Raw genomic sequence first — 104,858 nt, 5'->3', positions numbered from 1 at the left:
AGAGGGCTGTGTTGAAGGGGGAAGCTGATCTCCTGCGGGCCCTTGGTGAACAGCCTGCTTTAGTATGCACCGACCACATCTCTTCACCACAGCACCAACATACAGCAGCCAGTGACAGAAAATGACCATAAAGCAAATTTACTACTAGCAAGAACGGTTCCTGCTGCACTCCACGGCTCCGGCAAAGCTCATTTATAACCATATAAAGAGGTGTAGAGCACAGAGCTGCTCGAGGAGAAGGAAATGGTGCAGCTAAATGAAAGAGGGCATGCCAGAGAGTGGGGGGTAAAAAACGAGGGAGAGCCAAGATGACAAAAGGTCAAACAAACTACCCCTGTCCAGGGTACATTTATTTTTCCACAAGAAACACACAAACATGCAACAAGGTCATCACAATTCAATAAAGACCGATAGATTAAGAAGCCCTTTATAGTTGAATCAATGTCTCTATGTCTTGCTTTTAGTTGATCTCAATTTCTCTTTGTGAACCATTTTAAATAGCAATATGTAGACACCGCTTAAGAGAACTCAAACCACAGAAATCATGATTTGAAAATGTCAATTAAAATGGGCACTTCAAATGCAAAACATTCTGATGTTTTACATGTTGTTGAAAGAATGAGGAGAGCAGCCAAACGCTGCCTCGTCCCCGTGTGTGTAAATCAAATCCAACAGATGGAAAAACCTTTCTAACTAACTGGAGTAAGATGCAAAACCACAGTGCTAAATCACCAGGAGACCTGGGTGATATCTCTAAAGAAGCTATGATGTTTTCATACGCAAAAAAGCTATGTCGTTGTCAACAAACTTGCTCACAGTTTGGTTAACATGCACCTCTAGGAGAACATTACTGTATCTTTAAAGGACATGAACCTAAGATCCGTTTCGACACACACTCACGCACACTCGCACAAACAGATACAAACACACAGTATATGTATAAATGTTAAGGTATCATTTAGAGACAGAAGTACGGTTTGCAGTTGACACTATGAGAGAGTACAACTTTAAATACTTCATATGTTGGGATAAAAGTCATTTTATCCCACTTCTACTCAAATGGAAAATAGTATGGAATAAATCTTAATAAGAGTAATACAGCAATGTTATGTAATTGTTCTATTAGAGACAATCATCATTCAAAAAAAGACATCAAAAATATATGTTTTCTAATACATAGCATGTGAACATCTTCGGATCGCGACCCCTTTGTTTAGAATCCTGGAGGTAGGCACCCCATAAAGAAAACATCCATTGTCATTTAAAAACAACAAAAAAATGTCTGCCTTCTTGCTACACATAAATCATGTATAAGACCTTAAAAATAGTAAATTGCATAAACACCATCTCTCTCTTTCTTAATCAGACAAACAGCCTACCAAACCAGGTTTTATTCGTCATTATAAGTCTGTACACACCTGAAAAGTCTAAAGGGCCTGCAATCGTTCATACTACAAGGCCGACACATGGAAAGGAAAAGCAGAAGAAGCAAACATTTGGATTTCTCTGGTTAATGAAACTTCATTTAACATGGATAAAATTCCCTGATAGGTTGGAAGCATTCTCTCTTGCTGTCCTGTATTATAAAGGGAGTCAAAAAGGTTGTGAAGGAGAAAACTCGAGATGGAACAGGACAAATAATAACTGTTTTCAACGCCTGGGTCAGAAATCACAAATACTTCTAGTGGTCTGTTTTAGCCACTGCAGGTGCCAAAAGTTAAAGAGAGAATAGGGGAGGTCGGGAGCAATTGTAACATTTTTGTTTTTTGGTTTTGATGTCATTACACTAAAACCCCTTGAACTATTTGGATGAAATGTTTATGAAGGTTACTTGTATCTGTGTTCTACTTGTTAGCATCATCAAATGGTTTTACAATCAATGTTTCACCCTTTATCCACCAACATTTGCACGTGTGCAGATGGACGGGTCAGAAACCAGGTTAGTAAACAGCAGAAAGCAGCATGGAGGCCAGTGAAATTGTTACACTGGTTACTTCTTCTTTTATTTTTTTATTATTATTATTTTTTTTACACCTAATTAAATAAGTGTAATTAATCCTATTAAGTATGAGACATCAGTTGTCCTTTGGCAGACAGAGAGGGATCACCACAGTGTTTATGAAATGTGCGTCAATAAGGATGCCTTGTATAGTACTACAAACCAAATCTACCTACTGGTACAAATAAAGTAGCCTTACCTAACCTTATTGCAGAGCATGTGTAGAGTGTCATGGCTCTGTCTTGCTCCTGATTGCTGCAATTTCAGAGGTTACAATTGCCCCCCAGTCCATCCTACACAGAAACATGGTTGAAAGCCCCTGAAAAAGTTTAAATTTTGAGTATTTATCGATACTATTACATACTCGTGGCTGCACAAGCAGCAAAAAAAGCTAATGTTTGAAATATCCTCTTTAGCTTAACACTTAAAGAGATAGTTAATCTCTGTTGCTACCTAGCAACTTACATTGCTGGCTAGATTCAGACATTGGTACATTACATTTCCTGTTTTTTTTAAGGTGAATAAGCAACAACTGGACAAACCATCCAGCAGTTGAATTCGTGGGAATAATGCATGGCTGTATGTCAGAACAGACTTTTAGAAAAGCAAGGACACACAATCAACACATCTTATGTAACTGTTCTAGCTGTAAAATGATGCTGTGTGTTGGAGAAAGACATAGAAGGGCCTTTGAAAAAAATGTAATTCAGTGTACTTAGGTTCAATCTGTTGCTCCAGTTAGCCAAAACAAACACCATATATTATTTGTGACTTCTATTTAACCCAGGCATGCCGCTTCACCTTCAAACTGAGCAAAGATTGCTGACTGCATCCATTCCCACGTTCTGGACGAGTAGAAAAAGAGAAATGGCCCATATGGGAGGGGGAACGGACATCTTCATGCTGCTAAAACTCCCCCACCAATAATAAAGACACATTTACTGTATTTATTGGAGTCCCCCAGGGGATCAACTACACAGATTCTACATTAAGGTAACGACAGCAGCATACGCTAAGACTACTTGTAATATAAGACGTCCATAACATGTCGTACATATTTCAACAGTCCCTGACATACTGGCAAATTCATCTTTGCCAGATTTTATGTATTCATGTTAACATGTGCCTGTGTATAGATATGTGGGCCAGTCTGTATCTTTATATTTTCTATATAGAAGAGTATAAAAATAAATTAAACTTACACCATCGACTCAAATTGAGCTTGAATTTAAAGGTATATCACATCTGCAAATGTATATCATATATATATATTTTTCAAAGCATTGCAAGCCGCTTTATAAACATCAACTTAAAAAAACACAGATTTAGTTGCAATTGAAAACATTGTCCTAAAAATGAAACGACTGATTAAACAAAACCGTTGCCAAGTTCTATGGAAGACTATGATTCACTCCAAAATTAAGCTCACAGCTGGGTGCCCACACCATAAACCTTACATCAACACCCCCACTCATTAAAATTGATCAGATATATTTATGGAGAATTATGCAGCACTGGGTTATCTTTTATCTCAGAGGAAAGAAACAGCACAAGATCTCCACAGAGGACCTTCAAAAAGTCTTTACCTCACGGGCCTAATATCTGAGGGGCAAAGAGGAGAGCATAGGAAAAATAGTTCCAAGCAAACTACACACTCAACCAACATTTGCATGGCTCCTAGAATGAAGCTCTCTACCGCTATTGCTGCTGAGGAGGAGGAGGAAAGTGGGGGTGAGGCCATACATCAGGATCATCCCTAACAACTGACTGAGCTCACACAGGGAATAAGATGTTTCTCTGCTCGCTATACAAGCAGTGGAGCCCAGTGCACTGCCCAGCAGCAAACAAGCTCACCAGAGACTTTTGGATTGCAGGCGAGCACGAGCCCGTGATAGATCTCCAAGGGAGAACTGTTGGTGTTTGAGAAAGAAACGTCCACGTGCGAGGAACATGTTCAGCTTTTCTCCTCAAGGACCACGCCAGCATATTATTGCCTCAGAGCACGCAATCACACACTCGCCCCTCATGTATGGTCAGCATGATGGATCATGCCGACGCCTGGGTTTGCCTCCAACAGGGAGAAAAATAATGCAGGCCTTATATTCACAGAGGTCAGCGTCATCAGTGTGTCAAAAAAACAAATGAGTTTAACCTTGGAGTATTAGATCTTGCTTCACAGCCTCAGCCTGTCAAGTTACAACACCTTGTAACAAGCATCAAACTGACTGGTAAGATGCTTGTTTCATCTATTTCACACCTCCTCCTTTCCGGTCTGCAAGGTTAACCATACAACATACGTTTATTACCAAACACTTATATTTCATAGCCTTTATCTCTCTGTAATTTACTTCAAGCACTACAGAGCACACTTCCATTTTACAGAACAACTGACTGAAGGTATCAGAAGTGGAAAATGTCAGAGATGCCCAGTGCAACTTTACAGTCAAATCACCAAAGCTTTAATCCTCCTTCAAATCACAAAACCTAGTTTCACCACTTGTTACAGAACAATAATTAATAGTTAGAGAAAAAGGGAAACTTATATAATCAGTTCATTTGGATTAATTCACAATGCTGAAATTCTCTTAAATTTCTCTTCACAATATCAAACAACAACCAGCCTACTGACACCTCACCCTATTGCTACTGATATTCGCCCAACCTTCATTATGCAGCGTTAGTCTGGGCCATGCATTCTGGAGTTCAGCATTTACAAATATGCCTTTGTATAGTTTTGGCCCCTCAGCAAGTGCAGAGGAACAGTTTCAGTTTCAAACTAAGGGGTTAAATACCATTTACTAAATCTGAAATCTCACCTTGTCTTTACATTCTTCAACCCTCTGAGAAAATTTGGCATGAACACAACATGCTCAAGGCATGGATCAAGAGACAGCAAGGGGAGATTCTTAGGTTATACAAATCAAAATATTGACCATAACCACGTCATTTATTTTGCTTCCGTTGCTCTTGTGCCACCACTTCTGCAGGTTGTTTTTGTTTGTGGGGAGTAAAGACTTGTCGGCTGCTTGTTGACCCGTCATGCAGCGTCCTGTTCTCTGGGAGACGGCGGGGCATGGTGGGTTGTGTTTCTGTGTACCAGCTCAGCTGGCAATCAGTCTTTCAGGTTTTCCTCACCGACCCCCTGGGCCGACAGCTCTGTCAGGACGTTGTCCAAGTAGTTGGGGTCAGGGTAGCCATGGCCGGTCAGGTTGGAGCCAAATTCTGTCTTGTGGTGAATCTCGTTCCACACCACTGTGTCCGACTCACCGGTGGTGCTGGACGTGCCGATGGTGAAGATGAGGCGTCGGTCCCAGGCCATGATCAGCAGCTTCAGGACCTGGAGAGACAAAAGAGGGTGGAGAAGGAAGTTGTTATTCCTCTGTAGAAAGAAGGAGGTAACACCAAGGTAAGTCTTCTTTCATAACATAAACTGATGCTCACTCATGCTACTCAGAGAACCAGGGTTACATAAGTAACTTTAAGTTTTCGTTAAGCAAAATCTACACACGCAGATTGCCCGTAGAGCAGAAAAGCTTTCCCCTCTGAAGAAAGAAATTCTATGCACCAGGGAGCACTGGAATCCCACATGGTTTTAATGTTTGTTGAGCCTTTAGTTTTGGTGTAAGAGCTTACCTTCCTGCCTTTGTCGTTGTCAGGGAGGTAGCAGTGTCGAGGGAACCCTCTCGCACTGAACTTCTTCCCGGGGTTGGGGTGCTCATTGGTCTGGTAAAAAAATGTCAAAAGCAAAAACAAACGTTACAACTCCTTCTCTTCCAATTACGACTTAACTGTGTGAGAAATGTCAACAGCACCCACAGGATGAGCTTTATTGTCCGCATGGCTTGGCCCTCATCATTAGAGAGACATGCTAGTGTAAATATCCAATTATCTCTTCAAGTATCATATTTTAGAAATTTGCTGTGAGAAAAATGCTTGATTAAATCCTAATATGTCCACAGGGGCTTCTGAAGGAGGGCAGAGAGGATGTACTGGTCACCAAATATATTTGTCAACTCTTCCTGCAGATTACCCCGCCCACCCCTATTAATGAAGGAATCATATACAGTTGTCGTGACAAATTAGTCACATCATGCTCTGTATTGCTGGTGAGGTTTAAATTGTGTTGCAAACAAGTAGCTGTTATTCCAAGTCTTTTGTGTGGTTTTCTGCCTTTAATAGGCACACTAATTGGGCAAATTAAAATGTCACATTTTTTACAATGACTGCCTTCCTGCCTTTTTTAAGTGGAAAAAACATGGAGCACAATGAGGCAGACCAACAACAACATCTAAATGCAAAGCAGGTACCGAAAAGATACTGAAGGTACAGTGATTTAGTGATTGTAACTAATGTTGTTTTGCTTTTGTCAATTCAGGTGGTGATCTCAAAGATTTGCATTTAAACAAAGGTCATTAGTCACTATGAACAATGTATCACAATGGTGACTGAGCCTATGGCCCACTGATGAAAGTATTGCAATATTTTTTTGATTTGTAGTATTGTAAACTGTGGCGATGTTGATGAAAACATGTTGTGTAAAGTTGCTGCTAATGCAAACATTTCCTCCTGCTGCAGCTTCACATTAAAAGCATTTTAGTGGCAAAACATGAGTTGACTTTGATCATGAAAGAGTCACAGGAAATGTACAGTGTTTTTCAGTGAACTTAGCACTTACTGCGGTTGAGCATCAACCAAAGAAGCAGCCACAGTGAGCTGTTAGATTGAGAGCTGCATGCGAGAGGCTGCAAACCTCAAACCTTCGAACTGAGTAAGGTAACCAGCCAATTTCACTATTCCCTGCTGTCCCCAGATGCATGTCGTGTGCGGTGTAAAATCAGATCACGGTATCATTAAACTGCATTTGCTGTTACCACCACAAACTACTGGTGTCACCAAATCAACCAGGGCTGGAATCCCCAAGATTGCCACTTAAGCCTTTTACAGAGCTGTATATTACCTTTCTAAACTCAACTAAAACTGTTCTTTAGAGTGTGGACTGAGGAGCGAAAGGAGAAAAAGAGGCAGGACACCTGCAGAGATGTTCCCTGGTGATAGTGCTTCTGTGCTGACCTGAGTGGTCAGGTCATCCCCACTATTCTCTGTCCACTGGGACACTAAAGCCTGTTCCTCTGGTGGAAAAAAGTCAGTTTATTGACTCTATTAAAGCTCCTCTCAGCAGTCAGGATGAAATATGAAACCTTTTCATCTCACCAACACAAACGAAAACACACACTCCTCTCCACTGCGATGTGATGGAAATTCAAAATGACCTTCATTTGGTTGTTATTTAAAAAATCTACTTGTTTATTTGATATATACTAAATGATTAATTAATTATTTAAAAAAAACCTGCAAATTAGTAGATGGTGGAATCTATGTCTGCCCAGAACCACTGTGTGATCTCTAAGAATGCTGTTTCCCCAGTGACTTACACAGCCACAACACCTCACCTTCCTGCACTGATAACCGTCCGTCAAACTAAAGCGGATAAGCTGCAGTAGTAGAAAGGGCACAGAGAGAGAGAGAGAAGAGACAGTGGATCAGGGCACAAAGGCAGCATGGCGGATTTAGTGAGGTGACACGGTTCTGACCTGGATCCCGGCAGGAATGTCGTAGACGATGCGGATGGTCTTGGAGTCTGGGTAGCCAGGCAGGCAGTGGGGAATGACGTGGTACTCCATCTTCCCAGGAGGCTGGGTGCCTGTTTTCTCTCCATAGATGGTTTTGCATGTTGGACACTGAAGACTGCCATCCTGTTTTAAAAAAAAGAATATAATGGTATGGCATTAATAATACAATAAGATGACATTGGCATTTTTTGCTGTGTGTCAGATTGCTTTCACCCAAATTACAAATAATTTTTAATGTCATCTGTCGTGGTATCTACACATGCATAAAGTTTTAGTTTTATTTGCATACTGACATATCTGTTTCTGAGATTTCTGCCTTCATTCTAAAATAATGGACATGAATAACATACAGGCTGTGGTGCTTAAAGGAATACTCCACCCTCCAAATGATCATTTGTATATTGATTACTCAACCCGCGTTACGCTGAATTTGGGGAATAAACTTCATATTTCACGCATGCCTTCGATGAAAGAAGAATTTAAAAACTAAGGAAAAAAAAACCTTGATAAATTGGAGCACAAGAGGTCTGTGTTAGCAACAAAATTATCATCAAAGCATCCATTTACAAACTCTCACTCAACTCATGCAGTATAATGTAACATGGGGTAAGTAATCAATGTACAAATGATGATTTGGGGGATGAAGTATTCCTTCAGAGAGCAAACTCGTATTTAAAGGTCCAGTGTGCAGGATTTAGTGGCATCCAGCGGTGAGGTTCGCAGCTATGGCAAATGCAAATCTTCCAGTGCTTTGCCCATTACAGATCAAGTGTGTAGGATAAAGTTGCATCAAGCAGTAAGGTTGCAAAAGTGAAACTTCTTCCATGTGCCAAGTGTGTAGGAGAGCTACGGTAGCTGATGTGAGAAGGTGAATGGCCCCATCGAGAGTCAGTGTTTGATTTATCTGTTCTGGGCTACTGTAGAAACAACATGACAGACTCCATGGATGAAAACTTGCTCCGAATGTAGACAGAAACAGCTCATTCTAAGGTAACAAAAACACAAGTCTTAGTTTCAGGTGATTATAAACTAATGAAAACATAGTTATTATATTATATTCAATTTCTGCCAATATTTCCCCCTAAATCCTCAACACTGGACCTTTAAAGCTGCTCTTACCAATATATTCATTGCAATGATGATCAAATGACAGCTTGTAATGTGAAAGGTCTCCTCTATGATGATGAACCCACAAAGAAATGACCACCCAACTCTGCAGTTCCCCTCAGATCTACAGAGCATTTCAGCTCATTGTTTTGGTTTTATACTACAAATGTAATGTTCTGGTTCACTCTCACTCGTCTCATCAACCTCATGCCAAGCCACAGGCAGCTGTTTAAGTAAAACAAATTTAAATAAACACACTGTATGTTAACCGCCCAGCACCAAACAGCAGAAAGACAAAGTTAGCAATTGGCTAGAGAACCAAGTGGAAAATTTAGCAGCTTAAAGGCCCTGAAACAACAAGCTATCAGTCGGCCATCAGTCAATGTTTTTCAACCAATGGCTGGTTGGTCAATTTTTTCAGCCAATTTAGCATGTTGAATCATCATTAGAGACAGCAGGACCTGTCGGTGAATCAAATCACTCTGATTGGCAGTTCAGCTCAGTGCACCAGAAGAGAAGCGGAAGTGAGGAAAGTGAACAAACAGCTTAAGTCAAGAGGAAGTGAGACCGAAACAAAAGTATGATGATTTTTCTTCAGCCACTAAGGTCATAAATAGAAACGTTTCCTGATGGTTTGTGTTATTGCTCACTGGCACATGATAAATATGCTCTGTTCTTTCAACAGTGGATTGTGTTGATAATGTGCTAACTGGCTAACTAGTGTCATGAGGGTCTTCAGGTTTCCCTTTTGGAATGATGATTACAGACGACCACTGTCTGCTGGTTTGGAGAGCTATCTTCTCTCATGCAAGTGCGGATGGTACATGCTGGATTGCAGACTGGAGCTAAAATAATTTTAATTATTTAATTATCAAAGAAAACTGTTGACAGGATGTTATTGAGGGAATATGTCTGTCAGTGTTGTGACTGCCACAACAGGTGGTGAAAGCAGAAATCTCAAAGGGGGTTATTTCAAAACCAGGACAAATAAAACCAAAACTGCCTACATGGCTACACACCACCAGAGGTAAGTGAGACAATATTGTGCTGTTTGTGTGATCTGGCTTTTTAAAAGTAATTGATAGACTCATTTGATATCATTAGACCAACTTTTGGTATAGCTGCTCATTAAATCTGCTTGCATTTGGCTCTCCTGCTTTAGAGCCATGCTGCTTTGTATTCCATGCAAGTAAACTGAAATGAAATGAGTAAAATTTATAAAATTCTTGTGCTGTCAAGACCGGCATGACTGATCTGGTAAGACTGTGTAAGATCCCCATCTGTGTACAACAATACTGAAGGCCGATCAAATGCCAGTGCCATGCAATCCGGTAAGACATCGCGAGTTTATAATTTGAGCCTAGAGTGACATCATAACATCGTCTGGCTCACAAGCTTTTACCCACCTTATTGCCATTGTTGTACATGGCCACCAGGCACAGCAGATGGTACATGTGCCCACACTTGCCAAGTTTGCCCACCAGCTCTGGCTTGATGCCTTTGTGCTGCAGGACGCCTTCATAGCCTGACGACATGACCAGCCTCTCCATGCAGATGGTACAGTCCTGGAATAGCCAACCAAAATACTTCAGCTGCTATTCTACATGACTGTGTATTTATGAGACTTTCACACTCGGTTAGGACATCAAACGGTCACAGAGTGCATCTCTCGGTGGGGACAAAACTTTTAAGTCATCTGTGTGTGTGTGTGTGTGTGTGTGTGTGTGTGTGTGTGTATTTTGTGTCTTTTTCTTACCTCATCTGGCACCACTTTAATCTTCTCTGTGTATCTTCGCACCACGTCCTCTGGGTTTTTGCCTTGTCATAGAATAAAGCATAAAAAAAATGAGATGACCATTCAAGAAAAGCCAATCCTGCCACTTACTTACACCCATGTATCACACAAGTAAATATGAAAAAGGGAAAGATGGGCCACTGGATGGCATTTGCTTGTCATTTGAACACAAGAGAATAACAGCTAGATCTTGATGGATGACAAACTTTCATCAGTTTCAGTGGCAGCTCTGGCCTGAGCGTGACTGCAGCCCCACTTTTTTTTTTCTGATAAGAGTGTGAGTATGCATGTGAATGTAGTATACATGTCTGGGATGTTGAAGAGGAGGTCACCTTCAAACTGGCACACAACAACCCAGCCATCCCCACTCTCTCTGATAATCCCCATGTGCAACCAGGCTAGCATGGCTGAGAGCACACCCACAGCTTACACCCCTAATACGCTTACAGGCAACCTCTTTTCCCCCGGAGCCTTTGTTTGTTCATTTGAGGGAAAGGCAGCGAACAGAGGGAGGGAGTGCGGTGGAGAGAGATTGACTGAACAAAAAAAAAAAAAAAAAAAAAATGTTAAGGTATAAAGGATAAGGAAGACAGAGGAGGCAGAGAGCTGTGAAGAGAGGGAGGAGAGAAAACAAGAAAAAAGGAGGAGAAAGACAGAAGAGACTCAATTACGCATTTTACGCTATTGCTATGTGATGGCTTCATTAGCCGGATCAAAAGCCTGTCTGACCTTTTTCTGTACAGACAGCAGAGCAGAATAAGTCCAAATCTCTCTGCACAAGAAAAAATACATTTCCATTTTCCTTACAGCTGTCCAGTATCTCTGAGTTCACACTCTGTCTGCAGGCAGCACACACAGGTTGCACATTTGGCTGCTGCCTCCTTTGTCAATCTACAGTGTCACTGGTAACACATTATAAAATATCAATTTCCTAATAGTTTCTAGTGAGTTTCTTGTAAAGAGCTACGTAATTTGGCACTATTCATTAGAGCCTGACCAATACATCTGTCGGCTGATATTGGCCTATCACAGTTATATTGGTAATGGTGTTTATGTTGTCCCATATACACCATGATGAAAAGATTTATTTATTTATTTATATATAGGACATAATGTAGAAAAGAAGCTCTTTTAAACAGACATAGAGCCGCTACAAAGTCCCTTCTTCATGCCTTTTTTTTTTCTTTGCATTTTTACACAGAAACAAAATGACAGTCGCCTCATGCTGCTTCTTTATGGAGTTATAGACAGCTTGCTGGCATCACAGAATAAAAAGAGGAGAGATGGACATGACATGAAACACAACAGCGTCAGCCTCTAATGTGACATATGACATACGTGTCGGCAGCGCTTTACAAACACTAACAATGGCATTAACATGGTAATGACAATCATTTACCATCTTTGTTATATGGAGGCTGATGTCACCCTCTGCTTGGGGGGAAAAAAAGCTCACAAATCTCATTGTTTTCTGAATTTGCGGACCTTTACGGCCACTGTTCTTCTTTGAGTTAGCCACTAACTGCTATTAGCTGCTTTTTTAAATCTCCTGCGGTGGGTTGCACGCATGACACATTGTCAAAATGTCACACCCATGCCACCCATGATCCTGTCCTGCTGACTGTCCTGTTTATACAGACACCGTTCTGCACCTTTTCTACCTCCCATGGTGGTCTAAAGGCAAGACAACGCTGCCCCCCATTCCATGATCGTATCTTATATACAGCACGCCGTTATAACAGCACAATAATCCGGCCTTGAACAGGCAGTGTAAAAGGGGTTAAAGATGCTTGAAGTAATATTAAACTCCCAGTGAAATTTACTGTTTCAGTGTACTGATGTCATTTTTGACAATAAAGGTTATTGCTAAACTGTAAGATATCCTGCCTCCATTATGTTTGTCACAAGTATTTGATAACCATATTTGAGAGTTAACTGTAGTGAATGAATTAATGGGGTCCCGCCTCCAACGCTGTAACCAGGTCTCTTTATACATGCATGGTTCCACTGCCAATCAGAGTGATTTCACTCACAGTCTTCGCCAAGTCTGACATCGACATCCTGAATCAATCTAGAAACAGCCCACAAAGGCTGACTAGTGCCAATGGTGCAGGACACACCACAAAGAGTAGGGCAACAGAAGTTCATCGACAGCCCAGCACTGACTGACAGCGGACCGTCGGCTCTGTCAGGGCCCTTAAAGCCTCACAGAGCTGCTAGCATGACTGCAGAGTCTTGAGTTAGTCAGAAATGATTTTCAGACGAGTTTTCATTAATTGACTGCTCCATTTAAAGTCTGCTAAATATTTAGTCATTATTTATTTATCATTAAATTGGAGACATAATCCTCTGCTGGAACGTTCCTATAAATTTACAATCACATATCAGTTCCTTCGTAGTAAATTATAGTAAACTATGAGGACCCATAAAATAAAGTGCTGCTGCATTGTCTGCTCTGAAGGGTTGAAGAGGACAACTACATTGTAGAGATGAAAACCCAGCAGCCTCACTGATCAATTAGGACAAAGACTCTCTTGGGAGGCCGGCGGTTTCCACGGCTTCCATCGACCAGCAGTTATTCAAGCACAAAGCCGCCCAACTAAACACCAGATCCTCTCTCAAACCAGCTCAGTAGAACAGTCCCTTGTTAATTACTTTCCTTACGACGGCTTCTGTCAATCTGCATGGAGTGTGACACCTATAAAAGAGTTACAGTAACACTTTCACCGCATTTGCTCATAAATTTGAACTAGCAATCATCATTACATTTTATGGGAGCATTTTGAAAGGTACAGGAATGCTTTCCTAACGAATCATCAGTGACCCTGGGTGAGGTTAGATTGATTTAAACAGCCTCACGGAGCTTAAATGGGAGACATTTACAGAACAATTATGGAGCCTTGATCACAATAAAAAACAGCTTTGGTTTAGTTTACATGCTAAATATCAGACTTACAGAGAGCTGATCTGGAAACAATGGTTGGTCTATTCCTCTTATCATTGCATTTCAAATGCATTTGCTAACCCACTATAAAATACAATGGTAGCATTTCCACCTCTTTGTTTTCATATTGTTTCCTCCTCTCATCTCACTGATTCCCTCCATCTTACCTCTCCTCAGGTGCTTTTTCTTGGTTTTGCGGCGCATGCCGTTGATCCCTGGCACAGGCTTCATGTCGCTCTTGTTGATGGGTGGTGGATGCAGTATGGGCTTGGGGGCCCGAGTCAGGCAAACCGGCAGACCTGCAGCGCACATCAGGATACCTGTCATACCTGATGCATATGGACAGCACACACACACATACACACACACAGAAGAGTGAAAAAAGCACTGATTGTGAGCGTCTTTCAAGATCAAGTGTTTGAACACAAAAAGACACTCTTCTTTGTTGTTTTCTAAGCAGATGGTCTATAATGAATATTGACTAACCTGCTAGTGCTGGGTGCACTGGTCCAGATCCAGTCAGGTTCTTTACTGGGAGAGCAGGAACCCTACAAAAGGAAATAAAAAAATGACTTTCTGGACTGGTGTTTTTAAAGCACCTCATGGCCACAGAAAGTGACTAGCCCACATTATACACTCATTCAGAGTCATACTACCACCTCTAGTGGCCATTGGGAGACATCAAAAAGGAAAACACTAATCATCTCCTCTCTCTCGCTAGGGGTGATTTATGTTGTGCCAATCCATTCTTTTTTAAAGAACAAAAAATATATTTTTCACATTCTTTAAAGGAATATTTCATCCTCAAAATTACTCACTCTGTGTTACCTTGAATTCATAAGGACAACTTTGTTTTTATCGCATTTAAACAAAGAATCCAAAAACAGAAATAATTCTTGATGAATTGGTTAAAATGGTGGCTGTGTTTAACAACAGCAAAACCATGTCATAACATGCATTTACAAACTCTCACATCAGTTGTATGCTCAGTACCAAAACACATGCTTTTTTGCTAAGACCTTACTATATAAAACACTTCTGCATAAACAGTATCAAGCATGGATGAGTAGTGCGCTTGGGCAAGCGTGTGCATTTAAACTCAGCTTATGCATTCCATTAAAATTCTGTCTCCAAGCTTGTTCACTGGCCAGGAAGTCAGGCTTGGGGTGGAGGAGTGACAGCAGAACTGTTGGCCAATGAACGAACTGGGAGGCGGGATTTCAATGGAACGCACAAGCAGAGAAATGTAAATGTGCACGCTTGTGAGAAAGTTCTCTTCGTGTATTCAAGGTAACATGGGGTGAGTAATTGTTACACAAAGGTGGAATATTCCTTTAAATGGCCCTATGACCTCTAAAATAGCCGCTAAATTGTCCTGATCGCGCGCCACTGCTTGTGATGCCACCACTGAGGAAAGTGAGAACAGCAGCTCGTTCTGCTCTGCATGCCACAAAAAACACTCAAGTTAAAATGTCACATGTGCTTCACCACAGAGACAGAGACAACTGCGATGGGATGAGACAGCTTGACTCATGTACAAAGCACTGCAGCAGAGCCTGATTCAGGATGACATTTGGAGAGGCTGGAGTTCACGGCAAACACAGACGACAAAGACAGTTGACTTGCGCACTCTTCCAGATCTGTGGAGCAGAGCGGACAAAAGCACTTGAGGCATTAATATGAGCACACAAGTCAGTGAGTCTCTTTTCAAAAGGCTGGAGCCTCGGTTCAACCAGCGTCCCACAGCAAGGGCCACAGAGCAGCAGAAGTCAGGAACAAGTTTTCTTTCCTCAGGTTAAAAGTATACTTTAGTGTCATGACATGACAAGTCAACTAACAGCAACATACGAAGTTAAATCATAGGATGGAAATGTTGGGTTCATTAAAACTGCAATTGCAATTGATATCTTGTTTTGAATCACATTTGACTGAAGCAAAGACGCAACAAGAAAAATGCCATGAGATGCGAGTTGGATGTGAGTCAGCTCCAGAACATCAAGTCAAATCTTAGCTTCAGGATAGAAGGGCCACATTTACACCGGGTCACTTCTTGTATCTTGAACATCCAGAAGCTATTAGGTGCAGAATTTCTTATATTATTATAGCATCTTTTAAATCTTTCTATAAATTAGTGCAGTCTCTGTTTCCACCAATGATTGTGTCTTGGGTTTGGATAGCTGTTGCTGTTTAACAGATAAAGTTAGCGACTACCTGGTGAACATAGTGGAAGTTTTAGCAGCATAAGAGCTAGATATTTTTCCTATAGGAGTCTAAATTAGCTGTATTAGCATAACTTAACTAAATTAATATCTTTAATTCAAAATCTGTAGAAACAAATCTCATCATGGACTTAGTGTTAGCTAGCTAGTTGCATGCTCAAACCTTAGTTATTTGACAGTAACATTACATTTTGAGCAGAATGCGGATTAATCATTTTGTTGATCTACTCGGATCAATCTGTTGTCATCCCACCATATATTTTCATTATTTTCTGGCAGTAATGTGCAGTCTGCAGCTGGCTCGTGCTTGCATAAAGTTATGTGTATCCTTATAAGTATGCAAAAGAAACAAACAAAACAGGGACAAACTGTAAAAATGCTCCACAGCACCACTGGGGGTGAAATTCATAATGGACTAAAATGCTTATGCCAAGCTCAGACTACAGGAGTTTTAAAATCCTGCACATAAGGAGAAACTTGACAGATGTTCTCTCTACTGTCAAACTGACTACAAAATTTGAAAACAGTGGTGCATCACACACCACAGGATATTATTAAAATGATGCCAGAGGGAGCATGAATGCACCACCTCCCCTGATTTCATGGGGAAGCAGATGTAAAAATTATAGAGGCTGACATGGTGCAACAACCTGCTGTAATGCTTTACAGAAAAAAAAGCAGAAGGCTAAACAAGTCCGGATGAGGACATGGTTGGGGAGACGCGGTCAACACAAGTTGTTCATTCTTCAGCAAGAGCTCAATGTGAGATTTAGCCAATGTTAGCCTCAAAGGCTAGAATATTTATTGTTGCTTGGCAACACCATCAGCTGTTCCATACTGATGTACTCATAGCTGTAATCATTCAGATTTTTAATTCTAAATGTCAAACGTGTTTGAAATTATCTGGGCAGCCCCGATGAGCCTGCTTGAATATTACCAGACCAATTTCTCCTCTTATTGTCTGGAGTCTTGGGAATAAATCTGTCCCAAACTCCTGTAGACTGAGTCTGGTTTTGAGAAGATGTTCTTAGACCACCGGGGCTAAAAAATGAAGCCAATGCTGGAGTCCAAAAAAACTGCAGTTCCTCAAATGGCCACTTGAGGCTGGCTCCAAAAGCAAGTCAGTCCTCATAGACCCCCATGTTAAAATGCTCAGCTTTACAGCAAAAATACACATTTACAGCCTGGCACAAAAAATGTTTTTTTGGTCTTGATAGCTAATTCGCCCTTCATGACAGCTGTACGTGGGGTTAATTTTTAAATAACTCACCCGTTTAAATTTTAACGCGGCTTTAAGTTGTGCATAATTAAAAGCACTGCCACTTTGAGTGACAGGCTGTCTGCGAGGCCTCACCTCAGCTACTTCAAGTCGCTCAACCACCCTCACTCCTCCACAGCTCCACCCTCTCCTCCACATACCATGAGTCACCTCTGGTTCCAACAATCCAAGATGGCGATGGCCAAAATGCCAAACTTATGGCTTCAAAACAGGAGTCCACAAACTGATGGGTGATGTCAAAGCCAGTCCATTATCCAGTCTATGTCTTAGATACATTCTGTCCAGCTCTACATGAAAGTTACATGAAATGAACAGGTGTAAATAGGGCGCTGCTCACTGAGCCACTTGTTGGTTATCTCAGTTTATCAACCTCACGCGCGCACACACACACACACACACACACACACACACACACACGCAGACTGTACATACACTTCTAAATCTCTGCTCTTTCACCATGAAGTGACTCTGGCCCTGCAGCTCTCAGGCGTTTCACAAATCCGCATCAAAGAGACTGCTTTGATATTAGCGAGAGCCTCTGTTCCTGTGCCAGGGGAAGCCCTTCAATAAGCTGAGTGCAATAACGAAAAAGGACGCGAGGCCTGGCTGAGCCTGATGTGTCCTATCGCATCTCTGGTAGGGACTCAGATACACTGTGTCTCACACCAGAGAAGCAGAGGCCGGGATCAGATGACTACTGTAGCATGCTCGACAGATGTGAGTCAAAATAAATTAAAAGACTCTGATGTGCGATGAACACCTTATTTCAGAATGTCAAATTCAGGGGTGTGAAACCGAGAAAGGTTTGATTTTAGGTGCAGGATCTAGTTTAAAGCAAAGACTACAGGGAGTGATTTCGCACCTTCAACCGCAGCAGAAGAATTGACAGCTGCAGTTGCTGCTTGTAACAAAACCCAACCAGTCGATATGTCGAGGCACTCAGCTGCCCATCGCTGAGTTGTAGCACCAGTATCAGCTTTTCTGTTTGTTTTCACTGCTGAGGAAAATGTTTAAAGTGGCATTACCTTATCAAACAGAAATATGAAAAGTAGAACAGGTTTGGCTAAACTGGCAGAATTTGATACTTAATAAACCAAAATTGGGTGCTGCCCAGTGGGAGAGTTCCTCCTTCATTTAAAATGCACTTAAGTCTAAATCAAATCAAAACACACCATGAACAAGACGCCTCCCTTTATGAGTGCATGTATAATTTAGCTTGTTCAGTGAGAGCGCTGTGATCAAACAAATAATTTTCATTAGGAGGAGAAATGAGACAGCACACACCATGAGAGCCCTTAAAACCCTCTCACATTGTATGCCGTCCACACACAGTAAGCCTTCAGAGGAGCTGTCAAGGATCCATAACATAACATTAAGTAGGAATGCTTTTCATCTTTATTGCTTTCCAATTCCAGCAAATATCTCAATCATCAGCCACAGAGTGCATTGCGTAATAAATATGCATATGTTGGTGAAACAGCTGCCTGCCGTGTGATTGCACAGGCGCCAAAAAAACAACCAGCAGCAGCTTCTGATGATTGTTATCTGCTGGATGGAAAGAAACAAGCTAATGCACTTATCTTAACTGTGTTCATGGCTTATTTTTACTGAGACAGATAGATCCACATCTTGCAAGCAGTTTCCTATTGCGCTGCACTTCATCATGTCTGTAAAACGTGTGATTACGTCTCTGTGCACTGCAGAAATTGTTCCTATGCAAGACTACGCCCTAAACCAGCCAGTCAACCTGTGGCCCGGGTGCAGCTGCCACCCTTCATCTCATTCTGCGTGCTGCTAACCTCTTTTCTTGACTTCTTTTTTTAAAGAAATGTGCACCTCTGAGGCACTGACCCTGTCTGTCCCCGCTGTGTCTAGTGCACTGTGGTTTAAGACATATGCCACCTCCTCATACTCTGCTAACAATCTCTAATGCTGGATGATTTTAAGGGTTTAACTCTGGCTCTAGCTCCTCCCTCTTGCTCCTTATTCCTCTCCCTCTCCCTCTCTCTCTCTCACATCACATTTGTCTAAAAACACCATCATCACCACCGGGAGTGCATCGAAATCCAGTATCATTACTGATCTTATATTTCCATGCCAAGAAAGTCAATGCAGAGAGTATCCAATGGTCCTGCGTTGGCTCGTGCTCACATCTTACATGCAATTATACCTCATCGTCAGTGTAAACAAGAGCAGACCTTTGGCCTTTCCACCACAACATTGTTGTTTCCAGTGCTCAAGTTTTGACAGGGCGCGATCTGCGAACCAGACTGAACCTCGTCACCTCTGCATTTCTTTCGCCCTGCCAGCTCTAATTTTTCTCTTCCTCCTGACCCGCGTTCACTCCTTCGCTCCCTTCTGTCAATCGCGCCTGGCTACACTCATACCTTTGATAGAGGACAGTCGTGTGCTGCTGAGGAATTTCCATCTCCTGCGGTAGTATTTTTTACGTCTAATGCTGTAATATCTGACCTCAAACTGATGCAATTAAGTGATAAATCCAGCCCCTACATACCTAGCCCATTATCACCACATTAATTATGGCCCCTGTCAGGTCAGGGCGCAAGGGTCGCCGTCCCTCCTCTGTCTCCTGCTCTGTATCATCCGTCCTTTCCTGGGAGAATCTCCTGCCTGCCTCGAGGACTTAATCAGACTGAGAGCGATGTGATTCCCCAAATAGAGAGACCACATTAGGCCCAGTTAGGAAAGTGCTGACGGAGGACTAATATCTCCTCATCTGTTTATTATGCACCATAAAGACAGTGAGAGGGGGGTTGGAGAGAGAACTCCAGGAGTGCTTAATTGCATATTGATGTGAGCAGTAGGAGACAGAGGCAAGCCCTCTCCCCTGATATGCTAAGGGAGGGTTACAACATGGGTAATGCACTTTACACTGCACCTGAAATGCCCTGAGAATAAGCAGTAATGACACCGAGAATATCCAAATTGCATCAGTTTGGTCCAGATGAGCGCTCATGATTTATTCATTAATTTCAATATTAATTTTTATCCTGTGGTGAGCGCCGAAGCAGAGCGGTACAGCAACCCACTGAGGGATAATGATCTCTGCACTCCACACACAGCCCTCCAGCCACCACTCAAGACGAGTAGTCTTAACACAAGCAGAGCGGAGCTTGTAAACACAGCCGACGGCAGCATGCACATGCCAACACACACACTTTATTCCTTTTGTCTGAGGACAATGCAGCGCATGTCTTAACTCAGCTAAATGTGCTAATGTGCATAAAGAGAGTGCACAGAGGAAGTGGTTTGGCTGACAAAAAAAGACATGAGAAAAATCCCCAGAGATCTTGTGACATTCTTTCTGCGTTCATTTCACCTCATAATATCTTTCACACAAACATAATTCTCATGTCTTCATGTAATCATCATCCTTTCGCTTTTAAAATGTGTGAACTTGCTACTTCTCTAATGAAAATAATCTTAAGTGGAAACCCTAGATTTACAGTAAAGACAAGAGTAAATACGTGACATGGCCTTCCTGTGTCGGGCACATGCAACAGAGTGTGAGCTCAATAATTCAAAAAATCCATAGCAGCTGACATCTGTCGTTACCATACATGACCTTGTTTCACAACAGGTCTTCAGTTTATAGCAGGTAACATGTAAAGGCAGATAGTGATATAGTGGGTTGTGTCAACGCAGTAATAAGATAAACTGATGTGTTTACACAATCCAGCAGATGGTGCCACTTCTAATATTTGTGCACACAAGACAGATGCATGAAGCAACACCCCACCACCACCACCACCACCACCATTTATAGCCCACAACCAGTGGCTTCTTCAGATACCAGAAAGATCAATATTTGAATTATACAAAGGTACAAAGGTCATAAAAACGTTGTTGGCTTATTCACAAATGAAATCAATCTTTTTTTTTTTTTTTCAAAATCAAAAGTATCAATACATGAATGTAGCACAAATAGACTTAAGTATGGTTGTTTGTGTACCTAAGGCAGCAACATAAACCTTCCTCGCACCCAGCACCAGCTCTATTGGGGTGTGGGTGTGTGAAAAACAGATCTGATGTTTTACATTCTGTGTGGGTTCCTCTGTTATCTGTCTGAAGCACGCTTGTGGGAATGCGCGAGCGAGTTCACATTTCAGTTAGTGTGTGTGTGTTTGTATGTGTGAGCGCTCATGTCCTGCTGTGTGTATGTTAACCACACTCATCCTGTATGTCGAGCCACTCGCCTGGGAACCGACACACTCTACCTCACCCCCTGTCTCTTCCTCTCTCACACTCTCGCTCTTTCTGTCTCTGCAAAACCCGTTTGTGCTGCGAGGTGAAAAAGTCACATTTCATCCACAACTCCACGCTCACCTGAGCTTTCACTGAATTCTTAAAAGTACCGACAAAACGTCCCTGAATGGGTCACTCCATGCTGGCTTTCTGTATCATATACACCTCTGCACAGAGACACATCATTCTCCACCTGCTTGCGGTATAAAACAAGGTCATAGCCTGCTATGATGAGCCTATACGTTTCCTTTCAGTGACACAGAATTAGGCCACAGAAAGTGAAAGCATGTGTGCCTGGGTGAAGGACGGTATTATTCAAACATGCAGTAAGTGTGTCTCCCCCCATGAGCGGCGAGAACAAAATGGAATCAAATTAGATCAGGAGAGGGTTTATTTTAGTAAAAGAAAGCAGGATAGGGGACTGAAGTATCGGTTACAACGCTAGACACACATCTTTTCCTCAGCTCCTTTCGCTGAATTGCTCTGAGGTCAGAGCGCTCAGCTGAAGCTCCCATTTTTCCTTGATCCATTATTCATTCTTCCCCAGTGGAGCTCTGCCTCCATGGCAAATAGGTTTCCACAGCTACACCAGAGCCCGCTTCACATGCCTGACCGTGCATACACACACCCACACCACGAAACAAAGACATGGTCTCTCACACACACACACACACACACACACACACACACACACAGATATTCCACATACACTGTCATATTTTTCCACATCCCATGACACAACAACCACAGCGTAGAGTGATAGTAACAAATTAGTTCAAAGCAGAGGCAACAGAATGATCCAGAGAAGCTGCAGTATTTCACGCCTATTGGGGCCAACATAAGCTCATTATGGAGCAGTAACCATGGCAGGCACACATATGAAAGAGAAGGGTTCTTCCTCAGTAAAATCAGCTGGACTCGAGGCTTTTTTCTGCAGATCCATTGATCAGCACGTTAAAGAGAGCAGTCGTAAATCAGCAGAGAGAGAAATAAAGACTGAAAATGACAAAGTACAATACACCACACACATGCAGGCTGAAGCTTTGTGAAGCAGACAAGCAGAAATGGAGATTGTCTCTTTGCTTTTTATATCCTCCCATTGCCTCGGCTGAACTGTAAATTCAACCGAATCCGAGCATTATCCTCATACTATAACAAGTAACAGGCTGCTGCAGACTCCAGAAAATCCAAATTAGAAAATGAGGGGGGATAAATGATTGTGTTTGCAAACATCATTACCCTGGTGGGATGGCTCCTCTGGCAGTGCCCATGGAAATACGCTGGGTGCCCGGCCGGTTCAGGTTGTTCTGTCCGTTGATGGTGAGAGCGTGGTGGCCATGGGCGGATGAAAGAGATGGCATCACGGGGGAACAGGGGAAGTTGGCAGAGGACAGTGGCAACTGCACCTGTTCAGCTTTGGCTTGCCCACCTCCCATACTTATGTTATTGTTGTTAGGGCCGGAGGAGGCGGATGTCGGAGACCAGAGGGAGGTTCCAGCAAAGGTGTTGCTCTGCCGCACTACAGCGAGGGTTCCTGTGGCGCCCGCATTGCCCGCTGTCCCTCCGTAGAGCTTCCGCCGCTGGGAGGCCAGAATAGCATTAGAGGCGGCTCTCGTGCTGTTGACTAGGATGCACTGCTGGCAGGAGCAGGGCTGGCCAGAGCTGGCTCCCACAGGCCACGACTGCGACTTGGGGATGGAGCCCATGATTAGCGGGTAGGCCAGGTCCATGCGTCTCCGCAGGCGTCTCTTGCGCTGGCTCTGCCTGTTGGTCTGACACATGCTGTTAAAGTCGATGAGGTAGCAGAAGCCTAGAGAGGTCAGGTCGAGCCAGGGGTGCTGTTTCTCATAGGCGTTCTGGATGGTCACGCAGATCTCCATGTCATACGGCGTCCATGAGCCGTTGTCGTTCTCCCATTCCCATACCACGCCTTTCCCTGGAGCAGACGACGGCTCGTAGAAGTTCCTCTGCACTGGTCTCATGGTGCCTGAAAGCAAAGGACAGAGGAGAGAACATGAGGACAATTACAAAAAAACAGTTGCTATAGTCGGTTACTATGCATGTCTATGAGCAGGACACTGAAGGGAGTAAAAATATTCCTAATGATACATGAGCAGAAGAATTAACGTCATTGCATTTTTAAAGTGCAGATTGTCTGCGTTCTGCATCTTTGACAATTCTGCTGGCATTACAGATTCAGGTCAATTAACTAGTTTGTCCACAGAAAGCGGTTCTCATTTTGAAAGCTGCCTGAATATTAATTAAAAGTGTCATTAAAAGTTTACTCCGGCAATTTAGTATGTCACTTACATAAAGTTAGGCGACAAGCAAGAAACAGATTAAAAAGGAAATGGACTTTTAGTCTCTAATGTGGGTCAAGCTCCAAAAAAATTCCTAAATCTTAATGCAACTGGAAAACATCTTTCATCACACTCCCCCTCCCCCGCCTGAATCTTTTAAACTTCACACCTACAGTTTGTATTTCTGTAAAAAGCTAAGATAGTAAACTGAACTTAATATGTAAAATCAGTGGAGTCCCCATTTATTTGTTAACTGATTTATCCACTGATATTAAATTAGATGACTCTAATTTCTGATTTCTAATATTGTAAATTTAAAGCATTGGTGGATTAATCTCTGGTGACATTAGCCTGAGGCAAGATGTAGTTTTAATGCTGCTTCAGTTTCAAGCTCATCAAAAGAGCTAGCAAGTGTTGAGACAGCAACTTGACCAACTGATGGAGATCAGGTGTAACACTTCGCTATGTGCCCAAGGGAAAAAGTGGTTGTAAACTGTAGCATTAAGTCAGAGGCTCAAGATACAAACATAACTTGTAACAAGCTGGGGTGCACACACAAGTGAAATTCCTCCTGTCAAGAAACTCTTACTGTATTAAAACTGTGAGCATGGCCTTTCAGACATCATACCCACAATCCCCTGCTGTCTCAGTCTGCAGTCTACTGTTCTGTACGGCGACAGGAAGGAGGGGGACGCAAAGCCGGTAGCTTTGTACCTCTGTCCCTTTGCTGATGGCCACTCAGCTCCCACCTCCATTATAACACAATTACTGTAGTCACATGGGAAATCAGGACACCTTAGCCTATCCATCTCCCTGCTGCACGTAGGCAAGGGTATCCAGGCACTCCGTCAGAGACCGTCACCCCTTCCTTCCCCCCCACCTAATTTAACGGGTAAATGCACACTCCCCTGCCAGGGAGGACCAGGGTGATAATGGAGGGAAGGGAGCGTGTGCACAGGATGAATGGATGTGGGAATGAGTAGAGGGGTTGGTGGGCAGCGGTAACCCCTCATCCGGCAGCCCGGTGTTGGCTCCGGAGAATAAAATGCATCAGCAGAATCAGCAAGTCTGACCTTGAGTCTCTGCTGCAGACTGCTGCTAAAGGACTCGGCTTGATGGCTAATTTCATTTGGAGCTGCTGACAATCACACACACACACACACACACACACACACACACACACACGCTCACAGATGACTGCTCAGTGAGCCAGCTGCCTGTGTCTCTCACGTCTTCACTCAGTCAGCCATGCACAACTTTTTCTGCCAGTTGCGTCCGTGCCTACTCACAGCTTGCTTGCTTGATTTCATGTATTCTCTCTAAGGATGATAATGAAAATAACAATGATTTTCCTTAATGGATTTCACAATAAAACACTCATCGATTTCTCGGAAGTCAGTAATATTCTCTGCACTTTTAGCGTAGCGTTGGATGGCAAGCCACACGTCTGAACACTTCATCACTGCGGCTCCTGAGGGATGCATTAGGTCCGACACTTTCAGCATGGCTGTGTGTTTCTGGCCACGATCAATAGTGACACAGTTCTACACAGTCTTGCTAAGTGGTAAGTTTAACTGAAGCTTCATAAATGTATAAACATGTGCAGGTGTGTCACGCCCAGGCATCAATTTAAACATCTCAACTTTGGTGAAGAGAGATAAACAGTATCTCCCTTTAAAAGCCTATTAGTAGTAGTAATTGTTCACGAGAGCTCAGATGGAGTCTGATGCATCAAATGTGCTCAGCTGAAAGATTTTCTATAAACAGTTCAGTGGACTCTGAGGGATGGGTGTTTGGCAGTGAAGATTTCTTAATGTGAAGCAAGGCCAGAGCTTTGCTCAGCATTCATAGACCTACACCCAGTCTCTGAGTCTCATGTATTACTATTATATTTGAGTTGCAGAGTTAAGCACACACTTTTCCAAAAAATAAATACCCGCTGATTTTTGAAAAACCTAGAAGGTTGTTCGACAACACTTACTGCTGTTCTGAAAGTATTTCCAGAATCCTCAAACACTCCTCTAACAATCAGGCTAAAGATTGGGCCTGTCACGGACCAGTGTTATGTATCTTGGTATCTTGGATAATTCCAGTTTAATACAATTTGTAACTTATTTCAGTAGTTTGGGCCATCATTTCTATCAGATATATATTTGAAGTCACTGAAACAATTGCTGAGATCTATGAACAGAACGACACTGCCTGAATAAAGTTGGACACTCAGCCAGTTGTAAACAAGCCTTCAGTTTAGCCAGATTATCTAAAATCAACACTGAAATACTACAAGCAAATCGAAGGGATAGTTTGACATTTTTGAAAAGTTATATCTCTCTTGTTAAACCCGCACAGTGTCTTTTTTACATTAATGTTTGTGTATCAATTCAACAAATGAGCTAAAACATGTTAATAAGTGAGTTTTTAGAGCCAAGCTAGCTGTTTCTGCTTGTCTTCAGGCTTTCTCATGAAATGTATGAAACATAGCCACCATGATGTCACCTGTTCTGTAGAATCCATTTAGTTTGGCATTTTGGCCATAGATATGTTACATAATCATCATTGTTGCTGTGGTAGCAACTTGTGGATGGTACCAACAGAACCGTTCAGTACCATTGGTCACTCCTCTGTTGGGGTACCTAGCACACAGATCTGGTACTAAAAGGTGGAGCTGTGAACACTGCAGTCCATTTATTGGTCAATAGCGGACGGTCACTCTGCTCAGGGCTGAGTTGAGGCTGGTTTTGAGGCTCATGTAACCACTGTTCATACTGTGGAGAGTTTTATTGGTAAACTGTAACTATAAAATGAAAGGGTGTTTTGCTGCCTCTTGCAGCAGCTGTATTCTGAGGAAAAAAATAACTTCATTCACTGGGCCGACTGCTGGCAACTTTTAAGGTGGAATGTTAACTTGTAATGTTACTCAATGCGTGAGTTGACATGATATGAATCCATTAGTACACCTTAAATTTCAATGTGACAACTTTGATTACTTGTTTTTATATGACTTACACTTAGCAATCAGTGGATCTTCAGGTGCTTATATATATTAATTTCAACCGGATTATGTGAACTGCATATATCCTAATCCACACTCTGAGAAAAAAAAAAGCGAAAGCTGGAACTAAATGCACAAACCTGCAATTTTAAATATCCCTACTGCAGCCTGTTTTATCTTGTTCTGAAAATGTCAGCATGCAACCCCGTTCTGTGGACGATAAATGAGGTGCCCACTTCCCTCTGTGTCACTAGTAATGAGGAAATAGATTGAGTCCTGGAAGGAGCACAACAACCCTAACCACATTTAAGAGTACTGTTTGCGATGGAAACGCCAGGGTATAGCCACCATGTCTGAAGGGTTATATTTGGTTTCAAAGGTGCCATACCGAAAGTGTTTGGTACAGTAACCCTGTAGGTTGCTATTTGGTCTTTGTGCTAAGACAAGCTAATTGTTTCTGACTCCGAGCACTTTTCCAAAATGTCAGACTATGCCTTTAAAGTTCACCACCCAAATCTGTTGGATGTTTACAACGTACAGTTTTGGTATTAATATTACTTTACACCTTTGTTTTCTCCTCTTAAATTAGTTTGGCTAATCTGGGTGTTTCTTTAAAACCTGTCTGATTGTCTGAACGCTTGTTTCTTGCCCTGTTTGACCTCCTTTTAGAGATTTTGCTGCATTCCCACATCTAAATACATCATAAGTACAGCATTATCATTACCAGGTGAAGTGATGCCCAAAAAAAGACACAAATTCAAACAACCCAGAATAATTCCTTAAATATTTGCATTCTACAGCAGGGACTGCACAGGTTGCTGATCAGGGGTCTGGAGAGGAAAGAGCAGAGGGCACAACAACACAGGAGTCCTGGGGCCTCAAGTGGGAAGTTTTAGTCAAAACATACAGCCTGAAACTCTGCACACTGCCTCCCATTCCGCTGTAATTTACTGCGGTATATATACCTAACTCTGCCAAAAAGCCGGGCCTGAGTTGTTGATGTTCTCCCTGTGACCTCTTACGCTCTTCCTACCAGGAAGCTAAGCGAGAGTGGCCACTTCCTGTCTGACCCTGTGTGCCTTTGGCAGCCATCTTTCCTGCCCTCCTCTCACTTCCCTTGTCCTTTCTCACACGATGTCCTCCAGCTGTCTTTGCCCAGTGCCAGTATGTTTCCCCTCGAGTGAGCTGTAGCTGTGTGATGTATAGTCACATCAGGCCTCGCAGTGGGACTCTAACCCTGCCGTCACACAGGGCCAGGTGGGTTCAGGGTGAGCTTGGCTGCCCTCTCACATCTTAGCTGGGGGTAAAATTTCCTGCAGTCTGTTCGCCATATGAGGCTGTGCAAGTCTCCATCCTTGATTGGTTTGTTTTCCTCTGGAAGTGAAGGGAGGCCTATCTGAATCACTCTTTTAACTGGAAGGACATGCAACATTAAATTGCAACATCCTTGACTGCCCTCAGAGGCCTGCTGGAGGAAAAGGGAGCAGATTGGCAAACTGATGCTCTGTATTTCATTTTGGCTGATGCTTTTATCACAACTGTTAACCAACGTAATTAATGCACATATTGTACTTCTAAAGATATACAGTGTGGCCTGAAGATGTAATTTAACTTCAAAGCAGAGCTGCAGACTCCTTTAGTGAGTCAAAAATAATGCTTTTCAACATTTATATGGTTATTACTATCTACTCTTGTGCGCTGCATTTAAATAATTAAATAAGTGATATGAAAATAGGAGCAAAATTTTCACATTGAGGGACCAGATTCACTTCTCTTCAGTTAAAACTTATCAGGGAGTAAACCTGCTTCACTCCACACAGTGACTGAACAGTAAATCCCATCGAAATCTGTCAGACGTTTTTGATGTGTGTGTTCCTCTCACTTCTGTGGTCACACAGGAAAGCGTGATGGAAACACCCTTAATGGAAAAAGCCAGCGACGTGCACCTGATTACCACAGGTAGCACCTGAACAGCTGCTGGTAAAAAGCATTAGATTCAGGCTATTGTTGTCACAGAAACACTAAGGAAAGGTTTTGTTGTCATGGAAGCCGTCCCTAGGGCTGGGAGTAGTGAGAGGAGGATGGGGGGGGGTTCTGTATGTGAACGTTCCTACTATTCCTTTCCCTGAGCACAGTGCCATCAGAGTCAACTCCTACTCCACTCACTCATCTCATCTGCTGCTGACGCCAGCTTTCCCCTCGCTCTCCACCGTCTCTCCTGGCTCCTCACCAACACTGTCTCGCTGAGCCATTCTTCACATTTTCCACTCTGTCACTCACTGGACCTCATCCTGCTCTCACACGACGCTCAACACTTGGACAGAGAGCAGAAATTTGTGTCATTGAATTAAGGCCCACATCACCTTGCGCTTAATGCTCTCCCTTGCCTTGCTGCTGTGGGAGAAAAGGCGGACGAGAAGCGCCTGGATCAAGCTCTATAATATATCCTTATAATTGCCAAGCCTCATCAATTTCCCCGGGGCTGCGTTGATCCTATTAAAACATAGTGCTGCATTTTTCCTTTTAACTACAGAAGGAGAGAGGCCAGTAACAGGTCCAGCATCATAAGGCTCAGTGTTGTCTGAGAGGTATTTAAAGCTAGTTAATCTGTGGTCTCTGCTGGAGAACAGGCAGACCTCTGACAGAAAAGAGACGCCACATACAGAGCAGAGAAAAAATATTTGAGGAGTACAGAAAATGACTGTGTGCTAGGGCTGCAACAAAACTCTCCATCATTGTTTACATTTGATCAATTAAATACTGAATGTGAGTGTCCAAAAATAGTGAAAAACACATTACGTAAGTGTGCAGAGTCCAAGGTGACATCTTTAAAAGTCCAACAGTCCAAAACCCTGAAACTGGTCCACTTAACAATATAGCTGCAAGCGGCGATTCTGGGGTTCAAGCCAGCACAGACCTTTAAAACTTGAAAGCTGGGTAGCATCAAGACCTCTGACAGTTTATGATACCTGCATTAAGAATAACCAACAGGTTTGATGCAATGGGACAGATGCTCATTCATTTATGTCATAATCAGTGCTGGGCCATGCTCTTCTTTGGCAACACTGTCACTTCCTATTGGTCTGTTGCAGAAACATTTTGGGACATGGTTCAATGGCTTAGTTAGAGTTTCGTGATGTTTGTAGAAATGGTGATTGATTTATGGCCAGATTTTGCAAAAGGCCAATGCAATTGTTTTTATCTGGTGGCGCCCTCTATTAAGCGATTTCAAAGTAATTTTGCACACGTGGTTCAACATTATTATTCAACATATCCTGCAAGTTTCAAAATGATAGACAAACAACTCCTGATTTATAGTCTGATTTGTGTTATGCTTCACCCATTTTCGCATTTTTCATGGTATGTTTAAGGTACTTATGTGGACATATCCTGCAAGTTTTGTAATGACTGGCCGAACGATTGTGGGGTTTGGTCTATTTATATGCTGAGCCATCTCCCCTCTGAAGTTCAGTGGTAAATATGTTCAAACTACAATGAGGTATCAATAAGTATTGATAACATTTGATAAAGTTGGTCCAGCGATGATCCACAGAAATTTTGGTACAAATTGGACCTGGGGTTTAAGAGGAGATGTCAAAAATGTGTTTTTCAAAAAATTCTAAATGGTTTCACTTTCCTGATGAGACCTTAATGGTTCTTGTAGGTATTTCATAGACCACATTGAGCTGCACTTGTTGGTTGAATTTGGGACTTGGGATGTGAGGGGTATGGTGTTAAAGAAAACTGAGTTATTGGGCCTTAAATACAGCTCCTCTATCTGGCCAATTTGTGTCATATTTTTAGAGCAACATTTGCACACAACTTCCAATCATTGGCATTGTTTACGATGACCATCCCACATTTCCGTAGCTTGAACCAGAGAATATTTAGCATTGCTGCTTAAATTATAAAATTAAGTAATTGATTTTACACCTCAAGTTCAGTTTACTCATCCCAGAGTGTACTATTTAGCCTATGAACATAGTTGTATTATGTCATACCCTGATGATGTCATTGGGGGTATTTAGGCTTGGAGACTTTTAGAGTTTTTAGCAACAGCCTGTGTCACAAACTGTAGGAAACTCTGGTCACTGAGTTTGAAAGACATTTATCTAGCTTCGATGTTGACAAGCCTTCTTTAAATCTGTCTCGTAAGTGCCCAAACATTATGTACATTCCTGCCTATTGCTCCAACACATCTCTAAATACACAGAACAGTAGAACAGTAAAATTTTGATTATCCTCAGTAAATTTGGAGGTGACACAACAACAAAACGTAAGATCCTCTATCTAAACTAAACTCACTAATTTGCAACACCTCTCACCAATCACACAAGAACAGATTCATCGCAGCAGAGACAGAGACATCAATTTCTGCTTGAGTTCTAGCCACAGAGATGCAGCCACAGCTTGTTGCTCGTGTGAAACACAACTCCCCTTTCAGTGGCTTTTTGTTATTTGAACAACATGGCACAGAACACCACAGCATTGTTCTCACCCTACTCTCACTTTTACTTAACCAGAAAACCTTTTATGTTGTTTGTTTCGTTGTTATGATCCACTGAGCTACACAAAGCAGAGAGGTCATCCTTCTCTAAAGAACTGTTGAAAGTAAAACAGAAAATGGCTGCCTTGATGAGATAGGTGCAGAAGAAAGAGTAACTACTATAAAATACATACATGAAAAATGTACTTTGTATGTTTACAAATAAATGACAAACAGTTAAACTGTATCCAGTGGTGGACTTTTCCTGGTTGCCATGCTAGCAGCAAAGGTCTACGAAAGGCACACATGTTTGATGGGGCCCTAGACAACATGGTGTGGTTGTCAGGCTTTTTTTCTTTCTTTAATAATCTAATACATAATTCAGGGCATATACAAAATAGTTCTAATGGAAAATTAAAAGTAACCAGTGATGGAAGAAGAATTCAGATATCTTACTTCAGTAATAGAAGCAATGCTTAAGTGTAAAAATACTGTTAGAGGTAAAAGTCCTGCATGCAAACTCTTACACAAAGGACAAAGAAAGTATGAAGTAGCATGAAAATGGAAATTACCAGAACCTCAAAATTTTGTGTAAGTACCTACAATACAGCACTTGAGTGAATGTACTTTGTTACATTCCACCACTGAAAGTATCCATTGAAAGTAGGCTAACTATTACTACACAAGCCTGAAAGTGTCTGACATCAAATGGAAAATAAAGCAGCCAGAGCCTTTTTGCTTTTTCATTATAAAATACTATGTTCCATTGAACACACACACGTTGCTGTCTCACTCCTGTTCTCTTCATCTGCTCTCCAGGGGCCGTCCCTATGTCTGTCTGTCTTAAGATCTCTTCTCATTCCACGGCCACAGTGTTGGGTCAGATGATTTGTAAAACCACTGTGACTGTGAGCTGCTGCTACAGCTAGCCTCAGGTTGAGTGTTGCTAACGGTAGCCTCCTCATCTCCTTAACGTGAACAAGGATGATTTGGTGGAACAAAAAATGTGTCAGTTAATGGACCACTTCATGACACTGATGTCTTCCTCTCCTCTTTTTCTAGTTTTCTCTTTAGTTTGCTGTGCCCACTTCTGCTGCTTGTTTCATTCATTGTTGAACTACTGTAGCTGTAGCCTGCCTGGATACCTGGCTGACAGTCAGTTTGGGAGAGATGATTTGTTTTGTTTTGTTTGTTTGTTTTTGGCTGTTTGTATCAGCCCCCAAGTGGCGTGGGCCCCTGAGCCCATGCCCAGAAAACCCAATTGATAATCCAGCCCAGCATTTAGTAAGGCTCTGTTTTGGCCAATCAAACACATGCACGCGCACATTCCTTCCTGGTAACTTTGTAATGCGAGCACTATTTCTACTGTTTACTTGACAATCTTTGCAATGAAAGATAAATTAACAGTTGCAATTATCACAGGAGTTGTAAAATCCTCAAACCATTGTGCCGTGTTTGGCAAATGATAAGCCTCAAGAGTTATCTAAAATTAGTCTGTTAGTTAAACTGGACCTCCTGGATAAGATTTCAGTGTCTCTCTGTTACCTTAAACAAGACAGCCCCCTACTCTTTTTTAATGCAAGGAGGTTTTCAGTCTGACTCCCCATCGAGTCTTGTTGAAGAATTTCTTACTATTATGAAGCCATCTTGGCTGCATCTCCTCCCCAGTTTCATAATACACATGAATGCAGGCTTCCATATAAGCTCTGTTCTGTCAAAACGTGATTTGGAGCACAAGTTTTGGATTTTTCACTCGGCAGAAATTGTTCTTCGTTTAATTTAACAGTTAATCAACTTTTGTTCAAACAAAAGACCTACAAAGCTGTAAGCAGCGCGGCATCAGCGCAGGCACAGACCATGAATTATCATCATACAGCCTTCATAATATCCTACACATGAATAGTGAACACATGATGAATATGCTAATAAATTCTACAGTATGGGGGAAATAAAATAATTGAAGCGCGTTTGATGTTTTCACATAAACCCCAGAGCACAGCTTGAAAAAGAAGGACTTTCATCTCCCAAAAAGGCCTTCACAAACAATACACCCAAGCTGGCTATTAGAGATGATGAAGAGACAGAATACTGCAGAGTGGTTAAAAATGCATCACAGACTGAGAGAAAACATCTGGCTAAAAAAAAAAGATCTCATAGTACAGCATTTGAGTATGATAGGAAGTGAACTTTTCATTTGAACGCTTGTATCAGAGGCTTTAGATGTAAAAACTCTCCTGCTCAAAAGGCGTTGTCATACCTGTACATCAAAGTTGGCGAGATCTGTAAGAGCATTATCTGCTCATTAACAAATACCCAGAGATCAGAGACCATAATAATGAGGATGACAGTCTGGCATTAAGCTGGTTTAACAGCATTATACGTTACAATATCGCAGCTCCCCTGCTCTTTTCTCACAAAATCACACATTAAAGCTCATTTTCTATACTGAGATGACACTTTCGTTTTACCCAGAATGCAGTTCTTTATGATGGGCTACACTAGTGAATAGCGACTTGGATTCCCTTAAGCGTCCTTGTCCTCTTTGTCGGCAAACGTGATGGATGAACAAAAGTGGGGGAGCTGCCGCTGGTTGGGAGGCAGGGGGAGACACTGATGGAGGGAGAAGAAGGAAAAGAGAGCAGGAAAGCAAATAAGGGGGGATAGAAAAGGGAGGAAAGAAGGAAGACAAGGGTAGAGGAAAGGATAAAAGTAAGGAGGAAAAGATAGGAAAGAAGGAGACAGGGAGGAGGCAGAAGAGAATGAAGATGGAGGGGGCAGATAAGAGGATGGAAAAGGGCCAGGCAAAGGGGTGGAGGGAGGAAAAGAAGGAGAAGAAACGCTACGTGAGTATGTAAGGAGGGAGGGAGTGGATACTGAAGGAGGCATGTGATGAGCGGAGGTTTCCTGCCAAATAACAATAAAAAAAGAGGATGTCTCACTTCTGCCCGAGCTTAGAAAGTGAATACTGCAGTAAAACAGGCCCTGCTAATACAGTTTTGCTGCCAGCAAGACAAAGTGGTGAGGAAAAGTGGCTTAACTCCCACTGCAACCATCCTCATCCTCAGCCCCTTCAAACTCCAAACTCTCCCACAGCCCGGCCCAGGGAGCTGGCCAGTTACCGTGCACTTGTGCAGAGTTTGCAGTTACTGGGGTAACAAAAAAAAAGACACAGTGGATAAAAAAAATCTTGAGAAAATGAAGTTATAGTCCTGTCCACCTGCCAGCTCCTGTACTGCAGTGAAGCAACAGACCCTGAAACAACCTTCTGACTCTATGGATGTCGTGACCGTCCTCAGCTGAGGAGCTTCGGCTCTGCCAAGGATGCTCTCTGACTCACTTTGTGTGTGTAATCAGTTCACGCACATATGACTGTGTGTGTGTGTGTGTGTGTGAGAGAGAGAGAGAAAGAGAGAGAGAGAGAACACCAGAAGAGGTACATGCTGAAGAGGTGAGTTTGCTTGTGTGTGTGTGTGTGTGTGTGTGTGTGTGTGTGTGTTCCGCCGCACAACCGCACACTTCACACTTCACACCACTTCAGCCTCATCACGTCCAGCAGGAACCTCGTTAGCGTGTCAGCGCCATGCCGTGCCGTCACCACGGCAAGGGAGTAGGAGGCACGGCTCCAGGCACTGCTTATAACACACACACACACACACACACACACACACACACACACCCATATACACACACGAACCTGCAGCCTTGGCTACACATGACACAGGCCGCACTGCCAAGCAGCAGTGTCAGGGTTACAGTGAAACAGGTTCCTAGTTAGCAGATAGAGTCACTTTCACACATGGAAAACAAAATCCTGTGATGTTAATTTTCCCAGTAAAGACAGCAGATCTGGCTCACCGTCTGACAAAACTGAAAACAGTGACAGCTTATTTGGTCGATGCAGCTCTTGACAACATTTCAACGTTTCCTTCTGAGGTATGACATTTGCTAATTTTCTGGGATTCTTGCCTGCTTATCCCCCGTGCACTACAGAGGCTTTTTAATGTTATCACAACATTTCTTCCCATCCCCGACAGCTGCCAACTGATGACTTCTTATGCCTGGGCGCTACGGAGCTCTCTTACGCTGGCATCAGTCCAATGTGAACACAGCACTGCCAAGCAATACTGCACAGCACAACATATTAAAAAACCAAAAACTATCTCTCGAATGTGAACATTTAAAAATCAGATGCCTGTAACATGCACCAGATCAACAATTTGAATCAGTATGTTGTATGAAATGCTCAAAACTCATAATATTTTTAGTATGAATAGTAAAAATAATCTAAAAATTTGTGGAGGGTAACTAATGGGCACCAACTTGATTAACAATGTACCGTAAAACCACATTGATTTTATGACCACACTTATATTACAGTGAGCAGAGTTCACTTGATACAAGTCAGATGAAGTTAAGGTTTTTATGGGGAAAGGGGAATGTGGACATGGATGTTTAGTGTGCCATAGAGACTTAATCTATTTTTTTTATTGACCCTGTACAACAAATTATATCTGACATTATTTCACTTGAAGTGTGAAAATCTGATAAATAGTAATGACAGGGTTTGGATTGTTTTCATTTGGACATCATTTTAGTTTTTACATCATTTTCATGTTTAGTTTTTACTGTCTAGAGACCTTCAAGAGATTATTGTGTCATATTAAGGTGCTCTATACAACATTCAGAGCATTAATACAGCATCAGACAACTATTTGTTATGTTGTGATATAGAGTAATGGCATCCTGAGCAGAGAGTGAAGTCAGCTCTTTGTGTGTGTTGTTATCCGGACTTCTCTGTCATTGTGACAGGCGGTTTAGCTGCATGTGCATGTTAGTGCATTTAAGTCCCTGTGTGTGGATCCCACTAGCTAGCTAATTGCCACCCCCCTGCACTGCGCTCACATGGTGGGTACTGCTGATATCAGGATGGTGTGGGAAGTGTAGCACCCACCCTTTCGTTCCCTCCCAGGTTAGCACCGTTACCCTGTCAACACTGTTGCCATTTTTAGCACTGTTAACGCCATCAGCACTGTTCACCACAGACTAAAAATAATGGACGTTGGTTTGTGGACTGCTGTTCTGAGGCCTTGAGTTTGGTATTATGGCCGTTGCCATCTTGGTTTTTTAGGAGCCAGAAGTGACCATAATTGGGTGAGAGGCTGGCATGGTAAAGGAGCGAGAGGTGGATCTGACTGAGAAGCCGAGGACACTATCGACACACATCCTGTCACTCAAAGCAGCCCACCCTTATTTATGTGTAACTTTAAACCTTAATAGAATGTTCACAGCTGAGTTATAAAAATAAACGCACCCTCTTGTACAGGTGTCATGAAGGGAGAAATTAGCTACAGAGACCAAAACCATTTGGTTTTAACCAGCCTGTAAACATTTTTATTTCTGCTGCAATGTTGGGCATCCCCATTTCTATGGGGATAGACTGGCTTCTGGAGCCAGCCTCAAGCAGCCATTTAAAGAACTGCAGTTCTTTAGTTCACTTCTGTGTTGGCTTTATTTTATTCAGCCCCAGAGGTCGCCACTTACTGTTCAGACCATTAGCACCGTTAGCTGCCACCTCCATGTTGAGAGCCACATACAGACAACCTCTGATTCATCGTACAGAGCTCCTTGTTATCAACTAGAATTAACCACGCACCACTCCAATATTCTTGCTGAAAACTGTTCTGTGAAATAAGTAAAACATTTTCCAGACATTGTTATGGTTGTTTTTTTGTAGTTTGCTTTCTCCTTTTCACAATGCCAGAAGATGATTTTGTTGAAGTTAACTTTGAGCACCTGGTAGATTTACTTATTATTTCGTGACACATATCAACATCAGAGAGTGTACCAAATCAATATAAATATATTGCACTGCAACATTAATGTGATATTAATATTAATGATGTCATGTTAGCAAATGATTACCAACACATCACTTAGCCCTACAGCTGACCTTGCACTGAAGACTGCATCGCACCAACCTCTATTTAATATAAGCGAAAAGTCACTCACACACACACGTTTAAGCCCACACCCTGACACAGTGCAGTATTCATCCGTGACAACACGATATTTCATGTCAGCCGTCACACCGGCACCACAGACTGTACATCAGTGAGACCTTTTTGCCTGCTCAGCACAAAGCTGAATGATGGCCGCCCCACGTCAGAGGAGACTTTGAGTAATAGCTCACGAGGTTCTTCATAAGATGACCTCTGCCACACTGTACATGCAACACTAACTGCTACATGACTGGATCATGAATCAATCACAGTGGATAAGGTGTACAGTATGTACACTACTCCGTCACCGAACACAAACTGAACTCAGCAGATGACGGCAGCACGAGGTCAGACTCTAGAAAGGGGCAAGAATGTTCATGCATGCATCACCATCACCTCAACTCTGACTGTGTGGCGGGACATCATACCTGTCTGACTCACTTCTATATGACCTGTAGGTGGTTGTGTGGATGTTCTATACTTATCATACACAAAATGTGTGGATCATATCTTAAAGAATCTTCTGGAAAAAAACTAGAAATACCCCTAAAATACACCAAGACATCTAAAAACAAAGATACCAATTTATACCAAATGACATCATCACATCAAGGCTGTTCGTGGGAGGCACCTAGAGGGAAAGAACTGCTCAGAATATTACATTTGACAAATAAAAGGAGTCTGACTCATTGAGATGAACAGCATGCAGTAAATGAGTTTGCTGAGACAGGCTTTTATAACCCACTTCATGGCTGTCAGACACAGTCAGGTCTTATCAGGGGAAACGTCTGGCTACATTACAGTAAATTGTCTCTGTGCCAGACTACAGTGGTCAGCTTCTATCAGCAGTAAAGTGGACACAGTGTGAGAGAGGTCAGAGGGCATCAGACCACCGTGCAGAGAGAGAAATGTTTTATCCATGTATCGTAACAAACACAATGTCTCCTTAAGCAGCCTACTTTCCCAATGAGTTTTTATTATTAGGCCCAGACCTTTTCCCTGCTGAATCACAAGTGTAATCACATCTCCTCTGTGTTCATACTACAAAATTAATGCAGAGACGTTCATTTTTTTTTTTTTTAAGTATTAATAGCTTGTCTTAATAGCTCAATTATTTTCACTGCTGTATTTGTATCATGTGCACTTTTCCCGAATTTGACTATAAGGTCTATTAGGAGGAACAGAGGGTATTCAGGGAGCCGACTCTTGCTTGTCGAGGCTAAATGTCAGGGGCTGGAATGAAATCAGGGTCATGTCCTCGTTGGAAAGTTGCTGCTGGATCGCTAAAAGCTTTTATCAAGCTTAAAGCCTGAACATGAGTCTGATGGGCTTTATCAAAGCCTACAGAGGTGTAACAAGGGTACATTGACTCTGAGGGTCAAAGTCTGCAGAGAAACTCATTTCACAAATCCACTTTTCAGAAGTCATCTGTTCGGTTGCGGTGGAGAGAGGTCACTGAGAGCTGCTCAAATGTGAATGATATTGTTACGGGAAACTGTGTATCAAAGGTAGACCCTCTGATATTGTGTCATAATGAAAGCTTGGTTACAGGATAGAATCCATTCAAGCAGATGACTTCATGCTCTCGAGGCTGTAATAGCTTCAAGATACATACATAATGTATATGGAACTATGGTGAATAAATCATGAATGATTTTCTTGGAAGGCTTAATTACTCCAGAACGAATGAGGGTCAACTTTGAAATTCAAGTTATGTTGCATTCATAGGGGGTGGGATTATTGGGCTTAAAATTATACACCACCCAAAAGACACGTGCTGAGAGGTACCTTGAAGATCTGAAGCTCAGCTGGAGGCAGTGTGTTTAACTGTATTTTGGAGAAATGATCACAGTTTGGAAAATATTGACCGCAGAACTGGGAGGCCGAGACGTATAACATGCTGCAGTAGAAGCTTGAGAATTTAAAACATTGCTGCTTTTCGTCTGCAGTGTTAAATCTGGTCACTATTGGAATCCACTGTAAACTCAACGCCTACCTTTCAAGCTGACCAGAGGTGAGTGTTTGTGACTTTAAAGACCCCCTCAGCTCGAAATGTGTTTTGCTTATTGTTACTTCACTTGGATGTTTTGGCTTCACTGGGCAGAATAATGTTTGTGCAGAGTTTGACACCAGAAGGCTGTTTGCACATTTATTTTCTCAGTGCTCACTTGAATCTGAGTCCACACGCACATACGGACTGATTCTGTGACATCATCACTACTGTAGTTTGGAGTTTTTCAGTGAAGGAGAAGGAGTCAATTACATTTTAATCATCAGACTTTCATGTTCTTTCTGTGTAATTTATGAATGTGAGTAAATACTAACATAATAATAATAATAATGTCAGCATTATGTTCATAAAAGAACACAAAGAACATTAAAGGAAATGCATATAAGACCTTCGCCTCTGTTAGAGGCATAGTAACACTACTTCAGACTCTGGCTGCCGGCTTTCTTGACCACAGTTTATCAGTTGGCGGCTCATGACCTCACACCGCCTACCAAGAGAATGCAAAAGTACCTGTTTTTTTCCACCCATTTATTTTAGGGACTTCACATCACATACAAATTGGGTTGCAACAACTTTGTCTGGAAAGTAACACATAACCTTTTCAATCTCTATTTGTTGATTACTTATTGTATCACATGCAACATCTTCCAGAGCTGCTAATTCTCACATATTTAGCACAATTCTCAAGGAAGGACTTAGTTAATATTTTTAGCAATATTTTGAGACTATGCACTTGACTGTCCACCTGATTCATCCAGTGTCCTGCACATGTCTCTCACGCGACAGCAGCAGAGCTATGAGATTGGAACAACTGCTGACCACAGAGTGCTGAAGACACAAACTAACCTCCTTTTTTTTAGCTTGCAATTTAGTCCAATTAGCTTTCAAGTTTTTACTGGGAAAGAGGTAAACCTGTATCTAACAAAGTGTTTGGATGCATCTGGTGATACAAACTGTTATTACTGCAGTGTTCCTGCCTTTACATTTATTTGCCTAAAACTAAAAACTGAGTTGAGCTAGTATTTTGTACAAAGGAGGAGCTGCTTAGGAGTCAAAGAGCCCCAATATTGACTATGCCACACATGAAGACCGTTTTTTTCGATGAGGTGATGGGCAGGTAATTTTATTTACCTTGTGTAAGTAGTCCAATTTACGGAGTTCAATGGATATAGTTAACTCATGACTGCATGGATATTGCATTTATTTATTATTTCATGAACACAAGGCTCTAAATAGGCCACATATCACCAGACCTTATTGATTTGATCTAATTCTGAGGTTTTTATTTTTTTCAAAATCTTAAGGACAGGAATGAAAATGACAACTTGGAGCTTCCCATCTGTCAAGTTCACAAAGATTTTCTGTGTTTTTGACCCTTTCATGCTTTTTCTTGTTCTCCAACAATATTTTTCTTTTATTTTTTTCTGCTTCTGTCCGCTACTCCAAGTATCAATTTCTCTGATGAAAATATCACTGGTGGGAGGCATTGGCTCAGACCTCCATGTGAAGTAGTAAATAATTAGCCTTAAACAACGTACATTTCAATCAAACAGACATTGCTGTAGTGACCTTTATTCCCTTTTGAATTGACAAATGTTTCTCTGACTGAATGCATCCACACAAAGGGCAGAACAGAGTGGAAGCTATTACCATTGAAATCTGCTAAAAATTCACCTTGAGGCACCAGTGATATTAATCCTTAGAGAGTTTGCAAGCTCTCATTAATAATGAAATGTCTGAAAAAGTGATGGTGTGTGAGCAGCTCCTTTGAGGAGCAACAGTGAAGGTTGGAGGGGCCTCTGCCAGGAGCACCTGGCAAGTATTATTCACCTCACAGGCTACTGCAGGATGTTCCTCACGCTGACCAGTCACAGGGCTTGGACTCTCCCCAGGAACGATGATTTAGAAGCACTTACAGGTGACACAGAGAGAGGAGGCGAGGAGAGGAGGGTGAGTGAGCGAGACTCGCATTGATATTCAGCCGAGTGCCAGGGCTGCAAACAATCAAAATAAGTGAATGTTTTTGTATGGCTGAAAAGAAGAAGTGTGAGGGAATGTCAGCGTGTTGTGTGCATGCATGTGCTTGTCCCACGCCTTGTCGCAGTAATTCCTCCTCTCATTTCCCTTAGACCCAACAGCCCGTGACTTTGCATTAAGAACGCACGCATACAAAAACCACAGAACAAACAACTGCAATCAACCATGAGCATTATTACATGTCCTGGATATACTGCTGTAGCACTACTGACACTACAGCTGCAGTTAGTATTGGACCATTAACTCATTACAGAACAGTTGACATAGGGGCTGCAATTAATTGTTTTGTATATATGATTAGTATTATATATTTTTTGATGAACTGAGTAATTGTTTAAATATTTTTCTTGACTTAAAATACCAGAAAACTGTGAAAAATGGGCATTACAAGTTAAGAGGGCACCAGATGTAGTCCTCAAATGGCTCTTTTGTCTGACTAAAAGCCTTTTGTACACCAAGTCTGTACTTTTTACATGTTTAAATAAATTTGACCTCATATTGTGTCAATCACATTTAAACAATGACTCAGAAACTCATTTAAGTTTTAGTAACAGGTTAAATTTTCTGCAATTTTCCCATCCATCAAAAGCCTTTAGAGAGGTTTTTTTTTTTTTGATAAAGGGCAGTAAAGAAAATGTCACATAACCTCCAGGACACATAGCTATATCAACAATCAGAAAGAGAAACAGGGCGCACAGTACATTTCATTACTCAGAGAGCCTACTTCAACAGGTCAGATAATAGTATTCAGGTGGATAATGATGACATGGAAGTAGATGTAACAGAGGATGAAGGTCCCAGAGAGACAGAGCGAGAGGACAGCTCAGCCCCTTCAGGTAGCCATGATGCCAAATGTAAGACGTGGACAGTGACTAGCGACAGCCATGGAGTTACCTCCACTAAAGAGAAGCATCTTGCATTGCAAATTTTCGCAATACAGACTTGGTGTGCAAAAAACTTAACAGTCAAAAACCCATAGATACTGAATCACAATGATAGGCCTTTAAAAACTCACAAAGCTTCATGTTTGAGAAGCTTTAAATATTGAATGTTTACAGGTTTTGCTTGATATTAGGAATGGGGTAAAAAAATTGATACAGCATAGTATCATGATATTTTTTAATCAATTTTTTTAGTATATAAATTATTAATATAACAGATACAAGTTAAACTTTACGTGGTCTACTAGAGTAATATAATCAATTGCCTTTTTACTTCTCTAGATACATTTTGCGGCTGCATCAAAAAATAGTGAAGTCAGATGAACAAAGTGAAAACTTTATGTTGTTAGATGAAACAGACAATAACAAAGTTTTCCTTTGGGGAAATAATGCACAGTTAAAAAAGGTAATGTATCACAGTATATCACAATATATTTTATCGCAATACTCAGCATATCACAACATATTTAAAATTGCAATCATATTCTATCGCGACTTAAGTATCATGATAATATTGTATCGTGGATCCTCTGGTGATTCTGACCCCTACTTGATATATGAACTTTAGTGTTTTTTTAATTTAAAAATTTAGATTTAAAGATTATGTTGATCAAGATTTTCTGTTGATCAATTTATGTTTTCAGCAGCACTAACTGATGTGAGAAAGAAGTATCTACAGCCATAATAGCAGCTGCACTTGGACAATGCTTTACACTGAAGTCAGCATGCTAACATGCTCATAATGACAATGTTAACATGCTGATGTGCAGGTTTAATGTTTGCCATGTTCATCATCTTTGCGTTAACATGCTAACATTTCCTAATTAGCACTAAATGCAAAGTCCAGTTATGGCTGCTGGGTTTGGACAAATTAACGTTCTCATCTGATAATAACTACGTATATGCCAAATCAGGGGGTCACTATCCCTAGAACCTTGACACTGAAGTGACTTAAAAAAGCCGAAAATGTCCTTCCCTATGTCATTTAGTTTGTCTTTTGTGTGTATAATAGGTTCATTTTAAATGGCCCTATGTGAGTTAAATAAAGTTGTATTGCCGGGGGACAGTAGTCTGTGAAAAACCATACGCAGTGAAAGGATATTTAAAAGACTTTGCACCAAGTTACTCAGTTGTTCACACAGAATGTTTTGAGTAACGAGCTCACAGCAGAGATGTGTATCCTGCCTGTGTGTTCAGACTCTAGTAAGATCTTTTTGGGCCATTACAGTGGCTTACACTGGAACAATGACGACTGTCTTACCACTAAGATGCTTTTGAGAAAGCCATCCCAGTTTCGGCTTTAGCGATTTGTCATGCTGCTGCCGCTGCACTAAAGTGGGCTAAGGGTGCATTTTTTTGTAAAGTGAGTGAAAATGCTGAGACCAAAACAAAAAAAGTCTTGCACTGTGTTTCTGCGTTTCACCGAGACTGATCAAGGGAGCTCTGAGCTTGGCTCCCTGCAACTGCTGGCAGCCTGAGTTGCGTCAGTGCAGCTCTGGTCTCAGTCAAACGATGCTTTCTGCAAATGTTAGACCACACACTCCTGTAGATCAAAGACCCAACATTTGTTACAGCAGGAACACTCTGTCCCCTTTCAATATGACAGCTACCAAACATCTGGTTTGTATACCGGAGAGCCTGTGTGCTATAGTTATTTTTTCTTTCCGCACAACAGATGGGTCAACATTCATTTTTTTTTTTTTTTCCTGCAGACATTCATTTTTTTTCCCCCAGTCACATCATTGGGGGAGGAGTGTGAGAGTACTTTCAGAATTTTATTCAACATCTTAAACATTAAGACACATTTCAAAAAGAGACGTGTAACCAGGAGATGGAGGATAGTTTACCCAAACAGCTCAGGGATGATGCTTCATTCCTATTCTAGCAGCACCATGCTGATGGGCCGGGGCAGACGACAAGCTACGATCTGACTGACCTCCCAGACCGCCCTGATAAGCAAGCGGCGCAGAGAGCAGCTTTAAAGCTGCTTCCCTGATAAAAGAGTATGATATCCACTTTAGAAGTTAAAAGTGGTGACTCGCTGGATCAGAAGTTAAAAGGAGATGTGAAGAGACGCTTCTGCTACCATCGCCGCAGGCTGCCAGAAGCTGCACAGCCTGCTCATCACTGTAATGCAATAAGGAAGTGGACAGAGCAGACCAAAGCACTACAACCCTGGGAACAAAGGTTGCTCTGAAGAGGGAACAGCAGCCCGACTGATGCTTTACAAGGGTGAAACAAAGGATTTAATAGGCATAATGCTGTAATAATTATAAGTTTAATGAATGCACAGACGACTTATTCCGACAACTGTTGATTTATCAAGAAAAACAGCCAAACATTTGCTTTTACCAGCTTCTAAAATGTGAGGATTTGCTCCTTTTGTCTGTTTGATGTACTGTAAGTGGAACATCTTTGGATTTTAGACTGTTGTTTAAACAAAAACAAGTCATTTCAAGACATCAAATAGGCTCTGAAAAGTTGAGGGGGGTATTTTTCTGTATTTTTTCACAGACTAAATGCTGAAAATCTGAAGAATAATTGACAGGTTGAACAATAATTACAATAACTTTCACTTGCAACCCTAAATAAATAAAAGTATAGTTCTAAAAATGTGTTTTGTGAATTTTAATTGTAGATATTTCAGTCACTGTTTGAGTAGAACTAGTAAAATATGCTTTTGCTTGATTTCCTACGTTTCATGTCAGCACAAACAAAGAAACTTGTATTATTTCTTGTGTTTGTTGTGCTGCTCGACAGAAAAAAAAAATCATGTCTCTAGTCTGGACTCTGGCATCTGCCTTTTTTCTTTATATTTTACAAAATATAATAATCAGTCAGACACTTGACAAAAATATGGTCAGATTAATTAAAATAAGCACACTTTAAGGCCTCGGATGTGAGACTTCACAATGGCGAAACAAGAGCTGTACGCATGTGTGTGTGATTGCAGGAGAAGGGGAATGTGCACAGCTGAGGGTCTTTTCAGTGTTATTATCCCTCCCTCCACCCTGACTGTCACTTTCCATCAGGAAAACGCTCCACCTCTCCCTCTGTTCCCCTTCTCTCCTCACCTCTGTCAGCCCCCCTCCCTCCCTCTCCACAGCGCCGCTCCAATCCCTTTCCTGCCGACATCCAAGTGGAATTCAGCCAGCTGGTTGGAGCTATGATGAAACCCCGTGTACAGTGACACCTTAGCAAGCACCATTTTGAGTTTGCTAAAGACCTTCACTGACAAATAGCGCTAATTACAAAAACCTCTAAGAGAAAATAACTTGGTTATTTTAATGTCATGTCTGTTCATATTTGGTCCACATGACAGGATGTGGTCAGGAGGGACTTGCTAAATATCTATAGACATTTACATACAGTATACTGAACATGGTATCTCTTTGGAGCTACATCAAGCACAAATAGCAGTCCTACAATGTTCAGGCCATAAAAAAAACATACAGTGTACAGTGCTAAACAACTCAGTGTGTCAGCAAACACCTCAGTGCTGCTGATGTGTGCACATGTGCTCCACTTGTAGACGCATATAAAAGCGCTTGGTTCTGTCACGATTTGTATTCCTACTTGTATTCTGAGGTCTCTGTTCTAAATGTACACTTAAGAGCCTTCGGGCGCCACTCTTTCCTCATTCTGATTTCTTCTGACGCAAGTGGGATTTCACAGTCAGAGCTGATGCATACAGCACCTGACCTTTAACACGTACATAGCGGGAATCCTTTTTACAGCTTCCTCCCACAGACCACCAAAACAGTTCCCACACACATTTACTACATGCAAAACTGCAAGAAAGACAAAAAACTAAAGCGCCGCCCTCTTTGACGACCTGCAGCATTACATACGCTCTGCAAGTTTACAAGCTGCGTCCAAACCACAACCACAGCTTCTGTTGTTTGTCAGCTTAACACAAAACAGACATGAGAACATGACCATCTCTTCTTTGTTTTTCGGGTGTTTTTCATTGTAATTAGTCAGAGAGGGCTGTTAGCCGAGGGAAATAGGCCAGGGGAGAGGAGGTTCTCACGCCTGTGGAACCAAAACAAACAAAGCCCCGCTCCGGCAACACAGCAGCCAACAGCCGCTGATAGGGGTTATCTCTGCAGTCACACATGGGCCATCTCACAATAGCGAGAGCTGAGCAACTACATTGGCCTTTGCAACTCCATGAACACAAACACAATAGTCTCAGACATAAATTGCACGCTACCTGCTGTCTCTTTGATTTTAACTGAAATTTTATTTTGTGTATGTAAATCTGAGCTGTGTTGACACCAGCTATTTTTCCATGTGATGAAACAGCTTTTGGACATATTTGTGAAAATATATCTCAACTATAAGACTTTGGATGGGTGTTTCCCTTGGCAACAGCTGACTGACATCTGCAGGCTGATGTTGCTAGGAGATCAACTTCTGTGGTGCGCTACTACAAATCATAGCCCTGAATAGCCTATAAACAGTGACCAAAGACGTCAGTGAGTCCACATTGTGTTGGCTATCAAACATTCCCAATTTAAACCTGCAATAACAGATGTTACTGTGCTACAACTCCTGACATATTTCAACTTTTAAGTTGATTGTCAGCATACAGTTGCCTATTTACACAACCAACTGATATGGAAAGATGCCTTAGATTGTCTAGTTTCATATGGTATTAGTTCATCACTCTAGCACCAAAACTGAGCCCACTACAGCAGTTTAATTTGCTAGTCTTTCCAGTTCCTTTGGTGGCCAGCAGCAGCGCTGAGTCTGACCTCTGTAACGGCAGAAAATGGACATCCCCGACTGGCGGTGAGTCAGGATGTCTCGTCCCCCAGTGCTGGGGTGTGTGCTGGCTGGATTCATATTGCTACAGCCACTGGGTGGGGGTCCGGTCTCTGGAGCCACTGCCCATTTTTGTCCTGGTGAGGTGTTTGTAATGGCGGGGAGTGAGGCAGACAGCACACTGTGATTACAGGCTCTTGCTAGCATTAGCTACATAAACGTGAACTTTGAGCCACAGTCATGAGCCTTTGCCTCTGGTTAGCAGAAGGCTAAACTATTAGCAACATTTTCCATCCATCTCTAACATGCTACGTTGATACTGACGTGTTTTATTTAGTTTATTCTCAGGGTCTATTTTAGAATTTCTTTCTGAAAAGTCCATCTTCCTTGTTTGAATTGCTGTGCTGGAATAGCAAATTTCTCTGCAGGACTCTCAGCCATTGAATCAGGCTTTCACCAAAAGGACGTGCGTGCTCATCTGCATTTGTAGCCAGTAGGAACGCCCTCTCTCCCGTCACGGACTAGATTTTCTAAAGCCTGAAAACAGAGCCAAAAGGAGGTGCAAAAGTCTAGATTTCTCTTAGTCCATTTGAATTAAAATATGCTTAAAGTCTATTATGGGATTTTTGCCCAGTGAAGCCAAAATTAAAGTACCCTCCCCTACTTCAATGTAATTTCAAGTTAAGACACATTCGCCATGGTTGAAAATGCTACAGAGAAACTGAACAGGTTCTTGCACCTATCAATCAATTTAGTATATCAGTATATTTAATATTACCTTGTCGGTCAATGTAAGTGTTCTTCTGTTGTTTTTCATCTTTTAACCTTTTTACTGTGCTTTAATGACGACTTGCCATAAAGTAAATCCTTCTTGCAATAACATGGCCATACTGACAGAATCTGTCTTCATTTAAAAAATAATATCCAAGTTTTAAATGGTGCTGATGTTACATCACCGATTTAGCTATCTTTCATGAATGCGCACTTGCTAGTCTCTGTGCTTTGTGCCACCACTCCATCATATGAGAAAATACAGAAGAGGTAAATGCTTAAAAGCCAGGCAGCAGAAGCAATAGCTGCAGTGTGAAATCCATCAGACAGGCCACAAGTGTTGGTATATGATGGAGATGGCAGATAAGCCTATGTGTTTTGCTATGGGAGTGGGTGTAGTGAAAGGGGATCAGTCCACAGCAGTGTTTAGAGGTTCAAACGCCCCTCTGGGGAGGAGAACGGATCGATCCTTCTTGGCTGGGAGCCAATCCTCTCCCTGCCTTCAGCCAGATATTCATCCACACTATATATAAGCCTCTAAGCCTTCAGTCATACTGTATATATAAAGCACTGGGGTTCAGGATTTCACCACAGACTTGTGTTCTTCACCAGAAGTTGTATTATGAACTCCATGCCCTGTGTTTTTTAATGCCAACTAACTACAGATGTGTTTAGGCTGCTCTCCACAGAGAGGGGCCCTGCCGCATCGCCTGTGGTGCGTGCGTTGTCGTCATGATGCTCTGATTAGAGGGAGCCATGGAGATAAACTATAGCTGCTGTCTCATTAGTCAGAGTAACTCTGCCTGGTTCCCACCCACAGGAGCTCCTCCCAAACCCACAGGAGGAGCAGGGCACCCCCACACAGCCTGCAGGGACAGGACACAAACACCACAGCTGCCACAGCTGGCAGAGTGCACTGTCATCAGCAAACTCACAGATGTACAGAAACAAGGACATATACACACACAGGGGACACCGAGCACACTCGACTCTCGTTCCAACTCTTGCCAAAAAACAGCCTCAGAGGACGAGATCACTGGCTCCGCGACAAAATGGGGTTTCCCCACAGGGACACTCCATAAGCCTGCAACAGAGCAAGTGGCTGTGGGTGACCTGCTGAGCTACAAATATAGCAAACAACCGATGTGAAACAGATGCATCACAATCCATGCTAAAACAAACTCACTGAGGCCCTGTGTGTAAGCAGCGGCGTAACAACATCACTACAGCCTGGAAGCGAGGCCTCGCGGGAGCTCGGATCGATGGCTGTGGCCTGGCAGTGGTTTGCTCATGTTTGGGGACAGGAGCAGATCATGCTGAGGAGGAGGAAAGAGGGGGGAGAGGAGGCAGCTGGTGTCCAGGCTGCTGTCCGTCAGGCAATGCCGTGACAGGTTTATCCCAGCCGAGGGGGGAGGTAACACGCCGAACGGCACAAAGAGGACCGATAAACGTCAGGGCCTAGCCCCAGCGCCGTGGTAATGGCTGACAAACGGCTCAGTGGCCCATCTCGTAGCCAGTCAACCTAAGACACATGTGCTGCTCTGTGTTATGTTCTATCAGAGAGGAAGACACCAACAAAAACAGCAGAAGTCCAGCCAGGCGTCTCCTGATACTACAACCCTCCTGACAGTCAGGCAGAAATACTGTCACTCTCTTATTCAGCAATTCAAACATAAGAGAAAATTCTTCCTTCATAAGTTAAAGAGAAATACTAATATATCAAGTGTTATGTATGCTATGTGCTGTATATAGCCAATCAATATACAGAATATACTTTTCATGTGGGGTTCCAGGCCTTTTCAATCCCTTCAATAGCCTTCACACCTCGTTCAGACTTAAATATTCTATGGAACAACAAATACATAATATTATTTGGTGTCGACATGTTGGAATTTTCCTGATGATGCAATAATAAGATGTCCCTCTAAATGTGTCATCAGTACAGCACCTACTAAAGTCTGTTTCCTGTTTCCAGTATGTACAGCAGTAATATAACAACAATGGCGTCATAAGTGATATCAGGACTGGATGATGATGAGTTTTTAAATAAAACACCAGTTTGAAAAGTCTGTTTATAATTGATTTTTTTTTAACATTATTTTTATGTTCATATTTATTTTCAAAGGGGCGAGTACATGACTTCGCCCAATGCCACATACCACAGAGTTTAAAGCCTGAGCTAGTTTAAAACGCCCATCTGCAGTTGGGCTATTATAAAAACACACATGCAAGAATGCACATGCATGACTTCAAGTTATTACAGCTGTGGGCATTTTTACCATTTAGAGAAACATTTAATTACATTTTGATATTTTGTTTCATAACCAGACACTTACTCAATGGACCTTTACAAATTTGAGCTGTACTTCTTGTTATTCTGTAACTAAATCCACAAAAATGCATTTAACCTAATGTAAATGAAGCATTGAAAATTAATGAGAGGTGACATAATGCAAATCTGCACACAGTGAGGTCACCTTCTGTACATCCCATGTGTATCACCCCGTACCGCTTGTGATGCTCAGATGTTACATAACGCTTTCAAAGACAAGACTCATCTCTGACTTACAGTTAGAGTTCATTTTAATCAATGATGCGATGAAACATTGTTTTTTATCGCAGACCCAACCTGTCCCTTGAACACGAAAGTCACATCCAGTAGCTTGATTCATAACTGGCTCTAACACAGTGTCGCTGAATCAGAGGACGAGAAGAATAATTCAGGCAGCTGAGATTTGTCTGAGACTGCTTCTAACAGATGTCTAAAACCTCCCCCATATCTTTGCTTCAAACACTGGGACAGAAGGAAGGTGAATGCACACACAGAGATGAACACAGAGAGTGTGTTGAGCCTTGGTGGAGCACAGCACAAAAACATCTGGTCTTGTTTAAAAAGGTAGCAGTCATCAGAGAGAATTACAGTCAACCAAACAAAGGCTGTGCTTGGTGGTTTTAACTCTACAGGGACATGTTTTTTTCACATATCATTATAACTATGATTATACTACTGTTATGTTATAGTCAGAGGTAATCAATGCCTCACTCTGGATAATGCTGGTTTCATGCTCTCCTACAGAGCACACATTTAATATAAAAACTTTTTTATTTACCAGTCAACAGTTTACATGTATTGGGCTACTGTTTCAGCATCTAATGTATAACCACGTACTGCTACTTTCCATTGTGTGGAGTAAAAAACCTGAGGTGAACTGATGGTTAAAGAGCATGCTCTCTTTTACTGTGATTGTGTACAGTAACTTTATTACCAACCACTGTTGCGATTGCCAGTCTTACATCTAAATGACACCACATTCGATGAATGCAATCAGCTGAGAAGAGTGAGGAGTGTCGCACTGAGCTACAGCACTCATTTGCCTGATGAATGCACAGCCCATCCAACACATGACCTCTGGGAAGGTCATGGCATGCCAGCAGCCGCATAAAGGCACTCGTGAATGAATAAATCATTGCTACACTTGTCATCATTGTGTCCTGTATGTTGCATCGTCTCTAAGCTCAACCTGTGGCTCATCTACATAAATCCCAAAGCAGACAGGGCATTCAGGACTCTCATCTATTCCCCTGAAAGTTACATAAGATTTGTGTAGCAACCACATCAAGGCTCGCTCCGTCTTTATCAGTCCCTGTGTACTAATATGACATCATCTGTGGTGAGGACAGCCAACACAGTTCTTTTATGTACCTATGTAAGATGACGGAACTGGGTAAACACCCTACTGATGTCGTGATGACTGTTGTTTTTATGACGACATCATCTGTTCTTTCCTTGACACCTCCCCATCTGTGACAGCTAAGTAAATAAACAGGAAACCGCCACGTCTCTTACCTGTGTCCTGTCGAAACTGGTGCATGGACTGCAGGTCGATGATGTACGGAGAGAGCTGGGCATCCACCTGCCCCAGGACTACTGTTCCCCGGGCATCCCCCTTCAGTACATTCTCAATATGGTGGCAAACTGCAGCACTGTAAGGCCTCCAGCGCCCATGTTCGTTCAGCCACTCCCAGACCACCACCCTGGCCAGGTTCTGAGGAGGGTACCCCAGCCCATTCACAGGCACCAGCAACCCCGATCCTGGACGAGCCATCCCCTCTGTGGTGTCTGCACTTCAGCTGCTGGCTATGTCCCGGGCTAGAACAGCACTGCAACCCTGTCAGTCAGCTGACACACTGGAACATTTTCATCAGCGCCAAACGGAAAAAGCTTCAATCAGCGTTTAGTATGGTCCTCCTCAGTTATCTCATGCTGCTTTCACGCGAGCAGCTCTGCTGGAGTCATCGTCCACAGGTGCTTTGTGACTGCTGGCTTTTTGATTAGCCCAAAAGCAGCCTCAGTCCTCTGGTGTCTTGTCGTGTTTGAAGTGGCAGACGTTGATGATGATGATGATGAGATTTGCAGCTGTGGCAGTCTCAGTCCTCCACAGCCGACCTCAGCATATCAGCAGCAGGTAGACAGGAGACGCTCTCTGAACAAAAGATGAGGAGCAAAAACACACTGATAAACAGAAGCTGTGATTTATCCCACGAGTTATGTCTAAACAGTAAGGCAGTGTTTCAGAGGACATGCATATATCTAACCAGTTCTGTGCTGTAGTCCCATTAATGGACTGCACCTCTTGGCAATTCTGTTTACTTACAGTGCAGTGACAAAAAATTGTGTATGAGCTGGTTCAGCAGCAAAATAATAGTGGTTGTCATCAGATTTGTGTGGAGAGGACAGAGCAGAGTACATAAACAGCCAGATGCTATCATAATCCTAGCAGACAGAATATCACTCAGACATTGTCAACACAAAGCTGTTCAGGTGCTGTGAATGCAAAGCACGGGATATTATCTCTGTTGCTTCTGTGATTCCTCACTAGTATTAAATCTCATCGCTCATACTTAACGTTTTTCGAGGCAGGCACAAGACGCATGAAATCCATCCTGGCGATACAGACCTGTAGGCTGCAGTTGTGGTGCCACACATCTGTCAGGTAGAGGCTGCATTTCACAGGCTCCGGCCGAAAATCAGAAAAATCAGAAAAAAACGAGGTGCAAATCTCGGAAAGCACCTGCCTCTCACATCTGTGATTTGTACGTTTTCCTTTATCCTTAAAAATAAAATCTTCCTTCCAAGCCACCTCCTGCAGCACCTGTAATCCAGTGTTATTGCAGAAGACCAAGACGTCGTTTTATTCCCCGTGAATCAGCCACACAGACTACACCAGCTTGTTGGTCCGCTGTGTTAAAGTGAATACATGCCCCAGTTGCACGGTTTTCAGTGTGACAGAGACAGAGCCATTCCGCCGTGCACGCGCATTCCCGCCTGTAACGCCAAACAGCACGCAGTCACATAGTAAACACGCATTTCATGCCGCCCGCAAATTACGCACAAATGTCCAGGCGCACCTGTATGGTTAGCCGATGAAAATCACCCAAAGCGTCAATTACAACAAGATTAAATTAAACAACTTCCGGGAAATGGTTTCAAAATAAAATCCCTGCTGAGATGTGATTTCAGAGGACACGGTGAAGCATAGATGACGAGGCGCTGCTTATGTTAGCATAAAAACATAAACACACAATACATTAATAAATAAATAAATAAAAACACACTTTTCTCAAAAATGTATTTAGACATTGTGACCATCATTGGAAGGGGGTGGGGGGTATTTTAATTTTATATTGGCATAGAAGACAGTTTATCTATAGAGTTTATTGATTAGATACACGTTTTTCTCTTTGGTGTTGATAAGTATGAAAATAATAATAATAAAATACTGGTTTTATTCTATGTAAGTCGATGAACATGTGGTTGATTCCCAGGCCTCCAAGCCTTGTTTGACTCTAATTGTGACTTTAATTGAAATGAGAGTGCAGATTTATTTACTTGCTCATTTATTATTATCATTATTACAATTAGCCTATAATTATAATTATATTTTTATTTTATTATTTATGCAAAATAACAGAACTGTTTAAAGAACTGTGAATAACACAAAACCTATTTATGGTTCAAGGTAAATTTATTGTCATTGTACAACACAGTGTTGCAAAACAAAATGCAGTTGTAGTCCCCTTATACTAAAAACAAAAACAAAACGTAGATATTAGCGTATGTTTTGAAATTGAAGGAGGTGAATTCTCTGGTCAGATAATATGGCCACCAGCTTAACATAAAAAAAAAACTGACATTTGGAAAACATTGTTCATCAACTACCACCAGTATGCACAGCAAAGCATCACAATTTTGTTTATGGATGATGGATGAAATTGTTAACTTTTGGCAGAAGCATTAATACAACACTGACTTCACATGGGCATTATGATAATGAGGTTTAATCAAGTGTCTGAATCCATGAGAAAGCTACATGTCAAAAACAATTGATCATGTCACTGCAGAACATCTAAAATATGCTTTCTGCATCTGAGCTTTCTAGCCTGTGGTGTTTCTGCGTGACTTTATGAGCTCAATGCTGTTGGGTCCTGTCAGAAAAGATAAAGCATTTCAAATTAATAGGGCTGGCTTGATTGTAACACAATGGCCTGCTATTATGTTTTCCAAAGTAACTGTGATAAATGTGGGACTAAAATTGCCAAAGGTACTTTGAAGACAACTGTTAGTCAGCATCCTGTCCAAAATTTCTATGAAATAGTGGTTAAAGGAATGCTTCATGTACGAAATGGCCATATGCAGTTAGTCATGCTGTTTTACCTTAAGTGAGGAAAATGTTGTGTTTTTTGCATGCCTCCATGGCAAATGGCAAACATACTGATTTACTGATTGACTGGGAACCAAGTTTAACAACAGCAAATCATATCAAAACATCTGTTGACAAACTCTCACACAGCTCATGCAGTCTTTCCCAGTAGTGTGCTCACTACTTGTCAAACAACTGTATTTTTGCTACACACCTTAGTATTGGAGTCTGGCATACATAACTTTGACTTCAATAGTTAGGTTTTAGTGAGTTATATGAGAATTTGTCAACAGATGTATTGATGTAGTTTTCTGTTGTTAGACATGTTACATTATTACAGTACAGCTGTTTGAGGCATGCTTTTATGATTGGGCTACAATAAACTTTGACTTGACTAATCTGTACAGCACTTTGGGTTGCCTTTGGGTATGAAATGTGCTATATAAATTTGCCTTGCCTTGCATAAATCAATGTTCGCCATTTTCTGTGGAGGCATGCGAGAAAAACACAGTTCTCTCCATGAATTCAAGCTAAGACAGCATGATTAGTTGGTATACAAATGCTTATTTTGTGGGCTACGTTTTGCTATAAAGGAGAATCTAAATGTCAACTCAGAATCTATGGCTATATTGGCATCAGATGGTGCAGGTTGGATGGAGCAGTGGTGTATCTCTTCTTAAATCAATAGGCCTATCACACTTAGCCAAGGTGGGATCTCATTTTGATTCTGATTTGTGTTTAGTTTCTATAGGGATGACTGGACAGTTAAATCGGTGTTGTCTTGAAATTACCCATGATCATTGTTATGTCCCGAGATCAATCTCTTTTTTAGCACATGGATAGTTTTTCCTAAATTCAACCACTTGCAGATGCTTTTAAAGTATGCAGAGAGATCGAATGTTTGAACTACAGTTTCACAGGTGATTTCATGGGTGACTAATATTGATACTGTTGCTTGAGATTACATATTCTGTAGAAAATGTAATGTCTACCTGATATCAAGGTCTACCTGTTCAGGGCTTAAGCATACTGTATGTATGACAGTTGAGCGGGTTCATATAAAATCCTGCTCAATGGGACAACAGTACCATCTGCTGCCAAAATAATGTACATGCAATAGGGAGAAAACAATGAGGATTTTTTTGCAATCCTCAGCAGACAGGAGGACCCCTGGGATAATGCCTCCCTGGCCTGTAGGCTGGATATAGAGTTGGTCTTTATCATTTTCATTGTCCTTTCATAATGCAGTAAATGTAGCATTTAACCTACATGTTTTTATGCATCCATGCACAACATGTGTGGCTCTTCACATGTTTTAAAATGACATAGCACACATGCTGATTTATGCATGTACATGCATAAATTGCACTAATTGTATTTAAATCCTTCATGAACAAAGTGTCATCCAACATTTCTCTGTCTTGTACTGAATATGTAAATGAAACATATTGCCCCTTGCTATTGATCTTCACAGCTCTAAAATCAGCTTGTAGAAGAAAGATCATTCATATATGAAATGTATGTTTTGTAGACTTGTAATTAAGTAAGGGTAAACCTGTCAACGTGATCCTATATGTCCCATCCCACATTTACTGACCAGAGGATTTTAAAGGAAAGGTCAAATGCTTTAATGTTGATGTTAGTGCAGTCTGACTGTTTTGACATATGGAGGAGTAAAGAACCAAACTTATCAGAGCTACAGAAAACGAAGGTCTTAAAAAAAAATAGAAATACTCTCCTTCATTCAAGGTCAGGGTATACTATTATTTTGGCTCAGTGAAACAGGCTAACTTGTCAGCTTCATATCTCATGCTACTCTGCACATGAAAGCTGAAAAGTCGAAGGCACCCCCCTCAGCGTATATAGGTTGCTTACCTTTGAGCAATAAAGAAAATTACTAATGAAGTGGTGATTATGGGAGAGACCAGTTTGTGGAAGTCTCCTAAACCTCAGACCCCACCAACGGCATCAATTATCTGGACAAGAGCACCATCATGTGGCCTTTTGGTGTTACTAAACCTTCACAAGAAACTCATTTTTCAGTAAACAAAAGCTAGTGTTCAGCTTTTAGGAAGCTGCTATGGAATCTAGATTTCCAGAGATTCTGGTTCTTGATGTACTATTATAGTATTATTTTAGCACTAGGCTACCCGGCAGTAAATACACTTACCAGCCACTTTATTAGGTACACCTTGCTTGTACCAGGGAGTTTTTCCTTATCTACTGCGAGGGTCCTAAGGACAGAGGGATGTCATATGCTGTAAAGTATGGGGTGCCGTTTGTAAAGTGGCTCACACTGAAAATAACCTCAACATTTTGCCACATTTAGCTTCAAACAATGTTTAAAAAAGTGTTAATGTCACCTTTTACCACATTTACAGCAATATTTGTTAACTTAGAAATATATTAAATAGTTAAATCTAAATATTAAATGTGGCACCTAAATGTTAAATGTTAAATCTAAATCTAAATCTAAATGCTAAATATAAATATAAATGTTAAATCTAAATATTAAATATAAATGTAAATGTAAATGTTAAATCTAAATCTAAATCTAAATGTTAAATCTAAATGTTCTGGGTGAAACTAAATATTTAGCTAATATGCAAATTCACACTGCCGGTCACCGGAAGTACCAAAATAAAAGCTTGAGATGGTCAGACTGTGTTTATAGAATCAAATAACGAATTAAAACCAACTTATCGGGGGAAATGGACACTTGAACATACATTAGCGTGATAATAACTACCTAAAATAACAAGAAACGTGTTTGGAGAAATTTTATTTGACGTGTACTTTGAGTTGTTAGTGTCCCTTTGCAGGGAATCACCTTGTTGTTCACAAATACTTCCAGGTAGAAAACCGGCGGAGTTTAGCTACATATATATATGCACATCTCACGTTTTTCACGTCACTGTATCACCGTTTAGACTGATCTGGTGTTTGTAAAGTCTATAAACACAATGACTGAACAAACATTACTATCACATTCTGAAATTAATAACATGGTTATCGTAGATTAGCGGGGCTAACCGTTAGCTGTTAGCCCCGTTAACGGTGACTCATTAACTCTAAACAGTCCGTGAAAAAAAATCTTTTTTTCCAGCGGATGTCTTAGTTACAACATGATTGAGCTAACTGGAGTAGTTTCATGTCGTATCCGATAACGGGAGGCTTTTAACAGATGACGTCCTGATGTTAGCTTTGCTGCTGCTACAGCTACTGATGCTTTCTAGACATCGTGATTTCCCAAAACTGAATAAATACCACACATCGCAACACTAAACTGCTTTGCTAGCTCAATCATGTTGTAACTAAGACATCCGCTGGAAAGAAATATTTTTTTTTATGAGTCATTACAGACACTGCTAACGGTGCTAAGAGCTAACGGTTGTTAGCTTAGCTTAGGTTGTTAGTCCCTCCGAAGGAACACTAACAACTCAAAGTACACATCAAATAAAAATTTCTCCAAACATGTTTCTTGTTATTTTAGGTAGTTATTATCATGTTAATGTATGTTCAAGTGTTCATTTCCCCCGATAAGTTGGTTTTAATTCGTTATTTTATTCTATAAACACAGTCTGACCATCTCGAGATTTTATTTTGGTACTTCCGGTGACCGGTAGTGTGAATTTGCATATTAGCTAAATATTTAGTTTCACACAGAACATTTAGATTTAACATTTAGATTTATATTTAGCATTTAGATTTAACATTTATATTTATATTTATATTTAATATTTAGATTTAACATTTAACATTTAGGTGCCACATTTAATGTTTAGATTTAACTATTTAATATATTTCTAGGTTAACAAATACTGCTGTAAATGTGGTAAAAGGTGACGTTAAAAAATTCACAATACTTTTTTAAACATTGTTTGAAGCTAAATGTGGCAAAATGTTGATGTTATTTTCAGCATGAGACACTTTACAAACGGCACCCCATAGTAAAGCCCTGTGAGACAAATTGTGATTTGTGATATTGGGCTTTATAAATAAAATTGATTGATTGAATTGATTGAGTACCACATTGGCTCCCCTTCTGCCTTCAGAACTGCCTTAATTCTTCGTGGCATAGATTCAACAAAGTGCTGGAAACATTCCTCAGAGATTTTGGTCCATGTTTACATGATGGCATCTTGCAGTTGCTGCAGATTTGTGGACTGCACATCCATGATGCAAATCTCCCATTCCACCACATCCCAAAAGTGCTCTATTAGATTGAGATCTAGTGACTGTGGAGGCCATTGGAGTACAGTGAACTCATTGTCATGTTCAAGAAACCAGTTTGAGATAATTTAAGCTTTGTGACATGGCGCGTTATCCTGCTGGAAGTTGCCATCAGAAGATGGGTACACTGTGGTCATAAAGGGATGGACACAGTTGGCAACAATACTCAGGTAGGCTGAGGTGTTTAAACCATGCTCAGTTGGTACTAAGGGGCCCAAAGTGTGCCAAGAAAATATCCCCCACACCATTACACCACCACCACCACCACCACCACCACCAGCCTGAACCGTTGATACAAGTCAGGATGGATCCATGCTTTCATGTTGACTATACCAAATTCTGACTCTACCATCTGAATGTGGCTGCACAAATCAAGACTCATGAGACCAGGCAACGTTTTTCTAATCTTCTTTTGTCCAATTTTGGTGAGCCCGTGCGAATTGTAGCCTCAGTTTTCTGTTCTTAGCTGACAGGAGTGGCACCTGGTGTGGTCTTCTGCTGCTGTAGCCCATCTGCTTCAAGGTTCGACTTGTTGTTTTGGTCTTGTTGGACTTGTTGGTCTTCTGCATATGGTCCCTAACTACTCCTATAGTCACAGGTGTGTTGGACAGACATTCAGTTCATTGCTCTCTCAACTGCATCAGCATTTTTAATCATTTTGAGTTGACTAAAACTGAAATATCTGCCTAAATTAGCTTTCCAACAAAAACTTGGTGAAATCAAGGCTTTGATATTTAGCTATTGAAGATAACAGCCTCGGAAAATGGTAGATATCAAATATTAAACTAACTTCACCCCTGGGTCTGGTGACCTTTGTGCAGTGTTGACATGCTAATATTTATGCTGCCCTCATTTTTAGTTTTAATTTTCCCAATTTCTCAGGTTTCTCTTCTTCCTCTTCTTATTTTTGTTGCATTTTTTTGTTCTTCTTCCCTTTCCTCTTTGTTGGTTTTTATCACTTTTCTTTGTCTTTCTTCTTCTTGTTCTTCTTTTTCTTCTTTCTTGTTTTCCTTTGTCTTCTTCTTCCTTAGCTTTGTTGTCCATGTTCTTATTTTTGTTTCGCCTCTTCCTAGTTTTAATCAGTGTTCTTCTCTCCTGGTGTTGTTGTTCTTTGATGTTGTTTTTATCTCTGTTCTTCTTTGTTGTTTTTGTCCTCCTTCTTTCTTTTTGTTCTTTTTCTCTGTTGTTACTCTTCTTTCTCTTTATTGTTGTTATCGTTCTTCATCCTTCTTTTACTTCCTTTACTTTTTTTGTCTGTCTTCTACTCTTTAGTTAGTGTTGTTCTTTCTTTTCTTCATCTTTGTTGTTGCTCTTCTTCCTCTTTCTTCCTCTTCTTTGTTATTGTTCTTCCTATTCTATTTTGTGCTAACTCTTGCTCTTTGTTGGGTTTTATCTGTCTTCCTTCTGAACTTATACTCAAGTAACATTTTGAATCCAGGACTTTTTCTTATTATCAAGTGTTTCTAGACTGGTATTTCTACTTTTCCTTAAGTAGAAATCTCAGTACTTTTTTCCACCACTGGTAATAACATAATTTTAATTTTGGGAGACTCATTTTTATAGTGAAAAGAATATTGATCAAAATGTGCACATAAGAATGAAAAAATGTAAAAATTCTTTGGCGATTAGACCCCATTGAGATGGTATGATTTAAACAGGTAATTAATCCATAGACAAATAGGGAATAGAGAGTGCCCCAAAAACAGAAACACACATAAAGCAAAACAAGAAAGACTATGAAATGGATATATGCCCATTAAGTATATGACTGAAATAAGCCCTGAATACGATAATTTAACCCTGATGAGAAACGTGTGGTAAGAATAAGTCTGGAATGACAGCTAGGGAGTCATTATCTAGTAGATGATGATAGATGCAAAATAAGCATTGAAAAGTATGGAGTATGGAAACATGTTGAGCTCTAACCAAATATTATTAAAATATTATTAAAGCGAGAGATAAAATAAGCTGTGACAAAAGAAATAATGGTGATATACCAGAAAGGAGAGCTGAAAAAGTGTTGAGCAAGATAAAAGGTCATAAGACCAAACAGAAATCAAGGTCAGAAGACCAGCTTGGATAAAATGTTTAAAAAAAGACCAAGGTCCAGTGTCCACATAAATTAAGTCAGCAACAGAAATTAATGGTCTGATGACCAAACTGAAAATACTGTGGCTGGTGTGAGGTCCTAGTGACCTGGGGAGTCTAAATGTAGAACATAATAAAAGGTCAACAAGGAACAACAGAAATAAAAAGTCTATAGACTGAACAAACTAAGGTCACTACACCACCTTAAATAAAACCATGTAAGTAAAATAAGGTCCAGTGACCAAACAGAAATTACTGTCAGTACTGACGAACAGAAATTATGGTCCAACGACCAATCAAAAATGCCTAAAATGACAGCTGACAGCAGCAGAGATGAGAGCAGATTTAAAATTTTATAGTGGCATCCTGATTGGCTGATAGAGATCGTGGCAAAGTCTAATTGGATAACTGGAAGAGTGAACACTCATAGTCAGCAGATTAGAGGAAGTGGTGGGAGTGGGAGGCAGAGAATTGTGAATGAATGAGCACACAGAAAGTCTTCCTGATTGAACTTATGCTGAGCACCATGATCAACATTTCTGTTACTATCAGCTGACATGTCACATGACGGAATGCTGCTCACCTGCTTCCTCAGCTGGGAGTAGGGCTGTTTCATTGGTCGTGGGTATGGGGAGACAGGACCACTGAGGATGAAGCTGCATCTGTACTTGGGCCTCATACCAGTCAGAGATAGGGGAAACTGATTAAGTGTGAATAACAATAGCAAGACACTCTAAACGCTCAGACTTTTCCATTAAGATATTAACTCTTAGGGGAGCGAACATCACCTATTTCACTATGGACTAAACAGCATAATTTCCACCACTCATGGTGACTCACCTTTCTTCTTCTTCTGTGTTGTCTTCATTCTTTCTTCTTTTCGATGTTCCTCTTGACTTTTCTTTGCTTCTCTTACACTTCCTTTTCGTTGTTTGTTCACTTATTGTTTTAATCCTTCTTTCTCTTTTTTCTTTTTGTAGTTGTTCTTCTGTCATGTTTTTCTCTTCATTTTTTGTTGTCGTCTTTTCTCTTCTTACTCCCTCTTCTGCTTCTGGTGTTCTTGTTGTTGTTCCTCCTTCTTCTTCTCCTTTGTTCTTCTTGCTCTTCTATGTTGTTGTTGTTCCTCTTCTTCTTTGTTGTGGTCCTTCTCTTCTTCTGTTGTTTTCTGTCCTTCCCCTTTTTTGTTGGTTTTCCTGTTTGTTTTTGTTCCTCTTCTTCTTCCTCTTTTTTGGGGGGTAATAACCTCCTATTTAACTTACCTGAATAAAAGCTTATGATAGGACTGAAAGGCCAAAATGCATGCATGAGGCTTCATTTGAAATGTCAGTTCAGACATTGCTCAAAGAGGTTTTCTTTTGTTTTGTTCCTCATCTATTCTAAATTATCATATTTGGTTGCTAGGACATGGTTCATGGCAGACTATACAGACCCCTTCTCTACCTTATACATCTTGTCAACCACCCTGTTTACATTTTAGACCTTATGTCTACCCTTATGGGAGCTGTGGGGTTTTTAGTTTGTAGTGTTGCTGGTGTCCCTGAACCTCTTCATAACATTTCCAGGTGCCATTCTATTTTACTCACTCCTGTGGCACTGAAGTGACTATAAAAACTTTCACTATCATGCAAAATACTGGTTTTAATTGATCTTAAATGGGTGATCAAAGTCCCTCCCACAAACAGCAGGGGCTTTAAACTGTGATGCATTAATTTAAGTGAGCTACTGTGAAACCCAACCACCCATGAGAAGCATTGTTTGACCACTGGCCTTCCAAACTGGGACCACATGCTGTATTAAAAAACAAAACCTTGCAGACTTGCTTTTAGTTTGTAGCCAGTAAGGTAAATTTAAATAAAACATGCATACCCAACAACACCGTGTAGAAAGACACACAAACACAAACAAACACAAATCTAACAGGTGTGCAATGTCCAGCGATCACCATGATCGATTCTGCGCAGGCCTGGCTCGTCTCGAATGAGTCTAGTGCTTCTCAAAGTCAAGGAAGGATCCTTAAACAGCTAAATTTCAAGGAGGCTACGTCACTGAATCCCACCAATGTATTGTTCCAAAGTCAAGGGTCTTTTGAATTCTGCTGAAACTGAGGTGTTCTTTCAGAGAATTTTCAAGGACAATTTGTATCCTCAGCGGGCACTAAGCACCCACAATACTTTGCGCATGATTTTTACGGAATTGAAGGCAGGGCCTCTTCAATAACACATACCTCGGCATGCATCAGCCTGTACCATTGTGTGTTTACTGACCTGACTTGAAAGCAACAGTCCTTGGGCAAACCCAGGACACTCTGCTCCAAAACCATCCCTGTCAGTCAGATGTATTAAAGTTGCACAAGCAGTGATGAATTCAATGCCCACCGAGCATTTTTAGGTCTATTATACGTCTAATATACGTCTAAATGTTCCTTAGACGTCTAGTCTAAAATTGGTCTATCAGGGGTATAGAAATGAAAGTTTTTTAGACGTCTAAATGTAGACTATATCTATACTATACTGTATATCGCTCAACGGCTATCATTATTATTTTAGTTAAGTATTTGGAGATCAGTTATGCACCTTACAGTTGTTTTTTTAATTAATAGTTATCGAATACTGGATTAAAGTGCAACGTCTAAATTCCGTCTAAAAATAGACAGAATCCAGACGGTTGAAATTAGGTCTAAAAAATAACTAGACGTCTAATATCCGTCTATTGCTCAGTGGGTGCTTGTGAGTAATTAATATTTTTTGAGGAACAATCTGTAGCTAAAATCTTTTTCCTACTTGTTTTTCTTCCTTTCATTTGTTCGTCTGTCTGTTTGTCCGTCAGTCCACCCGAGCTCCTCAATGCTGGTCAGGGGTATCTGGTACATTCTGTCAGACGTCAGCAGGGAGAAAAATACCATTATCTGGGTGATATGGATTCATGGATAGCTCTGCTAGTTTGACTAGTATAATACCACTGATTCATGATTCACTGACTAGTATACCATAGCATTTATAGTCTGGCCAAGTTACAATGGTTGCTACTACAGGCTTTAAATAAAAGTAAATGGACAGGAGAGTAATTTGAATGCACCCTGAAATAATTTCTTTTGAGCAGACTAAAGTTTTTATATGATAAATTACAGCATAAATTACAATGGTTATGAAATGAACTTGCACAGAATCTTAAAAAAGAAACCTACTGCAGATGGTAAATACACTCGGGAGAACAGTGTTAAAACTCAACATTAGCTGTGGTGGCTGCTGCAGCAAAAGCAACACCTAGTGGACTTTTCAGTGTACTAATAAGCAGGGGCCGCTGCATTTTTTTTTTGCAGTAGGTATATGCTGGAAAAAATGATAATGTAGGAAAAGATTTCAGTTTTCGTCCATGTATTGTTTGTTTGTGTTTACTGACCCATCTCTTCCCCAAACACACATTAAATAAGATTCAGTGGAAAATGTTTAATAGTGAGTAAAATACATTGAAATTCCTGCAAATCAAGCAACTCCTTGTTTTATTACATCCAGATACGCAAACAGAGAATATAACTGTTATTTGTATGGTGTCAGTCACAAGTGAATTATTTGATTTATAATACATATTGCTTTTATACAAATATACAAAGGGATCACAGGATGTTTGAACAGTGTTATTAGATCCTACATCATTCATGGACATATTCCTGTGAGGTAATATAATTGGCTTGACCTTGACGTGACATTGCATCATATAAAAAGCATTAATAGGACCAAACAACGTGTTTAGTTGGTCAGTCAGTCAGTCGAACAAAATCTGTAGGTAGCAGTCTGTCAGTTGAAGTAACAGTGTGGCAGGGCAGTGTGAGGCTCACAGAACAACATATATGAAGAGAGCCATGATGGCAGCACTGATCAGCCCAGAGATAGGAACTGTGACAAACCAGGCGATGAAGATGTTCCTGAACAGACGCCAGTCAACTGATTTCCTTGAGCGCAGCCATCCAACAGCCACCACAGACCCCACCTGTGTGGATGTAAAACACTTTTATAACACATGCTCAAACTGAACCTACATTTGATTATCATATTCATCTATTTAGGTTGAAGTTTCACACTTTTGAGTTCTGTTACCTTGCAGTGGGTTGTGCTGACAGGAAGACCAACATTGGATGCCACAACAACTGTGAGTGCTGATGCTAGCTCAATGCTGAATCCACTAAAGTGAAATAAAATATGTTAGTACACTTTGACTATCAGATACATCCTAATTTTACTTATTAAAGAATATAAAGGTGTGGCATACCTGGATGGTGTAATGGGTGTAAGGTCTTTGCCCATGGTCTGCATCACTCTTCGTCCCCATACCCAGAGTCCAGCGCAAATACCCACTCCTCCGTAAAGAAGCAACCAAATGGGTGTTGGTGTGTTGGACATCACAGAGCCGCTCTCATACAGAAGCCAGAGAGCCACCAGTGGACCAATTGCATTGCTATTAAAAAATTAAAAAAAACAGTTTATGTAACTACTCTGGATAATCAACACATACATAAATTCCTAAAGAGAAAACCACCCTTGCCTACCTGACATCGTTCCCTCCGTGAGCAAAGGAGCCAAAGCATGCTGTGAGTATCTGCAGGAACTGGAAAAGCAAAGCGACAGCTGGTTGGTCGACTTCAAGCTCATCCTCTTCCAGACCAAGGTCCATGCCAGCTTCCTGAGTCAGACTCTCTTCTTGGACTACACTCCCATTGGTCAGCGCTGAGCTGTAGCTGCTGTGACTGTCCACCCTCGATCTTCTCTGCAGCCCATCATCCAGGTCTTTGTATTTAGGATCTCCTTGAATGCCATAAATAGCCATTGTGTAGGAGGTGTAGCTGTTGTTCCTCCTGATGGGCCGCTCCTCTGTATCACTGTCACCTATGCAGTCACCGACCTTAGCCTTGTGAAGCTTGTGTAGCAGGTCTTTGTAAAGACCAGAATCTTTGTGGATCGTGTGGGACCGTCCACTGTGAGGATCAGTGATCATCATGGGGCCAATATTGCCATTCAAAACTATGAGAATAAATAAACTTAGTCAGCGTTCCTTACAGTTATATCACTGCTGTGGCGATTAATGTAGTCGGATAAAGTGTAAATAATATAATTCATTTTAAACCGTTCAAACGACTCACCATTGCTGATGTCCAGGTCTTTGTTTTCCATGTCACTGTTGTCCAAGTCAGCTTCCTCTGAGCCTCCGAGTTTGAATGCCACCATTTGAGTGTCTGCTGGAGGAGTCTGGGGTTGAGGGTCATGACGTATTGAGGGCTGCTCTGCTGGAGCAGGTTTGCTGGAGTTCTTCTCCATTAGTGGAGTTTCACAGGGAGCATCAGTTGTTTCTCCTGAGGTACAGTATGGTGTTCAGCTGAGATCAAGTATGTCACATTTTACTTATACAAGCTTAACAAAACATCCCACCCAGCATAGAAAATGATATAAAAACCCTCTATTTTACTCATAAGCATAAAATATGTTTTCATTCAAAATGCACTTGTAAGTGAGTCCGAAAGTGGAAGATTTACTCACGCTTGATTTTCTTCTTGAGGTATGGACAGACAACGAACCAAACAATCAAAGCTGTGATGAAGGCACAGCCCAGCACAATGCACAGGGTACCCCACCATGGCACTCTGTCAAAACCCAGCACTGTGCACATGAGACAGGGACATGAGAGAAAGGTCTGTCTCAGATAAGGACAAACAGAAACTTAACTGCTTCTTCCATTTATTCACAAATGATGCTGCTCCCTTCCAAACAGTGAGATAAGAAACTGTTAGTACTCAAACATTCCTAGCCTAATTACTAGAGACACTTTGTCACATCTTATGGGTCTCTGACATATTGACCCTTTTCCAAAGTAATCATTACTCTTTCTGTTTCATGAGCTATGGTCAAAATGTTTTAGTGACCTGCTCTATCAATGTTACAGACACAGTAGCATAAGGTAGTTACAACGGGCCCCACTGCGCGTCGTTATGAAGGACCCTAGTGCATGCTAGTTACTTGTTATGTGCCTAAACTAGCTAACATATAATCTTATTTTCTTGTCACATGATCACATTGCATATATGTATATGACAAAAATATCTACGAAAATATTCATATTCATTTAATTGAATAGTTTTTATAGTTTATCTAGAGTTTGTCTAGAGTGAGCATATATATGAACATATTTTGTTATATTGCTACAGACTATTCTACTGTTGTAGATGGGTTCGCCTTTCAAAGGCATATATAGTAATGGCACCATTTTTAATTTAATGTTAGTTTTTCTTTGAACGCGGGCCTATTTTTAAGGTGGCCATGTGACTCACTCACAAGGGCCCCGTTTTCCTGCCCAACATATTGTTGGAGGACCCATTCTCTCTTGGCCCCCTCACCCGATGTGCCTCAGTGTAACTGCCCCACCTGCACTGACTAAATTTATGCCCGTGTACAGACACTAGTATCAGCAGGAGTGCACACTCCTCCGATCAGATAGTGATCAGAAGAACAGTCTGGCAGCCCAGTGATTATACACTCAGTATTCTCTGGTATTTCACGTCTTTTAAAGCTAACACAGTTGTTGCTGTAACTGCCAGAATTAGATATCTGAATGCAGGTTAGTATGACAATATTGAATTTTCCCTCACAGACACAACTTACCTGTTTGCTCATGTAGACAACAGCAGGTTAACAACAATAAAAAGCCACATAGTAAAAGCAGTGGCTTTCATTATCAATATGGATGTGCAGCCAAACAGTGTTGACACAAAGTAATGTTTTTTCTGTATCTCTATGTCAGAAAATAAAGTGTTGGCTGGAACATGTGTGCAGTATCAGTGTGAGAAGTGCACTCTGCTGTATTAGGCTGCAATTTTGCATAGCAGGAGTTATGGTGTGTTATATCTCTTGACCCACACACACCGGCCTGCAGCCTTCAGTGAAGGGCCCAGGCCAGTTGACTTCTTGATAAGTTCAATCCTGCAAATGAAACAAAAAGGAGTGGAAATTGTCCATTTAATAGTTGAATCTTTCTCAAATCCCCATTCAGCTGGTTTAACTTTATTTTTGTTGTGTGTGGTGGCTTTAATTTTGTGCAATTAATGTCTGACCATTTTATCACTGGTTTTATCTTGAAAGGAACAGTTCATCAGACAGATATGCCAGGGCTGATGCATTTTTGGCTGACAAAATAAAGTCCAAAATTACCAAAACAAAAGCAGTCTAAAACTCTTTAAATCAAATGTTTCTTAATTTTTTGCCACCTACTTTGTCCTAAGATGATTGTCATCAACTCTCTTCTGTGTCTCCAGTGACATTTAGTCAGACCTCATCTTGCGCCAGGGCTTTCAAGAGCTGCTGTGTGAATCAAAAGAAGCATAGGTGTGGTGCGTGGAGATGGTACTTACGCGGTGCTCCTGTAAACATGATGGAGAAGAGGTTGATGCCCATGGTTGTGGCATAGAAGATAGGAAGAGCTCTGAGGCCGTTGGGTACAGGGTCAGCCTGTGGAAATCAGAGTGAATGCAGAGGGTTGTTAGCAATTCCAACAAAGAGATATTTCCCCTTGAAACTTCTCAGATGGTTTCATTTAAGCCCAAATAGGTCAAGTTATCCAGTATTTTAAATTTAAGAAAAGGGTGTAGCAGAACTTTATTGTTTCTTCTTTCCTACAACATTAATCATCTTAAGACCCCATGGATTTATTTTGTTGCCCTTTGGATGGGGCTCAAACTTTAGGTTGGTAACCATTGGACTAAACTACCTAAAACTTTTGCTGCTTCAATGCTGATGCATCAGCATTAAAAATCTAATGATGTCATGTTTAATAATATGTCAGTCACAATTTTCTGCAGAATTAGCACTTTCACTTTTTAATACTTTTTCTATATTATTTTGACAATAATAACAATGCACTTTTAAGTAAGAATCATTTTGAATTCTTAGCATTAGCATTTCCTCTCCCCACTGATAACTTCCATTTTACAATTACACTTATCAATTATCTACAATGGCTAGTGCTTCTCTCACATGGATGGTCATCTAATTGCTAAGCTGGTCACCAGGGCCAAGGCCTCCACATGTTCTCTGAACCCCATGCCCACAGCCTTGCTCAAGACACGTTTACTGACCATCTGCCCCATCATGATGGACATTATCAACTCCTCCCTGGAGTCTGGCACGGTACCCTCCAGCATCAAAACTGCCTCAGTCACCCCTTTCTTTAAAAGGCCAGGTCTACTCTGGACCCAGATGACCTCAATAACTACTGCCTGAATTCCAACCTTTCTTTCCTCAATAGACCCTCCCATCTGTACATGTTCAGGCATGAACTCTATGAACCCCTTCAATCTGCCTTCAGAACTCACCACAACACGCACACCGCCCTCATCAAAATCACCAATTACCTCCTCATCACTGCTGATTCTGGCCATCCTCCTAGACCTCTTAGCAGCCTACGAGACAGTCTCCCACACCATCCTCCTCAACTGCCTATCTGACTAAATCAGGATCACCGGCACTGCTCTCTCCTGGTTCCATTCATATCTCTCCAATAGAAAACAGTCAACGAAGGCATGCCTCAAGGCTCTGTGCTTGGATCCCTCCTCTTCGCCATCTAAATGCTCGTCCTTGGTCTGATCACCTGCCACCACAGTCTATGCTTTCACTGCTATGTTGATGACACACAACTGTATCTCAGCACCAAATCATCCACTGAACTCCCCCCCACAGTCTCTTGTCAACTGAATGCATATAATAAAAATATGGATGTCATCAAACCTAGTCAAACTTAACAGCAACAAAACAAAGCTTGTGGTTGTGGCCCCCAAGGCACTGCTCCACAAGGGTGGAGAGCTCCTCCTCACTGTGGATAGCTGTTGCATCCATCCTTCCTCAGAAGTCTGAAACCTGGCTGTCATTTTGGAGTCCATCCTCTCTTTCTATTCTCACATCTAAACCATCAGTAAATCTGATTTTCCACCTGAAAAATATTTCCAGACTCCAGTCATCACTCTCTGACTCCATGGCAGAGACCCTTATTCATGCCTTTATCAACTCCCATCTGGACTTCTGCAAAGGAGCCCCAGGGTGCCCAACAAAGCCCTGGACAGGCAGGACGGACACCTAAAAATCCCTCCATGGTCTTGCCCCCCAGTACCTGTCTGACCTCCTCCACCCCTATAACCCATCCCAGAACCTATGGTCCTAAAACCAGGGTCTGCTCTCCACTCCCCAAACTAGCCTGTGAACTTTTGGTATGAACATTTACGAAAAACTGCTGAAAACCCATTTGTTCACCAAGGCTTATGGCCAGTGCACTCATCTTCAACCATCATTGCTATTCTGTTTCTGTTTTGTTTATTTTCACTTTCACTCTGCCTATTTATCTATTTATTTATATTTTCTTACTCTGTAAAGTGGCCTTGAGTACCTTGAAAGGTGCTATATAAATCCACGTTATTATTATTATTATCATTAGCAGTAGTAGTAGTAGTAGTTTTAAGGCTTACCTTGTTCAGAATGAATTTGCGAACAAAATAGAAGAGAATTCCTGACATGATGCCAGACAGCACAGGTGACAGGAACCAGGATGCCACTTTGGATAGCAAAAGATATGTGAAAGAACATTGATTAATGAGCTTTGAGCTACACTTTTAACTTTTATAGAAATAACATTTTGTCATATTGGCTGACATTGTCACTATACCCTGACAGCAGTACAGACGACATCTGAAGCTATAAAAAGGGGGTTTGACATCATGATTGTCAGCTGTGTGTGCCAAATGCTGTGCTTTCAATCAATGGCGCTGCTTGTGATTAGTCAGGCGGATGTATGAGCGGAAACTAAATACAGTGGAGATCGCTACTGCGCAGACTCTGCCTCCAGTGCAAGATGGCAGCGGCCATATCAGGGACATTTTAACTTTAATTTTGTACAGTGGGAGGAAGCACAAACACGTCGTCCATCATTATATAGTCTGTGGTCTGAATGAAAACAACCAATCAGAGCCGAGGAGTCTCTAACACAGCTGTCAATCATGTCCTGAACTGCAGTCAAACTGTCAAACAAGGCAGCACTGATCAAATATGAATCCAGATCATGTTACTGCATTAGCTATTTTTTAACCACAAGTGTCTCCAGAAACATATTTTAGTGTACGGTTTAGCTGTAAAATGAGAGCGTTTGCTCTGACCGGTGGGTGTTGCTTGGTTTTTGGCTTGACTGTTATCAACATGGCAGCCGGGTCACAAACGTTTGCCATTTTACAGCTAAACAGTACACTAAAATATATTTCCTAAGACATTTGAGATGAAAAAAGTGCTACAGTAACATAATCTTGATTCATATTTGATCAGCTCTGCCTGGTCTGACAGTGTCAACGCAGGTCAGTGGCTGTAAATGACATGATTGACATTCCTGTGACTCCTTGGCTCTAATTGGTTGTTATCGTTCAGGCGTGATTGCACATGCCATTAAGGCCCAGACACACCAAACCGACACCAGAGAACTAGCAGCAACGAAAACCCCCCCCACTGCATCGCCTCACATCGCCATGTCTCGGCCAAAAAGACACACATGAACATGCTGCAAAGACTTCAGCAAAAGGGCAACCATTATGTACATTCTACATCTGGGTAAGAGAAAATAACCTTCCACACCAGCAGACAGTGGTCGTCTGTCATCATCCTTCAAAAAGGGAAACCAGAAGACTGACAGGATGGATTCAAGATGCTAGTTAGCCAGTTTGCACATCAACAACACAATCAAATGCTGAAAGAACAAAATATAGTTACGATATCTGTGCCAGTTAACAATAACACAAACCATCATGAGCCGTTTCTTCTAGAGAGCTCAATGGCTACAGTAATACAATCTTACCTTATAAAACAAGTTTGTTTTGGTCTCACTTTGCTTGACTTTAGCTCTTTGTTTACTTTGCTCACTTCCGTTTCTCCTCTTGTGCACTGAGCTGAACTGCTAATCAGAGTGATTGTATTCACTGTTGGGTGCCAACAGTGAATCAATGGAAAAAAAGCCGTCTAATGTCAATGAAGGCCAATGGTGCGGGACATACTGCAGCGACCAGGGACACTGACTGACGGCCCAACATTAGCTGACAGTTGACTGTCAGCTCAATGTATCAGGGCCTTTACAGCGCTTGGAGGAGGAGGAAAATGATTTTTTTCACAAATTATCTGTCTCAAGTACTACTGTCAGGATGTAATGAAAGTTGATCAAATATAGTAAAAAATATATTTTTTCTTAAAGTTACCAACTACATCTTCAAGAGATACTACAGCGTATACTCACCAATGCGCAGTAGCTCCATCCATTTGACCCCTTGGTGACCTCTGGCTACCATGGAAAAGCCAATTGTGGCTCCAACAATACAGTGGGTTCCAGAAATGGGGAGCTTCAGGAATGATGCAGCCAGCTGCCACACAGCAGAGCCTGTAGGACAAAAACATCAGCAAGCCTGTTCTTACAATCTGAAAATTTACTGGTCAAATATCTTGTTTAGATTTATGTGACATTATGTGTTTATGTCACATAGGTATGTATGTGAGTGCTTACCACACATTGCACTTATCGATCCTGCCATCAGGATGTGTTCAGAGCCATTGTACATCTGGACATCAATAATCCCCTTTCGGATGGTTTCGCTGACTTTGGCCCCCAGCAGCACTGAGCCCACTGTCTCAAAGATAGTGGCCAGGATGCAGGCCTGACGCAAGGTGACCACGCCAGAGCCCACTGCAGTACCGAAGGAGTTGGCAACATCGTTTGCCCCCACAGAGAAAGCCAGGATGAAAGCAATGATGAAGCCTACCACCAACAGCCACAAGTAGCCTGACATGGTAGACTGAGCCAGAGCCACGGTGGTGGCCGCAGCAAGGGTTGCTAGTGTAGTTGTATCCATCACTACTTGCAATTCAATTTAATTTAAACAATCAGAGTGTAAAAAAAAAAAGAAAAGCCAATTTATTGTGGTGTATCAGTGACTTATTTGGTAATCTGTGTTTATTAATAAATTTCTACCACAAAATGGATTTAAAAACCTCTTACTTCTGTTCTAAAAGCACTAATGGGAAGAAAATGTATTGCTAGCTCGGTATGTGGGGTTTATAAGTAGGCTTCATCATAAAATGACAGGCTTTAGAGATGGGAGGGACACCCATTGTGACAGTGAGCCTCTGATGATACACACTGTAAAAAAACATAAATACACAAGTCAGAGGTTAGTACACATTATTAACTGGTTCAAAACCAAAGTTAAGTTACACATTAACAAATCCCAAACTAGCTGACGAGACCAAACAGCATGCATCATTTTGTTCTGCATGCATGATTTAGTATGCTGTGGCAGAAGGAAGTGGTTGTGATAAAGCGTTTTATATCAGAAGTAAGTCATTACTGGGGTGAACCACATTAAAATTTGGCATCCAATTCGCTAGAGCATAACATTACTATGGCGTTATCTGCCTGAACAGAAAGCTGTGGTGAGATGAGTGAATCATAACATGACATAACAATATTATTTTCTTGGCAAAAGCAGGAAGAAGACAGAATACCCTCATAAATTATGCAATGTACAGGTTTTATGAGCATAAATCTCTGTCAAATAAAGTATGCTGCCATATTTTAAGGCTTGTTTATGTAAATTTGTTATAGAGTGTTTTTATTATGGTCTTAATTTCCATATGGGGACGCATGTTGGACGTAGGCTGTATATCAGTGACGTAACAGCACTAACTTTATTGCACTTTTACATGTATTTAATCTTAAGAGTGCTTTAATGGGACTTTCTAAGATTTGGACCAGCAATAGCTAATATTTGAATTAAAAGAAATCCATATTTGTAATGAAACCCACCACTGTAATTATCTGGCTTATCTAAATGTGTCCGTGTGGCAACATTCAACAGGTTCACAGTGTGCGTCACTTTATAGTACCCTCTGAAATTCCACTGCGGAGTAAAACCACACATAAATCCACTTAAAACTTTAAACAGCTGAGAATAATTGGCCTTTTCACTCATTGTTAACTAACTCACCATCAGTATAGAAAATAGAGGTATGTTAATCTCCTTAGCTGCTCTTGCATAATTCAAACAGAGCGACAACACAGAGAGGAGAAATGAGAAAGAGGCAGGAAAATAGTTAAAAATACTTACATGTGAGACCACAGTGAGAGTTTTCCGCTCCGTTTGGCTCCTGCACACGTTGTGTGTCCTGCTGTGAGGTGAGAAGCGGGCTTGAAGAGCTTAATGCAAACAGAGAGGATGTTACAGTATGCGCGTCTGTGAGAGGAGGGGGGTCTGTACTGTTTGGAGGCTCCTGTTGGAGGTTGGTTTATATATTGAGCTGGGTGAGTACACGCCTTTCCAGCCCGGTCATGAGACCACTGCTGCCCTAAAGCTAATGTTTAGCTTGTTTGTTGGCAGGGAGGAATAATTACAGTTGTCCTTGATTATGTTGCTTTGCTGCATATGAACCTGAAATCCCCCAAAATATGTGTTTCCTCACCACCACGGAGGCACACAAATGTCTATTGTTTTGCCTAAATATATCTTGTTGCTCCTAAAGAAACATATTTCAGGATACAGTGTGTTTATGGTAATCAGGGGTTATTATATTTCCATAATATTCCTGGTAACTATGTATAGTTTGACTTATCTCGTGTAAATAAGACAATGCGCATGTGCAGCTTAAACTGATGGGCAAAATCTATCAATAAGGACCTGAGTCAGATATGTAATAGTGAACACAAGTGAAGATCCTTTTATTTAATAGCATGTCCTTCACTCTGGCGCCTCCTACTGGCCAAACCTGATATTATGAGGTTATAAAAATACCTAATTTTCAGCCATCCAGCTATTTTATGTTGAAGTGTGCATAGGCAAAGACAAAATTGAAACAATTTTCATGAAAAATTGGTGCATAAAAAGTCAAGAAATTAAGTGTTGGAGGGTCCTGACACCTACATTTCGTATGTCCCACCCCTAATGTTGGAACAAAAGCTAGGCCTGTGGAGGTGTGTAATGTGCACTGCAGCCTGGGGGTATTATTGTGCCTATACACTTGTTTAAAGGGTCATTAAGGTATTTTTGTCCTTGTCCAACTTTCTCTGACAAAGACACAAATTCCAATCAAAGAAGAATGGACCCTGCCATAATATGAAGACACTGAACTTAAGTTTAGACAGTGGAGAACCACAGGTGATGTGTACAGCTCACTAAGCAAGTGTATCTAAGCAGAATGTGAAGCAACAGTCTCAACCTATGTTACTGATCAACCTGTTATTCACCAGTCGCTTTACTGAGAAACCCCACAAGACTGTCAGGCCACCGTCACCGTCAGCAGAATTGACTCTTTTCTGATCTGCTACACTGCCTCCAAATCTGCTGATGAGTTCCCTTTCATTACTCATTAATTTAGTGCCTGTTAGATGATGTCGTTTGGCTTTGTGACATCTGACAACCCGTGCACACAAACGCTAAATGTGTGGAATATTTTGACCTCTCCAAAGCATGTGACGGGTGCAAACGGAAGTGACTCACAACTCTGCTGAGAAGAAATGTGATGGTGACATCAGTTCATGCTGGTGAACTGATGTCAGAAAAATGTGTTTCAGATTTCCTTTTGCATTTTGTTAAGTGCAAAATAGTGTTACAGACATTGAAATAATAATGTCAGTTTTCACTCTGTTCATTAGTTTGTATATATCTGTGATACAAGACAACTCACACTGTGAGTTGAGCTGTGAACTAGCTCATAGCCTAATGCATATCCTCACCTTTATACACACACTCAGACAGTCAAAACAAATCTGAAAGAAAAAGATCCCAGCAGCTGTAAACATCTAAGAGCATGGGCAGATTGTGAGACAATGGGCCTCTGGGCACAGATATGCGAAGGGCCCCACCACCACCTCCACCACATTGTGGTAATTTTGTGTGTCCTTGCGTTTTTGTTTCTCTTTGAAGTAATATTGTGTCTCTTAGCAGTTCCTTTGCATCACTTTGTGGTCTTTGTGTCTCTTTGTGGTCGTTTTGAGTCTCCTCCTGGTGGGTACATGTTAATTTGAGTGACATTTTGCAAGTAAAGGCCAGAGGGCATTCTGACACTTTGGGCCTCTGGGCCTGTGCCTGGTAGGCCCATTTGATAATCCAGCCATGGCTGAACACATCCTGGATAAATGTCTATTGTCCACCCACCACTTGAGTCATGGTACAGTTTCTTTTGTGTATCAATCTGGCGGCTTCTTTGGTTGCTTAAAATAAGCTTTCAATTATGTCCATGTATATATATATGTGTATACGTATACATGGAGCTCCAACATGAATCGAGGCCTTATTCAACTTCAGGTTTTAGATATAGAACATTTCATAAGAACTTGATAAGAACTAGTATTAGAACTTTAATACTAATATACTGTTACTGCTTTTGCCTGCTTGTCTTACAGTACATATCCACAGTTGCCATGTTTGCAATGCAATGCAGAGGTTTTACAGCATTTTTTTCAGATGCTTTTCCATCTGAGTTCTGTATTAAAAAGATTTGGAAAGTTGGTTTGCTTGGTTTATCCTGAAAGAGAGCTGTGATGTGATGTTGTACCTCTTAACTAACACTAAACTATGTTGTAATGTTTGTAAGAGTTTGTTGTCTATTAAGACAGTCTAGTTGTAGTTACACAGCTGCATTAACAGTAGGAATAAAGTTGTTCTAACAGGCATGTTTCATATCATATCCACTACTGTAGGTTGAATAAAACTGCCAGTTTGGGATTGTGAACATCCAGCGGACTGAAACCAAACAATCCTTGTTCAAACAATCATCCTAGATTATCTCTGATCATCTAAACATGAAGAGGTTGAACAAGAACCGTTAAAAATGAATCATACACTCCACCACAACAGACACACTGTCATTCCACGCAATCATGTTCTCATGAGATTAGAGCAAGCAATTTAAATTATTTACAAAATGCTTCATGCTGTATTGACAGTGATCTAACTTTTGACAGACCAGACAAAGTAAAAGAACTTTCCCAGAGGGCTCGGCCAATCTTCTGTACTCTGGTGCATCCTTAATTACTACTGCCACAGTCAAATTGAGTTAAATGTTGTTTTCTGTCTTGTTTGAGGTATCCAGTATGGTAATTATCTTTTATTGTTGCTTGAAACGACAATGTGCATTTGTTTTGCAGCAGCTTGAGAAGTTTTTTCTTTTAACATTCTCATGGCCAGTTGTTTTTTATCATTTGAACTCCCACTTTCAGCTGACAACAGTGCTTGAAACTGCATCAGACTTGCATAAAACTGCAGTGCATCAAATACAGAGCAAATCTACAAACAGACAAGGGTATATAAATTGCATATATCTAAATTAACATTAAGAACCTTCAAGTGTAAAATGGTGTCAAAATTAATACTAACATAGACTCACTCCTTGCAGAATTATAGAGTACATTATTTTCTTAGCAATGGCAGACACATTAATCCCATGTTTGTACTGTCAAATAAAATGTGAAGGGGATTATGAGTTTATGAATAAGGAAGAGTGATATGCAGCTATAAACGCCTGTTATAAAGTCGCCTCCTAGTGGTGATTTTAGCAAAGTACTCCAGCTCCTTGCTCAACAACAAGTTGACCTGCAGAGCTGTGTTTTTAGTTGTCTGTGCTGTTCATCCATGCAACATGAAACCATTTGTCACTGGCAATGTCAGCAGCCTAAGGTTTACTTGAGCGCCTCAAGATGGCAGCAATGCCCCTGTTCAGGTTACGCTGGAAAATGAATATACTCTATAGGGAAATACCAGTTTCTGTACTTTCTAAGGAAAAGTTATAACCAGCAGATTGGTCATTATTTGCTCCTGTGTGTGTAGACTTGCTGCACACATTATGATGTAAACATTATGTTACTGTAAGGTGGATTTTAAGAGGTTTTGTGCAGATGACTTAACTCAGTCCACCCAATGTCATTAGCTTTCACAATTTTAATGATTTACCTTAACAGTTTTAGTATAAAAACCCCTTCAATTCACATTTCCCCTAATTCCCTCTCTTGATTTACAACTTTCTTCCCAAGCTGTTTAATTTGTCAGTCATTAAGGTTATTTCCCACTTCTTTCAAATCGACCAGCTCTGCAATTTCAAAGACAGGAGCTTTGGAATTTTTTTTAATGTGGCTTATCATATTAAAAGCAAGACAAGATAGGACATGCAAATAAGTAACTGAAGAGCTCGGCTGGTTCTCATGCTCAGGCCTATATTAGCCCAACCCTTCCTTCCCCTCTTCCCTCCCTCCTATCCCTTGCCAAACAGGATCTGTAGGATCTTACAGAGTCATTTTCTCAGGAGACAGGAATGTCAGAACACAAGCCCTGGTGCCTGCTGGGACATGCACCCTACATTCCCTCAGACTTACAGGAAAAAGTCCCAAACGTGTTGCTCATGCACCCATTTAATTTCCACTTGGTGTGTGGTAACAGCCTTCAGTGTAAATGGCATGTATGCACCGGACGTGTTGCAGACGCACACTGACTCACTACTGAAATTAGGTTGTCTGGTGAACCCTGCCCAGTTCGTACAAAGTGTCCGTCAGTTCACAGCCTGCAATTTTAAAGTGAGTTTTATTCGGTTTAATCCTCAGCTTCTCTTTCGAAAGAAATTCTTTTAAAAATGAATAAATTAATTCAGTCTTTATTTTGTAATCCACTAAACAAACATGCTTTTACAAATGAGAAACGCACAAAGCTGTTAAAGGATTTTTCATATTTTTATTGTTTCAACGTCTTTTTAAAAATCTCTTTTGTGTACAGCTGACAAGCACAATATTATACAGCAGACAGGCCAGTCCTTTAGACTATAAGGAACCCATATGTTATCAGAACATAAATATAATACAGTACAATGAAACTGTGGCATTCGGGCAGCATTAACAGAATGACACAAAATCAAAGAAATGTTAAGGATTATTTGGCTGATTTTTTTCAATCATCCCACATCACCATCTATATTATCTCAGGTATTCAGATGCTATCGACAAGCAGAGGATAGAAATGTAACAAAACATGGACATCCCAATTATTGCTACATTCATCTGCATCAGCGTGTCTTAGATTCGGACACATGGAGGTCCAAAGTGACAGCACTCCTGCATCTGTTAGCTCGCCCTCTTAACACAAGCGCTGGCATTTCCATTGCTCGCCAAGCAGAGCTGCACGCAGTGAAATGTTAAAAGTCACAGTCTCTATCAGAGGCCGTTTCTGCTTTAATTGACAGACCAGCGGCTGGAAGTGGGCGATGAGCTGCTGGTGGAATCTTTGTGGGACAGACTGTAGGTGGGGGAGTGAGTGACACTTGGACTGCTGGGAGGTGTGGAAGAACAGGAGGAAGACTTGGATTTAATCTGGTGCCACTTGTCTCCCAAAGCCTTGGCAAAGTGGTCGTCCACAGACACGCTGATGGAGAGCTGCTGGGAGCGAGCTTTCTGGTAGTTCAGGCCAAGGCTCCTCTGGAAATGCTCCTCAACAACGTGGTCATAGTTGGATTTGGAAACAACTGTAAGGGAAATGACGAATAACAAGTGTCAAATACACACCTCGGTGAGTCAGGAAAAGTGAGTGGATATCTACATTATGACATGTGCCTGACGATTAGGGAGTGACCGTCTGGTGGATGAGCTCATTCACAAGATTGTGAGACTGACCTGATGAGGGGCTCCTGTGGACCTCAGATCTGCAGGAGGGGTTTCTTGATGAGGAGACGCAAGTGATCACAGAGGGGCGCATCTGAAAAAAAAAAGGATGGGTCACAAATTGAAGACACAGAGAAAGCACTTTTTTACTGCTTTTAGAACACAGCAGCCCTTCTTTGCATTTTCTCTTAACCCCACAAATTTTGTACTATCACCTAAACCTGGCTGTGCACTAACAAAAATCATTTGAGAACTGATTAAACTGGTTGGGTTTGCCCATGAAAGTCAGATCACTCCCAGTGTGGTGGCATATGCAGGTCAAAGACAGAGCAGTCTGTTTGGTCTTGTTGATGGAATTCCTCCCTCCATTGCTCACATTTTCTTTCCGAATCCGGCTGGATTGCATAGCGCGGACAAGCTTAGGCCTGTAAACACTCTTGGAAGAAGAATGCCTGCGCTGTTGGATTGACTTGCTACAGATGTGAGATGTACCACTCCTGTGGGTAGCCTAGAGCTACACTGAGACTACAAAGAGACATATAGTGCTGCCACTTCTCAAATAACCATGACCTTTGAGGAAATGCCACTGAACACGCTAAGGACACATGGTGCACTTGTTTTTAAAGTGAATTACCTGGAGTTGAGTGGTAGCAGAGCTCGTAGTCTTTGCCTCTGTGCTTTCAGGGTCTTTTCTGGGTTTCTTGATGAGGGCAAGCGGTTCATCCATAACTGGCGCGTAGTACACATGGGCAGGCAGAGGACTGGTGGGGCTGGGTGTTGGACTCCAGGTAGATGTGGGGCTCTGTGGCCTGTTGAACACTGCCGGTGCTGGTGCTGCTCTCTGGACAGCTTTGCCACTGCTTCTGCTCAGTGCCCGCTCTCGCCTGAAATGTTTATTCAACATAAAATGTCACGTCTCTGACAGAATTTGCATTCAATAGGTCGGCATTTTAATGTTAAAGTGCTACTGTAAACAAGAATAAGCTTGTTCCACCAACCTTTCCTCCAATGTCAGACCTCTGTCGTGGCTGTGCTTGCGTTTGACTGGATGCACAGTTGGGGCTCGAGCTCGGTCGTTTGCAAAATGTCTGTATCTGTCTTCGCTCCTGAGATGGGGCTGACCTGAAAAAAATAATAAAATGTAGAATTTGAATAAGATGCTTTCAAAAGGGGTTTGACCTTGGCCTTTTTGCTGGAACACTAATCATTTACTGGCACTGATGATTTTACTACAGTAACAATGGTGTGTGTGTGACACTCAGGGATGAGTAATTGCTTGTTTTGATCCATGACATTGACCTGCATGACTACTATTCGTGGGAAAGTTTTTTTTTTTGGGGCCACCGTTAATTGTAAACTCCGTTAAGTTGTAGAACTCGATCTACCTGATCAGCGAGGGTTACAACACTACACAGCTGATTCAGTGCTAACGGTAAATGTTGTTTTTCTGCATAATGTTGGCATTCAGCCCTATCACACAGCCAAAAGGGCACAATCAACAGGTTTAGTTAGGACAGAGTGCCACACATCTAACAGCTTTTAGTCTTTGACGACCCTGATTTGGGCGGCAACCATTTGTGAAAAGGCCATCACTGTGAACACTCACGTACACAGACTGGATTATTGCAATGACACAAGTTGAAACACATCAACAAGGAGCTGGTGATGTCATTGGTGTGCTGAATAAATGAAATGCGCTGTATAATCAGGTTGCAAGTTAAACCCACAAAATGATTTTTCAGTGTTTTCACGAAGGCAGGGCCATCACCTTTTAAATTTCAGTCCGAGCATCAGGAATATTAGTTTAAATCAATTTGCTCTTGGGGCTCACATCAGTAAGCTCACATGTTCAAAACTGTCATGCATACAGTCAAAACACAAATAATTGTTTGAGAATCTAATGGCAGCATAATTAGACTGTGGCCCATTGTTTGACTGTATGCTTTGTTAACATGTGATCACCCAGACTGATTTGGCATGAGTCCTTCAAAGCTCCTTCAACTGTATTCAAATCAACCATTCACTAGTTTGAAAGACGCTGCAATGACATCTATTGAAATCAAACAATGAGGTGGTTATGTGTTTTGATTTGAGAGACAATGAAAGTTGTCCACCGTGTCTTCACACCCCAAGTGCTCGCTCCAATCCACAACTCCTACTGGCAGAACACTCTAACACCTGTGAGCTACTCCTTCACACAGTGTGCCATTGTGGAGGAGGGGGGCGGGCAGGTATAACCACACCTATGCTGATTTTCTAATGCCTCGGGCATGGATATTTCTTCCTTGTTAGCAGAGGGAAAATGCTGCCTGACCTTCTGTTTGGCTGTGTTTACTCTGATTGTATGGATTTCCATTGGAAACACAGTGTGGGTTTGAATGACAATACAAGTTACAGAATCCAATCCAAGCCAATATGCATTAAGAAGAGCTTCCTCTATTCTTTATTAGATAGATTCCCTGTATGATCCCTACCTATCTATTATTTATGACAAAAAAGCTACATTGTACCATATGAATAAGGATTACTCACAAAGTATTTTTTAAAAGCTAAGTGTTGCTGTTAGTGTCTAACTTCCACGAGACTGTCACCACATCTGATTCTTCATATTTGATATCTACATAAATATCATGAGAAGATCAAGGGTAAATGCCAATGTAATGGACACAACTATAATATAAGGTTGAGCCATGACACAAGATCTAAACATATCAACATATTTTAAAGTGTTGTAGCCTAACTACAGCAGAGACTGATCAAGGTAAAACAAGTAGTAACTCTCGTCACGAAACACAAGGCAATAAAACAAAAGCAATAATCAAACTTACCCTCTAAAATGTAGACCTTGAAGCCACTGCTCATCCGGGTAATGTACTGGAAGTTAGCCACAGCCATGGCTCCTTGTTTTTGCCTGAGTGAAGCCAAATACAGAAGAACACCTTGACTGCCGGAGCTTACAGGACACAATGAGCCTCAGTTATAGATTGTATTGGAAAGGTAATGAGATGCTGGGTCTGAGCTCAGCCAGGTAAAGTATCAGGTGAGTGCAGATAGGTGCAGTAGCTTCCCTGTGACTCATTCCCTGCATTCAGATTGGCTGCTGTAGGGGCCAATCAAATGCCCTCATTCACTCAGCGTTGTTATTGTCCTACAGGCGGAATGAGCTCACAGGTAGACCAGTCTCAAAGGTGGAAAGTGGAGTTACTAAATGTCATAGGATCATAGAATCCACACTGACTGGAGAAGTGTTTGCTTTATTCAACACTTTCTTTTCTACAAGAATTACCTTTTTGGTCATGAATCATTTTTTTGATAGATTTCTCCCCAAGCTATGCAGAAAGTGAAGTGTGCCTTTTGTTTCCCTCCATGGAATCAACACCTGTCCGTCTCCCCTCCCTCCCTCCTAATCTGCAATCTCACCAAACTGCATTTTTTCGAGCTCTTAGCCCACCGGAGCTCCAGTCATTCCACTGACCTGCCCATACACGCACGCAGCTGTACTGTGAGCCTGCCTCACCAGTAATCCAAAGGCTTTTGTTGATGGCCAGACAAAGACTCCTAAGTCCTGAAAATGCCGCTGCCATGAGAACAATCTGAGCATACTGAGGAGTTTGGCCTCACGTAGAAAGTCTTTGGAGGCCACTCACTCAGACACTGTGTGACACTGGTGCTGCTAAAAATTATTAAGAGTGTAATTAATATGTTTATATATAATATACAAATATATCTATCATGAGTATGATTGATAATGTTTGCAGATGAGTGCAGTGAGAATCAATAAAAATGATTCTCTGTGGTGCCCTTGTATTGGCTGATATATTATCCTGTTTCAGTCCATTTAATACTGATTACTGTCCTAACAGGGAGAAGGCAGCTGTAAATAAGACTGATTCAAAAATGAGAAAGAGCTGCACATATGAAGGACTTGCTGTGAATACATGCATGTGATGTGTTATGTTGAGCTCAATTTCAGGCCAACAGTGCCTCCCCAAGTCATACACTGCAATAACAAGTCATACTACATATGCATTAGAAAAAAGAAATCAAGAATAGCAACGTGCTCTTTACTATAAACCAGTATTGCATTACATGTTTGCTCACCAACACATTCTATATACTGTAAACATTTTAGAAATGTGAGGAATCTGGGCTTAAAATGATTGGAATTGGCACCACTGTGTTTTTCTTGTTTTGTGGCATTCATTATTCTCAAGTATGTACCGGAAACAGCTGAAAATGTGCTTTTCTCATTATTTTATTTAGAAAATTGAAATTTATCATGGCGATGCAACAGTATCTCAGTTTGTAGTTTGAATAGCTGCAATTTTTTTCATTCAATTGAAATATTAGTGTACATTTTTAACTATTGGTCACTGCATTCTGTTTCAAGACACAGGAAATTGTACTCTACTTTGTCAAACCAGCTGTTAACACAATCCCCTATACTCCCAAATGAGAAACAGTAATTCCTCCAGTGGGTCCTCTTCAATAAAGGTGCAAGTGTTTGCACTGCAATATGTATGTGAAGCAGGGAGCTGCACAAAATGAACACCAGTAATGCTAATAATTCATTAAATAGTGATAAATTCCTTCAGAAAAAGATGAATTATCTATTATCTATCTAATCTGTATAAAGTACCAGACATTAACCAGACATTTTGAAGTAAATAAACACAACCCACCTGCAATCACGATAATAATAGTAATAACACTGAAACAGCAGTTTTAACAATAAAGAATATTTGCCCAGACTTCATATCAATAACTGTAAGATGCAATAATGATCCTGCCACCCTCCCTGATGACCCGTTCCAGAGGTTTTCCAATGATTACCTTGTCCCCATATTCACTTTTGTAATCACTGTCTTTGTTGTTGTTAGTGTTTTGTATTGTCTTGCAATAGAATAAATATGAAAAAATATAATAAATATTTTAAGCTCCAATATCCTTCACACCCTAAAAAAAAAAATTATTTATTGTCATTATTTTTATTTGTCAGCATCACAGCCTATAATACCTCACTCTCCACCAGGCATTATGCAGCTGATTAAAGAAATTCACTCAGCAATGTGTTGCTTGCTGTGTTCACTGGTTCAGTTACCACCACGCAGTGCAGTTTCCAAAGTAAACACATTCAGTGATAGACTCATTCCCCTGAGATGTACCACAGAGCACCACAGGAAGTCTTTCCTGCCTGCAGCCATCAACCTGCACAACTCGTCCCCCACAGTGTCAGCCGCTCTGAGTCAATAGACTGGCATTGGATTTCATTCACCTACTGCAGTTATAAGTCATAATTATCTGTTGAGTGCAATATTCTGTGCAATTATTCAACTGTGTAATATTATATTTTTCAGCTCTTAAACGTATGTATATATTTATTCAACGTGCCATGCACATAACTGTACTGTTTACTCTTATTCTATTCTTGTTTTATTCTATTGATGTATATATTATAGTTAACATTTTACACTTACAACCTCAGCACAGTGACAATATATATTTTAGATTTTATTTTATTTCATTGCTTTGCACTTACACACTTCTAATTCGCTATTCTTTACATCGGAGTGACAAACAAATCACAATTTCCCCTCTGGGATCAATAAAGTATTTCTGATTCTGATTCTGATTCTGATATCTCCATCAGACACTCCAATAGGCAAAATTTGTTTTTCCAGTAATTCTAGTAACAACAAATCAGTAAGAGCTCTGCTCCATAAGGATGGCTTCTACCCAATCGATACTTAATTGCCAATAAAGTTAAAGAAATTTGTTTTAAACTAATTCATACATTCTACTACGTGATAAATTATAAAATTAATTGGATGGTAAAAAAAATATTGATGGTTGAAAAAAAGGCAGTGTTCACCAGAGGTAAGAAGCTGACAGAGTTGGCTCAGCCTAATCGATGGAGCCAAGGTCCTGCATTTCTACTGTGACATATAGCGACTGGCCAGTCAAACCAGCTTCCGGTCCCTCAGATGACACTGTTGAGCTCAAGAGATCTGTCACCTGTAGTATCATTACCATTGATGCTGACCATGCTGTACCAGATATTTCTCAGTTCAACACCTGGAGTGAGCTGTTGGATGCCACAGTTTGGGAATTATAGGGGGCGGCTGGTGAAGATGGTAAACACTCTGCTTTCAGCTATTGTAATGCAGAAATGCTCCTCTTCCATAAGGCCCAGCAAGACAGTTTTTGTGATGAACACAATCTATTCAAAGCTGGTAAACCTGTGCCAACAAGTAGCCATATCCTCACCTTAGCCCCTGAGTTTGACAAGATAACAGAGCTGAACAGAGAGAGGCCGACTTAGGCAAGCTGAAGGAATTCAGGAGTCTGCTGTCCACCCAGTTGTTCTCCATCCCAGTCATCCAATAACCAAGCTCCTAATCCAGGAATATGACTCAAAGTCTGCCATCCGGGTATGGAAAGAGTATTTGCATTGCACTTTAAGGGTATTGCATTCAAGAGAGGCATGCAACCAGTACCAATGCTTTGAGTGCCAATGACAGAAAAATATGGCTGATCTACTACCTGCCAGGCTCAGACTTTCAAAGCTACCCTTCCATTCCACAGTAATGGATTGCTTCAAGCTATTCCTCATCAAAAATGGCAGATGCAATGAAAAAAGATAACTACACCTTGCATGCACCTAGACGTCCTGACAATCATCAGCTCTGATTTGTTCTCATGGCACTGAGAAGATTTACTGCCTGCTGAGGAACCCCAGCAGAACTGTACTCAGATCAGGGTGCAAACTTCAAGGCTGGGGAAAACAAGGTGAGACAAACCTGAGCCAAGACCTGAAAGACCAACTGGCCAAACAACAGATATCTTTCCACTAAAATCCACTGGCTGCCCCTCAAATTGGCTGTGCATCGGAGAGAGAAATCCATTTAATCAAGTCAGGACTCTACAAAGTCATCGGCACACAAACAGTTACAGAGGATGTGCTCATAACTGTCCTCAGTGAAGTGGAGGGCATTCTTAAGGCAAAACCATTGTGGTATGTGTTCTCCAACTGAGCTGACCCTGATCCAGTAACCCCAAACCTCCTGTTGATGGATTGATGGGATAGTACACTACCTCATGTGAGATACCCTGCATCAGGACAGCTAAGCAAGCGTCACTGGAGATACAGCCAGATCCTTGCTGACCACTTCTGGTCACAGTCACAGGGACTACCTACCAAATCTACAGCCCCGTCAAAAGTGGCATCATGCAGCTGTACCCCTTACAATCGGCCAAATGGTGATGATAATTGATCCGCAACTTCCAAGAGCTTTCTGGCCTGTGGGAGGGGTGGTGTTTCCAGGGCCGGACAGAATGGTGTGGTCAGCAGAGATTCGTGTTTAGAACCGGCTGTACACATGACCAGCTGTGCGGCTTGTGCCACTAGAGGAGGCCCTTGACACCAGTGAGGATTAGTCATCAGGCCTTTTTGTGGAATAAATATGCATGCTGCATATTTGGGGCAGCTGTAAAAACAGGCCCAGAAATAATAAGCAGCAGAACTAAGACAGGCAATTATAACATCATAGCCAAAGAGTATTGTGGGACTTTTTTTCCATTAGGCAGATGTACAGGCAACGTGGACCCGGATTTTCAGACTCCTAATTGCACTCTGTGTCATCATTCTGTAGATTTTGCGTTCATGTGCGTCTAATAAAGTAAGTGCAGAATCATTATTCCCCTGTCATAGTTTGGTGGGTGAAGTGTGCCTTTTCACCTCATTTTCATATTCATGTACAATTTATGCTGCATTCCAGTTTTAGCTCTTGATAATTCATGCGGTCTTGGAGCAATCTGTAATACTGATTGTATAACCAATTTCTCCCGCAGTCTCCTTTGTATAATTGTAGCAATAAGTGATATAAGTGTCTGTATATTTTTAGTTTCCCTGTTGTTAGTGTGCTCCTTTCGTGAGATTCATTGTTTATTTGATAATGGGGCAGCTCAGAGTCTGTAGAGTCTGTTTTGGAGGGTGAGACTTGAGCTCTGTGCCAAGTTATAGTAGATTTCGCCACTAGAGGGCGCGCTTTAAGGAGAATTAGATTTACTTCACTGTTTAATATTCATTGGTGCTATCTCACAGCATTAACTGCTGCTTATTGCATTTAAATATTATGTCAGTGTGTCTGTTTGATTATGACAACCTCTGTAAATGTTTAAGCCTTTGTTGTTAAGGTTGAACTAAGTAAGATGGTTTATTCACTTATAAATATGTATAATCTTAAGGAAATAAGAGTACTCAAATGCAATCTGACCGATGCACCGGGGCGAATAAGAATCAGATATTACAGTCCAACATCCTTCCTTCACAACACTCCCCGGGGGTCTGTGTTTATCACTGACTCTGGGTGTCACCAACAGATGGCGCATCTCTCACTGACTCTGCTGAAAATCCAAAGTACCACACTGTGTAAGTGGCCAGAAAGGCAGGCAGTAAGTGTGTCACTGTTGCATTATTGAACACAACAGGATGCAGTATCACATCAACACCCATAAGCACCCCACGGAGTCAACAGCATGCTCATGTCTGACAGTGAGCGACGCCCCTGTCACCCTGCTCTCATCAGCACCACCATCATATCCCAACACAGAGCTGTGTCAAGTCAGACAAACACAGGCTGAACAGTACCGGAAGTGTAATCATACTCCCTTACATTAAAACAATGGCAAGATATTTGAGTGATTTCAACTGCCACGTCTTCAAATACATTCATTTAGGGATGCAGTTTAAAATAATTTTAATTTAAGATTTTCTTATTTTACGACTTCAAGGTGACTTGTTCAAAGTGCTTCTTTTGTACAACTAATATGCCACAAACCCATAAATTTCAATTTACAATGGCATTAAACATAAAGAGGCAAAATTTAAAATGTCTTTTATTTCCTCAGTTTTTATACCAAAAGTTTTTATCAGTTCTTTTTAAAATTGTTGTTTTCATGTCTTGTCTGTTTTAATTTTTGACATGTAAAGCACTTGGTAACTGTTTTGAAAATCGCTTTATAAATAAAGATTACTATTTATAAATGAAGATTATTATTATATTGCTGATATCGTACACGTATCCGTATATCTCTCATTATATAATGCTACTATGTCATATATATATAATTAAAATGGTCTGTGTACATGTACTTATATGTTCATATCCTTATACACACATCATGCATTTTACTATTGTGCAATATTCAACCACTGACTGTACAATAATATTTATATTTTTCCTGTAAGAAATACTACACTACACACATGGACATACAGTATCTGCAGGTCTATAAGTGTAAAAGTGTATATATTGTGTTAAACTATCTCATTTGTATTTTTGTAGCATTTTTATCCTTAATTATCACACAATCACTTTTTTCTTGCTTCTCTTGACCTGCTGTGATGTGGTAATTTCCCAGTGTGGAATTAATAAAGTCTTATCTTATCTCGTGATAATATAAAAAGGTACTTTGATTTTCAATAGAGAAATAAATCTCCCTCCTTGCAATTAAATCTAGGCCTATTACTATTAATAATGTATGAGCCTAAATATCAGTTGGGCTTTCAAAATGAATTTAAAACAAAAACCTCGTCATTGTGCATTTATTGTGAAAGCAAAGCCCGGAAGTCGTGTCCTGCACTTTATCAACCTTGACTCTCTTGCAGACTCCTTTCCCTCAGGATGACTGGGAGTGACGCAGGGCAGACGGAAAAAACTAGGGCTTGAGGGTAAGGACGGGGAGAACGGCGGTGATGCAGGAAGGACTGTAGCTTTCATTTCACAGGTTTAAGCCCGATGCACGGCCTGTCCGCCTGCACAGAGGACATGACAGTCACCTATATGTAGATAATAATTAGGCATCATCACCTCATCCTTGGGGCGGATCAGTTTGGATACACTCCCAGGTAGGCTTTCATCATCTCTTGTTATCACAGTTACTACTAATCAGGCTACAACAGTGTCTACTCTGATAGGTGGGTCTATTAACAAAATGCATCAGATACATTTGGAAATAATTGATTTGGTTTGAGTCAGTCCTGCGGACCCTTATTTTCTCAGCTGTTATTGTGATGCTGTGTGTTTGCTTTACCTGAGCTAATTCCTTAAGCTACACAGTCACGATCCCTTTACTTGTGTGATCAGATATTAAAAATCTGCACCTGATTAATACCACATTGTTTCCTCTCTAGGAATCATTGATCCCCGTCTCTGCACATGGAAAAGTAGCCTAGTCATTCCGTTTTCTTACTGAACACCAAGTTGTAAGTCGCATCCAGTTGGAGGATATTTGGACCCCTCTTTCCGTCATTTTAACAAGTCTCCATCATGAACTACCTGCGTCGACGACTCTCGGACAGCAATTTCATGTCCAACCTGCCCAATGGCTACATGACCGATCTCCAACGCCCCGACCCGCCGCAGCAAAGCCCCGCAGTGTCGCCCGGACCGACGGAGAGGCGCCAGTCCGCCAGCCAGCCGCAGCAGCCTGCAGGTGGAGGCTCCAGCTTCTTCTCATCCATATCTAATGCTGTCAAACAGACCACAGCTGCTGCGGCTGCCACCTTATCCGAGGCAGCTGATAGAGCAGGAGTCACCAGCAGTGCCAAGATCCTCCTGGTTATCGATGACCAGCAAACCGACTGGTAAGAGCAGTGCGCATTGCCAGCGCGGTGCCTCGTCTAGACAAAAATGTGTGCCAGACCGTGGGTTGCAGTGGCCCTAACATCTAGAAGGTCATATGATTCATCCAGTGCCGTGAGGTATATCACGTGTGAAGGCCGGTGGCTTGTTGCTCGGACCTGAAACACCCTGCAGATGTGTTTGTGTACTGATAGTGCCATGGCAAAAAAGCGCAAATGACTGAAGGAAGAGAAGCCATTTTCATTTGGCGATCAGCTATTGCTCGTGTCGAAATAATCTTGCAATATTAGGCCAGTGTACTGGGTATGGGCTAATGCCACCATGATGATGAAGGTATTTTCAAGTCAAGTGGGTGTAGGAGCATATTGAGCAGAAAAATGCATGCATATGGTTAGTCAAGCCTCCTCACCAGTATACATTATGCATGCTCATTGGAGCTTTGCGCACAAGGCAGAGGTGATAAAACACTGTGCTCTTGTCCCAAGATGACACCCTTGGTGATAATAAACTATGTAGATCTGTGCATCAAAACATCAAAACCCTACAGCACAGAGGCCCTTTGGTTCCCCTGCTCTATCACAGCAGTCAGGAGATGTGGATATTTATGCTTAATAAGGTGCATGTAAAATGCATAGACCAGTATTTATGTCCTTATGTGCACCAGGTAGGTTATGATAATGTTACTTAATGTAGCTGTACTTTTTGTTTATGCTGCGTAGTGCCTTCTAAACAGCTGAACTGCTTGATCCTCATGCTTATCCAGCAGTTGCAGCATTAAAAATATGCAGCACTGCCACTAATAGATTGCTGTATCTGTGGCAAAATAGCATTTTGTTCCCTTGATGTCGTCTTATTTTATGTATCTGACACTCACTCTTTCATTTTCCAGAAATATTCTGTGTTTTGAAATGTTGCTGCAGAAAATGTCAGCTGTCAATTACAGGAGACATTTGCAAAATGAAATTCATGTTTCGTGTCTGGATACAAATTGGATTCAAATCCTCATTTCACGTGCAGGGTAAAGGTCTTCAGAGGAAGAAAGGTCCACGGTGAATTTGACATCAAGGTGGAACAGGTAGGTTTTACACATGCAACTATTTGCTTTATTCTGTGTTAGTGTATATCTTTACTCCCCACAAGGAGGACAGGGAACATGTAAAATAAAGACGACAGTGATTCGACTAGTTAAAAATAAACCAGCCCAGCTTTACTGAGCATTGTGACCAGACTGTGGACCTCAGTTGAAGGGATGTTGCATCAGTCTTTCAGAGGAAATTATTTATTTGTGTTTTGTTAGAAAATAAAATTGTGTCTGATCTATTCATGTGAAGAACTGGTAACTGAAGAAGTAGGGTTATTTTCCTCTGTCGCTGAAGGCATTGCATTATTTTAGGACAAGCTGATTGTTTTAGCTGTTATCCATGGAAAATGTCCCTCTGCCCATATTATGCATCCTTTGTCCTCACTTTGATCCTGTTTTGGTTTTCACATTTTTATTTTCTGAGGCACTGTCACCTCTAAGTCCTTTGGTGAATCATTCCGTTGGGTAAATCTTACTAATATGTCAACTTGCATTTTAGGTGCACTGATCAACAACAGGCTTGATACTAACATCCAATGATTCATGGTTTCTTCAGTAAATAACAGATGAATCATCTAGTACAATGGGAGCTATTACTGCGTTCACAGAGAGCCTTTAGAATGATAAATGTCCCAGGGTCCAGTTTACTACTGAGTGAGTATTGATAGCTATGAGAGGGAGATGCTGCATTCATTATCACGCTGAAGTGTGCTCTGTGACACCTGATTAAGAGAAACACTTTGCCTCCACAAAGCCAGACTGACTAATGCAAATTTTTAAGTGTAATCACTTATATAGATGAATCAGTTGTTTGTTTTGTTTGAGAACTCACCAATAGTCAATCTGGTAAATTTGTGAACCATAATGTGTAGCCTCTTAAGAATATTTATTAATACAGTATGTGTAGGTGGTTAGTTTTGCTGTAATGCACCCAGCAGCACTTTGAGGACACCCTGAAAGTTTTTAGATCTTTTCCGCTGCCTGAGGCATTTTCCTAGCCTTCTATTTTTGTCTCTCTACTTCATGTTGCGCTGTCGTTTCCATTATTTCCCCTGTGGCCTCTTAACAGGTAGAACACACTTCAGATAAAGTCTGCCATCTTGTATGTGTACCCTGTTCAACCTGGCTCATGTAGAATATGTGGTTATTCCCATCCTCTTGCTATAATCAGGATACTAGTGTTTTGTATGGTGTTCAATTGACCTTGACGTTGTCCTTTTAGGCAGAATTCTCTGAAATCAGTCTGGTGGTCAATTCCATGGGCACCTACAATGTGGACATTGATGCAATCAGAAGTGGGCATAAGGTTACTAAGTAAGTACTCTGCAAAGTATTTCTAGTTATTAAGCTTGCAGTGCTGCTGCAAATTTGAGGTTATGTTGAAGTTTGCTCAAATTCCTTTATAACCTGAATGACATGGCCTCATAACTGCTCAGTTTGTTTTGCAATGTGTTTAATATTTTGCTAATGTCCTCTGTCACAGATCCTTTAAGCCAGACTTTGTGCTGATCAGACAGCATGCCTTCAGCATGGACAAGAATGGAGACCACCGGAATATAGTGATTGGTCTGCAGTATGCTGGACTGCCAAGTGTTAACACTTTGCACTCTGTCTATAATTTCTGTGACAAGCCATGGGTGGTAAGTTTTATTCAGTTAGTTAATTTGAAAACATATTGCACATTAAATGTATCTGAATAGATACATCATTTTTTGGTTACAAATGATCCATCCTGAATATTTGTGTCTATTTTAGTTCGCTCAGATGTCTAGACTCTTCAAGCAACTGGGCCCAGAGGAGTTCCCACTGATAGAGCAGGTTTACTATCCAAACCACAAGGAAATGGTGAGTCCATTGCCATCTGCTCTCCTTCTCTCTCTCTATCTCCCCTCCCCCTTCCCACTTGTGCTGATGGGTATGTGTTACTGCTAAACCCCTAAAGAGTCACAAACAGGTCACCCCTCTGCACGGGTCACATATTAGGAAGGTAATTCACTTCCATGTCAATATTCCATCTCATGTAGCAGCTGAATCCAATCTAATTTTCTGGGGAGTGTCCCGTTTTCTTCGTTCTGGGTAGAGGCAGAGTTTTTGATTATTCGTCTGCCAAGTCTGTGACAGTACAGTTACACTGAGTCTGTTGCTGCAGAGCAATCATCTCCACCCCTGCAGTCACAGGCTGACAGTATTGGGCTGGTTTTCAAGACATCAATATGAATCAGAGTCTCTTGAAGAAAAAAGAGAAGGGGTGCTGTGTGTCACTTCTGTTTGATTGAAATGCATTTAAAATGTGTTTTTTAATAATTAGAGTACCATGATGAATTCATTTATAAGAAATCTGAGTAATTGATAATGTGATAATGCTCTTGTTACAGATTACCTCCCCTCGGTTTCCTGTAGTGGTAAAGATGGGCCATGCTCACTCAGGAATGGGAAAGGTAGTACTGGAGTGCCCAAGGGTTAATGCAATTCAGTGTAAACACAGTATTTCTGGGACCAATATATGCTAGTATATTTATATTTTTACCTTTGCTGCTCTAGGTGAAAGTGGACAATCAATATGATTTTCAAGATATTGCCAGTGTTGTGGCACTGACCAAGACTTACGCCACATCTGAGCCCTTCATTGATGCAAAGTATGATGTCCGCATCCAGAAGATTGGCAACAATTACAAAGCTTACATGTGAGTTTCAGACTACTACCAAAGAGCTGACACATCAGTATATGTTTAAAACAAATGAAAATTGTTAAATATTGAATTCATTTCTAAACGAACAGGAGAACATCAATTTCTGGCAACTGGAAGACCAACACTGGCTCATCTATGCTTGAGCAGGTGGCCATGTCAGACAAGTAAGAGCTCATGAGTTATGATGAGAGATGATGATGAGATTGTAAATCCCATAATGTTTCACTGTACTATAAGAGCTCTGTTTATCACATTATTATAGGTACAGAATGTGGGTGGACTCTTGCTCTGACATTTTTGGAGGGTTGGATATCTGCGCTGTAGAGGCTCTACATGGTAAAGATGGCAAGGACTACATTATAGAGGTACTAGATGGCAGTATAATGATATCAGGAAATCATATGTCTCTGACCTTAAGGGAAATCCATTAAAACCATCATATGTGGATTTTAGGTTGATGACTGCTCGATGCCACTGATTGGGGACCAGCAGGATGAGGATCGCATTCAGATTGCAGAGCTGGTGATTTCCAGGATGAACCTGGTTGTTCCTCGCACTACAAGCTCTTCCACAGCAGGGCAGCAGGTACAGTTGCTCTCAAACCAAAAAGTATTCTTTTTTGACCCCAGTAATCTTCCACCTTTCTGTATTTTCCACACTTCTGTTGAAAAAATATGTCAGGTCAGGTCTGTTTTTATTTAGGCTGCACAGTTACACACAAGGTTTCTCATAATATCTTACGATAAAAGAAAGGACAGAAAATGCAGCTGGAACAGTAGGCATAAAACTTGAGTAAAGGGAAACGGCGATAACAGCTGTGCAATGCAAATTATATTAGTCTTAACAGATAATGAGTGAATGCATAGTAAAATACATACATGTCCATGAGTATGTGGTGCCCATCCACACAAAGCTTTGAATATCAAAGCATAGGCCCTTCATTGCACAGACTATTTTGATATACTGAGAATTGTAGCATTACCATTTGGACCAATCTCAAGGCAACTGGTGGAACCATCTGTGCGAAGCCTTTGCATATGACAGCATGGTTAATACTGTGGACATGTTGCAAAAAAAAAAAAAAAAGTTATGATTTTCAAAATGTTATTGATTCAAAGAATAGAAAGAGGTCAGAAATAACACTAATATTTTAACACTGACACCGAAACTGTAGCCATCAAAATGGCAATTTATGAAACTAGATGTTTATGTCTGACCGGACTAACACTCAGCATGTGAGTCTTACAGTATTTTCGGGTTCATTGAGTGAGCTGACATAGTCTGAGGTATCAGACAAACTGTTTAACAAAAGACGTCAGGCTTAATAGGTGCATATAATTGAGTGTCATCAGCATAGAAGTGGATATTTCTGTCACATTTCTGGCCACAACATAAAAATGAATAGTAATGGGCCAAGCATTGATCCTTGGGGCACCGCAGACTTAATTGTAGAGATGAGGTGGTGTGATTGTAGACAATACAAGACATCATCTACGTGACAATGGACCTGAAGGGCCAGAAAGACTCAAACATCCTCAACTGACATCATTTAGTACTACTGCAATGTTTCATGACTTTTTATGAAGCTGTGAACCCATACTTTTTATAGCAGAGGAGTCTCTAATATAATTATCCTTGATGCTAGGCTTCTAGATGTCTATCTTGCAGTAGAATGTTTTTTTGAACAAATCAAGACAATAATATATTTTTTCCACTAAATATAATTTTCTAACTGTTTTTTTCTTTCTTTGTTATGTGATAAACATTTGCCCTTTTAACTACTGTCTGTTTTGTAGAGAGCAGTGTCTCCTCAGCCTGTCTCACAGCCCAAAGTTCCACAGGCTCAACCACGCCCCTCACCTCAGGGTAAGAACTTGATCTTTCACAATCACAAAACACTGGGTTAAAAGATGCCATTTGATTTCGTTTAGAAATCATTTATCTTTATTTTTAAGTCTGAAAAAGCAAGCATGTTAAGAAAGCAATTGAATGTGATTGCTGCTTTTGTTTATCTCCTGTAGGTGGTCCACAGCAAAGCCCCCCACCTCAGCAGCGCCCACAGCCTCAAGGCCAGCCTCCTGCACAGGCCCAGCAATCTGCTGTGAACCCTGCTGCTGGTGACCCCAGTGCCCAGGCTAAGGCTACCCAAGGACCTGCAGGCCAGCCACGGCCACCAGGTCAGGGAGCTTCTCAAGGCCAGAGACCTCCTTCTGGTCAGGGCTCTCCTCAGCGAAGCCAAGGAGGTTCGCCTCAAGCTCAGAGGCAACAGTCTGTCACCCAGCAGCAGAAATCTGCAGGCCCTGGCCAGAAACCTCCAACAGGCCAACCACAGCAGAGGCCTGCCCAGCCCCCTAGGCAGCAGTCACAGGGAGGGGCGCAGCAACAGAGGGCTCCTGGACAGCAAGGTCGTTCTGGAGGACCCACTACCCAGCAGCCCCGACCTGCTGCTCAAGGCCAGGGGGGCCCAGGCGGACGACCCCCACTGCAGCAAAAGCCTCAGCCCCCACAAAAACCTAGCCAGGACAACCCGGCTATGGGCGGCTCTCCACAACTAAAGTAAGTAATTGCTTATGATAAATGATTTGGGATCAGTTCCCTCTCATTTTTCAAAACTGAACCTTAGAGCTGATCCTTTCCTACTTTTTGCCTGCACTGAGATATGCATGCCATATGGGAAATCTATTCATGCTCTTTATTGACAAACAATCCACTTGAATGTGCATGATTTATCGATTCTTACATTTTCAGTCCTTTGGCAACAGTTTCACAAAACATAACATTTCAGATTGTCCTCAGACAACAGCAAGCTGGCTTGCAGTTGTTCACCATATTGAATCTACCACATCTGTCACAATGCATATTCTCGGACAAAGGTTACCAGAGTCTCTAAATCCTACTTTCAAATGAGTTTTCTCATATATAAAAATGTAAATAACTATTAATGCAGCGTATTACTCCGTATTATTGAGCTTTTAGAAGTAGTTTATTTTTTTCATTTATGACATAGAAATAACAATTTTGTCTCTTGATTTTAATATTTCTTGATAAAACAAATAAGATATAAAATCTTATTGCCATATGTAAAGTAATTTCAACTGAATCTTCCTCTGATACACATTCAGCCACAAAATTAAAGTGAGACAGGATAACTATAAGGAACATACAGTATTTCATTAATGTTTACATATAATCAAAATAATAGCCTGTTGTAATACTGTACAGATTTGTGTTTTCAAAAAAGACAAACTAAACTCAAAAATAGGCTCGTTACTACTATTGACAACTTATAGTGCTCATTCTGATCTGAAGCTATCAAAGCTGTGCAATGTATACTTACATTTTATCTGTATTTGAGAATTTAGCTGCAAAACAGTCTGTATGATTGTTCAATACATACAGAGGCTAGGTTTTATGCACAGACAATTCACATAATCTTAATTTTAGATTATATTAATCAGATTGCATTGTGCTTTCTTGTCTTGAAATGGAGACATAAAACACTTGTCCTCAATCCCTGATTTAAAAAAAGAACAAACATGCATCTCTGCATCCTGTAAAGTCATTCACTATTCATATCATATTTGAGATGATAAGGGGATACTGAATGACCATAGAGAAGGAATGCGCTTTTATCATCTTTTACTGAGCCTTTTCTCTCCTGTCTCTCTCTGTCTTGCCGTGCTCCAGTCTTTTCATTCCATGGGTTTGCTGCATGACTTTAATAGCCTCTTCCTCTCCTCTATTGCCATTTTCTTCTCTTTATAGCAAGTCCCAGTCTCTTACCAATACCTTCAACATTCCAGAAACCCCAGCGCCACGAGCCAGCCTTAGCCAGGACGAGGTGAAGGCTGAAACCATACGCAATCTACGCAAATCTTTTGCCAGTCTCTTCTCAGACTGAGACGGCATAAGCCCCCTTCCTCCTCCTCCTACTGACAGAAAGATGGACAGGCAAACTGAAGGACAGATTCCCCCAACCAACAAGGACCAACAGGATGCCGTCTCCAGTTCATGTACATTGACCCTGAAATGAAAATGTACACACTTGACACCCACTGCCTAAATACTTAAAACCTTTTCAAATGAACAAAAAGTAGAATACACAGAAAATTTAGGCACTGATATCTGAAACATTCCTTGCCTCGCCTCAAGCTTAAGTAAGTCATCTACTCATGGTGTCACACAAACAAAACACAAAAAAAGTCTGTATATGCATGAGCACACACACAAAAGTTAGAAACAAAACAACAAAATATTGCTCCCACTTGTTTGTTGGTGCCGTAAAGTCATTGTGATCTTTATGTTTGAGTTGTGGTTGGTTAGCCGAACAACCAAATCAATTAAGGGACTGTACAAAAATTATTTGGGTGCAGAATCAAATATTTTATGTTATAAAAAAAGCAAGGCACTCCCTAGTGTTTTTAAATGTCTTAAAATAATATATTTATGGTAAACATAACAAAATAATGAAAATATAGCCACTCTCTATTTTTGAATAAAGAGTTTGCGAAATAAACTGTTATTTCATCCTCTGCGTATGGCAAAATGCTCCTTCATGGCACAAATGAAAACCACCTGTTTGATTTACTTACTATTTATCTTTTTTTCCATAAGTAATCACACAAACATATGACAAAAATTAAACACCCTCAACTGATCTCTCAAAAAAGTCAGACAACCCTCCCTTTTGCAAAAATAAAAATAACAATAACCCCACTTTTTTTTTTACCCCCTCCACCCCTACTAATTTTTGTACAATCCCTAACTCAGCACAGCTGCACACACAGAATGTCCAGTGTTAGCTAATGCTAGATCTGTTCGAGCTGTTGACCGCTCATGGTGATGTCTTAGCTGCATGTCAACAGGAGGCAATGGTCGCATTTTCCAACCCCTGACATTGGCGCTTGTAACTGTGTCGTCACATGTAGTTGAATTAGTAGAGTAACCCAGTAGATGTTGTGAGGATGTTGTTGCTTCCACTTTTCCTCCCGTTTTTTGTCGCACAAGAGCAAACGCCCGAAAGCTCTCCACCTTGAACGCATGCCTTACACAGACAAGAACGTCAGATCAAATGGAGTTGTCTCAGGGATGTCCAATTGATTGTGACACTTGTATGTGGGTGAGGGTCTTCCATTACAGTTTTATCGTGGTTGTTTACTAATAATGAAGGAAGAGCATGCATTTTAATGAGGTAGAATGTTTCTATAATTTCAGATGCATTTGCACACAGAGTATACTGCAAAACTTATACTTGAATACAGTGACACTGACTGATGTATGAAGTCTATATTTTCAGGTTTATTCATCTGCCTCTTGACAAAGCAACAACTCGGTGTTCCCACCCTGGGGTGCTGCTGTGTCTGTGGTAGGTGCGGTACAGCAGGATACAGCGTAGGGTTTGCAACTGTTCAGGTACAGTTAGTGAAAAACTAGATTATTAACAGACACTTTCATTTCATAATCCCTTGATTTCAAAGAAATGGAATGAAAAAGCGTCTGACTGTAAACCAGCCATGAAGTTAGTGGATGTACAGCAAGTTAGAGGATTATGTTAGGTTGATTTTAAGGTTCAACAGTAGTCAATGCATTGTGATTTTGCACTTAAGTATCTCCAAACACGAGTCTGTATCATACAGTGCAGCAGACTTCCTGCTTCCATATATGCCTCCCAGTTTTCAATGGGTTCATAGTCTGTAAGAAGAGGTTATACAGTAAAGAAATAATGTAAAGGTATAGGAATGTCAACTGTGGGATGCACCCCTGCAGTAGGTAGTAGTAGAACTCCTCCCTCGCACTGACAACCCTTTCTTTGATCACTACGGAAAAACTATTCTGTTTCCAGGCACTAACAATGTCTTCCAGAAGGAGTGCTTTCCATTCGAATGTCGACGTAGTTATGGCAATATCATGCTTTTTAGAGATGGCCCAATAGCCAAAAGTATAAAGGAGTCCTGGTTCCCCTGCAGAGTCTTCATGCAGCCTGTGTTTTGTGTAGCCACAGTGACCCCTTGTGCTCAATGGTGCATAAACGTGTGAATGTTGTTCTGTAACTGGTCAAACCAAATAGATGTGTTGTACAGAGCTCTGAGTGATGCAGATTGTCACATTTATCCCCAGCTGCTATTTGTGCTTGTTGATATTATGTGTGTCTCTCAACTTTTTTTTATTTTTTTACTTTGTGCTTTTTAGTTTCAATTATTTTCTACATGCTTCTTTGTTTCTATTAAGGCAGGACTATGTGGGGCTTGTATGTTTATGCATTAGTGATTCAGGGCTTCATTTTTAAATTTTACAGTGACTCAGTGTCAGTACATTACTGTCAGATTTATCGTGGCACAGCCTAACGCCAAGAGAATCAGTAAGAGCAGCTTTGTGTAATTGTTACACTGAGTGTGTAATTTATGAAAATGAGCCATCACGATTAGCATGGATGGTTAACTTTGAAAAATGTCATACTGTCGCTCAGAGGCCTGCTGGCCATATTAAGACATACCATTTGCCAAGGCAGTTCCTGAGACTGACAGGACGAGCTGTGACACCAATGCAAAGACGTAGATTTACGCGTTTATGTTTTTGATATTCACACATTTCTTTTGAAAATGTTTACATTATTTATAGTGGATATATCTGACTGTGAATGTACATTTTTTCCTTACAGCTTGGTTTTATTGTTTTCTAAATGCATTGTATAATCATTGTGAAAAGATTAAATCCTTACTAATCTGAGTGGAACTGATTATCAGTCGATGCCTGCCAGATTCAAAAACGTACATCATAAATGTAAGTGCAAGAATCAAAAAGCTGAGGTTTTTTGTTAATCAAAAAATAAGATACTGCATACTGTAAATCATGGTGGATTATTGAATTAAATGTAAAAAAAAATATTTGATGTTATATGCAATGTAGCTATATTATGTGAAAATGAGTATGTTATTAAAACATGCACATGTCTAATAAAGTCTATGACCAATAATAACTGTTGTATTTGTTATTGACTGAATACAGAACAGTGTTAACGCTCATTCTTTTGGGTTTAAGTTTCAGTTAATCATGTCTGTCCAACTTGGAAGAAAGATTCCTCTTCTGTCGTCCTTTTTTCCCCCAATGTCGAGGGTTGGAGGGTAGAAATTGTTTTTGGCATCCATATCAAGAAATCTAAAAAATAATTTTGACCTTGGAATAGAATGTTATACAGGTGGGAACTGTGTTTGATGTGCTCATGTCTCTATTTGACAGTGTTTAGTTAACAGGTCATTCTGCTATTAGTATTGTGCATAGTAGCAAGCAAAAAAATATCTAAAATGTGAGGTCAGGAAGAAGCTGAAAAAAGTCTCTAGATCTTGTAAACATCTCTAAAGCAATAAAACATGCTATCAGATGTATGTTGCAAACTGTAAACTGAGAACACTTTGCTCAGCTCAACAGTGTTTTGCAGTAGTTGTAATAGCAGTCATACTAATGTGACCACAAGGTGGTGTGGGACTGCAGTCTGACTATGAGAGCCTACAATTCTGTACAAGATTAATCAGGTTACATAATTCATTTTACACTTGTGTAATGAGTATACCTTTTTATGTCCCCACTGTTTGATCAGAGCTATTCATTACATTACATTACATTATTTGGCAAATGCTTTTATCAAAGCAACTTACAGTATGTGCATTCAAATCTCATAGGAGCATGAGCTAAATTGTAAAACTGGAAGTGCATCTCTCTCAAAAACTCAATAAACACATGCTCACTGCTATATTCCAACTGAATAGGATCTTAATTTTATTTTAGAAATTAAATTTCTTATTGGAGTTTTGTCTTCTTTTGTGTTAAAATGCAAAGAGGTCTCATTATTGTGTCTTCTGAGACATACATTTTACATGATTTTGAGTCCTAATCACACAGAAAACATAAACATCAATGTGTGCATAATCCTATTAAACAAAACTAATCTGGCACATACACACAAAAGGCTCCCTGAATGCCACTCATCATACTTGAGCCTATCTTTTCTCCTTAGCATAAAGGCCTAATTCATGGTGTTGGTGGAAACACACATGTATTATGTTGCACTGTCTTTTGGACTTTCATTAGGGCTGCAAATCTGAGTGCAGCAGCTGCAGCTGAGAGACAGGCCAATAGTATTATGCATCCCCCGGTCAAAAGAACGACTGTGTTTCATTGTACAAATCAATGACTGCATCTACAAACAAATGCTTTGAAATCCAGATATTCTCCCTCATTCAACTTTAAAATGACTTGCACTGTCTAAATATTTTGGCTGGATGGTTTTATGCAGCGAGGGAGTGAGCTCAATTTTAATCACCAAATGGATCAATTTCGTTTTACCTTGAAAGTTTTCATTGCAGACAAAAGTGTCTGGAGTGCAAAATCCAATTTGCAAGCAGGATGTTATATAGCAGCTCCCTCACAAAAGGTCACTGTGTTTTTTTAAAGCTCTGTCTGCCTGCTTGCATTTCCTATCTAGCTGCCCAGCGGGCCATACCATTCTCTCCTAACAAATCTAGGTTTGGTTAGCAGTTCAGACGCACATCTGATCAGGAAAGACATGAATTCATGTTGAACATGTTCCGGAAGATGATTTAATTGTACTTTTTTTGGCATCTAACATTAGCTTAGTAAGTCAGCATCATTCACACATACCACTTTGTAATTTTTTGCCCACACTAGCAAAAGGAGTGACTTTAGTATCTTGATAGAGGACAGCAGGCTGTTACTGGTGAGAGTTTATCACTATCTGGCAAACTACGCCATCCATTCACAAGAAAACAACAAAAATTGTGATTTTTCCCACAACAGTCATACACTTGAAGTGTTGTGTAATCATCCTAATACAACTCTTATGACTTTGCAGGTCACAAACAAAGAATCCAAGGGTATTGCCAGCAATGGTCTTGTTCTGTTACGGGAGGGGCACTCACGACTTCTTCTCTGAGCCAGGATATTTCTAGAGCTGACCCATTTAAACAGCAAGGAGAAGCTGCGAGCACAGGTGCATCTGGATGGCTGCAACTGCCAACCAGAATGGGTAATTACATACATTAAGTGTCAAAACTGATTTGCACATGTAATTTGATGGGTGGACGTGCAAACTACACAGGATTTGAGTGGGAAAAAATCCAGACACCAGGGCCATGCCGCATTTGTTTCATTCATGTCGAATACTTGAACTGAATAAATCTCAGTGTTCAGCAATTCTTTTATGAGGGAAAGTGAACAATTCAGTTGTTTTATTCAGAAAAGTAGGCTTTGAATGACAAACAGTGGCTGTTACAGCTATTATACATGGCCTACAGCCCTGCACAATTAGTGCAACTCAGTACTGCTTAGTATTGTGCTGCTGCGAGATAGAGAGCGAGAGATATCCATATTTAGAAGGACCTCGTTGATTCTTCCTAACCAGAGCACAAAAGATTTGTTGTCTGTCCAGTCTTGAATAGCAGGACCTTAATGACAGCCCTGCATTATAAAACCTCCTGCTGACCTCAATCACAGATTTTGATGAAACTCTCTAAATGTAATTCGACTGCATTCTGTCTCTGCGCAGTTACATAACAATATCATAGTGACAAATGCACAACCACAAATAATTCACACCATCAGGAGGCCTCGGAAAGAAACTGCACCCACCGAAAGGCCCGTCTCTTCGTTCCAAATGTGTTTCCCCTTTAATAAACTCGCACACATGACTGCGTGAATCCTTAGCCAAAATGGCAGATGATGAAGGATGAGAGAGGAGCGTGTAGTAAAGATTTAATTAAGACTCGCCATGGGATGTCTTACTGTGGCTCCAGAGACCGGGACAGAGGAGTTTGTGTTTGCTCAGTGCAGCTGTGAATAATATCTACACTATTCTTACTTTGACCTACATGTACTGAGAGGAGGATCTGAGAATGTGCCCACATGAGTCCTTCTTCCTGTCTTATTTGCACCGTGAGGCTGCCAGAGGGGGTTCTCCTTATGGTAAACCTTATGTTGACTTTAAATTGTCAATCTCTGCTGGAGATAATCTGGGACAGAAAAGACATCAGCGCTGTTTGTTTCCATTAAATGTGCAGTAGATGAGAGGCTGCACTGCTCAATCCCTCCTGCAGCGTGTTTGCAGATTGTTGAAGGTTTATAAGCAGTTTTCACCTCCCTTCATCTCATCCTCGTGACGTAGATTTTTATGGTCTCCATGGAAGATTCCCATCAGCACTTTACTTCATTCCCTTTGAAATCAATTCAGTCTCTTTTGCTCCTACTCAGTGTGGGTTACCATGGATACCGCTCCCAAATGGTTTGGCTTGTACATGAATTTGTTTATGAGTGTTACTTGGAGTGGATTGGAATGTTCTTTTTTTGTGCAGCCAAAGTAAACATAATTAGCTATTTAAGCATGAGGATATTACATTCAAATTGTTATTCTATTCTATTTTGTTCTATTCTTCATGTTTCAAGATGCAGAGCACGCTGTTTGGTCAAGGTTTCTTTAGGCAGTGATCTTTTGCAAACATTTGCCACTTTAAGGGTACAACATGCAGTATCAGCTACATGAGGACACTAGTAAGAGTGCCTCCAGTCACTCAAGTGCGCTCTGGTAAAGCTTAGAAATCCGCTGAATATAATCTAGTCTGATCCACCAGGAATAGAAGCAACGCCAACATGGATTCTTCGATTCCCTGTTGAGCCAAAAGAGCATCCAAGTACTTAGTACTCACAAAAACATGTGGTCCCAGTGAGCCCTATACGGACTGCCACAACTGTAAATCATGTCTGGGGCGAGACAGTTGAAAGGAGAGGATTGAGTGGTTTAATTTGTTTAGGACTTAATCGGTGTTGATTTAGAATTAAGGGAAGACTGGGTGCATCTCCCACTGAGTCTTCAGATTCACCACTGCTGCATTTCTCTTCCCTCAAAGTCCACTGAATCTGAGTATACATATTTTATACAAGGCATGGAAAGGTCCTGTTCGGTGTGAAGGAACCACCCACATTCAGACATATGTCTATCTAAGAGGTCTAATTCTGGCTTTGTGAAATATTTACCACCGCAGGGACCGTGGACAACATCCCTAGCTTCCCTGGGGATTCCTTTTGAACAACCAAGCTGAGTGTGTTTGCCTTAACATTGCTGTCTAATGTGTTTTCCTTGTTTCCTCTGACATATCATTACAGTCCAAAATAAGTGA

At 41.0% G+C, this 104,858-nt stretch overlaps 4 protein-coding genes across 7 annotated transcripts; 1 reads left to right on the top strand and 3 right to left on the bottom strand.

Moving 5' to 3' along the window:
• Positions 1 to 314: 314 nt before the first annotated feature.
• Positions 315 to 52,994, bottom strand: LOC125890446 (E3 ubiquitin-protein ligase DTX1-like). Of its 3 annotated transcripts, none has more exons than XM_049579086.1 (10): positions 52,505 to 52,994; positions 51,394 to 52,030; positions 22,479 to 23,226; positions 13,962 to 14,023; positions 13,643 to 13,804; positions 10,493 to 10,554; positions 10,143 to 10,301; positions 7,591 to 7,752; positions 5,633 to 5,722; positions 315 to 5,336 (listed from the first exon to the last, which is right to left on the bottom strand). In XM_049579086.1, the coding sequence occupies exons 2-10, from the start codon at positions 51,650 to 51,652 to the stop codon at positions 5,112 to 5,114; spliced, it is 1,929 nt and encodes a 642-aa protein (XP_049435043.1). In that variant the 5' UTR covers positions 51,653 to 52,030; positions 52,505 to 52,994; the 3' UTR covers positions 315 to 5,111. The 3 variants fall into 3 exon arrangements, with proteins under 3 accessions (XP_049435043.1, XP_049435044.1, XP_049435045.1); XM_049579087.1 differs by having other exon boundaries at positions 13,643 to 13,774; XM_049579088.1 differs by lacking the exon at positions 52,505 to 52,994 and adding an exon at positions 40,858 to 40,938 and having other exon boundaries at positions 51,394 to 51,459.
• An 11,005-nt stretch (positions 52,995 to 63,999) lies between these two features.
• Positions 64,000 to 73,902, bottom strand: slc20a1a (solute carrier family 20 member 1a). The gene is made up of 11 exons (XM_049579181.1): positions 73,731 to 73,902; positions 72,131 to 72,763; positions 71,867 to 72,007; positions 70,065 to 70,150; positions 67,962 to 68,058; positions 66,097 to 66,216; positions 65,703 to 65,912; positions 65,112 to 65,583; positions 64,835 to 65,020; positions 64,663 to 64,747; positions 64,000 to 64,555 (listed from the first exon to the last, which is right to left on the bottom strand). The coding sequence occupies exons 2-11, from the start codon at positions 72,474 to 72,476 to the stop codon at positions 64,400 to 64,402; spliced, it is 1,899 nt and encodes a 632-aa protein (XP_049435138.1). The 5' UTR covers positions 72,477 to 72,763; positions 73,731 to 73,902; the 3' UTR covers positions 64,000 to 64,399.
• Positions 73,903 to 78,318: 4,416 nt separating this feature from the next.
• On the bottom strand, positions 78,319 to 82,260 carry vgll4l (vestigial like 4 like). Its single transcript, XM_049579236.1, has 5 exons — positions 82,087 to 82,260; positions 80,257 to 80,380; positions 79,893 to 80,142; positions 79,271 to 79,352; positions 78,319 to 79,122 (listed from the first exon to the last, which is right to left on the bottom strand). The coding sequence occupies exons 1-5, from the start codon at positions 82,151 to 82,153 to the stop codon at positions 78,833 to 78,835; spliced, it is 813 nt and encodes a 270-aa protein (XP_049435193.1). The 5' UTR covers positions 82,154 to 82,260; the 3' UTR covers positions 78,319 to 78,832.
• A 6,665-nt stretch (positions 82,261 to 88,925) lies between these two features.
• syn1 (synapsin I) lies at positions 88,926 to 100,651 on the top strand. Of its 2 annotated transcripts, none has more exons than XM_049579235.1 (14): positions 88,926 to 89,168; positions 89,454 to 89,906; positions 90,922 to 90,979; positions 92,208 to 92,299; positions 92,469 to 92,625; positions 92,741 to 92,830; positions 93,361 to 93,423; positions 93,527 to 93,669; positions 93,765 to 93,839; positions 93,938 to 94,040; positions 94,129 to 94,260; positions 95,472 to 95,541; positions 95,697 to 96,231; positions 97,479 to 100,651. In XM_049579235.1, the coding sequence occupies exons 2-14, from the start codon at positions 89,590 to 89,592 to the stop codon at positions 97,504 to 97,506; spliced, it is 1,863 nt and encodes a 620-aa protein (XP_049435192.1). In that variant the 5' UTR covers positions 88,926 to 89,168; positions 89,454 to 89,589; the 3' UTR covers positions 97,507 to 100,651. The 2 variants fall into 2 exon arrangements, with proteins under 2 accessions (XP_049435192.1, XP_049435191.1); XM_049579234.1 differs by having other exon boundaries at positions 97,441 to 100,651.
• The last annotated feature ends 4,207 nt before the right edge of the window (positions 100,652 to 104,858 follow it).

The sequence above is a fragment of the Epinephelus fuscoguttatus genome, linkage group LG6 (genome assembly GCF_011397635.1).
Source record: "Epinephelus fuscoguttatus linkage group LG6, E.fuscoguttatus.final_Chr_v1".
NCBI classification, from domain to species: domain Eukaryota; kingdom Metazoa; phylum Chordata; class Actinopteri; order Perciformes; family Serranidae; genus Epinephelus; species Epinephelus fuscoguttatus.
Note: the sequence above shows the minus strand (reverse complement) of the source record. Positions and strands in the feature narration are given on the sequence as shown.

Bases quoted from the DNA above. Each gene is read 5' to 3' on its own strand.
- slc20a1a (XM_049579181.1), bottom strand. From the start codon at position 72,476: ATGGATACAACTACACTAGCAACCCTTGCTGCGGCCACCACCGTGGCT. The intron at 68,059-70,064 runs GTAAGCCTTAAA...TGATTTCCACAG, and splicing joins GCAAATTCATTCTGAACAAG to GCTGACCCTGTACCCAACGG. The intron at 65,913-66,096 runs GTGAGTAAATCT...ACTGTACCTCAG, and splicing joins CCTCAAGAAGAAAATCAAGC to GAGAAACAACTGATGCTCCC.
- syn1 (XM_049579234.1), top strand. From the start codon at position 89,590: ATGAACTACCTGCGTCGACGACTCTCGGACAGCAATTTCATGTCCAAC. The intron at 89,907-90,921 runs GTAAGAGCAGTG...TTTCACGTGCAG, and splicing joins GATGACCAGCAAACCGACTG to GGTAAAGGTCTTCAGAGGAA. The intron at 94,261-95,471 runs GTACAGTTGCTC...TCTGTTTTGTAG, and splicing joins CTTCCACAGCAGGGCAGCAG to AGAGCAGTGTCTCCTCAGCC.
- LOC125890446 (XM_049579086.1), bottom strand. From the start codon at position 51,652: ATGGCTCGTCCAGGATCGGGGTTGCTGGTGCCTGTGAATGGGCTGGGG. The intron at 23,227-51,393 runs GTAAGAGACGTG...CTTTGCTTTCAG, and splicing joins CCAGTTTCGACAGGACACAG to GCACCATGAGACCAGTGCAG. The intron at 5,723-7,590 runs GTCAGAACCGTG...TTTTTTTACCAG, and splicing joins ACATTCCTGCCGGGATCCAG to ACCAATGAGCACCCCAACCC.
- vgll4l (XM_049579236.1), bottom strand. From the start codon at position 82,153: ATGGCTGTGGCTAACTTCCAGTACATTACCCGGATGAGCAGTGGCTTC. The intron at 80,143-80,256 runs GTTGGTGGAACA...TAAACATTTCAG, and splicing joins GGTCTGACATTGGAGGAAAG to GCGAGAGCGGGCACTGAGCA. The intron at 79,123-79,270 runs GTCAGTCTCACA...TTTCCCTTACAG, and splicing joins CCACAGGAGCCCCTCATCAG to TTGTTTCCAAATCCAACTAT.